Below are 144,179 nucleotides of genomic sequence, written 5' to 3' on the forward strand. Positions count from 1 at the left end.
AGTCAGAGTCCTGACCTCAACCCGATTGAAATGCTGTGGCATGACCTTAAGAGAGCGATTCACACCAGACATCCCAAGAATATTGCTACACTGAAACAGTTTTGTGCAGAGGAGTGGTCCAAAATTACTCCAGATCGTTGTGCAGGTCTGATCTGCAACTACAGGAAACGTTTGGTTGAGGTTATTGCTGCCAAAGGAGAGTCAACCAGTTATTAAATCCAAAAGGTTCACATACTTTTTCCATCCTGCACTGTGAATGTTTCCATCTTATCTTCAATTAAAACATGACAACAGCTAATGTTTGTGTACTATTATTTTAAGGAGACTGTGTTTTTCTATTGTTGTGACTTACATGACGTTTAGAGCGCATTTTATGGCCAATTCATGCAAAAAACCACATAATCCCAAAGGGTTCACATACTTTTTCTTGCAACTGTACAGTGTTGGAGTTCGTGGTCATGGTAAGCCATGGAGGCACTAGGCAACATGACTTTCAAGGCAGTGGTGATGATTTTATTACTTTTTTTTTTAAAAAAAAGTCTGTGCTCTGACCAAGGGTACTTGGTAGGCTACATGTACAGGCCTGGTCTAGAATTTATTTTGGAGCATTCAACTATCTAGAGCAGGCATGTCAAACTCATTTTGTTTGAGGCAACTTTTTATAAAAGAATTGCCATTAATTTGTTTTAATAAAATAATTTAAATCAATTTTTCACTTGATTTCAAATTAAATGAATTATATTGGTTGACATTGAGATTTTTTTAGTGCAATTCCCAAATGCAATAAACTGGTTTTAGGTATACAGTTGCAAGAAAAAGTATGTGAACCCTTTGGGATTATGTGGTTTTTTGCATGAATTGGCCATAAAATGCGCTCTAAACGTCATGTAAGTCACAACAATAGAAAAACACAGTCTCCTTAAAATAATAGTACACAAACATTAGCTGTTGTCATGTTTTAATTGAAGATAAGATGGAAACATTCACAGTGCAGGATGGAAAAAGTATGTGAACCTTTGGATTTAATAACTGGTTGACTCTCCTTTGGCAGCAATAACCTCAACCAAACGTTTCCTGTAGTTGCAGATCAGACCTGCACAACGATCTGGAGTAATTTTGGACCACTCCTCTGCACAAAACTGTTTCAGTGTAGCAATATTCTTGGGATGTCTGGTGTGAATCGCTCTCTTAAGGTCATGCCACAGCATTTCAATCGGGTTGAGGTCAGGACTCTGACTGGGCCACTCCAGAACGTGTATTCTGTTCTGTTGAAGCCATTGTTTTGTTGAATTACTTGTATGCTTTGGGTCATTGTCCTGTTGCATCACCCATCCTCTGCGGAGCTCCAGTGGCGGACAGATGGTCGTATGTTTTCCTGCAAAATGTCCTGATAAACTCTGGAATATATTTTCCCATCAATGACAACAATCCGTCCAGGCCCTGAGGCAGCAAAGCAGCCCCAAACCATGATGCTCCCTCCGCCATGTTTTACTTTGGGGATGAGGTTTTGATGTTGCTGTGCTGTGCCATTTTTTCTCCACACATAGTGTTGTGTGTTTTTCCCAGACAACTCAATTTTGGTTTCATCTGTCCATGTTTGAAATTTGCAAAAGAGCACCTGGATGTTCCACAGCATTACTGGCAAAATATACTGTGGACAAATGAAACCAAAATTGAGTTGTCTGGGAAAAACACACAACACTATGTGTGGAGAAAAAATGGCACAGCACAGCAACATCAAAACCTCATCCCCAAAGTAAAACATGGCGGAGGGAGCATCATGGTTTGGGGCTGCTTTGCTGCCTCAGGGCCTGGACGGATTGTTGTCATTGATGGGAAAATGTATTCCAGAGTTTATCAGGACATTTTGCAGGAAAACGTACGACCATCTGTCCGCCACTGGAGCTCCGCAGAGGATGGGTGATGCAACAGGACAATGACCCAAAGCATACAAGTAATTCAACAAAACAATGGCTTCAACAGAACAGAATACACGTTCTGGAGTGGCCCAGTCAGAGTCCCCGACCTCAACCTGATTGAAATGCTGTGGCATGACCTTAAGAGAGCGATTCACACCAGACATCCCAAGAATATTGCTACACTGAAACAGTTTTGTGCAGAGGAGTGGTCCAAAATTACTCCAGATCGTTGTGCAGGTCTGATCTGCAACTACAGGAAACGTTTGGTTGAGGTTATTGCTGCCAAAGGAGAGTCAACCAGTTATTAAATCCAAAGGTTCACATACTTTTTCCATCCTGCACTGTGAATGTTTCCATCTTATCTTCAATTAAAACATGACAACAGCTAATGTTTGTGTACTATTATTTTAAGGAGACTGTGTTTTTCTATTGTTGTGACTTACATGACGTTTAGAGCGCATTTTATGGCCAATTCATGCAAAAAACCACATAATCCCAAAGGGTTCACATACTTTTTCTTGCAACTGTATGTGTGCACTAATTATTTCAACACCAATACATTTTGACAACATATTCTATTTGTAAATGAATACAAATGCAAAGATTTTTGTGCAAAAATAAAACAAAATAACAGATTTAAGAGCTGTTATCATTAGTTATCCTTAGATAAAAAATAATTCTATCATCCAAAACTTTGTTATACTGTATTTAATGAACAGATGCTTTGGGATTAAAAAAAAAACTGACTACATTTGATTGTGTATCACCATGTCATTAAAACAAAATTCGAACAGTGTATGAAAAATAAAGGTTCCCTAAACGTATGCTGGCTATATCTATACATTTTCCTTGATAGCACTCTATTGCCTTCTTTTTAGCCTTTTTTTCAACTTCCCAGCTTAAAAAAGGCAAGGCACCGGGAGCTAAAAGTTACAGAGACTGTTTAAGCAGGTTGCTAAGCAACCTGTTCACACTCAGCCCTTCTTACCCTCCCACTTTTAAATTAGCCTGTACGGATCGCATTTCCTTCAATTTGAGCCATCTGAAGGCCTGTCGCTGTGATGCATTCTGCTGCTCTGCAACCTGGCTGCCTGAGGAGAATTTGGCTCTCCGGAACAGTTTCCTTCAGCTTTTTTTTGTGTGTGTGTGCAAAAAAAGGTGCCGGAATGCCATTCTGAGCATTCTATGGGAAAACAAGCCCTGGATATATCACATATACCGTAATTGAAGATTGTAATAAGTTGCGTGTGCACGTTCAGCAAGTGTGATGTATTTGTGCTGGCATTTCTAGGCCTCTTTCCAAGCACATCCAGAAAAATTTGTAACAAACATTGGAATTCTTAAGGCCATGTTTGGTATTTCCCAGCAATCTGTTACTGGAAGCAATCCCTGCTGCGTTACTGATTCCAGAGAAGCATTTGCATGTATGCAGGTATCCTTAGGGTGCCATAGTTATGGATGAGAAATATTGGTTGCAAAGTTGGGACGAGTAACAGGTGCTCACTCTGCTATGCGGCACTCGGGATTCGACCCGCCAAACTGCCGACCTTCTGATCGACAAGCTCAGCATCCTAACTCACTGAGCCACCGCGTCCCTTAATTTTTAAAATAAACCCTGGCAATAATTTTTGATGCAATATCTCCTTGTTCACTATTTAGATTGCATAACACGAGCTGTCTTAGAAAGCTTTGGCCATCCATTCTGCTATATCCTAAATCACAGGCCCTCAAAATGGCGAAGGATTGAACATTTTGTTACTACAAACTTTCTTACATCCCACAAACTTCAGGAAGCTTTGGATCTTCAACTATTTATCTTCCACCCATTTGGAATGAATTGTTATTTTTCAGCAACAAGTTTGTCATTTGCTTTTTGTTTGAAATACATTTGTGGGAGTCCTTGAAATTCTTTGAAAATGCCATGAGCTTTTGGCTTAAGGCAAATGTGCAAATAACTGCCAGAACCAGATGTGGGCTTTTTATTCCAAATGAAAAATTTTGAATTAGAACCAGGACTTAAAAAAGAGAGGGCCATAGATGTCTTGGCTGTGGGCCTGATGTATGTAGTCACAGAATAAAAGCGGTGGCTGAAAGGCAAAAGCTTGTAAGAAGCTACTGGATCTTTCAGGAGAAGCTCAAGCAACAGAGAAAAATTATTAGGAATAGGCAAATATGATGAATCTTCTGATGCTTCTGCTGTTTACTTTGTTGCTGACAGCCCCCTGCTGTTGTGAAGGAGGTAAGGGAACATGACATAGAGCAGGGGTGTCAAACTCAATTTCATTGAGGGCCACATCAGCATTGCGGTTGCCCTCAAGGGGCCGGGTGGGTGTGGCCTGGGTGGGCATGGCCTACTGGGTGGGCGTGGCCAGCTCTACATCGTTCGCATCAAGGGTGCCTATGGGGGCCTGGGCAGGAGTGGGACAGATCTGAGGGTCTCTGGTAGAAGGAGGGTCTCTGGGCCAGGGCTAAGGCAGTGGGGGCTGTTCCCTCACTGTTTCCAGGATGGCTTGGGGGGCCACATGAAACCACTTCGTGGGCCGGATCTGGCCTTGTGTTTGACATGTCTGACATAGAGGCTATGATTTTCTCCAATTCGACAACATCACTCAGCCACAGTCCTACAGCTAATACCTAGGTATTAGCAGTTGGATCCTTAATATGAGATCTGCTCTAATAAATCTGAAAGAAGGCTTAACTTTCTCACTTAAGAAAAGTGATACACACACCTCAGCACAAATGATGAATGAAGATACATCCCATCAACATTTGTGCAGTCTCTTACTCTTATGTATGAGGAAAAAGAAACTGATATGTTCAGGTTATTTAGTGTCAAAATAACATTCACAATGAATTTAAACCCAAATCCCTTCTGACCTTTTAAAGTAGAGAAAATTAAAAAAAAAAGTGTTTGATAGATTGAATAGAATTTTTGTGGCAATGTATAAAAGAAAATAATTTCTTTTTCATGTCCTTTTTCATAATTCTTTAGCTTTAAAATTTAAAAGACAGAAGAAAACAAGCATCTCATGTAACTTATAGAAATAGCCCTGAAAATGTAAACTACTAAAACTTTTTCTGAGTATATTTAAACTAAAAAGAATGAACTAACAGCAATTGGCCAATAAATACTTTTTAGTGTAAAAACAAGTACTTGTGTGCATGTGTTTTGTATTTTGTGCCTAAATGAGTGGGGATACAACGTTTCCAAGTTATACTAGATATCTCATACTATCTTATCTTTTATTTTAAAGGTTCATCCAAAGCTGTGGATGAAGGTAAGTAATTCCCCATTACAAACCCTAATAGATCAGTATAGATGATAGATAGATAGATAGATAGATAGATAGATAGATAGATAGATAGATAGATAGATAGATAGATACAGTGCTTTTTTTGTAAAAGAAAAAGGTGCCGGAACTCACACATGTCATACAACCCGCCTTGGCTACCCTACAAGGTTCCATCCAAAAAAGGTGCCGGAACTCCGTTCTGAGCGTTCTATGACAAAAAAAGCCATAGATAGATAGATAGATAGATAGATAGATAGATAGATAGATAGATAGATAGATACTCTCTCTCTCTCTCTCTCTGTGTGTGTGTATTTGTTTATTTAGGAATTGTTCATTTGATGTCTGTTTTTTATCCACCTCTTTAGAAAAGACATTGAAAACCTATTGGGAAAGGGGTGCCAATGCAGGGACTCAGTTGGAGAAGATGTTCTTTCAATATGTTAGCAATCATATTGAACTAGATGGAGGAAAGTTAAGGATTCCTTGATTCTCCATGTGTAGACCAATTATGGCGACAAATATTACTACTGTGATTTTTTAAATTTTTCAGACAGCCAATTAACATGAAGAAAGTTGACAGGGAAACCTCTGGTCCCTAGTAGCTAACTTAACACACATCTCTTTTAGGTGTTAAAAGAGACCTGGCACAAACTCAATTTGCCTATTAGTCCCCCAATGAATAAATGCCGTATTGGCTAGACACATAGGAATATTCTTACCAGACAGTCTGGCAAAAACTAAGAAAAGTTCTCAGAAGGTGATGGCCAATACGTGGTCTGTTGCAGCAAAATAACTCTCGTGGCACCTACCTGATTTATTGTAGCATAAACTTTGTGGATTAGAGTTGCTTCCTCAGTGCTATTTGATGAAAGCAGATCTAAGGCTACCATATAAGATCTCACAAGACGTCTCAATCTTTAAAAGAAAAAAAAAGTGCCTGGCATATATTTTCTTTGGCTATTCAACAGAATTTAAATGATTTTTCTCCTCCAAAATACCCCTGGCATTTTTTTTTTCTATTGAAAGGTCTCAGCAACTCACTGACTATTCAGAATATTAAAAGTGTATCTGTGATACTCAATGATTCCAGATATTTCATGTATGACAGAAGATATATTGCAACCACAATTGAGTCCAGAATTTCCATGGTTAAGCAAAACTATTGTTAAGTGAGTTGTGCCCAATTTTATAACCTTTTTTGCAACAGTTGTTAAGAGAATCACTGTAGTTGTTAAGTGAATCATATGGTTTTTAAGCAAATATGGATTTCCCTATTGCTTGTCAGAAGGTTGTAAATGGTGATCACATGACCTCAGGATACTGCTGACTGTCCATGCACAAAAAGCAACTGGAATTTCTTGGGCTACAGATTGGCCACCCCAATCTAGAGCATGAAAGGAATTTTAACTTCAGAAACTGTTTTGTACTTGGAATTTAAGTCTGTTTCCTCATATTTTAACATATTTTATTTGCAACAGGGATTAAAATTGGTCAGGAAAAAGCAAATACTTTTGTTAGAAGACAGAAGAGGGCTTACCCATATTCTGAAAGGTATTGCAGATATGTGTCATTATTAATTCTCAATGTAACTAAAAATGAATGCAAAGATTACGAAAAGATTATGAAATGCCAGCATATGTGATTCTATAGCTGCTGGAAATAAATGAATTCTTTTTTGCTTTATCAAGGCTAATTTAAATATCATTGCAGGGAGGAGAAAATGCTTTTTAAGGTGATATCCAGTGTAACTGATGTAGTATTTCAGAAGTGCTCATGTATCAGTACAAATGCATGTGGACTCATTGCATACATTTTAACAGATGGCCCACATCTGTTACAATCTCGTGAAGTTGCTGAATGTATGAAATAAATAAAGGGTAGGAATATGTTTAAATGTTGTGATTATTATATGCTATGGTCTCACCTCTGAAATGGCTGTAGTTCAAAGGAAAAAATAAATTTGAAGTAATTTGAAGATAAGAATTCTGTGTTCTTGCAGTGATTTAATTCTGAAATATTTGAAGGCCATGTGTGAATACTTTATTTTTCATTGTGCAAATATCTCTCCAGTAATTCCAATACCCTCAATTTCTTACATTTCCCCTAAGAAAGACTTCAGAACATTTTTGCTCCATTTGGCTTTTTCAGCAGAGGTATTATGTCAACTGTCTGGCGGAGTTCTTGAAGAATTTTCTTTAAAAAAAATCATCCAATGTCCTTGACCGAAAATTTGGTAGCTAATTTTAAAGTATTGTTTTAAAATTTATTAAAACATAAATTAAACTTATTTTAACTCAACTCCAGGTATGAGAGAGACTCATAAGGCTCTCATCCATCAACTTTTTTAAAAAACAAACAAACAAACAAACTGTAACTTACTCTCACACTGAGAGTTATTGTTTTTAAGTTACTGAGATAAAATAGCATATATTATAATAACATAATTTCTTTATAAATTATTGGTAAATATGAGCATAACAAATGCAGTAATGTGTTCATTAATAAAGCCCATTTATTACCCTATCAATTATTTATCTCTGAATATAAAGTATTCTGAATATAAAGTATGAACTGGGAAGCCTGGAATTAGGATAATTCAGGCACTGGGTTCATGATGCTACACAAATGAGGGGCGTAGTAGGTTCCTGTTTGACATTTTCTTCCAGCTGCTCAGCAGAATGAGCTGTCACAAATATAGAAAGACTGGCTTACCTCATTTTAAAGGAAATGGCATCATTCACATTAAGATTTAAGGAAGGGATACAGTGCAAGGCCATGAAATCAAGCCTCCAGCATAGTTTACAATATTGCCACTTCTTCCTATAATCTTCTCTCTGTTCTTCAGGTACTATGAAATGTTCAAGTCCCCAATGGAGATGAAGCAAGAACAGTGTGAACATTATGCACCCTGTGACTACTACTCTGAAATAGTGGGATTTCCTACAGCATATCGCCGTTACTTTGGGAACATCTGAATATAGTCATTTCTCATCCAACTGGGACATCTGCAAGGACAAAGTGTGGGGCAGCTTAAGAAAAACAGAAATAGCATCTTGTTTCTATTTCACTAACAAGTGTTTAACAGCAAGATGTTCACTTTTAAGGCAAGAAATAAATACTTTCTCCTTTCTGCTAGTAATTACCGGTATATAAATTCCAATATTTCTTGAAACATGAGTGACATTTCTTGGAAAGGGTAGGCAAAAATTAATAAATTACCTTAATAAATTGGAAGATGAGGGTTACGTCTGGAGCAATCTAATGGTAAAATTTGTAATTCTATAAAGAGATGCTACACTAAATGTTCCCACATTTCAAACTTTCATGTGATAGAAGGAATTTCTATAAGGGTGGGGTACTGTTGACAAGGTTTTTTTTTCTTATATCAGTTCATACTAGACAAATGCACACTTACGTTTTTGCCCTGGTCAGAGAAGCATTTGAAATAAATAGAAACAAAATTCTCATGTACAATGCAAGCATTTCAGGGAAACATATTCCCCAGCTATGTAATGGGATTAAGCATGATAATGAGATGTTCCTGATTAGGAACTAGGAGTAAGAATATAATGATGCAAATATAAAGGCTTCTTTTTGCTTTCTTGTTCTCTTATTACTGTTTTGCTGACGACATATGATTATTTCATTTAATGACTAAGGAAGGGTGCTGAAATATGAATTTATTTTAAAATATTCTTCTTACATTTCTAATTTAGAAGATATGTGATCATGGCTATTGCACTTGTCTGAGTATATGGAAAAAAGCATCTGGAATGTTCTTATTCATGTGGTGTCTTTTGGCCCAATACAGAGAGGTTTATTAAGAAATATTATGTCCAGCAGAATATCTACTAGGAAACATTGCATAGGATTGCAACAAACATCTGCTTTAAAGTACACTGAAATAAGGACAACTGATTAATGAGGAAGAACCACTTAACTTGATTACATTTCTAATGGTTTGCCTTCATCTCAATTTCCCTTAATGAAACACAGTTGGAAGTTGGTGAAAAACAACCTTGAGCAATGGCCAATAAGTAGAGAATAAAAATAATCCTATGGAGATACAACTGGAATAAAGGAGGAAGAAGGATTTAAATGAGATGACAAGTTATATATTGATAAGGAAAGGAAGGGAGGAAGATTTTGCTATAATGAGACTTTCCTTAGTGCTGTAGGTAGAGGTTCCTATGAAAACAAATTCAGCAACTTCAATTACTGGTAGGGAATGTTGCAGCTAACTGCCAATAAATCCTCTCTTCACTGGGTTGCATTAGAAATGTACGGTATATGCTAGTTAACTCCCAAACACAACTTTTTTTTCCTAAGCTCTAAATTCTGATGTATTCTTTAAGGCCAAAAGACCGAAGGCTACTTGCTTTCTGGGGAAAAAATTGTCCATGAAACAAAATCCTCTGGAGTAGCTTTCTTGTATTTCACATCAAACTAGCATCTGAGGCTTTTTCTGTGTTTGTTTTCAAGTTCTGGAATTAAAACAGCCTTTTGTTTTTCTTTCCTAATAGAAGGCCCCAAATTTTTCCAAATTATTTTTGAGGCACAAATAACTCTATCAGACAATCTCTTCCATCTAAAAACTTCTACAACTATGTTCCTACTCTATGCTTAAATATTTGATGGTCTATGGCACAAACACAAAACAAGAAAGGTACAAATATATAAATATGGTAGATACCAAAGAGGGGCCTTACCAAGAAGAGATGAACAAAAATAATTCAGTTTATCTTCCTGAATCATTCAATTTAACTTGCTTTGAAGAGCAAAATCAGATTCATTTTATGTCTCGATGCTGTAATATTTACTTCCATTCGGGCTAGCATTGGAGAGGGAAACATTTGTAAGACAATTCAAATATATGGGAACGATGGGAATTCCCAGGCAAAAGCAAATGCTATGCTATCAAGATGCTGAGTTAGTTTACTTTGGGGTAAAAAAAACCCATGGAGTGAGGAGGAAGAAGAGGCTAAGTGGACTTCCTCTGTCCAGAAATTATTATTAATTATTATTTCTGAATGAGTAAAGCTGAATTAACTGGAATTGAAAAATGAGGATAATTGGTAAAAGGAGAAAAATGGAATCGTGATGAAGAAATGAAGACTACAAATATACAGTTGTTGTTAGCTGTGAAGTGGAAGAGAAGAAATAGCACAGGGAAGAATCAGCAAAGGAGGATAATGGCCATTTCAAGGGAACTGATAACAAAATCTCCAAAGTTATCAAGGGGAATTTTCATTAGGAGCCAAATCATATATTATATGAGATATTAATATGTATGAACTGTAGATGGAAATGAGGAAGCTGCAATCAGAAGTTTTCCCTATTTTTTATTTGCAACTTTCTTGCTGGGTAAACAGAAGTAAATTTCCAGAAGCTGAGCAATTGTCTTCTAGTTCATTGCCTTTTGTCAATGATCAATGTGACATACTCTTCAGCCATCTTAATAGATCTTTGGAAATGTTCACAAGTTGGTTTTAAAATCTGAACAGCTTCTGCCATTAGTTCTGCAGCCAACTGAACCGAATCCTTAGATGTTTGTTTACAATGAATTATCCGCATGAATTTAGTAAGTGAAAAAGAACTGGGCACAGAAAAACTACGGGTTTTCTGTTTGACTGTTGTTGCAGTTTGGGATGAACAGGGATTGGAGTCTGGGAGTGCTTTAGCAATTTCTTCTTTGGTCATGAGAAGTTCACTCACTTGAAGAGACAGCACGGGTGTACTCATTAAATTCTGAATAGCAGTCTCAAGCATTTCAGGGAGATTACCATGTTTAATTATAACAGCACAAATGGGACCACAGATATTTTCAAAAACTCCATTATGTTGACCGTATATATCTTTTACAAGCCTGATTTTTTCATTAGTGGAAAGGGTTGGCAGAATAAGTTTAGAATACAAAGGAACTTCAATTTTTTCCTGGAAATCTTTGTCTTTCACCTCTACTAGCATCTGCATCTCTTTCAGGGCACTCTGTAGAAGCTGCAAATTTTCCTTGATGTCAAGGTTTTCCTGTACTGTAATTATGGCTAATTTACTTCCAAGAAATTGATTGAGCATTCGGAATGCAGTGTTGGTAGAAGAAACGAAAACGTAGACGCAGTCATACATATCGCGGCTGGACTTAACTAGCTTCTCCTCAGACTTTGCTCCACACAAAATGGACTGCATTTCCATAAAAGGATATATCATGCTGAAATTCAAATTAAAACAATATTTAATGGAAGAAAATCAATTTTCTTAATATATATTCTATAATGACTAGGCCATACTCAAAATATTTCTGATGTATTTCCAAACTTGGAGCTAGTATAATATATTTTATTTGAATGGCTATAAAAATATGAATAGCCCCCTTTGATCAGTCCAATCCCATCTTTTTTCTCCAGAGTGGCCAATTGGATGCCTTGAGGACCTTGAGAAATATTCCCTCTCCCTTGTCTTTGTTCCTTTGCGTTTGGTATTTGCAAGGATGAGATTGCTGACAAGATTAATGTTTTTGACAGACATGTCAAAGAGCCTTGGTGACACAGTGGTTAGAATGCAGTACTGCGGGCAAACTCTGCCCACAGCCTGGAGTTTGATCCTGGCAAGCCTCAAAGTTGAGTCAGCCTTCCATTCTTCCAAGGTCAGTAAAATGAAGACCCAGATTGTTGGGTGAAATATGCTGACACTGTAAATGCCCAGATATTACTGTAGAGCATTGTGGGACGGTATATTGTGAGCCGCCCTGAGTCCTTCAGGAGATAGGGCGGGATATAAATCCCATCAATAAATAAATAAATAAATAAATATAAGTCTAAGTGCTATTGCTATTGCTATTGTCTTCCATGAATTTATCCAATTCCATTTTAAGCAATATAAATTAATTGTAGTCGTCACATTTTCTGGTAATGAATTTCACAGGTTAAACATATTCGATGTAAGGAAATGCTTACGTTTACTTATTTTAAAACTTCTTCCAGACAGCTTCATTTAGGCCCATTGTTCTGAGACAGGGAGAAAAGTTTCCTCTCTGCCACACATAATACCAGCTGAGGTTTCCAGGACTGATCTTTAAGAGCAGCCCCAGGTGCTATGGATTATAATTATCTGGTCAAGAAATGACAAGGCATGAGTGGCCATCTTCAGATCATCCTGTCTAGGTGATGCTACAATTGGTGGAACAGCTAAAGCTGTGCAAATGCCCTCCAAAAACCAGTATTCACCTGCTCTTTGAACAGGAGCAGTTAATCCAGGAAGTCCTGCTCATTGCAAGCCTGCACTTTCTGGGGGAGCATCACCCCATCAAGAGTCAAAGATGGTATAGCCTTGGAATTATTCAACTTCTGAATAAACAGCCACTCTTCCTCTTTGGATTGAGTCTGAGATTGTTTTTTTTTTCATTTCAGGTCATAAAATCTACCACATTTCTCAGTGGATCTTTGGTGAAGGTATATAACTAGATAACATCAATGTATTATAACAATAGCAATAGCAGTTAGACTTATATAACTTTTTATAATGTTTTACAGCCCTCCTAAGCAATTTACAAAGTCAACATGTTGCCCCAACCATCTGGGTCCTCATTTTACCGACTTTGGAAGGATGGAAGGCTGAATCAACCTTGAGCTGATGAGGATCAAACCTCTGGCAGTAAGAAGAGTTAGCCTGCAATACTACATTCTAACTACTGCACCACTACAATCAGATTTCACCCCAAACTAGCAGATGACCTCTCCTAGAAATTTTATATAGATATTAAACAGGATAGGAAAGTGGTCTGAACCCTGCTGTATTTCATCATGAAGTGGTCAGGGGCCTGATCCACCTCCACCTACAACCACCACCTTCTGAACCTGTCCTCTGAGGAATGAGTAGAAACCTTGGATACCATGCTTCCCAACCTTCCCAACTGTTCTAGAAGAATACTGTGGTCAGCAGTATTGAAAGGTGCTGAAATATCTAGTTTATATGATAAATATACAACTGATCTCAGACCTGAAGAAAGAAATACACAAATATTGTACTACAAGAAAGTATCAGAAAGTAAGACACAAGTATGCTGTGAATACGAGATAGTAAAATAAAAGCACTGAACATATTTTTAAAATTATGGTTAAGAAATAAAAATTGCCAATATTATCACAAAAGTAAAATGTAGCGGCCTTTCATAAGAGGATATGTATCTTCTATTATACTGTTCACAGGGAAATTTCAATCTGGAATAATTTAAGAACATGAATGAATTTATTTTACCTGTGTTTTCTTATTTATTCCATCTGGATATGTGCCATCACAAATCTTCTACCCTCAGTGGCCTACTTCGATATTCCTAAAGGTGCCAGTGGCAGCAGTTATCAATAGCTGTCTTTAAGTTGGAGACTCTGGTGTTCAGTAGGACACACATTTCACATATATACCTAGCACTGTAGAGAAAAAAGAATTTCCTGATCAGAGGTACATTTTATATGCACTTTAAATTTTATACTATGAAGATAATACCAGCTGTTCTCTTATTTTTCCTCTGTTTTCTCTTGGTCTTGCTCCTACTTACTTTTGAAGTCCCTCATTTTTTCTTTATAGTTTTTTTTTGTTACAATCATTAAGTATATATTATTAAATAAATCACATTGGCAATACTTCGTACTAATATATTTACGATTGCACGGGTTCAGAAGCAAAAAGCATACAAGTTTTGCATTTAAACCGTAATGAAACCTAAGCGTATGAGTTTATATATGAGTATCAGTTTAAAACATAATGAAACCTAACTTCCTAGTAATAGCATAGTTAAAATAAATAGAAAACCTGGCTCAACCTGCCATTTGGCTTGGTATGATTGCTTGGAAAGGGATGAAAGAGAAAACACAGTTCAGTGGAGGAGAACTAGAACAACTCATCTTGTTGAAATATTATCAGTGGTTACAGAGACAATGACCTCACAGAGGCCTGTGAGGTGGATAATCCTGCAAGATACCAATAATATAACAGTGACATCATAGGATATAATGTCATAGGACTGAAGGGGTTTTAGCTTTTAATATTGTTTTAATTGTTGGGCTTAATTAATTTAATCTATTTTAATTTTATACTATTTTTATATTGTATTTTATTCTGCCCTGTAAACCGCCCTGAGTCCTTTGGGAATAGGGCGGTATAAAAATTTAAAAATTTAAATAAATAAATAAATAAATAAATAAATAAATAATAAACAAACAAACAAACAAACAACACAGCACGCTAACTGCTTCAGTTTAAATAAAACAGATCAACCTCTTACTGTATCTCTTGTCTAGGCTGCACATATAACTATCTTTATTTTCCTTGTTCCTCTCAGGATGCTAAATTTTCAACACATTAAGACTTTTTGAAGACGGTGGCAATCTTTTTTTTCTAGGGCTTACTATTTTTTAAGGGAAAATTTTCTAAAGAAGAAATGGTTTCATCAAGATAACAGTTCTAACGAAACAAATATATCACATTTGTCACTGCTAATCAATTCAGTAACAGAGTTCTGATGATAGTCAAATTAACATCATATTCATTACAATTTGCTGCAAATTACAGAGTTTAATCCTAAAGTTTGTCAAATTATTTCCAGCCTCTTTGGTCTAGTGGTTAAGGCACTGGGCTAGAAAGATGGAGACCTTGAATTTTAGTCCCACTCTTTGGTATGAAAGCTGGCTGAGTGACTTTCATCAATTATTCTCTCTCAGCCTAACCTACTTCACAGGGAGGCCACTGTGGGGAAAATAAGAGGAAGAGCATTAGATAGGTTTGCCGTCTTGAGTTGTTTATGTGATCTAAATAAAATAAATAATTATGCTGACTAAATTTTGAAATACATATTTCTTAGCTTCTATAGCATCAGCTTTTTATTTATACACATTTAGCTTTCCCTTCAGTCTTTGCTAACAACGCTAGCATTCTCCTGTACTTCTCTATAAAGCTTTCTCCAACATCTAACATGTCTTGTATTTGCCCATCCTTCTTTCAATCTACATTTCTTACCAAAGCTCAAACGTCTGATGTGGGGTCTGACTTGCAGCAATTAAAGTGATGAGCACAATTATACCTTTTCAAAGATGGCCAATTACTTATTGAATTTCCTGTCTTAAAATGAATGTTTGGCTTTGTAGATGAGATCTTAAGCGTCTCTTTAAATTAGTCTTTTGGACGAGTTGACTTTAGTTGGTTGACTTATAATGCATGTTTTAAAGTTTCTAGTATTAATGTGCTGCTGTCATGAACATTTTAAAACTTTTTAAATAATGTACGCTACTTTGGCAAACTTCATTTTAAAAAATGACATTTCAATGATATTTAACTTTCCTCAGTCTAGAACTTCTGCTCTCCCGTGGTTGTAGCTCTGTACTTTGACATGAGTATTGGCAATGATATTGGTATTTTAAACTGGATGTTTTCTTCATTGAAGCTTTCATTGGTTCTGTTTTCTGTAACTGTTTCCTGTCAGCAGTTGAAATATCACTATAACTACAAAATGAATGATCAAGATGAAAACAGCAGGTCCCATTTTTTGTGGAAATTTTGATAAAAAAAATCTTAAGTCTAAGAGATCTGTAATTTGAGTCAAGGGGTCTTACACTTACACCTAACCATAGCACCAACATGGACCTGCAACCTCTCATATAGTTTTTTGCTATGTTCTCATGACTTCAATTTTTACCTGAGATAGCTTAAAATTTCTATAACTGTTTCAGGTTTATTATCCAGTTTGTATCCTTAACTCTGGGATGGGCACACCATTCCCACCTAGTTCTTGTGAAATTTCCTCAGAACTATTTATCTCTGAGCTGGCGAAGAATTCAACTTTTTAAAACTGGAATCGCCTTAGTATTTGGCAGTTTATCAAGTTGATCTATAACCCAGAAATCTAGATCAGCTCAAATAATAGCTGATTAAGTGATGGACATGAGACCATGAGATGAAGCAAAAGACAGACAGCTATCCCTCTAATGCTTCATGGTGCAATCACTCCACCCTGTCTCTTGTGGAATTTGGGTTTATTGCCTTTTCAAAATGATACTAAATCTGTTGAAAATAGCTTAACTTATGAGTTGATGGATACCTAGGGGCAGTTGCACTGATAGTAGCTAGTGGACAAAGCAGTTTAGAGAGATAGAAGGAGGAAGAGAAGTTGATCCCTTTATCTTGCCATTTCTCCTAGTCTCTATACAGTGAGTTGCTAGGAATTTGTGCAAAGCCTGGAATAACATTTGAAGATGGCTAAACCAATTTGGCTATGGTCTTCCCAGTTGCAATGTATGGCAGTGAAAGCTGGACCATAAGAAAGGCTGAGCGCCAAAGAATTGAAGCCTTTGAACTATGGTGCTGGAGAAGACTCCTGCGAGTCCCTTGGACTGCAAGGCGATCAAACCGGTCAGTCCTAGAGGAGATCAACCCTGACTGCTCTTTAGAAGGCCAGATCCTGTAGTTGAAATTCAGATACTTTGGCCACCTAATGAGAAGGAAGGACTCACTGGAGAAGAGCCTAATGCTGGGAAAGGTTGAGGGCAATAGAAGAAGGGGACGACAGAGAATGAGGTGGCTGGATGGAGTCACTGAAGCAGTAGGCGTGAGCCTAGATGGACTCCAGAAGATGGTAGAGAACAGGAAGGCCTGGAGGAACATTGTCCATAGGGTCACGATGGGTCGGACACGACTTCGCAACTAACAACAACAACAACAAACCAATTTGGTAAACGATCTATCCAAACTAGGATTGCTTCCTAATCCTGCCCTATGCCAGGTAAGGAGTGATTGCTGTATATTTTTCTGCTGGCAGTGATTTCTAGTGGAAGAAGATTTGGGGGGGAGGGGGAAAGATAGGAGAATCTACCAATTACTTTCCTTAACTTGCCCTGCTCACAGTAAATAAGGACACCCCACTTCAGTAGCAGGATACTGATAGGTGAGGCAGGGTGAATGAAATTTTTTGCTTGTATGCAGTAATTTTATGCCATTGAACTGGTGAATGGTGCTTTAATGAGCTGTAAGAAGTGCTTAATCCAAGGTAGGTATCCTAAGATGTTGTCTTAAAACGTCAGATCTTTAAGCAGTAGCTTGGATGGCTGAATTATATTTCAGAGAATTTTTTCTTCGGGATTGGCTTTTGAAAAAACAGCTTTAGAGGTTTCTAGCTCCAGATTATTACTTTCTATAATTTAAGGATGAATATTTTAAGAATGCAGTCCCTTAGTGCTAGCTAACACTGTACAACTTGGTTCATTTTTTAAAATCCAGTATATCTTCCAAATTTGTTCTCCAGCTTTGTGGATGGAAGGAGTGTATCATTTAATTCTCCTCTTTTGCAGATAGACTGTGTACTTTATGAAGGGCAGAAAGAAGATTGTGCTAACAGAGCTGAAGGGAGACGGAGTTTTTTTCCTTCATTGCTAGCTATAAAATCTACCTCCACAGTAAGAGTTGTTTTGCAGCTGAGCAAATATCTGAAGAATCAACAAGGAGCCCTGCCAAACTTTGGCATTTTGAAAGTGGATTCAGAAAGAAGGGTGCTATCTTTTTGAGCCATCAGCTCTGACCTATACATTCTGCAATTGGTCTTGAAGCCCAAGATGAACTGCAAACGTTGAAGTATTGTCTTCATTTGGTGATGTCTTGCTTCTTGCTTTTTATGCATCATTTTTATATCACTTTAGCTGGATGTCAGATAGATGCTTATTTCTGCACATTGGATCTTGCACTTTTTAATGGATCAAACTGGCTTTCTTTCTTTTTAAAAAAATAAATCTAAGTTTCATACTACAATCATTTGCTGCTTTGGAGTATGTATAATTGGTTTCATTTATGTTTGATATCTCCGGAAAAAAAGATTAAACTTTGCAACATAAAATCGATACTTGCTACACTTGATGAATTTTTCTATCAGCAAGTGGGGGCGTTCCCCACAGAAGCAAATCTTGCAGAATGTTTGCAGTTTCGTATATATGTCAGGCTGAAAGAAATGCTTGTTTTTCTTCTTAATCAATAATACAAAATGCTGTGAACAGAACAGCAGTAACTTACTTATATATTTTTAAAGGATAATAAAAACCAACGCAAAAATAATCAGCGAGCGCCTTCTACAGTCCCTTTGGAATCTAACTGCATCCCTGCCCCAACTGCGCCCTCTCGCGTTAGCATGCGGAGCCCATTTGCTCTGAGCCACTGAACTGAGAACTGGAAAAAAAAGATAATGGACAATCAACGCTAGGGGGAGCAGTCAAGCTGCGTCGTTGTCATAGAGATAAGAAAAGCGCCTTAGCTGTTCGGTTTAAGGAGCGCCGCTTCTCTGATTTAATAAAATACTCCGCGTGGGACTCGAGGATCACGTTGGAAGTATTGAAATAATACTTCAATAGATTATGCCGATAGTCAGCCTCTCTTTAATGGGCTCATGCAAAACATTTGCACATGAACTCATTGGGTTTCAGCTGAGATCAAATGCAAGAATCTAACCAATTGTCAAAGCTAATCTCCTACCCCAGCTCTGGTCCCCCACTGGTTGATATTTGCTAAGAGGGGAGCGAGATAAATCTTACAAATCCATCTATCCCTATCTTTAAAGACCACTTATATTGTAAATAAGGGTAGCACCACTTGGCTAGTGTCATGCCCGTTGCAGGATAGAAATTGGTATTGGACGTAGAAAGTATGGCTGCAGGTGGCTTTTAAAAGCCGTATTTGATGAGTTTGGCTTGGATTTTGAGTCACAACTTCTTTAATTGAGCCCTCTTTATTTTGCAGTGATGTTAATCTCAGATATTGTCACTTTTCCAACTGTATATAGATGCGTATTTGGCGTCAAACTGCCGGCCGGCGGGCCGCTTGCATCATACCGAGGCCGCGCCCACCCCAGCTCCGGCAATGCAAAAAAAAAAAAAAAAAAGTCGCGATACGTGTCCCGACGTGTTTGACATCCGTGCATCGTGTCTTAAAAACAGTGACGCCTATCTCCGTTGCTATCTTTTCCCTTTTAGGCTTTAACTGTTATGCGCTGAAGACTTTACATCAGGGATCTTCAAACTTGGCCCTTTTATGACTTGTGGACTTCAACTCCCAGAATTCCTCAGCCAGCGTGCCTGGCTGAGGAATTCTGGGAGTGGAAGTCCACAAGTCATAAAAGGGCCAAGTTTGAAGACCCCTGCTTTACATTTACAACGAGGAAAAGTGGTTTCAAATTAACCCGGAAGTTATGCACTGGAGGCAAGTTTATAAAGTCTATACGACCAAACGTCACTCATTTGGCCGGAAGTCGGCTCCGTGTGAGTATCTCTAGCCTGCCTTCGGTTTTGTTGGTACTGCCGTGAAATCGCGTGGATTTTTAAGATGGCGCCTGAGTAGGAAACTCTCTGGAAGCGGATTCGATTTTTTTTTTTCGCAGGAGGCAGGACACCGGCCTGGGCTAGCTGGTTGGAAGACTCCATATGAATGGGCTCTGTGGAAGAGGTAGCCCGTAGTTTTGCTTCTGTCGCTATCTTGGTTTAGCGCTCTCGGCCTTGGCAGCAGGTAAGGAAAATAAGGTCGAAAAGGCGATTTCTCTCTTTGGGATCTTCTCTGTCCTAAACCCTTGCACTTTTTAGAAGTTAGCATTTGCCCCTCTAATATTGCTTATGTTGCACCTTTCGTTCTCCTCGCTAGGTTTACAAATATTTCATGCTAGACTTGATTAACTATTAATAAGCGGCTGTTAATAGACTGGAGATTGTGGTTGTGCTGTATTGGATCTTTATTTTAATCTTATTCACATCATGAGCCACCCGTTGTCAGAGCCAAGTAATCACAATACAGAAGAAAAAGAATATTAATTTGGATTCAGCAAATAATGGGTGAATGGTCATAATTCGTCTACTTTGCCTTTCCTCTTTTGTTGATCAAAAGATGTGTTTTAAGAGAGTCCTTGGCAGAAGCAGTGGTCACAAGAAATTCGAGGAAGGCCATGCGAAACTGATGAAGATGGGTTATTTTCTGTTAGGATATTACTGATGTTGTGTTTTTCCTCTTGTCTAGTTTCATCAAGTGGAACAATAAAAGAAATAAATAGTCAAAATGGGAAGGAGATCTACATCTTCCACTAAGAGTGGGAAGTTCATGAACCCCACGGACCAAGCCAGTAAGTATCTTGAAATCTTTTGACTAAATCCCCAACAGTTGTACAAAATTGTACAGTTGTACATTTAGGATGTGGCGTCAAATTGCTGTTAATAAGTAATAACTACTAAAATCATAGAAGACTAAATTTCAAATTGTTTAAAAATACAAGTTAACAGATTTCTGATTCCAGTCTAATTCATAATTTTATACATTCTTAATTTCCAAATTTGAAATCCAATTATATAATTCTAAAACTATTCCAAAAATAGCCTATTTCACCGTTTCATATATGAAATACACTTATTAATATATTATCTCTATATTTGCACTGTACTTTTTACAAAATATATATCTGTGATAATTTAAGTTTCTTTTTGTAGGAAAGGAGGCCCGGAAGAGGGAACTGAAAAAGGTAATAGATCTTTGCCAAATTATAAACAAGCTGGCAATGCTATATGTTTCTCTGTTAGCTTTGAATCTGACGTTAAGCGCATGTGTATTAATATAGAATGTACATATTATATTAGCTAATGAACTTTCCTAATCTATCTTGTCTGAGCAAGATTTGACATAGGGCACTGGGTTAGGATTATGTTGCTATTAATAAAGCTATGTTTCATAAACCTTACAGTAAGTTTTAAAAGGATATAAAAACTGCCTCATAAAACATTAAGAAAGAAGTTAGTATATGAAAGGATTATGTATATACAGTGGATATAAAAGTCTACATACCCTTGCTAAAATGCCAGATTTTTGAGATTTAAGAAAATCAGACCAAGACAAATCATTTCAGATTTTTTTCCACCTTTAACATAAACTATATAATTCAATTGAAAAACAGATTGGAAACTTTTAGGGGGAAAAGCAACAATAAAAATATACAATGTAGTTGTATAAATGTGCATACCATCTTATAAATAGAGATGTGGTTGGGTTTAGAATTAACTAATCACATTCAGCCTGATGGTAAACAGTATATATCTGCCATCTATTAAAGTGATTTTGATCAAGCCCGTATAAAGATCAGTTATTCTACTAGATTTGTCTGACATTTATTTATGCAGTTGACTTTTACAGCAAAAGGCATGATCTGCAAAGAGGTTACAAAGCATCAAAAGGATCTCGTTGGAAGGTATCAGTCAAGAGAAGGGTACACATTTTTTTCCAAGGCATTGGATATACCATGGAACAGAGTGAAGACAGACAGCAACAAGTGGAGAAAATATGGCTTCAAAATTGATGAAAAAATAAGAAGTAATTTGAGAAGCTCCCAAGAGGCCTACAGCAACATTAAAGATGCTGCAGGAATTTCTTGCAAGTATTGGTTGCGTACTATATGTGACAACAATTTTCTGTAGTTTTCGTATTTCTGACCTATGGGGTAGCGTGACACAATGACAAGATGGAAGCCTTTTCTTACAAAAAAGAACCTCCAAGCCCGACTGAATTTTGCAAAAACCTACATCAAGACTGGGAAAATGTGTTATGGTCTGATGAGAACAAGACAGAACTTTTTGGGCATAATTCCAAAAAGTATGTTGGGCACAAAAAAGACACTGCACATCACCAAATGTGCACCATGATGGTGGCAGCTTTATGCTTTGGGGCTGCTTTTTTTCAGCTGGAACTGGGGCTTTAGACAAGATGGAGGGAATTATGAACAGTTCAAAATATTTTATTTGTTAAATTGCCTACCTCGCTGTGGGAAAACCTTCAGCGCTCTGCTAAAATGCTGAAGAGGAATTTTATCTTTCAACCCAACAACTTCCCAATGCATACATCCAAATCAACAAAAGAATGGCTTCACCAGAATAAGATCTAAGTTGAATGACCTGAATCCAATTGGAACTGTGGGGTGACCTGAAGAGGACTGTGTATAGGAGATGCCCTAGCTGTATGATAGATTTGCAGTGCCTTTGTGAGGAAGAGTGGGCAAAAATTCCCAAGACGAGATGTACCTTGCTGATAGGCTCCTACTCCAAAAGACTGAAGCTGTCCTAAAATAGGTGCTTTCACAAAGTAGTTTAAGGGTATGTACACTTAGGTAATCACATTGTATGATTTTTATTGTTCTTCACCCTAAAAGATTTCAGTTAGTTTTTCAATTGAATAATACAGCATATTTGTTATATTAAAGGTGGAAAAAACTGAAGTGGTTTATCTTGGTCTATTTTTTTACATCTCCAAAACCTGGCATCTTAATAGGGATTTGTAAACTTTCTATATCCACTCTAACTGTTAAAGAGAAGGAGAATGAATATATATTTGGATGTGTTGGTGAGTGTCACATTGCCTGTAAAATATGAATAAATAAAACCCTCTGAGTTTGCCAGACACATTAGACTCAAAATTGCACTTTCATTTTATTAAGCAAATTAAATATATTGCTTGTGAAGTCCAGGTCCTTAATTCTGGCTTTTATTTTCTGTTCAGAACAAAAAGCAGCGCATGATGGTGAGAGCAGCAGTGCTAAAGATGAAGGATCCCAAACAAATCATTCGAGACATGGAAAAACTTGATGAAATGGGTAGGTTTGAATTTTTTTCAACTTGAATAGAAAAAGTAATGTGATAGAAAAATTAGTTTAACATTACTGTACGAGAGAGAAAGTAAACTCAGAATTAACAATAGTCTTGCTGGCCACACGACCCGCAGAAATGTTTTCAGACAACTCTGACTCCCTCAGTTAAGAAATGGAAATGAGCACCGCCCCCTACAGTTGGATACAACAAAGACAGGAGAAATCTTTACCTTTTTTTATGATTACCGGAAAGAATAGTTGCTATTGTCTTGGTTTATTTTCTGTGCCCTTTACGATTGTTCTTGGCTGCTATGAACATCGGGTAATGGGAAGGTGAAGGTGAGAGTCCGCACAATTTTTTTCTTGCAATTTTTTCATGTTTATAGAATTTAATCCAGTACAACAGCCTCAATTAAATGAAAAGGTGCTTAAGGACAAGCGTAAGAAACTACGTGAAACCTTTGAGCGTATCCTGCGACTATACGAGAAAGAGAATCCAGACATTTATAAGGAGTTACGCAAGCTAGAAGTGGAATATGAACAGAAAAGATCTCAGCTCAGTCAGTACTTTGATGCTGTAAAGGTACCTGCTCACATCAACTTTAAACTATTGGTTGGATTTTGCATTTTATTTCCTAGGTATTCATGAAAGAGGTTGGTTGATTCTTCAGATTGCCTTTCAATCTTAATTATTTGGAATTGCTCATCTACATAATCTGTGTCTTTCATATAGCAGTATGGACAAGTGATCATGAGGTTATCATTGAAATTTAGTCTTATAAACAGTTGTTGTTCACTAGAACATCTCAGAGGTTAATAATTAGGGGTCACAGCAGAAACAGTATTTTATTTATTTTATTTTATTTTAATTCCATTTATATCCCGCCCTTCTCCGAAGACTCAGGGCGGCTTACAAGCTTAGCAGTAGCCTTCATTCTATGTATATGCCTGCTTATTAGGGCTTTCACACACCCCCAAGCGGCATTATTACAAAGTCAGCTTAATTGCCCCCAACAATCTGGGTCCTCATTTTACCTACCTCGGAAGGATGGAAGGCTGAGTCTTTCTTCTGATTTCATTTGCAGAGCTGAAATAACTGAGCTCAATATTTTACCATATATTCCTTCTGTAAACTTCTGTTACAGAATTCCACACTGTTAGTTCTTTGTATAAATTGGTCTTCAGGGAAACTAAACATTGTGCAATTGGTTGCTTGTCATTATTCATTAAATACTTATATTTTAAATCACTGGTTCCAAGCCTGTGGTTCAGAGATCAGTAATGGTGCACAAAGGACTGGTGGTCCCTGATATATTTCAAGTACTGTCTGGTGTGGATAGCAATATATAAGAAATATTGGCAAAAAACTCCAGAGTCAAAGATTTTGGCATTCTCCCTCCAAATCTTTTGTGATAAGGTAGTCTTGTAAGAATTTGGCCATTTTTTAAAGTAGAATTGTTTAAGGTTCCTTGCAGAAAAGGATCATGTGAGACATGGTATTTGCAGACATTGTTGTCAGTCCTGATTTATATAGTGATTCTGAAAATATTTTTATGATGATGTAGTTGCATAAGGAAGATTTGCTATTTTAAACAGTTAAGATTGTTTTGTTTGTATTGATCTAATAAACATAAGGCAAGGGAGAAAAAAATGAACACAACAATTCTTGAAGTTAGCTTGTTCTTCAAATGACCATTAATGGAGACAATTAAAGGAATGTAGAAACTCAAGTGGGATACCACAATGAATATAAATTCTTGAAGTTGAAAATAATAATGTATATTTATTACAATTGTTATTTTATATCTTTCTGTCCAAGCACCTGAACATTTTTAAAATATTAAACTGTCTTATGTCAGAATGACAAAGAATATGACATGGAAGTTAAGGTCAATCCAGCAGTGTCAAGCACTTGTGGGATGCAGTGGTGGGAAGCACTTCCAAGGAAGCAATGGTGGACTTTGCTGTTAGCGTACCTGATGACTTCAGTGGAAAGTGTAGCTGGTGAATGAATTGGCTCACCAAACTCTTTTCCAAATTAAGGAGAGGACTTGGGACCACCCAGAATGCTCTGCACAAATACTCCCCCATCTCTAGTGGATTTTAGCGCTCTGAGAGTTGGGAGAGTCAGCTTTGCCCAAGACGCAGTTTGGAACTTTCCAAAGGATGCTCACTTCCCTCCTTAATCAATTTATGGAAAATGGCTTGCAAATTGCTTTTTGAATATTAAGAACCTTCAGAAGGACAAGTTTTATTACATTGGATGGTTGTCCTTCAACCTGAAGTAAAATAATTTTTATGTAAGCTTAAAACTTAAAACATTTTTTTATTTGGAAATAAGCAGCAAAAGGATGATTAGAATCTTGATTTTGGAAAGCTCATAACAGGCTAAGGGGCCAAGTTGACTGGAAATAAGATGTTGAAATAATTATAAGAATATTTCTTATATTTAATTTAAATTCCTATTAAAATATAAGAAGTTTTTGAATATAATTGTAAGAAACCTCTTCTACTTCCGGGGGAAAAAATTCTGGATCAGAAAAAAGAGCCCTGGTGACACTGTGGTTAGAATGCAGTATTGCAGGCTGATTCTGCTGACTGCCAGCAGTTTGATTCTCACTGGCTCAAGGTTGACTCAGCCTTCCATCCTTGTGAAGTCAGTAAAATGAGGAGCCAGGTTGTTGGGGGCAGTATGCTGACTGTAAATCACTTACAGAGGGTGTAAAGCACTAGGAAGCAGTGTACACTTAGTTCTTGAGTTATGAATGTAATGAGTTCCATTCGTAACTCAAGGATTCGTAGGAGTGAATCTCATACCTTGAACGCAATTCACTCCCAGCTTTCGCCCATACATTTGCTAATTGAATGCATGGGTGAATGCGCAGCTCGTTAGGTGAACACGAGGTATCTCAGGGTAGGGAAGGCCATGGGGAATCTAGTGATGGAACAGGCCACCTGCTTCAGACCACCCAAGCCACACACACCCCGGTGAGATACCTCATGCTCTTTACCCTGAGGTCCCCACAATTGTTCCCTCACCCAGTCCTGCCACTCCGGGTCACTTATCTTTGAAGATCTGTCTCCTCTCCAGCCTCTGTTTCTTTCTCTGCTCCCAGCAAGAGTAGAGGGAAGCCTCCAAGGCCCAGAACAGACCACCGGAAGTACGTGGGCACTGCCTATAGCCTGTGTTCTGGGCCTCGGAGGCTATTGCTATAAGAGGAGACCTTGAATGCTGGCTATTAAAGGCAACCAGAAAGAATTAAAAATTATAATTTCCCTTTTTCCATTCCACCCTCATTTTTTCTTTTTCTCGGTACACATTTTACATTTTCTTTTTTATATTTTCCTTAATTTATATTATTTTTATTGTTGTATGTTAATTTTAATAAACTATTATAGAAAAAAGTCAATTAGGCAGTGTCAATCAATACAGGTAGATTATCAAATTTTTAAGAGGTAGTTAGTTCTTCAAGGAGAGGATGCCAGTCAATCCAATACAATTTATTATTTATCTTAACTACCAGACTAAAATACTATATATAACTTCAGTTTGGCACTATTATTTCTGTATTTCTTTATTATTCTTTACCACTTTATGTGCCATTTTTTTGCTGGAAAGCAGCATATAAATATGTTTTCTTCTATTTCAGCTTTGGTGATACTATTTTATAAATCAGCTATTGAACAGAGTTGGATTTGTAAAAAAAATTATGTGTAATAATTTTTGTCTTCAATGTTACTGACAAATTGCTAGATCACTTGGTTCTGTTCCATTAATTTGAAATTCTGATTCAGCGTTTCCAAATAATACTACGTTTCCATTAGTTTTTCTTTTTCTAAAAAACAAGATTGCATGTTATAACTAGAAAGTTTTTTTAAAATCCTCCTGGTTTTATATTTTAACAGCTTTTTTTTAAAAAAAAGTATTTATTGTAAATCATTTTCAGGATGTAGTTCCTTCAAAACTAATAGAAATATGCAACTTAATTTAAGGAAACTTATTTTTCCCCCAGAATGCTCAGCATGTCGAGGTGGAGAGCATCCCCCTGCCTGACATGCCTCATGCTCCTTCCAACATCCTCATTCAAGATATCCCTTTGCCTGGAGCCCAGCCTCCTTCTATTCTCAAAAAGACCTCAGCCTATGGGTAAGAAAGAAATTATATTGCAGAGAACTGAACTTGTGAATGGAGTTGGTAAAATGATTAGAATCCTATGTTGTTATTTTGTAATTGCCATTAGTTTCATTCTAAACATAATTGCGACCTTTGCAATTTTCTTTGCTTTATCATCATATGTAATCATGATGTTCAAAGTGTAGATTAAGAAATTCAAAATACACAGTAAGGCAGAAGTTAACTTTCTTTTCAAGAAAGAGTTAGATTAGGGACAGAGAGATGCAGGTTTTAATCCTCACTCAGCTAGGAAGCCCAATTGATGATTTTGGATCATCAGCATCACTTGGCCTAGCCTTCACTTTTCATGATTTTTTGATAATATTTGCAAAAATGTTCCACATTTTTGGTATTATTAATAATGAGGTTTTATAAATAACTTGCTGTTACTGCTGCTTCAATCTGTTCTGGTGAATTCAAACCAAGAAACAAAACTTTTGAACATAGTCTGTTGTTTAAAATATGAAAATGCATATTATGAAACACATTAACAGATTATAAGGCCAGGAACTAAAGGCATAATTATGGCAAACCCATCACAACTCACAGGCTCTGTTTGAACATTATATTAAATCATTATTTGGCATTATGTTCCAAAGAATAAGCTTTTGCAATTCCTTTTTCCTCTCTTCTTTTGATAGAGCTATCAGAAATAGCTAATTGTCCCTTGAATTTTTCCCCAGACTTGGATAAATATGATTAGTTTCAATTTTCTGCTTTAATTAATAATAGCCTTTTTGGTAATTAAACACTAATTGTTTTGTCATTTTTCATTTAGATTAGGCAATAAGATCTTGATATCTTTAGATACCTTGCAAACTGATCTTTTTGATCTTATATCTGTTTGAGGTGAAGCATACTCATACTTTTTATAAGGTCTCAGATTGCTTTATCAGAAAAAAGTAGGAAAAGTTTCAGATTTCAAAAGTTCCTAATATTGTACTTACCCGATTCATATTTCTAGACCTCCTGTCCGGCCTGTTACTGTACTTCCACCTCCTGGGCATGGTGTACCCCGTCTACCTCCTGGTAGGAAGCCCCCTGGACCACCACCAGGACCACCACCACCTCAGGTTTTGCAGATGTATGGGCGTAAACTAGGATTCACTGTTGAAATGCCTCCTCGGAGAAGAGATGAAGACATGTCTTATAGTCCAGAGACAGGTAAATGGCTTCCCCTCTTCAGAGTATTGGTACAGGTTGTCCTTGACTTATGACCACAGTTTGGATTAGAATTTTGCTTGCTAAGTGGTATAGTCGTTAAGCAAGTCATGAGGTGTCCACACCCAGATCTACAAAAATTTTGAATGTGGTTGTTAAGTGAATCCAGCTTTCTCCGTTGGCTGTATGTTGGAAGCTGGGTAGGAAGGTCACAAATTGCAATTGTGACTGCAAGATGCTGCAACCAGTCATAAGTAAGTGTTGGTTGCAAAGTGCCCAAATCATGATCCTGTGACTGCGAGGATGGTGCAATGTTGTGATGTTGAGGACAGGTCATAGGTCACTATTTAGTCTATTTGAAGTCATCTATTTTGTCTCTACCTTATATGCTTAAAAGCTGGAACTAGAAAAAATGTTTTAATTTTAAAAGCAAACGTGATAGAAAAGAATCTCTTTCTCTCCCCTTGACCTGCCTCTGATAAAACATATCTTATTACAGGTCGAAGAGGCCATGATGAAGATGGTTCCAGTACAAGTGAAGATGAGGGATACCCTGAGGATATGGACCAGGACAAGCATGATGATACTACCGATGACAGTGATAGTGAAAGAAGTGATGCTGACAGTGAAGGAGAAGAATTCATGCATCACGATGACAATGCTGAAAGGGAAGGTGGTGAAGATAAGAAGTCTGGTAAGCTTAAAATTGTTTGGATCGGAATTTAATAGAAAAATTAGTAAATATTGCACGCATGTTTATAGGCTTAGGAAGCAATTACTCTATTCTTGAACTGAAAACTGAACAGATAACTTTGGAGAAATTAAATATTGGTAAACCTGTTAGAAGCAGTGATTGCTGATGAAAAAAATCTTCATATTTCATCCCATACCTTCGCAGGTCATAGTGTACGTTTTGCTGACATTCCTGGAAAATCAAGAAAAAAGAAGAAGAACATGAAGGAACTCACACCACTTCAAGCAATGATGTTGCGGATGGCTGGTAAATAATTTAAAAAAAATCTTCCCTCTGTCCCATGCTCTTTTAATTTTTTTAGTTACAAGCTAGAGAAACTTGTTTAAAGAAGTAACACCCAAGATAACTTTTAAGCAAGGATTTATATTAAGAAATTAGAATACTAGAGGAAGGATGTGGGGCATTAACACAAACCAATTGTGATGAAAAAAGTAATTTCAAATGCTAACTTGCTTGCAGTTGTTGTCCTTCAGATTATTAAATTCACATGTTCTAGAAGCATAGCACAGAGATCAAAAGTAGTGGGTTTGTGTTCATCTCAAATTTGTAGCTTATAGCTCATTTACAATTTTATTTGTTTGATTTAATTGCTGTGATTTTAGTCAAGGCAATAATTAAAATACCAACTAAAACAAATTAAAACAAAAGCACAAATTAATTAACAAAAGGCACGTGAAAAACTGTATCTTGAGTGAACTTTTAAAGACATTGAGAATGGAGCCAAGTGTAAATCCAAAAGAATTAAATTTTATAACCTGGAAACTGAAAGAGCATACAGTATCATCCCAGTGATGGCCTACAAATAAATACTGTGGATAAACGTAATTTATTTTATTTTATTTTATTTTATTTTATTTTATTTTATTTTATTTTATTTTATTTTATTACATTTATATACCGCCCTTTCCCGAAGGACTCAGGGCGGTTTACAGGGTGATTAAAAAACAGAGATACAAAAGTTAAAAACAGATTAAAAAAATTATATTCGTCCCTGCATAAGTAAAACCCCAGTTAAAATTAAGATTAAAACTAAAATTAAAATTCTCAGCCTGGGCCAGAGAGCTCGAAGAGTCTTCAGGTCCCGGCGGAATGAACGGAGGTCGGGGGCAGTCCTCAGCTCCACTGGCAGCTGGTTCCAAAGGGCAGGCGCACCCACTGAGAAGGCCCTATCCCTGGGTGTCATCCGCCGGCAATCTCTTACCGGTGGCACCCTGAGAAGACCCTCCCTGTGGGAGCGCACTGGACGAAGGGAGCTTGATGCCGGCAGCAGGTGTTCCCTCAGATATCCCAGACCCAAGCCATTTAGGGCTTTATAGGTCATCACCAGCACCTTGAATCTCACCCGGAGGGCAACCGGGAGCCAATGCAGCTCGCGGAGTAGAGGTGTTACATGGGAGTATCGGGAAACCCCCATCACAACTTGCGCGGCCGCATTCTGCACCAGCTGAAGCCTCCGAGTGGTCCTCAAGAGCAGCCCCATGTAGAGAGCGTTGCAGTAGTCTAAACGGGAGGTCACGAGCGCATGAGTGACTGTGCGTAGGGCATCTCGGTCCAGGTAGGGTCGCAACTGGCACACCAGGCGAACCTGGGCAAAAGCCCCCCTGGTCACGGCTCCTATATGGTCTTCAACATTGAGCCGGGAGTCAAGGAGGACGCCCAAGTTGCAAGCCCTATCAACGGGGGGGGGGCGTAACACCTCACCCCCCATCATTAGAGATGGAATAGTCTGGTTGACCCGAGATGCCGATATGCACAGCCACTCAGTCTTGGCGGGATTGAGACGAAGCCTGTTTCTCCCCATCCAGACCTGGACCGCCTCCAGGCAACGGGACATCACGGCAAGGGCATCGCTGGGTTGGTTCGGGGTGGAAAGAAAAAGTTGGGTATCATCAGCGTACTGATGATACCCCACCCCGAAACCACGAATGATCTCACCCAGCGGCTTCATATAGATGTTGAACAGGAGGGGCGAGAGAACCGACCCCTGAGGAACTCCACAAATGAGAGGCCTCGGGGCGGATCTCTGCCCTCCCGTCAACACCGACTGCGAACGGCCCAGGAGATAGGAGGAGAACCACCGTAAAACGGTGCCTCCCACTCCCAACCCCCTGAGACGCCGCAGTAGGATACCATGGTCGATGGTATCAAAAGCCGCTGAGAGATCTAATAGGACCAGGACAGAGGAACAACCCCTGTCCCGAGCCCTCCAGAGATCATTCACCAGCGCGACCAATGCCGTCTCCGTGCTGTATCCGGGCCTGAAACCCGATTGGTACGGGTCCAGATAATCAGTTTCCTCCAGGAACAGAGGAAGCTGATGCGCCACCACACTCTCAACAATTCAATTTGTAATGGAAATTTGTTCTAATTGTAACTGACTTCCAGTCTTGTGATTGGAAGATTCGTTGATTTATGGTAGCACATGCTCTTACTGGAATCACATTAGAATAAACTTTTAGTTTTTACCAGCCTCTTGAGGATCTGTGAGATTTTTTTTTTTTACTAAATGTTGAACAGATGGGAATTCTGGGAGTTGACGTCCACACATCTTAAAGTTACCTAGTTGAAAAATATTATGCTAACCATTTCTATAAGGGCAGTTTTATTCTGGACCATGGTGATTTGTTCCAAACTTGTTTATAAATTTCTTGATTTTAGTGCAGACATGTCAAACTCGCGATGTCACGTGACATTGTGCGATGTATCGGAGCTTTTTCTCCATTGCCAGCAATGGGGTGGGCACGGTTTCCTGGTGACGCATCTGGCCTGTGGGCCGGCAGTTTGACACCCCTGTTTTAATGCGTCACATAGTCCACCATGAATATGCAAGACTGAGCCAAAGTCTTGTACAAATATGCATTTATACAATCTTTGTTAGAATAAATTAGAAAACACATTTCTGTTTAATGAAGACTTCTCTGATTCCTTTGGAAGCTTCCGTTGAAATGAATAAAGATGCTTCAAATAAAGGGTAGTTATCCAGATCATGGCAGGAAGGGAAATAAAATAATGCATTCCTACACTTCCATGGCCAATAACCTTGAAATTGCTTAACATTTGCCTTGTCTGCTATTTGCGGAACAAAGATAATTTCTATGTCTGGAGTGCAATATTTTTATCATAATGATTGAAAATATGTTTGTTTTTTAAAATCTTTTTGCAATATTAAGAAAATACGTAAAGGAATATTAGAATTCTTTATTGGCCATTATAACTCATAAAATACAACACCATCATAAGTCATACAAGATGCAACACTTAGTGATAGTCATAAGATACTAGCTAAGCAAACAGCATAAATCATACTATGATATTAAATAAAACAATACAAATCATAAGATACAAGCAACAAAGTTATAGTCATAAGAAGATAAGGATAGGTAATAGAAAAGATGAGAATAACAGTAATACAGTCTTACTAGGTTTGACAGTGTTGTGGGAATTAGTTGTTTAGCAGAGTAATGGCATGGGGGGGAAACGGTCCTTGTGTTTTCTGGTGTGCCATCCCTACAGCATCGTTTTGAGGGAAGAAGTTTAAACAGTTTATGTCCAGGGTGTGAGAGGTCTGTAGATATTTTCACAGCCCTCTTTCTGGCTCTTACAAGTCCTCAATGGAAGGCAGGCTGGTAGCAATTGTTTTTTTCCCCTGCACTTCTAACCATCTGTTGAAGTCTGTGTCTGTCTTGTTTGGTTGCAATTCCAAACCAGACAGTTACAGAGGTGTAAATGACAGACTCGATAATTCCTTTGTAGAATTACTACAAATAATTGCTTATAGGTCAGGAAATTCCTGAAGGTGGCAAAGAGATAGAAGAATATTCTGAAGACGATGATGATGATGATGAAGATGACTCTGATGCAGAGGATTCTCAGCAGCAGCAGCAGCAAATTACAGAAGAGTCACACTCAGAGATAGGATCCTCAACGCCTTCTCATACCAATCCCCCCCAGCAGCAACCTCCACCTCAGCCTGTTCCTCCATCTCAGATTCAAGCACCTCCCATGCCTGGGCCACCCCCTCTTGGACCCCCTCCTGCACCACCTCTGAGACCACCAGGGCCTCCTACTGGCCTTCCTCCAGGGCCCCCTCCAGGTGGGTATTTGAATAGGCAGTTTTATTATTGAACTAGCTATATGTAGGGGCACTGATGTAGTTTTATATGATTAATAAAAATATTGCTATATTTTACACAAGACTGAATTTCAGTTATCTCAGCAGAATTTGTCACAAATCCCCCCATTTTTCTATTGTGACAAATTGGAATGGATATATACTACTCTACATACATATGAAAAACTGGGATGGATATACATACACACACACACACACACACACACACACACACACAACTATATATAGTTATCTGTACATATGGGAGCTTGATTAAGAAGGAAAATAATTTGTTTTAATTGCTTAGTCACCCTTTTCATGGAATGAATTGGAGTGCTTCGTAAACAACACATTGAAACATCATTTTTCAATTTAAACCATATCAATTAAGATGATACTGAAGATTTACCCTTTTTAGAGAAATGGTCAACTAAAATGTATTTGTATGATACTTTTAGGTGCTCCTCCTTTCCTAAGACCACCTGGATTGCCTGGACTGCGTGGACCTTTGCCACGGCTCTTACCTCCTGGTCCTCCACCTGGTCGGCCACCTGGTCCTCCTCCTGGCCCCCCTCCTGGTTTGCCTCCTGGCCCCCCTCCTAGGGGCCCCCCACCTCGTCTGCCACCTCCAGCTCCTCCAGGTAATGTTATAATTGAAAAGTGGGATGTTTTGGTTTCTCCAGTAATTTGTAGTAGAACAGAGATCTCATAGAACATTCTCAGGTGGGGTTCTAGGAAATGTTGCAAGAGATTGTGATTGAAGAAAATATATTTTAATTTTTGAACTTTGTGTACTGCAGCGTTAGCAGTTGCAGTGATAGGAATGTTCATACTTAGGAATTCAACTGCTGGCCTGTAAATCTGCTGTTATAAACATTGTCAAACATGGGTTGTGTAGGTAGAAGTGAAATTCATTAGGATATGTGACTTTAGGATTAGTCAGTCTTTCTTGATAAATCTCTTGAATTTTCATACAGATATTGTGCGTATAAGGAAACTAATACAATGAATTAATGCTTAGGAAAATTCTTGAGACTCTTAACTGAAACATTGTATATAATTTAAAATTCATGTTTTTGTTCTTCACAAAGATCAGAAGAATAACAATTTATCTTTCTGCAGGTATTCCACCTCCTCGTCCAGGCATGTTACGCCCTCCTTTGGTTCCTCCACCTGGGTTATTCCCACCTGCTCCCATTCCAAATCCAGGTGTATTGAGCGCTCCCCCTAGCTTGATTCAGCGACCCAAGGCGGATGATACTAGTGCAGCCACCATTGAGAAGAAAGCCACAGCAACAATTAGTGCCAAGCCACAAATTACAAACCCCAAGGCTGAGATCACCCGGTTTGTGCCTACAGCTCTTCGGGTTCGGCGAGAGAATAAGGGAACAGCTGCTTCAGTCTTGAGAAAACCTGACGATGAGCCTTCTGTTCAGATAACCAAAACAACTCCTAAAACTGGCTCATCTGCCCCTGTTTCTGTGCAGACCAAGGATGATGTTTATGAAGCTTTCATGAAGGAGATGGAGGGGCTTCTGTGACAATCAGCTAAGATTTCTATCTTCTATGATGAGATATGGGAATGGGGTTCCATGTTATAGTGGCATCCAGTTGAAAAACATCTTTTGTGACAACAAAGTATCCTCAGTCTCAATCTATCGTTATACTGGGGTGGGGGGGAGAAATCATAATAGAAAATGTAAGAAAAAGCACTGTCATATTATCAATTCTTAAGAAAGACTTGGTTATGTCTGTGCGGTATGGGAAGTATATTGTTTTGAGTATTTTTAGTGATCAGAAGAAATAGTTTACCAGGGTAAATTCTGGTTCTAATCTCTTACATATAAACCTGATCATCAGGCGTTTGTGTTTGGGTGGCTTCTGTAAATATTTTGCAATGCTATTTTTTAGTTGGTGAAATGTCTTGGTTTATACACTATCATAGAGGTGGGCAGACAAGATTGTTTGCATATGTGCCATTGCAAATGGTTTGTATCCTGCTTATTCTGCAGTCACATTAGTGGCTTCTTGCTGGCAGGACAAATACCATTGTGTTTTGAGAGAATAAATATTTGATGTATTACAACTCTTTGTGATGAGGTGTCTGCATTAACACTTTACATTTAGAAAGAGAATGAGGACTTTCTGAATAAATGGTTCATCTGGAAATTAGGTAATGATAATGATATTTAGTAAATCTTAATCTTAATTCAGGAAAGAGATATTTATTTTTCCAGTGTTTCCCAACTTGGTAACTTCTCAGTTCATATTCCTAATTTTTTTTATGGTACCTGGTGGGATACAGAGGAAACATTCAATGCATTTAGTGCTCACAAGGTTAAGAAAGGACATGTCATTGATTCCATTTGAGAGAGAAGACATAGTCCATGAATTTATCACTTCTGTTTTTCATTCTTTTGTACTTTAGGCTTACATACAAACACTTAAAATCTTGGCATTTGCAAGACAAAAAGGGAGGAGAAAGTGATTTCGTTCAGAGGACTACTGTAGGCTTAAAAAGCAGCACACATTAAGGGAAGGAGTAATCTAGTGCTTACTAATTTATTATTTTGGCAACATAACATTTCATCTGCTTCCAAGCTAGGAAACCCTTTGTGGATTCTGCTTTGTGTATCTAACATTGTCTTTAGTTTTTCTATCTACTAAATTTTTGAACTCTTAAAATTGGGGAGTTATTTTGAGGTTACAAGGCATCTAAACTGTATTAATAGGTGTATGAAGCAGGAGTAGGTGGAATATGCTATAGCATTTAATATTTTGTACAGTCAGAAGATTTAACAACATGTGAAAGTAAAATTATATTGGCTAGTGCTTTTTGGTGCTTCTTTGAAGGGTCATGAATGAAGACAAAAGTGTCCTGAAAACTAGATATATACTACATCTCGTTCCTGGGAATTTAATGGTTGGAGAATTCTGGAACCTTGCATTTCTTCTTTGGATCACACAGAACCAGTCATTCTAGAAGCAGTTAATATACTGAATTGGAAGCTATTTGTACTATATGCATGCTTCAGATGAAACAAGCCTGTTTCAGGGCATGACCATATCTGGAATATCATAAATCACTTTCAGTTTAGAAGCTTAATTTTTAGAAAACCTCCATTTTTAAAGGAAAAATGGAATGTTTATTGCCCTGTACACCACCCTGAGTCCTTCGGGAGAAGGGCGGTATAAACATTTAATAAATAAATGTTCCTTAGTTATGAAAGGAAAATTCCTTTTTAATAAAAGAAACTTCCAAGTAAAGGATGGCAATGTAAGGCATTTCTGTTATATTCCCATAATGAAGAATGTTGTAGGAAGCATTAGCAGAACAGGTCTGAAATAGGCTGAGAAGGAAAGCCTGAGAATATTTCCCACCCTTGAGACAGGGCTAGGAATATTTTTTAGCATTTGCCTAAGATTTTGGGGAAATAGCAGAAGTAGGCATTTAAAGACTATGTTTAATTATCTAATAGTCATTTTCCTCCTTTGTTTCTATGGTAAGCAAGTGTCTGAAATATCTTTTATCTTCCCTGTGTTCCAATGTTATCTTAGAGACTTTAAAGAATTTCTAAATCAGAAAAGTTTAGTAGTGGTAGAGATAATAACAGAAGGAGGGTATGACAACCACACAGAAAGCATAAAATGTTTCCCTTTGGTATCACTAATCAATTTTTGTGACTGCATTTACATGGCATTCTTCCTGTGGTTAATGATTTTCTCTACCCTGTGATCTAAACTAATGCCACATAAATAAACTCTCAACAGGGACTTATGTGCACGGCTTGCTTGACTTCACCATGGTAAACTAACTCATTGTATTGTGTTAATAAAGCGTTAATGGAAAGATATAAAGCTACATTCAGCAAAGCAAAATATCACTAGCCAGTGGAAGATTAATACCATGATTCTAAAATGAACGTAGTTCTTTATTTACAACCATTTGTTTAGTGATGGTTCAAAGTTACAATAGCATTGAAAGAAGTGACTTATGACCAGTCCTGATTGTTAACAGCATCCCCATGATCAGGTGATCAGAATTTGGGTACTTGGCAAGTAGGATGTATTTAGCACAGGTGCAACATCCTGGGATCACATGATCACCATTTGCAAACCTCCCAGCCAGCTTCCAACAAAGTACCGTAAGTCAATGAGTGAAGCAAGATTTGCTAGCAACACCATGATTCATTTAACAACTGGAGTGATTCCCTTAGCCATGGCAAAAAAGATTGTAAAGTTGGGCATGACTCACTTAACAACTGCCTTGCTTGTGAAGATGTGAGGTATTTCAAAGAATGAGGAGGAAAGGGATAATTAAAAACTGAAACACATTGCCAGGTTTAAAAAATTCTTGTAGCCAGCTCTCTGAAGTTGTCTAGGAAATATATTTTATAGTATATTCCTGCAAGGAATATAAATCCTTCCAACTGAATGAAGCTTCTTGGATGAAGAGCGAAATGTCTTTAAGGAAAAAAAATAACCCAAAGAGAACAAGTTCTCTTTTGATAAAGCACCTTTGGGACATAATTTGCAATATTTCTTAAAATTTCAAATTAAAATATTGATGGAAATAGGTTTGAGGGGTTTAAGGTTTAACAATCAGGACACAGTTCTGAAAGGATTCAGAAACGTGAATGGATTCAAGATGTAAAGGTTGCTGGCAATGTGACTACCTCGCTGTTTATCCAAAATTCAGGAGGCGCAGTCCCTTACATGCAAATTGATAACCAGTTTCTGGCGAGTTAAGTTGAATTGACATTTTTTAACGGTCTCCGGGCCGTTGGGAAGGAAGTTAGGTTCTCCTTTTTCATGGGAAAAGGAACTGTAACTCGGGCACCGCCCTTGGGCAAGCGCTGGACAATTGAGGTGAAATACCACCCGCTCCGAAACTACAAAAAACAATTCCTTTACAAAGGTAGTCATAAATCTCCACAGCATACTTTTTTCCAGTCCCCAAAATGGCGGTTCATGTAATTAATGGAAACTCGTGTGTCCAACCAGGGCTTCAAATGAACTAGGCTACAGAATACCCAAGGAAAATTTACCTTTTCCCTGCTCCGTGGTACAATTTAGATACACTCGGTGGGAGCAAACGGCATTTATTAACCCGTCTTAATCGCTGGGATTTGCTTGACAAATGGACTCGGCTCTTTCCGAGACGAAGGTGGCGGCTCTTAAAAGAGCCTTTGGGTTTCGTGTTATTTTCCGAGATAGGCGCGGATCTAAGCTCTCTCCCCGCGGATGCGCCGCGCCAGCTGAATGTCCTTCGGCATGATGGTCACCCTCTTGGCGTGAATGGCGCACAGATTCGTGTCCTCGAACAGCCCCACCAAGTACGCTTCGCTCGCCTCCTGTAGCGCCATCACGGCCGAGCTCTGGAAGCGCAGGTCGGTCTTGAAGTCTTGGGCGATTTCACGCACCAGCCGCTGGAAGGGCAGCTTGCGGATCAGCAGCTCGGTCGACTTCTGGTAGCGGCGGATCTCTCGCAGGGCCACGGTGCCCGGGCGGTAGCGGTGAGGCTTCTTCACGCCGCCCGTAGCGGGGGCGCTCTTGCGGGCAGCTTTGGTCGCCAGCTGCTTGCGGGGCGCTTTGCCGCCCGTTGACTTCCGAGCCGTCTGCTTCGTCCGGGCCATCTCCCTGTTCGCGCCAAACGTGGGCGAGAGAAAAAGTCTAAGAGAAGATTTGAGACTCTCGCTGCCTGATTTATAGCGATTCCAATTTCTCTTTTGATTGGCTAGCTCTAGGAAGGCAATTGCGATTGGAAAGCTTCTGGATTTGAAAACGCGCGCTTTTGGTTGATGCCAGAAAGCCCCGCCTACCACTTTGTTGTTTGTGTTGTTTTTGCGACTTTCCGCAGCATCTTCGCCTCTAATCAGAGAGAGAGAGAGAGACCTTCAGGATTTCTTGGTTGCTGCTCTAACAAAATGCGATTGTTGCTGCAGTTAAATTTTCAATGGAGCGGAGGGCGTACACATGTGTGTACATTAGAGAAAGACACTTTTTTAAAAAAAAAAATCTTGCCTATATTTACTATTACAAAGGAAGTGAACGCAATACTCCCTCTTATTTTCCCCACAACAACCCTGTGAGGTAATTGGGCTAAGAGTCACCCAGCCAGCTTTCATGCCTAAAGGAGAACTAGAACTCACTTCAGAATTCTTCATATCATTTGAAAATATATAAAATAGGTGTATAATTCAAAGTTTAAAGCCACCTACCTAAATATCAACAGTTTCCATTTCTCTCGAGTTTTCACAGAACTGATTTGTTGATTGTTTTCACTAGATACATTTCAAGAAAGATAGTGGTAAATGAAATGGAATATTCTAAGAGGTTCTTTATTATTTATTTATTTAATTTATATACCGCCCTTCTCTCAAGAGACTCAGGGCGGTTAACAGGGCAATACGTAAAAGACAGATACAAAAGTTAAAATAATTAAAACATGATTAAACAATGCCCATAGTACAGATTTAAGATTAACGTCATAATAACAAAACCCACCCCGTCCCATCTGGAAGAAAGTGAAGGATCAGATCTATTTGAGTTACAATCCTATTTTCTGACTTGGGAGAAAGGGCTGAACTCAGTGGAATGTTTTAGTACCATAGACTTACCTTGGATTCTCTATAAAAGTTCATAGTCCTATGTACAAGTATAAATTCCATTGACTCCTAAATTTATTTCACTCCTGACATGCCCAACATTTGCAGTTTCACATACCCATTGTTTCTAAAGGTATGTTAAAGCACTTACATTTGTTCACCCTGTGTACACTGTAAATTTACAGTGTAAATGAATCTCATGACTTGAGACTTTCACTCAAATATGTAGGATGCAGCTTTAAAGGCTATTTTGTATTCAAATGTAACACGGGAAAAAATGGTGATCTACAACAATCAGAACATTTCAAACTAAAGATTTAATGCCAAACTAATTAAAAAAATAAATTCCCTTGACACCACAGTGTTTTTCATGCTGAATGCATTTATTTAGACTGAGGCATAGAACAGAATTTTTTAATAAAATACTTGTTCCATAAAGCTTTTCTCCGATGAAAAGTGTGAAATTGTATCTAAACTATAATTGTCTCTATTTTTTCCAGATATAAATCCCATTGAATTCAGCAGAATGTAGGTCTCTTATGAATAGACATGTGTCTGATCATATTATTTCATATTCTTGGATGAAATTTCAACAGGAAAATCCTTTTAAGTTTAATATTATTCAATCCCCAGCCAGAAATATTGGTGTTAGTCTTTCTAAACTGAGTTGTAAAAGGTCCAACTAAAATGGGCAATCTCTATGATGCTTTTTTGCATTCAATATAGGATTGTTTGCAAATATGAGAAAAGGGCATTACAGTGTATATATTAGCACATGAAATTCCAATTTTTGCCCATATTATTACATTATCTGAGAGTTTTTCTTTAGAGATAGTAGCTTGCTTAGGGCTTGCTTGATTAGCAATGGTGAGTGTAGTTTGTAGAAGTCTGTGTTACCTCAGTTTACTTGAACTTGATTTATAATAAGGCTGTTATGCTAAAACCCACATATTGTGCCTCACCTCAGAGATTACTATCTAAAGAAGTGATCTGCATAGTTTTTCCGAACATTTTACAAAATGCATAGTTTTAATTTACAAAGAAAAACAAAACTTCCACTCTTTCCAGGTCTTCCCAGATCCTGCATTCGGTGGTTATGTGCCCTTTTAAAAAGTATATGTTGCGTTCTGCTTTTTCAAAAATTAAAGGAATAAAAAGTACACCTTCCTCTTTCCCTCATTCTAAGATTTCGTTATTTGGAGGCGCAAATTCTGTAAAATTTGCAATTTATTAACTCGAAAGAAACACAAACTGAGCTGTCGGAAGAGTCCCTTCAGCCTTGCAACAGGGCGGGTTCTGAAGCGGACCAATCACAGAGCAGCTCAGCTCTATAAATAAACAGCGGCTGACCTACTTGAGCTCACTTTTTGTGTTTGGAAATTTTTTTTTAATTTAGTTGGTTTTCTCAGCGATCATGTCTGAAACGGCGCCCGCTGTTGCTGTTACGGCCGCGGCTCCTGCTGTGGCATCGAAAGCTCCGGCTAAGAAGGCTAAGAAAGCGGGAGCGGCGAAAGCGCGCAAGGCGACGGGTCCCAGCGTCACCGAGCAGATCACTAAGGCGGTGGCCGCTTCCAAGGAGCGCAAAGGGGTGTCTCTGGCTGCCCTGAAGAAAGCCTTGGCCGCTGGGGGCTACGATGTGGAGAAGAACAACAGCCGCATCAAATTGGGTCTGAAGAGCCTGGTGAGCAAAGGTACCCTGGTGCACACGAAGGGAATCGGCGCTTCCGGCTCTTTCAAGCTCGGCAAGAAATCGGGCGAAGGGAAAGAGAAAGCGCCCAAAAAGAAAGCGGCTAAACCCAAGAAGCCGGTTGCCAAGAAGCCCGCCAGTGGCATCAAGAAGCCCAAAAAGGCAGCGGCGGCGGCCAAGAAGAGTCCGAAGAAACCCAAAAAGCCCGCGGCGGCTAAGAAGGCCACCAAGAGCCCCAAAAAGGCCAAACCGGTCAAGCCCAAGAAAGTCGCCAAAAGCCCGGCCAAAGCGAAGGCTGTGAAGCCGAAGACTGCCAAGACCAAGACCAAGCCTAAAGCGGCCAAAGCGAAGAAGGCGGCGCCCAAGAAGAAGTAAATCCAGACTTGGCCCGTGGTTGCTTTTCTTAAAACCCAAAGGCTCTTTTAAGAGCCACCCACAGAATCTAAAAAAGAGCTGTCGTCCGCTCAGTTTTAAAGCACTATCTGAAAGCTTTAATATCGTGAAACAAAATAGTGGGAGCGCGGCTCGCGCGGAATCCTGTACACTAGGGCATCGTTCTTTAGCGTTTAGGGATGTCGTTGAGCAGCGATTTATTAAGCTTAAAAGCAAGTACACTTAATGGAGCTCTATATACACTAAAGCAGACGAATCGGCTGAATCATTCCGAAAAGTGGGGAGGGAGCGGGGAATAGCAGGTTTTCGCCTCTATCTGGTTAGTAAGCAACTGGGCAACAAATGCCACTTGAGTCAAAGTGGGCACTTTCTCATTAAGCGTGCACGGACGGGGTCGGGCTTTCAATTTCCACTTCCAGCAGTCCCATTTAGGCAATCTATATTAGTGGGTAAGGGCGTTTATATCGAGTTTGCGTCCTATGAAATATTGTTACTGATATCGCAATCTTAGATTTGCTTCGATTTCCTAAAAACTTAAAATAATAAGACTAAATAAATGTAAATCGCGCCTTTTAATTAAAAAGAAGAAAAGATGCTCGTTTCCTCGACCAGGAAATTGAATGGATGCGGCATAACTTTAAAAATGCTTATGAATGAAGGTTTCGTTCGCTCAGGTTGAATTACAGGTCTTTTTCTTCCCTATCAAAGGGTTTTGTGATGCGCTTGTGATAGGCTCACACTAAGACGTCGTCTGAACAGCCAATAGCCGCTCGATGTCAAGCAATCCAATCGGTCGTAACGCTTTGCTCTATTATCCAATAGAAAACTAGAACCAGAACCCTTTTATTTGCATGAAAGCTAGTATAAAATAAAGCAGCACTTACTGGTTTGTTATAGGGACATTTATTGTGGCATGTATTGGCTATAGTTAACTGTTCGCATGTCTGTTTCTTTCCCCCACCCTCCCTCCCCATTACAAGGGAGACTGGAAAAAGATTAACGATACTTTAAGAGAGTTACTCTTTCAGCGTGTATAAAATTTCAAAAACTACTGGACCTGGGAGAGCCACTCGTTTAGTTTATTCCATTCTGTTTCATTGTCCTTTCCGAAGAGTCAAAATGTCCTTATATCTGAGAGCACATAAGTTACTAAACATAAAAAGCTTTTCAAGAAGTCTCAGTGAAATGATTTCATAGTCCTAAAATCGTGTCATCTCAAAGTTTTCCAGTCCACGATAGAATAATTTTTCTCAGAAGAGCTAAATAAATTAAACAGCCATTTTCTTAATATTAAACTGGAAACAGAATACTTAGGATTTAATAATTGTGAATGTTATAATTTAAGCGAAACCATGTTTTCAACAAGTACACGTGCATAAATGAAATTGGTGCCCATTGAGTAATTGAATATAAAGCACTTTCTTCCCACAGAATATTTGGGGGGGGGGGAAACCGCTTTAGTAATATGCTACGTTCCTCAATATTTTTCAATCAAGCGGCAAACGAACGGAAAAAAATACAGTAATTCTTGGGGAAAGCATAGAATACGAAATTTAAATTAAATACAAGTACAGTAGCAAAAAGGCTAAAAGTGGCGGGCTTAAATTATTGCGCGCACTTTTAAATTATCCAATGAAGCTTTCGTTTCCTAGGTACAGCCAATCAAAGTTTAGCTTTCTTCCAATGGAAAGAGGCTTTTTCTTAGCAGTAGCCAATCAAAAGTGCAAGGTGAGGTATAAATGCTGTCCCGCGAATTTGTCTTTTTCAGTTCCCTTTTTTCCCCCCTTCTGAGGAGAGATGGCCCGGACGAAGCAGACGGCTCGGAAGTCAACGGGCGGCAAAGCGCCCCGCAAGCAGCTGGCGACCAAAGCTGCCCGCAAGAGCGCCCCCGCTACGGGCGGCGTGAAGAAGCCTCACCGCTACCGCCCGGGCACCGTGGCCCTGCGAGAGATCCGCCGCTACCAGAAGTCGACCGAGCTGCTGATCCGCAAGCTGCCCTTCCAGCGGCTGGTGCGTGAAATCGCCCAAGACTTCAAGACCGACCTGCGCTTCCAGAGCTCGGCCGTGATGGCGCTGCAGGAGGCGAGCGAAGCGTACTTGGTGGGGCTGTTCGAGGACACGAATCTGTGCGCCATTCACGCCAAGAGGGTGACCATCATGCCGAAGGACATTCAGCTGGCGCGGCGCATCCGCGGGGAGAGAGCTTAGGTCCGCACTCCTCCAGTTTCGGCCTATCTCGGAAAATAACACGAAACCATCTCAGAAAAAAACACGAAACCCAAAGGCTCTTTTAAGAGCCGCCACCTTCGTCTCGGAAAGAGCGGGGAGTCTTTTGAATTCAATTTAGCTGCTTTTAAAACTACCACGTATACAGCAGTCGGCCATATATGTCTACTGTTTATAAGATGACTAAAGCATAGTTTAATGGAATCATTAAAGTCGGGATTGTGAATCCTAATCCCGGTTAGGTAGGTGGGAGGAGGCGGGCCAATCCGCCTTCGCAAATAGCCAAGGGGCAAACCGCTTATGAAAGGGTTAAAATTACGGGACTTCCAAGGATTGACGCGCGTGCGCACTACGGTGCTGGGTATGGGTACTCCTGAAACGGTTTAGCTAGTTGGGTTGAGTTTATAAAAGGTGCTGTGGTAGGGTATTTTAGGTTTAATTCTGAGTCTGACGACTATAATTAGGAAGAGAAATACTTAAATTTAAAACGAGATAGACCTCTCAACTTTCCTTAAATTCTGAAAATATTCCTGACAGGGATATGTTAAATATAACTCAATACCCGACAGTTTTTGAAATTTGTGATGTCGGACAAGTGTTTTATTTCGTGTTTACTTAATTTCTTCTGGATTTAGGCAAAAGATATCTTTTTGCAGCAACAAATGGTAACTACCTTGCTGGATTACAGGGTCATTGACTAATAAGATGAACTGAGAACCCTTTCTCTTTTCTTGATGCTAATTATTCCTAATGGATTTTGATTTGGGATAGTTTAAAACAGTTGTAGTTTTATGTTACCCTTGTCTGCCAAAGGGGTGTGCGTATCTCTCAATGTTTCTTCCAGACACAGGAATGCTCTGGAGTAGGTTTATAAGCGGACAATGCAATGCAAATCTGGGATCAAATTCTATAGAAGGCAGGTCATTGCTGCCTGCAAAGGTCTTTAGGTGTGAACTTGCATAAAGACAAACACCTAAGTACGGCTGTGCATGCTTTTTGTTACATCCCTTGCAACTGTATCCTGTATTTTATAAAAAACTGGGCCTTCAAAATATGCAAAGCTTCCCACAGGGCTCTGTAATTAATGAAGTCAGTGTTCTGATTATCCTATGATATGTGAGCACCTGGTGTCTGTGGGCATTTACTATGATCTTGCTTCCTGACCAGAAGTCATTTGGATACACCTCACTCTCCTGTAACAAGTCACCCATTCACCACAGGTCTGGTGCAGAAGTTAATTATGAAGCTGCTTCTGACATACATACTGGTTCACCTCATCTTTATTCATGTTCCAGGACTCTGCGTGACATTAAAAGGTTGATATCTAATGCAAATTGAGGTCTGCTTACCACTCTCTCCCTTCAATGCTTTGTAGTCTCTTTGTGTAAACCAGGTGTTTCCTAGTTCATTTTTGCATAATTTCCCCTATATTATCATTAGGGATTTGCAAAGAGTTTTGGGTATGGGACAACTGATTTCAGATAGTCTGTATTTTGGATGTTTGATCTGTAAACAACAGGTTTTGTTCTGGATATGAATTGAAACATGGTGGTCCTGGGCAGAAGTGATGCAGGTGGTTATAAGAGTGGAAAGAGCATGGCCTTGGGAACAACTTATTGGTATTGGTAGTTAAGAGAAGGCACTTGGGATGGGCTTGAGGGTACATGCTTTATCAGAGCACCTGTGGTAGGTGATGAAAGAAGGAAGGAAAAGCCATATGGAAAATATGACAGAACAAGTAAGTGCACCAGGGTAGTTTTACTCTTTAAAATTGCTCATATCCCTTTGGATTAGATTTTTTGCCTAAACTTGGAACACCCAAAATGATCCAGATGTATTTCTGCTAAACTTCAGCTGATTCAATGATTGAGTCAAACTTCAGGAAGATGGAGGTTTAGACAGCTTGAAAGAAAACTTTCTCTTCAGTACATACCTATCCCAGCCCTTTCCCCACTTGCATCCTAATCCTATATAAATATGAGCATCATCTTTTCCCACTGTGTTATGCTTTAATACCCATTGTATCAGAGGTGAAGATGGGTGAGTACTTGAGTGAAATCTGAGCCAGGCTTATTGGCTGTTTCAAGCTGCCCTTTTCCCTCTAAAGGAAAAAAAAAATTTTTAGCTTGGGGTTGAAATGAGGGGTCCTCAGTGCTCAAACTCGAGAGTACCAAGGACCTCTTTTCCCTCTGATCAGGATCATCTGCCACTTTTATTATTGTCTCCTTAAAATCTAATTTCATCTCATAAGTGATTCTGAATGGCACACAATAGTAAAAATACATTTTAAAATAGAAAAATCAGTATTAAAATAAAATTAAAAATATATGCAAACTGAACAGAGATTGAGTGAATACATCCACCTTAACTGTAGAGCCATCTAAACAAGTCTCCAGGTCTTTGATGCCATAAAGAAACTTAAGGGACTTAAGCAAATGTAAACATTAAAAGGGATGGGGAGAAAATGTCAATTGTAGGTCCCTGGCAGATAGTACCTGGAAAGAGGTAATCTCTCATAGCTTGGACCCTCCATCTCCATCACCTTCCCTCCAAAAGGAAGGTTAGATACTAGATAAAATTTGTGCAGGATAGTGGGGTCTAGGCTTCTTGAGAAGGAAATAAACCAAAGCCTCTTTATGAGGTACAGGAAAAATCCCTTCACTCATAGAAAAAATTGCCACCAAAACCTACTCTCACAACACACTCTGGGTTGCTTTCACAGGCCAGGAGGGGCATGGATCTAAAGAGCATGTGGCTGAGTTCCTAAGGTCCCTGTCTACTTATTCAGGTCCAACAACCTCAAACCATTCCAAATAACCTTACAAACACTTGTGAAGTAAGTTTAGGATATAATTAGTGTAAAGGCTTCATAGAGGCTTCTCTTCTCTAGTTATACTATGAGAGTGCTGCACACATCATTAAAGCCTTACAGGTGTAACAAATGCACCAGGGGGGGTATTTATTGAGGTATTTATATTTTAGGATGGGACGCGGTGGCTCAGTGGGTTAGGACACTGAGCTTGTCGATCAGAAGGTCGGCAGTTTGGTGGGTCGAATCCCGAGTGCCGCGTAACAGAGTGAGCGCCTGTTACTCGTCCCAGCTTCTGCTAACCTAGCAGTTCGAAAGCATGTAAAAATGCAAGTAGAAAAATAGGGACCACTCCGGTGGGAAGGTAACAGCGTTCCATGCGCCTTTGGCGTCTAGTCATGCCAGCCACATGACCACGGAGACATCCTCGGACAAGCACTGGCTCTTCGGCTTTGAAACGGAGATGAGCACCGGCCCCTAGAGTCGGAAACGACTAGCACACGTGTGGGGGAACCTTTACCTTTACCTTATATTTTAGGATAAGGCCATTATTTAATAGAATAATCCAAGTTTAGAAATGGAAGGATATTTAGAAATTACCACCACTTATGAAAATTCTGTTTTATACCCAAAGAATTAACCTCTTCTAATGATCCTTAAAAATATAAGGATTTTGTGAATTAACATTTAATGCTCATATAATGTAACTTAATTCATCTCAAACAGTTAGTACCCAATTCATTACCTGAATAGGTTCTGCTTCCTTTGATCATAGAACAAAAGGAACATTTGAGCTCTGCATCTGGGCAGCAATCAAGATCAAGTTAATTGTTAAATTATGTTGATATTGTTACTTTATTAGGTTGTATTAAATTATTCACACTTAAATCAGCTGAGTAAACAAAATGAGAAATTCAACATATCCATTCCAAATTTCTAGAATTTTCTAAGGTATTTTTTTCTGAGGTGGTGGGAATACTTATTCAAATTTAGACAGAAGATAAATTCTTCTGACCACTGAATAACTAATGGAGTAGCAGCATTAGCTTTTTGCAATCTTTTAAGAGCACGAATGCTTTCACTGATTATGATGATTACATGCCATAAAATCATTCTTCAGTTGTAGTGATTGCATAGATTTTCTCCATGATGATCCATTCCTAACCTGGTCCTTCAGATCTTCTAATGTTGCACTCATCAGTACTATAACTGAGTCTATTCACCTTCCTGATGGTTGTCCTCTTCTTTCCCCCCCCCACCTTTCCCAGCATTTGACTCTTCTCCAGAGAGCTAGATCGTCACATAGTGTGTCCAAATTACGAAAGTAGGATAATTCGAACCTGATCATTTGTGTCTTGAATGAGAACTCTGAGTTGATTTGTTTTATGGTCCATTGTTTTATTATTTGGCTGTCTAAAACAATCTCAGAAGTTTTCTCCCACATCAAGGTTTAAAAGCATCACTTCCTATTCACTATCCTATTAATATCTAAGTCAACAGTCTTGAGTCCTGTAACCCATTTTTCACCAGATATCCAGGAACTCCAACATCTAGCGTGGACCTTGTTAACCCAGGTGACATCCGAGCAGGTATGGCATTCTGAAATTTACATCTCACCATATTTTTTATGGGAGAGACACTCTTTGTCTGACTCCTCTGATGAGACCTGTCCAGTATGGTTGAACCTCTGGCATAGCTCTCATCTTCCTTAGAGTACACAAGCCCCACAACCACGTCAAGGTAGTGCCTCACTGGGGGTTGTTGTTGTATTATTATTATTATTATTATTATTATTATTATTATTATTATTATTATTATTATTATTATTATTATTATTATTATTATTATTACAAAATGCTGGGCTTGGAGAGGGGAAATCCAGGTTCTAGTCCTGTGTTAGGTATGGAGGGGAGTTAGCACTGCCTTTCAGCCCTAATCACAAAGCGTTCTCGGTGGGCGCGCCTGCCCTATGGAATCAGCTGCCTGTGGAACTCCGGATCGCCCCCGACCTTCGCTCGTTTCGCCGGGACCTAAAAACCTGGCTATTTGACTTAGCCGGCCTGGACTGAGGGGTTTTAAGGTTTTAAATTTTAAATTTTAAACTGTTTTGGGGCTATTTATTTTATTTTATTTTAATTTGTACATTGCACTGTTTTAATTTGCCCTGTAAACCACCCTGAGTCCTTCGGGAGAAGGGCAGTATATAAATCGAAACAAATAAAATAAATAAATAAAATAAAGCCAGTCTTTGCAATAAGCCATCTGAAAACAAATCAACCTGTAGCATCATGTACTGAAACTTTGCTGTGTGACTCTGCAGGCACAGTCTAAAAGAAGAGGCCTGGCAACCAAACAAGATAAATGCTAAGAAAAATAGAAAATAAACTATCCGAGTTTCTGCTGTATACATAGAGCAAAGCCTTATTTCTTCAGGTCACTAGTATATATGTATGTTAAATACTAATACTTTCTGTCTGCAATTTATAGTTGTCACTGTGTTCTGGCTATTCCTGTTCAATCAGTTACCCCGTGGACCCATTAAATCTTTATCTTACTGGATAAAATACACTATTGTAATCAAGATCTTTCCCACCGCTTAGAATTTCCCATCCAGCAGGTGTTGCGTGGGTGTCTTGCCTTTCAAGGTTTGCAGAACAGCCCAAGGAAAAAAAGATTGTCACTGAAATTAATGGATAAAGAAGAGAAAATCTCCTGAACGCTGCAAGAGATGTTGAAACGTCTGCATAGTATTTGAAAAAGCTGGTAAAATAAAACATGCTACATGCAGTCCTGATTACTGTAGCTCTCCACTGGGTTATCACATATAAATGTAAGTATTAGAGTACCAATTACTTACTTTGCTTGACAATTCAGGTTTTAATCCTATTTTTGGTACATGAAATCCAGCCATGTTTATATGGCTCCTATTGGATTTAATGTTACATTTAAGGCTGCCACCTGAGGCACAATAACTGGGACTAAAATCCATTGAACCTGGTAAAATTTATGTAGAAGTCTAGGAGGCTGGAAAAAGAAATATATTGGTGCATGTGGCACATATCGTAGTTAAGGTATTAGACTGGGGTGAGATCAAGCCAGAAATCAGTTAAGTATGTCTGTTCTGGATCTGAATGTATATATTTTTGAATAATAGCTGGCCGTATTTGGCTTTGCTGGTTTTGCAACTGTGCTATTGGCTTTTTTAAAAAAAGATGTCTGCCTATTTTTTCTTGCCATGTTATCTCTTTCTACCAAGTGCTTTCTGGATTATTAAGAGTTCTTCCTTTTTTTTAAGATGGTGCAGGCAGTGGGGCTATGGTAGAAGCTTCAATAATCCCAATTGGAGGTAAATGTAAACTCATGACATGCATGATATATTTATTTATAACTAAATGCTTCCTTATCCTATTTGTCCGAGGTACTATATTGTTATTACAGCAATACAGATAAAATTATGGATATATTTTAAATTAATCTCTCTCTGGTTTTTTTTTATGAGAAACCAATCCACCCTGTCTGATCTTGATTAATATCAAAAAAAGGGAAGATTGATTTGTCTGCTTATTTCCTGCCTTTATTATTTTTACAAATAACTCAAGGCAGTTAATGTATCCAACACAACAACACCCCAATGGGCTGGAAGTTGCCCTTTGCTTAATTTTGAAAATATATATTACGTGCCAGTTTGGATGGCAAATCACCGCTGATAGCTTATGGCAATGTGTAAATTCAACAAATTATGGCTTATAGAAGAAATTGATTAAGTAACCCCTGACTAGCAGTTCAAAGTGAATAGCCTCAGAATGGAGGGCTTTCATAAAAGATGCAATAAGCTAGGTGGCCTTTGGATGTTTGGGAACTGCGGCTGTCGGAATTCCCCAGAAGGGCCTCTCTGAAAAATCCATAGTAAAGAGGGGGAGGAGAGGATGGGAAAGAGTCCTTACTACTCTCACACTTCTGTTATCTGAGTTCCAGGTCTGTCCAAGTGAAAAGGTTGTGCTAGGCAGGGAGTTACGTTGCTAAAACATTCTTGAGTGGGGAAATGTTCTCCATCGCCTAGAACAGCAACCTCGGCTCTTTTGTGACTCATGGACTTCAACTCCCAGAATTGAAGTCCATGAGTCATAAAAGAGCCGAGGTTGCCTACCCCTGGCCTAGAATCTGGACAGCGTACAAGAGAAAACCTTCCTTCGCCAGCAATCAGCTTTTCCCCTTAGGCTCCAGTTTTCCTCTTTTAAACAAAGACACCAAGTCCAAGTGGGTATGGCAAAACGTGGAACTGGATTACAAACTTAATCTTGGCATATTCGACTACAAGAGAGAGAGAAAAAATTGGAAAGAAAAGTTGACCTTCAACAAACTACCTGAAGCTGAGATCTACATTTCAAAGTTGGCAGCAGTCAATAATTTGTAAACAAACACAAGAAGTGGACTGATAATTGAAGGAAATACAAAAATCAACTTGTAGCACTTAAAAGATTTTTTGCTTGCTGGTTGCCTTTCTCCTAAAGTTTCTCCTACCCCTTTACTGTCACTAGGGAAAACAATGGCTGTTATACGGGAATACTTGAAGTCCCCCCACCCCAGGTTAACTGCTCAAAATTAAAAGACCCCTTAATTTACTTCAGGACCCCAGGTTGGGAATGGAACAATTAGATAATTTCCATTGAGGATGAAGTACAAGTAGTAACTGAAAACTAGTCCTACAACTTTATCACCCTTACTAGTCATCTAGATCAGACATGTCAGACACAAGGCCCGGGGGCCGGATCCGGCCCACGAAGTGGTTTCATGCGGCCCGTGAAGCCATCCTGGAAACAGTGAGGGAACGGCCCCCACTGCCTTGGCCCTGGCCCAGAGACCCTCCTCCTGCCAGAGACCCTCAGATCTGTCCCACTCCTGCCCAGGCCCCCATAGGCACCCTTGATGCGAACGATGTAGAGCTGGCCACGCCTACCCAGTAGGCCATACACACTCTAGCCACGCCCACCCAGTAGGCCACGCCCACCCAGGCCACACCCACCCAGCCCCTTGAGGGCAACCGCAATGCTGATGTGGCCCTCAATGAAATTGAGTTTGACACCCCTGATCTAGATGATGCTAAAAGATTTATTTTCTGGTACATCAAATGTGTGTCTCATATTATTAGATGCTCTTGTTTGCTATTGTGTTAAATAAATGTACCATTGTCTCCATTTCCATGCCAGATCGTAATGTAGCAGTGGGAAAACTATCATCCCAGTCAAGTACATTTGAAGAAAAAGGGGAGTCAAAAAAGGCCATTGATGGATCCCTGGCAAATAACTACACAAATGGAGACTGTACTCTGACAAAGAAGGATTTTGAGCCCTGGTGGATGGTAGATTTGATTTCAGCCTTTCAGGTATCTGCAGTAGTGATCACAAACAGAGGAGATTGTTGTGAGTCATGGATAAAAGGAGCTGAGATTCTGATTGGAGATTTGCCGCAGAAGGGCGGCACAATGAATCCCAGGTATTGCACAATACTACATTGTCCTCTGAAGTGAGTTTATGAGAAATATGTCTTATGAATCTTAAATCTGAGCATTTCTGTGTGAATAAACCCAACTGGTAGAACTGTCATAAAATGTAGACACATGACACTGCAAATGGCTGTAAATGTGGCCTGGTGTTGAGCGGCCAAAATAATTCTTTTAAGTAATTCTCTTGGCCTGTCAATTGTAAATCCACTTTATCTCTATCTTGTCATGTAAAAATTTTTCTACATCTGTCATTTCAATGATAACATCTTTTGGGCATAGTCTATCCATAGAAGCAGACATCATTACAAACATTGTTGATATTGTGGCTGCTTTCTGATTCCATTCTTCAAAAGTCTTCTTCAATATATTCATTGTTAGGATGTTTTCAACATTTTCCAGGGTATAAATTATTCCTTAGCCCCACCTAGTGTTCAGTTCATGAAATTGCTTGTTTCTTCTTGTAAAAGCCTAAAGAGAATCTAAGCTATTAAAGATACTTGGATTGACAAATCTGAAAATGCGGGGGTGAGTCTGCCTTCAATGCTGAATGAAAGAAAATTGTAATGATAAGCTTAAGAATTTAAAGAATAAACAGCAAAAAGCTAAATATGATTTTCATTTTAGAAAGTTATGAATGGACAGGGTCCAGATAAAATTGAAATATTGTAATTTTTATAATAAGATTTTGGAATAATTATAAAAAACAGCTGCTTGCTGGAAATAGATTCTCTTTAGGCTTTTACAAGACAAAACAAGCAATTTCATAAATTGAAGAATGGAATCAGAAAGCAGCCACAATATCAACAATGTTTGTAATGATGTCTGCTTCTATGGATAGACTATGCCCTTCTGATGCTTGACATGCAGCTACATCCACTGCTTGCTCTTGATACCACTGTGTAACCCCAACATAGCACTTTTCAGCTGTTTAGCAGTCATCCAGATTTCTACAGCCAAATCTGGTAGCTATAGTTTTAGCTAGGTATGGTCTTTTTCAAAATACTGTACTCCATTTCATTACTGCTTATTTTCATCTCTTTCTGTCAGCATTCCATAGCAATTGAAGAGGCTCAGTTTTTACAGGTAGTACTCGAGTTACAAGGCTAATGGAGCCTGTCCATTCCCTAACCCTAACTCGAAAACATGTGGGAGTGAATCTCGTACCTTGAATGAGATTACTCCCTTGCTCGTTAAGACACACACAGCTCGTTAAGTGAACATGAGGTATCTCAGGGTGGGAAAGGCCATGGAGGACCTAGTGATGGAATATGCCCCCAAGGCCTTCCCGACCCACTAAGATACCTCATGCTTATCCCTCCCTTCCTAACATGCTGGACTAACCTTCAAAAGATCAGTCCCCTCTCTGCTGCAGTCCTGCTGCCACCCGGATCTGAGCCCGGGGGTCGCTTCCGAGTGCCTCCAGAGGCCGGATAGGGGCGTTGGAGGCCTTTTCCAGGCTACTGCCACCTGGATCTGAGGCTGGGGGATGCTTCCATGGCCCTCCAGCAACCCGATCCAGGCGCCAGAGACTTTCTCCAGGCTTCTCTGCCTCCCGGAAACAGGCCGCTGGAGAGCTGCGAAAGCGTCCCCCAGCCTCAGATCTGGGCAGCAGTGGCCTGGAAAAGGTCTCCAGCACCCAGATACGTAGCCCCACTGGAGGCATGAGGATGTATCCCCTGGCCTCAGATCTGGGTGGCAGCGGCCTGGAAAAGGCCTTTGGCACCCCAATCCAGCCTCCAGAGGCATGGAGAAGCATCCCCTGGCCTCAGATCTGGGTAGCAGTGGCCTGGAAAAGGCTTCCGACGTCACGATCCAGCCTCCGGAGGCACATGGAAGCGTCCCTTGGCTTCGGTTCCATTCTCTGTTGCAGAGAACAGAGGCCTAAAGTACCATGAGATCCCGTGAGATCAGTAGCATGAGATCTTGCCCCACTGATCTCATGTGATCTTGCGTTACTTTAGGCCTCCATTCTCTGTGAACTCACCGAAAGCCTGAAGCAGCCAAGAAAGCGAAGGATCTCGATCTTTGCATGGTGAGTATTGAAGGCCTAGTGAGACCCAGGGCGAGGTTGGGAACGGAGGCCTAGTGAGACCCAGGGCGGGGATGGGGACGGAGGGTGAATGTTGCAGAACCTCTGCGGTCGCTCCTAAGGGCAAATGACTGCCATGGTGCTGCAATATTTGTAATTTCAAAACTTGCTCATAAGCACTAGGGGGTGCTTATTGCGTAACTTTGAATGAGCATTAAGTGAACTCTCGTAACTCGGGGATTACCTGTACTGCATTGTTTTGGACTCAACCCCTTTTTCTTACTTTGTTTTTACTTTTGGAAAACTTGGAAGTTTTTCCTAAACTCACTAACCCTTTGATTAGATGTTGCATTTTGATTGAATGAAGATCCAAAATTTTACTTTTCAGAAGATTACTTAAAAGTTAGGTTGAGCTGAACATTAATATAAACTGCAATGGTATTCGGGGAGGTCAAGTATTTAGGAGCTGGGTTAAATGATAATGCTACTAATCAATGTTTGGTCAGTGCACTAATACATCTAAAACTTACTTTGTGGTAAGATGGACAGCCAATAAATTAAATAATTACATTTCAACTTATGAATTAGTGCATCTATAGTAAAATGTAACTAATTTATAAGACAGTGGAAAGATTGCCAAAGAGTTACAATCTATATCCTCATCAGAGTTTATTTTACTCACACCAGAAGCAAAGGAGAACGCAAAATGTAGTTTTATAAGGACCACTGTTGGCGGAATAGAGATTACTAGCAGATATGTAATTGTGGTAGATATTGTTCTGTGTTGTGAGAATCTTGTGGAAATCATGGCTTCTCTTAGCATGAATATTGATAGAGCTCACGCCTGGTGTGCCAATTGCGACCCTATCTGGACCGGGATGCCCTGCGTACAGTCTCATGTGCTCATGACCTCTCGTATAGACTACTGCAATGCTCTGTACATGGGGCTGCACTTGAGGACCACTCGGAGGCTTCAACTGGTGCAGAATGCGGCCGCGTGAGTTGTGATGGGGGTCTCCTGATACTCCCATGTAACACCTCTACTCCGCGAGCTGCATTGGCTTCCAGTTGCCCTCCGGGTGAGATTCAAGGTGCTGATGATTACCTATAAAGCCCTAAATGGCATGGGTCCGGATTACTTATGGGAGCACCTGCTGCCGGCGTCAACTTCCCTTCATCCTGTGTGCTCCCACAGAGAGGGCCTCCTCAGGGTGCCGCTGGTCAGAGAGTGCCGGCTGGCGGCCCCCAGGGGAAGAGCATTCTTTGTGGGCGCGCCAGCCCTTTGGAATCAATTACCGGTTGAGCTCCGGATGGCTCCTGACCTTCGCTCTTTCTGCCGTGATCTGAAAACTTACCTATTTGAACAAGCCGGCCTGGTCTAATGGGTTTGGGGTATTTTAATTAGTAATTTTTAATGATTTATTGTAAAGGGCTAGTTCTATTTAATCTTATTTTTAACTTTTGTATATTGTATTTTTATTGTATTTTATTGCCCTGTACACCGCCCTGAGTCCTTCGGGAGAAGGGCGGTATAGAAATTAAATTAATAATAATAATAATAATAATAATAATAATAATAATAATAATAATAATAATAATAATAAATCCAAGGACTCAGATTCCTGTTGTGCCAGTCTGCAGTTCAATAACAATGTGACCCCTTGGCAGGTGTACTACAATCAACAGCATGGGACGTGGGGAAACAATGTCATTTAATTGTGCAGGCATGCAAGGACAGTATGTGACCATCACAATCCCCGGGAGATATGAATTCCTAACACTCTGTGAAGTGCAGGTGCTTGCACATCCATGGCTTCATATAGGTAAGTAGAAACTGTGTGAATACTATGAGCACAGTAGTGAATAGAGGATATATGGCTTATACAGTATAATGTTCTGATTTTTTCACCTACTGTATTTCATCGTAATGAGTATGTTTGCTTTACATCATACATCTAATATAAGGAAAATATAGACTAAGATGCACTGATGGTTGCCTGTTTTGTTGAGATAAGGAAAGTGCATTCTTGTGGGGTGCATTCTTATGGGGTGATCAGCACAATAGCAAAACAAAGTCTCACAACATCTTTCACTTAATGGAAAAGGAGATAAAAGTTATAGTTAATAAAAATTCAGCTAGTAGGGGGATATACTGGTCTGAAGATGTAACCTTTAGGTATCCTGAAGTCACAGTATAGAAATTTAGCAGCAAAATGGCTAATTTTTAGAAGGACCTACTTTATTATTATTTTTAAATATGATCAGAATACGGGATTTTCAGAGGCAAACTGCCTGCATTTTGTATTTTAAATCCACATCTACAAATCCAGAAAAAAAGTAATCTGAAATGCAGTCATTTTGCAAATGAAAATCAGCAGCACAATTTGGGACCAATTTTGTATTTTCAGCTTTAGGAGCAGAAATAGATAAAATGAATCCCAGAATTTCCCTATCACCATTCCCATCATCGATTCATTCTAAAATATGAAAAAGCAGACTGACAAATTCTGCCCTGATCCTTTTGTAAATATTATTGTGGTAATCCTCCAGATTGTGATCCTAAACCTTCAAATATTGTTCTTTCCTACTCTGTTGGCAATATATTGTCTAGCTTCATGGTATGTCCATAATTCAGTTTGAATTTGCATGATTTAAAATACCTGATGACCACACTCCAACTTGCCTTCAGCTTTCTAGCTAGAGCTACTGCTTTTTCTGCCCAAAATACTTGACTTGAATTTTCTTCAAACTTTTCCTACCATGCCATTTTATGTAAAAGATAATACATTGTGACAAACTGAAAGAAGCTGAAGATAAGAAGAAAATGATATGTTCCATTTATATTTGGGGGCAAGAAGCAATTTTTAACAATATAATTAGCCTTTTGTAGGCAGTGTTTCACTGGTTATTTTTATTTAGAAGGACAGGACTTTGATATCCATTTAATGATGTTGATTTGTGATTATGGAATTGATCTGATGACTTTCCTGAAGAGCATGTATTTCTAATTCCAACATCATCTACATGTTAGCATATTGCCTACCTCTGGTCCAAAGCTTTTAATCTTTTCAGAATTAGGTTCAGCTGAATCACTATTTTTTCTTTTACTGCCAGACAGTTGTGAATTCTGCTTCCCAAATAGAAGACTGATGTTAAATGGAGCAGGAAGAATGCTAGAATCTAGGTTCTACTGATTAAGGAAAACCAAGTTTAGGATTTGTATGATTATAGAAATATTGATGAAAATGCCACTCCTGAGACTGCTGATCCTTTATCTTTGATCTACATGGATTTGTTGGTCATATTTCTTGTCTTAAAACTAATTTTTACAAATATTCTCATTTAGTTGTAATTTATTCCTGCCATCTTGTAGTTCTTTCTTGTTATACAGAGTATGAAATTCTAAATTTGACTGTATTAAGAAGGGTTAATCCAGATAGCAATATTACCCAACTACATACAATAGTGGATAGCTTAGGAAAAAAGACCCAAAATGTTCAAGACAAATTAATATTTTCTGAACTATAAAACTCACAAAATGCAAAGGTAATAAATAGGTGACAATTTATCAGCTCTTCTTGAATTCCCATTTTCCAAGAGAACAACTGATTTTGCAAATTCAATCTAATAAATTAGTGTGTGTGTGTGTGTAAGGCACCCTTTTCTGTATCTATATCCTCTTTCTTTCAAGGAACATCTTTCATTTCTCAGAGGCCAGAATAGTGATACTGTCAAGTCTTATGATAAATATGAATCTTTCATTCTTGAATATTAGAAATTCAGACATTCATTTCTTTCAGTTCATGATAGAGGATGGAGTCCTGTTCGAGACAGTGACACTGATTCAGGTATGTGCATTGTCATATTGTAGGTTCGTTTATGCTTGTTTCTAATAGTCTTTGCAAGGGAATTATTTAATATTCTACAAAATATCCATTTATTTCCCTTATTCTTCTTCCTACATCTTTAAAGGAACTGAATAGTTCATGGTGTTTTTCTTAATATAGTTTGGGCTTGGGGAGAATAGCTATATATGTTGATCATCTACTTGTCATGTAGCCCACCTTTGCCCAGATGTATTTGCATGTACAATTAGCCTGTGAGAGAATCTCAGACAGGTCACTGGGGCATGGGGGTGAATACAGAAGTCATAGGGTGAGGGTGATAACTGAGTATCTCTGATTTGCTTTGACCTGACTAATGTTTGATTGGAAAGACACAATACAAGTATCAGATCAAAAAGGTGGATATAGGTTGCTACTGCTCATCTCAAGGTCTTTCAGAATAATTCATCGAAAGTGAAATAATAGAGGAAGGGAACAATGATAGAGAGAGAAGTAAACAATGAATCATTTTTATACACGCATGTTTGAACATCCTAATAATAAAAGTTCTTTAGGGAATACAAAAGGCAAATAAGGATACAAAAAAAAGATAAAGACTACCAATAGAGAGCAGTTATATAATAAAGAGTTATTTGATTTATATTTTACCCCAATCAGAAAATATTATTAGCAAAAATGCAATACAACATCCACAGTAAAAGGTTAAAAACAATAAAATCATATCCCGCTGTTACTTATACTACGTGATGACATCAGCTCAACCCTCCAAGGCTCTCCAAAGTAATTTTGTTTTTAACAACTTAAAGAAAGCCTGTAAGGAGGGATTGAATTCCTGAGGGGAGGCTATTCAAAAATGTAAGCATATCCCTAATGAAGGTGCCTCTATGAATTCTTCCCTACCTCTACCTTTTAAAAATGCGTGGAATCACAAGGTGGTTCTGAGATGTTCAACTTGAATATGTTCAAGTGGGCCAAAATTGAACAGAAAAGATGGCCCTGTAAGTACTCTGACATCATATAGGTCTTTCAAGATAAAAAAAACAAAAAACAACCCAACACTTTAATTACACTTGGAGCTAATAGACACCAATGTAGTGTGCTCATGTTAGTGAATGTCCATCAGCATGTATTCTGGACCAATTCTGAGACCACACTTCTAAGCAGGTTTAAAAGGCAATCTCATGTACTGCATGCAACAGAGAGTCCAAATGAGAGATGAGAAGGATATGAGTCACTGCCACAACATCCTGTAACTCCAGGTATGGCTGCAATTGGTATACAAACTGAAGTTGGGCAATACTCTCTGGCCATGACTTTCACCTGCCCATTTAGCAATAGCTGTTATTCCAGGAAGATCCTTCTTCCTTCAAAATAGTACCATTCCATGAAGAACACGTGAGACATTGAAGAACTTTACTGAACAGATAGTAGCTCTACCTTGCTTTAGTAAGATTTCAGCCTTTTATATCCCATCCATACCCCCACAGTCTACAGACTTGGGTCATGATATTGAGAGCATCTTCTGTCTACCCCAGAGTAATAATGTATAGATAGGTATTATTGATAACCATACCTATATAACGGTTTACATTACATATGCTAATTACTGTAGAATGTAAGATGTAGCTCTGTGATAACACACAAATAAAAACACTGATTTAGTGTGCTTCTTGAAAGGTCATGATAATATTCTCTCTTCTAGGTCTACAAGGCAGAGTTCTGAGTTTCCCCAATGAAACAAAAGGCAGTTTTGTGATCATATCCCCAATGCAGCCTTTGAGTCTGATGGAATTCACACTCTGTATGAGGGTTGCGGTAGAGTATTTAGATGGACATAGAATAATTCTCTTTTCCTACCATTCTCAAAGTGATGAATTGAGAATCTTGCGTGAAGCAATGGGCCACTTTGGTTTACACATGGGAGGCCGGAGTGTGAGGTTTGCCCTTCCTGATCTCAGCACTTTGGGGAGCCACATCTGTGTCACCTGGGAGTCAGCATTTGGCCTTACAGCCTTTTGGATGAATGGAAAAAGTAGTATCCGAAAAGTGTATAATATGGGACACATTCTCCAAGCAGGTGGCACAGCAATGCTTGGACGGGATCAAGGTGCACAAAATATGTCTGATCAACAAAAGCCACATTTTGTGGGAGAAATATCAGATCTCTACATGTGGGATTATGTACTGAAATCTCATGATATAAAGAAAGTTTTGCAGGCCCATGAGTTTCCCAGGGGAAACATCTTTGACTGGAAAATATTGTCATATAAAATTATAGGTAATGTGATGGTATTGCCTAAGGGCTAATAATTCTGTGTGGATACATAAATATGTACGGAAATACTGTCCAATTATGTTGGTCAGCAAGCAATTAAGATTATTAGTATGAAATCTAAGATGTTTAAACATAACTAGTGACCATTTTGTTCTTAAGTTTGTAATTATGCTGAAATTCCTTGAATTAACCCATATAATAAATATAATAAAATTGTCTTATGAATAAGAGGTTTGCAAAAGCATGTTTTTCTTTTTCATTTGATATGGCAACCAAAATATAAAAAGACATGCCTGGTGTCTGGAGGAAAAAACAGTTTTCAGCAAAAATGAGGTAAATTGTGGTCACATGACTGTGAAATGATGCAAATGGCCCTAAATGCAGTCCAATTGCTGAGTATCTGAAGTGCAGTCACAGGACCGTGGCGGGGAGGGGGAATAGGCCATTGGAACCTTTTTTAGGGGGGAGGGATCTGTCGCAGCTTCAAAAGATTGCTAAGTGACTGACCATAAGTCAAGGACTATCTACATGATGATCATCCAATCTACAGCTCTTCCTTCTGTCTCTAAAGGTTATTCCCACATACCACTATACTAACCTTGCTTTTCAGAGCACTGAAAAATTGGGTATCATCCACAGACTTAGGCAGCTCACTGCTTATCCTTAAGCCAAAATCCATTCTGAACATTAGCAAGCATTGGTCCCAACGGAGATCCATTTCTTACTTCCCTGCACTAAAAGTTGCTCATTCATTCTTGCTTTCTTTTTCTATGTTTTAGCTACAGCCAGTTTGGTGTAGTGCTTAAGGCATCAGGTTAGAAACCAGCAGACCGTCCCATCTTGGGTACAAAGCCAACTGGTGGAAATTTGGACCACTTTCTCTCAGCCCTAGGAAGGAGGCAATGGCAAACCACTTTTGAAAAATCTCGCCCAATAAAATTGCAGGGACGTGTCCAAGCAGTCTCCAAGAATGTTTTAGATAGTTAACAATAAGTGGATGAATCCTCTGATCTCATGACCACTACGTTTGCTCCTTTGTTGAGGAAAGTTATCAAAGGCTTTTTGAAATTTTGCAAGGGTGAATACAATAGATGCCTATATGCATTTTTGAAAACTGGAGAACTCTGAATCTGGTGTATCCCAGGCAATCAAAAGCAGCATTCCCGTGACATGTTTTTTCCTTTACAAAAGACACAGAATTCAAGTAATCTGGAAGACTGGATGAGATCATCTTGTATTTTATGAAAAGATTCTGCTGGCTCAGTCACCTGCCTGGAAGGCACAGAGTCCCATAAAATGAAAGCATGATGTTACCAGTTATTTCAAGAAGAGGAAGGGTAGAGTTCTCTCTTTGGGAAATGACCACATTTGATTAGAGTCAGGAACGGTAGTGTGTGTGTTTGTGAGTGTGTGTAGATGTATTTTAGAACAAACAGTATAAAGATGGTTTCCTGAATCTTAACAGGAGAGGCACTTGTCTCCATAGCCAGTGTTCAGTGTCATATCCTTCTGAAGTCTCCAGGGGAAGGATAATGGGTAGGGGTGCCAGGAAATGACAGATTTCTGGTCTGATGCAAAGCAATTCCACTGGAGCAAAGGGGGTTGTGGGAAGTATAAATAAAGCTGGTCCCAAAACTGCGTGAGAATCATTCATAAGAACACTGGTCTGAGAGAAAACAATGGTAGGTGGAATTATTACTTTTTCACTTTGAAAACTTTTTGAACATTTTATGGTAGACACTTCTATCCTTCCTTCTCTATAAAATAATTTGCCTTTACTTAAAAAGAATGCTAACTTTTAACCCTTTTCACATAATTTAAGGGGACAAAGTCAGTGATTCTTCTCCTTTTCTAGTTAGTGTTGACTCCTGGCGACTGCCGAAACTAATCCCTGCAGTTTTCTTGGCCAGAGTTTTGGAAGTGGTTTGCCTTTTCTTCCTTCCTAGGGTTGAGAAAAGCAAACGGCCCAAGATCACCTGCTAGCTTGATGCCTAAGACAGGACTAGAATTCGTAATTCCCCAGTTTTTAGCCTTGTGCATTAACCATTACTAAACTGGTTCTCATTATTATTCTACTTTACGTTAAATTGTCATTCAAAGGTATCCAGAAAATCTGCTGCAATGTAATGATGGCTTGGGCTGCAATTTACTGTCTTTGACTTGGGAGGGAAGCTGAAGAGAATTTTTTTTAAAAAAGTTATGTTTTAATAGTGAAATATAGAAAACTACCGCCCTAATTTTTAAAAGATAGTGATTATACTGAATGTGACCAAAACTAAAAGAGAAAAAATTATATAACAACAGATTATGATAAAAAAAATAATTCAGTCCTTAGGCTTATCATTAAATATAACTGACATGGAGACATACTGTACCACCTCCTCAGTTTTAAACATAGAAACCTTTTGAAATCAAACTTGTATCCTGAATCCATTTCTTAAAATCAGGAAAGTAGACTTTCCTAAAAGTTACCTAAAATTATCATTTTGCTGTGCTCCAAGCTTGAAAAGGCCAAAACTTTTAATGAGAAGATAAAATTCTATATTTTAGGAATATAATTCAACATCACATTAAGATCCTTATCTATTACATTTCTTCCTTTGCACTTGTGCTGGGTCCCCATAATATCATTTTCATTTTGTTCTTAGCCTATGAATGAGACAATTTTAACTCAATCTTAGCTATACTAGTGTTAAAATATATTCCCCACTCTTTTATTCCAATACTGTCCAAGGGTAACCTCAAAGTTATGATAAACAGTTAATCTTCATCCATTATGTTTGAGATATGAGGTGAGTGGCAGAGACAGAAAGATAAGTAAATAAAGATAACATAGAGATTGATACTGGGAGGTAGCAAATTTGATTCCTGTATAGTTTTCTGCCGAGTCAAGGATAGATGAAGTGTTTTCAATAGTGGGGGAAAATCATACAGTATGTACATGTGAAAGCTGAAGACTAAAATAGATTATCTTTACTTTCATTTGGGGATGTATGCTTCTCTTTCTGGTGATTTACAAGAGAGTGTAATCGTCTCGTAGCTCTTAAAGGATGCTACAAAAGATAGTCCATGAAAATTTTCATGGGAAAGCTTGCCAAGATTTTAGGAATTATTTTAGAGGGCTATACCAAAAGCAACAAAAAGTCTTGGAGCAATCAGGAACTATGGGGGAAGGGCTTGAACCTCAAATTAAGACAGAAGAAAAGATATGGTTTTGTAGAATGGGTTAAAAGCAAACTGCCAAGTTGCTGCCCTCTACGTATATTAGGATGACAATTCTCAGAATTCCTGGGCAGGGAAAACTTTGTTTAGGATTCCAGATACAGCTGTATGTCTCTTGGTTAAAGTATGAGATTGCCGTTCTTAGTGACCTTCTTTTATTTTCCCTTCTCTTCCATGAAGATTATGGAGTATGGTGCTTTCCCCTTCAGTTTTGATCCTACATGTTGCTTCTACAACACACTGCTTGATCAGCAAAGCCGGCTGTGCAACTACATCAAGAAACTCCAAGAGATATTACAGAGACTCAGTAAACTGAACAGATGTTCTCTTATTGCATATCTAACGGGAAATTCTTTAAGTGCTGCAGGAGCAATTATGGCCATAGTGGGGCTGTCCTTGAGCCCTGTAACTTTAGGAGCCTCCCTCTTGGCTTCTGGGGTGGGTTTAGGAGTGGCGGCTACAGGAGGGGCTGTTTCCATGACTTCAGACCTTTCTTTAGTGCTCTGTAACTCCAAGGAGGTGAAAAGAATAAAAAAGATTGCCCTGGCTTGTCACAATCAGATGAAGGAAACAATGAATTGCTTGGAGTTCCTACACCGCAGTTGGAATCCCACCGATCCTTTCTTATTGCAGACTGAGAAAAATGCTTCTATTGCCCTTTATAATTCTGCCTACTTCCTGGTGTTCTGTGGTCCTCATGGCTTTCTGGTGCCTGAGCACAAAGAAGAGGTGACAAAAGTGAACTATACTCTACTTAGGGCAAAAATCCAGAAACTGTCAGAAAACCTAGAAGCCTGTGCAAGACACATGGATGAAATCTGCAAGCTTTTAGAAAGAAGGAAAGCGTGTTCTTGGAAGACAAAAGGATTAGAATGTTGACATGGGATCAAGGGTCAGAATGACTCTGCAGTAACACCAAGTCTTCTTGGGGGAAAAATTAAACTTGGGCATAAAAGTGCTAAATACCAGTACTGTGATTTAAAATTAGTATTTTATGTACCCAGGAATTTTCACTACACATTTCCTAGGATCTGCAATTCTCTGCACCCTTCTATTTTGTTTTATTTTTTGATAATTAACATAACATATAGAAGCCATGGTTATATCAGTTGTAGTCTATACTTTCAGCACATTTCAAGGGAAGATGTTTGTCACAAAGCACCATACTTAGGTTTTCTAGGCAGGAAACGTTTTCCAAAAATCTGACTGAATGATAGCACAGTAAGCTGAAGTTTCCTTCACACATGAAATTTCAATTAATGTTTCACAATAGTAGAAAAAAAATAGGTGGGAATAATTTTCAAAGCTCTGACAGTAATTGTATTTGAATGCTCAAGGGGTCATGATGGAACATGCTAGGATGGAAAAAAAATGTTTGGCAAGTCCAAAACCTGTTGAACTGTGAGAATGAGACAGATAAGCAAAGCCTAAATATTTCTGAACTTTTTCACAATGGAAAAGCCAGTTAGCCATGTATTTTTCTTTCTTTTTCTTCTTTCCATTTCTTTAACAAAGAAAAAGGCATGCTAGGATCAAAAGATAACAGAAAGGTTGAGTTGCTTTATAATTAGATACTATAATGAACACCTTCCACGATCTTATGATGTCTGAAATTCATTTAACATACAAGAAACTGTAAGATTCATATGTCTTGATGGAACAATTAAGAATAATTTGGGACTGATTTGTGCACGTTACAGAACATCTTCACACTTCTATAAATATTCATGCAAATAATTTCATAGTAATAGAGCTCCCAAATCTGGACATCAGATGGGGTCATCTGAAGATTTGCAGCCCAAATCTAGTAGTAATACAACCCACCCCGCCCCCATTATCCCTACAAGTGGATGTCAGCTCTGTAAACTTTTGCATGTGGTACTGGAAATTATTCCCTGGGATGTGATAAATTTGGGATCAGACTCCCTAAAAAAGAAAGGAGAAAAAAGGCAAAAATGACCATACATGTATGTCAGAAGAATGAGAAAATGTTTCCAGGTATACATATAAGCTTAATTCTCACCCAGATATTGTGTTTTGAGCTATACCATTTTACAGAGCAGGTCTAAGTTTTATGCAATTGAATTATTTCTCCTGTCTCTACAAATAAAAACAAGAGCTCACAACATGACATAGTTTTCCTGAAAGCCTGCCTTTTTAGGCAAGGATTTTATTTTCTATTGGGGAGCATTCAGTCATATGTGTCCAAAGACACAGCTTGGGCTTATAAATAATGAGGAGTAAGCCATCAGGCTGTCAAAACCAAAGATAATGTGATGTTTCCCATTTCTTTATGTATTACTAAGGAGTACCTTGGGAATTCTCAAGTTCCTTAATGATGGCAATGAAGGAATGTAAATGCATGAGAGCCAAAGTATGTGAGTATAAGGTATGTTGTGTGAAGATAGCATAGCAAATCTGACATATTCTTTGCCTGCCTGTCTTTGTGGGAAAGGAAGATGTGCCCATTATGATCTCTGGATTATTTCATTCATTTATAAAATCAAGAAACACATTCTACAGAATCCTAATGCAGTATAAAAATTAGAACAAGTACGAAATAATTTAGTTATCTGTTATTTATATTATTTCTCCACAATTCTTGAAAAATTTACTTCAGAAATAGCAACTCCCTAAACATCTCAATAGATTCAGGATGTTTGGAAAAAATAATTATGATAACTGGCATTATTTTCTTCATCTTCAAATATACAAATTCAGCAGAAATTATCAGTGGTAATAATATTATGATCCTAGTTCTTTTAGTCTAAGCTCCCTTCTGCTCTTCTACACATCTTGTTCTGAGCACACTTATTATAAACTTAAAACTGTGAGAGAGATCTCGGAGTCCTAGTAGACAAACACTTCAATATCAGCCAGCAGTGTGCTGCAGCTGCCAAAAAAGCCAACACAGTGCTAGGCTGCATTAACAGAAGGATAGAATCAAGATCACGTGAAGTACTAATACCACTTACAATGCCTTGGTAAGGCCACACCTAGAATACTGCATCCAGTTTTGGTCACCACGATGTAAAAAAGATGTTGAGACTCTAGAAAGGGTACAGAGAAGAGCAACAAAGAGGACTGGGGGACTGGAGGCTAAAACATATAGGGAACGGTTGCTGGAATTGGGTATATGTAGTTTAATGAAGAGAAGGGTTAGGGGTGACATGATAGCAGTGTTCCAATATCTCAGGGGCTGCCACAAAGAAGAGGGAGTCAAGCTATTCTCCAAAGCACCTGAAAGCAGGACAAGAAGCAACAGATGGAAACTAGTCAAGGAGAGAAGCAACCTAGAACTAAGGAGAAACTTCCTGACAGTTAGAACAATTAACCAGTGGAACAACCTGCCTCCAGAAGTGGTGAATGCTCCAACACTGGAAGTTTTTAAGAAGAGACTGGCCAGCCATTTGTCTGAAATGGTATAGGGTTTCCTGCCTGAGCAGGGGGTTGGACTAGATGACCTCCAAGGTCCCTTCCAACAACAACAACAACTTCTTCTTCTTCTTCATCATTATATTATTATTATTATTATTATTATTATTATTATTATTATTATTATTATTATTATTATTATTATTACCAAGTGTGACCTTTTGTCCAAATGCATCATATTATGATTTATTAGAATAATACACAAAATGAATTCCCAAATGGTGGTCTAACTGCAATATATGGAAGTAATACTAAGCTATACTACCACATACTAAGCAGAAGCTTCTGATACCGATATAGTACTGTGGCTAAAATATAGATCCAGAATACTGTGATCTGTAAACTCCTGGAGCTAATGGACCTGAGTTGCAAAACTCAACATGACTACTAGATAAAATCAGAGAGCTAATGTTTTCTGCATCTCTTTGCCGCTGTCTAGATTCTTGAAGTCCAGATCTCGTAGCCCTAGGACAGGGGTAGGCAACCTTGGCTCTTTTATGACTTGTGGACTTCAACTCCCAGAATTCCTGAGCCAGCTATGCTAGCTTAGGAATTCTGGGAGTTGAAGTCCACGAGTCATAAAAGAGCCAAGGTTCCCTACGCCTGCCCTAGGATTTCCAGATGACTACTAACCAAGCAGCCTGATTCACATTTGTGAAACAAAATGCTGCATTGGTCAGCTGATTAAATTTGCAGCAGCTACACATATTATGTTAATGGCATACACTTTGAGGGAGGGAGATGGTTGTGATCTAATGCAGTCAATGATGGCCCTAGAGGGGTTACAGTTTCACTATAAACTTTCACCACTAATAAAAAATGAGAATGAGCAGAACAGAATCATGTATTTATCTCCCTTCTGTGCTTTGTATTTTCAAACAACTGAAGAAGACACAGAGTGCTACTGAACAAGCAAATGTGAACCAAAAACCTGAGAAGGGAAACATGTATCACTGATCTAGAATCCTAACAAAGGTATATTTCTGATGTCACACTGTATTTTCCTACTTTTATTGGAGACTTTTGCTTTTATCTACAAAAAAGAAATAAAATTGGAAAAAAGGATTATAAAAATTTTGGACTTAAAAAAACCTTAAACGGCATTGGTGACACCTTGTGGCAAAGTTTGATATTACAACTTGTTATTTCCTAAAAGAGACTTGACTTGAAGCCCAGACCATAGATAAGAGTCTTCTGACCCTGGCACTACCTATGAGAAACTCGGTTTTAAGAGAACAGCTGGGCGGCATTACTGGCCTACTTGAACTATGAATGTAAACCTTTACTGACTTTCAGAGTTATATGTGGGGAATTGCCTTCTTATCACTTTACTTGAGGAATATTGGTTACTATATGAGATGATGAAATACCTTAGACTATAAAATCTTGCTTGACAAACGACTTCTATTATAAAGACTATTTATAAAGACATGAAAGAGATGGATGAAGACCAGGAAAAGAATCTTTGCATGTTGAAAGCAATACAGTACATGAATCCATTCTTTCATCTTGTGATAAAATAAGACCTAACATAAAAGAACAAGATGCCGACTTAGATACACAAACCCAAACTTTGACTACAATGAAAGAACTAACAATACAGAAGGTAACAAAAGAAGTAGAACAATCAAATATTAAGACAGAGGACTCAAATGATCAACAAATACAGTTAATGGAAAATCCAGAAAAGGGAGCGACAACACTAAAAATGGAAAAGAATTTCTATATAAATCATGAGAAATCTGAGAAAGAACAGATTGAATGGAAGATAAACATATCAGGGAAATCATGGGGACCTAAAAGAAAAAAAAATATGAATATGTTTGATTTATTGATTAACTCAGGCAATATATACAATGGTTTTGATTTATTAAAGGGGATATTGTATTATTAAGTAGATGATTTAATACGGTGGGAAATAGATAACTTTTAGAAAATAGAACAAGATTATATTTAAATAGATAAAATGTGTATTCTGGATATTAGATTTTGTTATGAATTGAGAGGGAAATCTTGGTTACCTAAAGCCTGAAAATCATAAATATCAAAGGTTAAATTTGAATATTGATGGAAACTAAAAATTGGGAAAAATTAATAATAGGATATGGATTGTTTATGAAGATTGAATGTAAGAAATAATTAAGATATGTATATGCTAAAATTTTATTGATAAATGTAATAATGATGTTTTTACTGAGTTGATATAATAACAACTATGTTAGCTTAAATATGAGACAGTAAATGTTAAGGGAAAAAGAGAGGAAATATTTGATGTTATAACTTGAGTTTTGTACTAAAGATTTTGTTATCGAACTATTGATTAACCCTGCCACCATGTTGCTTTTTAAATACTTAAATGTAAAATTGGAAAATAAAATATTATTAAAAAAAGATTCCAAAGTTATAAAAAGGGCAGAACATATGACAAGCAGTTTACACTGGCATGTAGAAATGTCTAAAGCAGACCTAATTTCTGCAGGCCTGCAAATTTTTTAGGGAAGGAAGAGAAGGAAGAAAAACTCAAAAGAAAGGTGGATGTTGTGGAACAGAGAAACCAGAAATGAAGGCAAGTATATGTGTCCCATGATAATGTTGCAGGATCCAATCTGCTTCGGTCACTGGGATCAGATTTAATTTTCCAACCTTTGGAACTCATACTGGAGCCCATCCTCAGGGAACTTCTCTCTCACCATTACGTGTCAGTAGAGAAACCAGAAACATTATTTAAGTAGAAAGATTAAGAAAAATGGGAAATAGGGGGAAAAAAACCCTACAGATAAGGCTGCCAGGTGACTGTGTGGGTCTCCTTTTTAAATAATGATAATCCATGAATGGTTGGTGGATGTTTAGTCACTGTATATGTTACCACTTCAATTTCTGTTTTTTGTTTGCAAATATTGTTATCTGGCAAGTGTATATGATAATTGCAGAAATGCAACAAAAATAAATCTTTCATATTTATAACTTAAAAATTGTGACTATTATTTATAACTATATAGCAACTGTGATGCTTGGACTCTCTTGCAGTTACACACTGTAAGTTTGTTTGGATTGCTTAGCACATTTCCTGCTTTTAGACAAGAGGATATGGCACTGTGAGATACCAGCAACGGATGATGCAGATACGTCATAATTCTCCAGTGGACATGCACATAGCTAGGATGGGTTCTGCCCTCCCCACACCATTAACTGGGAAAGTTCATTCATGCTATGGATACAATTCCTGATATGTTTTAGCCTATGTGAACTCCCTGCACAGCATGATTACTGGTGACATGAGAGATCTGAATTTGGGAGTAGAAAGAATTGTTGTGTAATACATGAAAGTATGGCTTCTAAATGAATAAAACACAACGTACAAGTAATGCTGCTAAATGTCTCCTTTTGTGCGATAGGCACAATTTCTGCTTAGGTAATAAAGAACAAAAATAAGAGGCTAAAATCTCAGATATTTTTTTTTCAGAGAGTTAAGAGCAGAAGTCTCCAACCTTTCCAGGCTCGTGGACCGGAAGGAAGGTGAGCAGCTTCAAAATTGGTGCACGAGCATGAGGCCACAGACACTGGCGCAGCACTAGCAGCCCCATTTGTGCATGCAGCTGCGCTAGCATATTTGGGCTTAGAAAAACTTTCTGAAATCTCAAAGTGTTATTCATTTTGGGAAAATAAAATTTTCTGCAATACCATTTCATAATTTTCTATATCTGTTCTGCAAAATTCAAGACAATTTAAACACTGCAATAGCTTCCTATACATGTATGTAATTTTTTAACGTCATCAACCTTTTCCAGTCAAATTAGTTAGTAGTTTCGTTTCACTTTAGTTGACCACACCTAATATAGGGTTTGATTTAAAAGTTTGTTTCTCTGGATTTAACTTTAGGAAGCGTTTTTTTTTCTTTCCATTGTACTTAACTCTACACTCCACGCCTTCCACACGATCTCTTGGCGGTGGTCTAGGATCAATAATGCTCTATAACACTCAAGAGTCTCCCACAGGAGCTTTGGACAACGGGAAAAGAGATTATAAGAATTAGGCACCTCTTTCTATATCGAGAACTCCGGTTTCCATTTAAAGAAACAAATTTAGGGACCCATTTCTGAGTTCCAAAAACCCAGACGATCAACAGCAGCAGAAAACAGTAGTGGAGTTTTGTTTCTCTTTTCTGCTTGCTGCCGTTTTCCAGATTTTTGCATCTCCATAGGTGATAAGACATAATCTAGTGCAGGGGTCTTCAAACTTGGCCCTTTTATGACTTGTGGACTTCAACTCCCAGAATTCCTCAGCCAGACAAGCTGGCTGAGGAATTCTAGGAATTGAAGTCCACAAGTCATAAAAGGGCCAAGTTTGAAGACCCCCGATCTAGTGGGAACCCGATGTAAATCCCTGGGGAAATTCAAGTTTTGCCAAACGTAGGAATTTTAGGCTTGCCGTAAAGTAGGACACCCGCCCATCTTTGGGAAGAAGGTTGTTAAGTCTCCCGTCCATCGAAAGTTTTACTTCTGCGCTGGAGGCGCGTTGGGTGGAACCGCATTAACACTAATCCAATGAGCCTTTCACTGGTTACGTTGAAACGGTTGAACGTTTTTAACTGTAAAGCGAACACGTCCGTCTTCCGGAGACTTTGAGGCGATGCGTCCTCTCTCTCTCTTACACAGTAGGAGGGGCAAATGGAAGCATTTGGACTCCCAGTCCCAAGATGCTTCGCGATATCTCTGAGGTTAAAGGTGACGCAGAATATGGCGGCGAGCACGGAGCACGGGGACGATGCGGGAGAGATTGAGGAAACTTTCAAACGACTGGTGAGTGGGTTTTCTCTTGTTATCTTTATTATTTATTGTCTCTTTGTCTCTTTCCCAGTGGAAAGAGCTTGCCTACAGAAATCGTGGGTGCTCCATCACTGGAGGTTTTCAAGAAGAGACTACGGTAGACAATCACTTCTCTGAAATAATATAGGTTCTCCTGCTTGAGCAGGGGGCTGGACTAGAAGACCTCCAAGGTCCCTTCTATTCTATTCTAGTGTCTGATGTTTCTTCTATTTGCTCCTCCTTCATTTTGACTACCTATTCAGCTTGAATGACTTGCTATCGTATCTAGTTTTCTAGCGGTCTTTTTTGCTGTTTTTTTCCCCTATTTTTTCCTTTTAGCCTGCAAAGAAACAAATTTTATTATGGCAACACACACACACACACACCTACCTCACAGCACAGCACAGCACAAGATCCATAAAAGCAGGGATCTATAACACTAAGCGGGATCCAAGGTGCAGACTATGCAGAGAAGCCTCAGAGATACTCCAGTGCGTAGTAACTGGGTATGAGATGCAAGCAGGGGTAGCATATACTGAATGGCATAACCAAGGTAGCTGCCATTGTGTACAGGATCATTTGCACAATGTGTGGGCTAGAACAGGGGTAGGCAACCTTGGCTCTTTTATGACTGGTGGACTTCAACTTCTAGAATTCCTGAGCCAGCCAAGGTTGCCTACCCCTGGGCTAGAACCTCCCAAGTTCAGATGTGAGTTGACACAAGAAGGTCGTGGAGAAAAAGAGGCTAAATCCTATGAGACTTGCAGATTCTGATGGACAGGCAGGTACTAGCCAATCAACAAGACACCGTGGTAGTAGACAAGGACCAGAGGTCAGCTGTGGTGATAGATATAGTGGTACCATGTGACAGCAACATCAGGAAGAAGGAATATGAGAAGCTGGAGAAGTACCAGGGCCTGAAGATGGAACTAGAGAGGACATGGAAAGTAAAGGCCAAAGTGATGCCAATGGTGGTTGGAGCAGTCAAGACTGTGACTCCTAAGCTAGGAGAGTGGCTATAACTGATTCCAGGAACAACATCAGAGCTTTCTGTAGAAAAGAGTGCAGTGTTAGGAACAGCTAAGATTCTGCACAGAACTCTTAAATTCCCAGGCCTCTGGTACAGGACCTGAGATTGAGGAAGACACATACCACCCTTAGGGGCGAGAAGGGATTTTTGCTTTTATATACACAGACTCCTAGACACATACCACTCTAATCTTCCAAGTCTGGGCCACATACAACAAATAAAAAGACAAATCATAGGGTGGGGCATAGCCTTATTTAATTTTTGTCTCAAGTTAAAAGTGGGTGGTTTGAATATTACAAAGGAGTTAGTGTTACTCTGCTGGTAGGTTAAAGTTTGGTCCCTCCACGGGAGGGATCTGCAAAGATGATCTTGGAGACTTATATTCTCTAAGATTTTACAAAAGCTAGATTTGGTGATTGTATAGATGCCCATATTGACTTATGGAATAGAGAAACAAAACAAAACTACCCATCCATGTGGCATCTGATCCTCAGTTGTCCTCTGATGCTCCAGAATTCAGGTGTCTTCCTTTTTATCTTAAGCGCTCTAGTTGTAAAGTAAGCTATAAGACACTACTATGCAGCGATATGATTCATTTAAATCAGGGCTTTTCAACCAGTGGGACGGGTACCACCTGTGGTACATTGGCACCTGGCAGGTGGTACACGACCATCCTAGAAAAGTGGTGGCGTGGGAGGGGAATGAGCTGAACCGGTGGCAGCACCGCACAAGGCTGAGTGAGAGATGGGTGGAGCTGCAGGGCTGTCGGCTCAGCGGAAGCACCAGGATCAGCGCTTCTTCAGGGCTGTCAGGGCTCAGTGGAAGCGCCAGGATCAGCGCCAGGCTCCAGCTGGAGCTCAGTGCTGATCCTTGTACTTCTGAGCCCAGAAAAAACACCAATCAGCTGGAATGTTGCAGCATTTCCAGGGTCTTGTGATTTACATTCAGATGCTTGGCAACTGATTCATATTTATTTTATTTTATTTTATTTTATTTTATTTTATTACATTTATATCCTGCCCTTCTCCGAAGACTCAGGGCGGCTTACAAGCTTAGCAGTAGCCTTCATTCTATGTATATGCCTGCTTGTTAGGGCTTTCACACACACCCCCAAGCGGCATTATTACAAAGTCAGCTTAATTGCCCCCAACAATCTGGGTCCTCATTTTACCTACCTCGGAAGGATGGAAGGCTGAGTCAACCTTGAGCCTGGTGGGATGCGAACCTGCACTAATTGCAGGCAGCTGGTGTTACTTAAGGAGGCATTAGCCCACTGCTCCACCAAGGCTCTAATGATGGTCACAGTGTCCCAGGTTCATGTGAAGTGACCAAAACCTGCTGGAACCACCCAGCAGACCGGGGGGGGGGGAGATAAAAACCAAACACCCCCCCCCCATCCCACCCCAACTGCCAATCCTCAACAGAAATGCTCACAACAATGAAAACCTCAGACAGGAGGAAGAGCACTGCCGGGCAGGCAGGCAGGTGTCTTGCTCTGCTGTGGCTTGGGGGGCACTTTTTTCAGTGCCATTGTAACTTTGAACAGTCACTAAGTGAACTGTTGTAAGTCGAGGACTACCTGTACTTCATCACTTTTTTCTTTTCTTTTTTTGTTCATCAAGTTTTTGACACCTTGCTAGGTGACTGGTGGTACTCGGACGTTGCCATGTCCTAAAAGTAGTACCATGGGTGAAAAGGTTGAAAAGCCCTGATTTAAATGATGGGTTGATAAGCTTTATTGTATGTATGCATACATGTATCTGCCCAGATGTGAACTCTTTAGGGTGATCAAGAGTTTGTTATCATTTGCTCCAGAAATAACTTTATGAGGGCAAGATAATTAAGATAACAATGGTTAAGCAATTGCAGATGTCTTGAGAGACTTGGTCACATCTCTTTTTAATCTGGTTTATGGCCTGGTTTGGAGATAAATTCAGTCATAGTAGACCTCCAGGCAGAGAAAGAGGAAACATGAGTTTTGATTTGCTTGATCTTTTGACCGCTTTTGATACAATTAATCATGGTATCTTACTGGAATCTCTTCTTGAGTTAAGGATTGGGGACTGTTATAGTAGTTCCATTGTTAGTTGTAGGAATAGCCTTAGACAAATAAGTAGGTAGCTGTACCCCTAGACCAGGAGTGTCAAACTGCTGGTCCGTGGGCCAGACGTGTCATCTGTAAGCCATGCCCACCCCATTGCTGGCAATGGCAAAATAGTCCTGATACGTCTCGCGACGTCACATGATGTCACGAGTTTGACATGTCTGCCCTAGACCCTGACAGCTATACTGTAGAGTGGCAGAGAGTGCTTTACCAGTACTTTCAAAACTCTAGATATGGGCTGTCACCAGTATTCTGGTGCTATTAAAGTCTACTTCTTTTCTATTATGATCTTAAATCTATTTTCTACTACTGCCATAATTATGAGTTTTAAAACTCTTTAGAACCATTTAGCCACTGAGTTCATCTCCTGAGTACTGCGGGAATCCAAATCAAAGCATCTAAGATGGTTTTTAAATTCTGTTTTAATAGATACAGTAGAGATAAGCTACGGCCTCTCCAAGTAATTGGCCCCAATGTCAAAATGTTCTTGGTGTTTTTTTCTGAGATTCAGATGGACTCTAACCTGAGTCCATTGTTTCATATGGTCCATCATGGTATACAAGAGTCTTTATATCACATCCTTTTTCAAATATTTAAAAATTGCTACCATAATTCCCCTGTGTTCTGTCCTCAAGACTAAGCATGTTTAGCTCTTTCAATTCTTCCTTATAATCCCGAGTTTTAATCTCCTGATTGTCCTATTTGACTTTCTCTAAACCTATTCTGTTTTTATGAATACTTTATAAAATTGATGCCCAGAATTGGATTTACAATATTACTACTCAAGGTGGGATCTGACCAAAGCAGAATACTTTGTGGAATGGTTGTTCCCCACAAATTAGAAGTTATGACTTTGTTGTATCTGCCTTTTTTGTAATCACATAATTCTTCTGGTTGATGTTCAGTTTGCAAACTAATGTTCCAAGACCAAGTATCATCACCAAGAGTCATGTATCACAACTATCACCAAGGTAGATGTTTCTCATCTTATACTTGTGCCTGTGATCTTTGTTTCCTAAGAGAACATTGTGTTTCTTTTGTAAAATTTCGTTCTCTTACTCTCTGCCAATTTCTGTAATTTATTAAAATTGTATGACTCCTATTTCTGTCTTCCAGGGTATTAGCTATCCCATTCAGTTTTGTGTAACTGGATCATTGTCTCTTCTTCATCCAAGTCATTAATACAAATATGGACAGGCAGAGATTTGGGGAATGAACCTTATGGGTAGTCTTGACAACCTTGTGTCCAACTTGATGAGGAATCATTAGTGGGAAGTTTCTGTGTATAATTTTCAAAGACAGATATGTACTGTTTTAATTGACATGCCATCTAATACTTAACTAGCTTTCTAAGCTTGTTAATCAGCATGTCATGGCATACTTTGTCAAATGGTTTGCTGTAGTCAAGATTCATTATGTCTGCAATATTCCTACAATTTATTAAGGTTGATATAAAGACAGGCTCATAAGATTTCTCCTTTCCAAATCAATGCTAATAAATTACTTCATTGTCTTAAAGATGATTAGAAATTGGCCCTTTTATGATCTGCTTTAGATTCTTAGAAAATAATGTTACATTGGTTCTAGTTTATACCCATTTTTGAATATAGGGAGGTTGAGAGTCAACTAGCATTTTCCAGTCAACCAGTAATGAATTTTTTACTTTAATTTAGTCAAATATTTCTTTATCGTGTTTTTGTCTCAACCTTCAGTGCTGTCCTGTCATAATTTCCTGGTGAAACATGATACTTTCGAGACAACCAAAAAAAAAAAGTTTTTGAAAAGCTCCGACTTTACTTTGTTATTTGTTAGTATTTTTATGTTTTCATTGAGCAGCTATTATACTGATTCTTTCCTTTTCCTTTTATTTTGAAAGTATCTATATAAGCCCTTTCTGTTATTCTTAGCTAAACACAGCTCCTTCTGAGATTTTTTTTTCCTGGCATGAGCTATATAATTCCAAGTTACTTGTCTATATTCTTCTTTTGTGACATGGACTTGATCCTTTTCTAATTTTCTAGATACGTTTTTTGTTTGTGTAATGACATTGGTTTCTGCTGTTCTCCATTTTTTCTTCCTCACAATTGTTTGCAGTTGTGTTTTTAGTGTTTCCTTCTTTAAGAATTGTCACTCATCTTTATCAGTTCTGTAAATAGACTGAAGGCAGGGAAGCAATTCATTTGGAGTTTGGCAGGAATAGATTTTCTTTTTTACAAATGGCGCAACTCTGTTTCTACTGTATATTTTGAACAAATTCAGTTTCCAGTCATGGAAGGCCACACCCCAGATTATACTTGCCTTTCTGTACTAAAACTTTATTTTTGTTATTTCATATACCTTAAGCCAGGGGTCTTCAAACTTGGCCCTTTTATGACTTGTGGACTTCAACTCCCAGAATTCCTCAGCCAGACACGCTGGCTGAGGAATTCTGGGAGTTGAAGTCCACAAGTCATAAAAGGGCCAAGTTTGAAGACCCCTGCCTTAAGCATTCATTTATAGACACTAAAAGGTACGAACTATGGTATAATGTTCTTTTTGAATTTTATTTGAGGGGTTTAAGATCCCATTTCATTAATATTTTCTCATTTTACGTTACATAGTGCTAAAACCTTTTGGAATTGTTGCTTCTTCCCATCCAAGAATCCAATTTGTTCCTCTCTGTCTTTGACATTTCTTCAATAGTGCTACTAAGCTCCCTCAAGATGGGAGGAGAGCTTGTGGTGAGTGGTTGCCAGACATGGGAAGTTATTTTCTATCAGATTGCACTTCATCAGAAAGACTAGACATATAGTTGAGGGTATTGTTAGAGCATTGCTGACTTTGGAGGATTAAGTGGTTATGGCAGCTTTGGTTGGTATACCAATTACATATTTTTCTCAAGGGGGATATAATAGATAATTATGTAATATTTAAATAATATTTTCTTATTAAATATAATTCTTTAACAAATAATTATATTAACTTCCAGTAGGCTTCTAAAACCAAGGTTTTGCTTAGGATCTATACGGCTCTGAACAAATATTGGATGGATTGCCTTTGTAATTTCAGACTTGATCAATTTCTTGCTTTGTTGGAGGAGGTCCTCCTGCATCTGCCTAGAACTGCAAGATGCCATTATGCTTGCCTGTTGATGAGCTTTCTCTGTGATGAGGGCTCTATCTACTCTGGAATATTTTCTCTCCTGAAATTCATGAGACACCTGCCATTACTTACATTAGAAATCTGTTGAAGATCTATATCAGGGGTGTCAAACTGCTGGCCCACAGGCATCATATGGATGCCGCACCTGCCCCAGCTTCTGCAGTGCCAAAAAAAGTTGCAATATGTCACGATGCGTCACGTGACTCAGCGAGTTCGATATCCGTGATCTATATCTTTACCCAAGCCTTCTCTGTGTGAAGGTTAGATAAGTCTTTTCCTTTCCTTTATCACTATATGTTTTGCTTTATTTTATATTATATTTTGTATTCTATAAATTGAGTTTCAGATGCTTTTGTATCAGAAGCACTATAAATATACATTAATGAAACATTATAATTGCCCTTGCTTTAAAATTTTCAGTTTTCTGGAACTTAAAAAAAATGCTACAATCTATATTCAGATCTGTGGCTTCTTGCTGATTATAGCTTTTGCTCTCCTTCCCCCTTTTTTCTTTGAAATAACAGGGAGTGACAGATGTACTGTGTGAAGCATGCAGCCAGTTAGGATGGAAGACACCAACAAAGATCCAAATAGAAGCTATTCCAGTTGCACTCCAAGGTGGGTATGATTCTGGGACCTGAATTTAAGGGAAAGGAGTGAGTATGCCGTACTGATGGATTTAATGTGTTATTCAGAACAGTGTAATTAACGGGTCTGCATTTACAACTCTGTGAACTAGGCTAAAGAGCAAGGCAACTTTTTATTTATGGGATCTTTCCACACACCTCCATTGTTTAGTCTAACCCTACATTAATGTAAGGATAAATATAGTTTTTAAAGATTGTTTGGTGTTTGAGAAAAGATGCTTCAGTAAAGTGAAAAAAGCCCCGTCTTACTCTGGTGCTCTCTTTGTACATTTACTCAACTAAAAAATTTTGAATTTTCTGAAAATGCTTTTCATAATTACTTTTGGTTCTGTCCATCTGTATTACTATGTTACTTTTTTCCATTGACATTGAATGTGACAATTTTTTTTTCCTCATAGGTCGGGACATCATTGGCTTAGCAGAGACAGGATCTGGAAAAACAGGGGCTTTTGCTTTGCCCATCCTTCAGGCATTATTAGAAACTCCCCAGCGCTTCTTTGCTCTGGTACTTACACCCACCCGGGAGTTAGCCTTTCAGATTTCTGAACAATTTGAGGCTCTTGGATCTTCCATTGGTGTCCAGAGTAGTAAGTAGTATGGCTACAAGACTTCATATGAATATAAAACATTGTGAAATTTAAGAGAATAGGTGCAAAAGCATCTTTACTAAACATTCTACCAAGATACACAGATTCATCTAGTTCTCAATGTTCTTTATCACATACATATAATTTGCAACTATTTTTCCTGTTTACATAAATCTTGCATCATTATGTCTCTCTAATGTTCAGTGCAAGTTGTTTGGTTTCTCAGCTGACAATATAGCAAATACATTACTTATTCACACCCCAAACTGCTGCAGTAGAGGTTGAATAATATTGTGATTGACCTGCTGAGGTGGCCATTATTTAACTTTTCTTTTCTTTCCTAAGCTGTCATTGTTGGAGGAATTGACATGATGTCGCAATCTCTGGCGCTAGCCAAGAAGCCACATGTAATTATTGGTAAGGATCTAGCCTACAATTTGATCTCATGAAAATGGTGAGATACTAAAGAAGGGTTAGGTGATATAATTGACTATCTGATGCACTCTCCATCTCTTGCCTTGCCAGTTTAATGATCCCTGACTCCAACTAACTAACTACTGGTCTTGTATTTTAAAACAATAACAGTTGGGAAAATATATCTGATGCAATGATTTATAATGTCTTTTTGGGGGTGCCGTGTTTGCTTTGAATCTCTTAAGTTTTAATTTTTTTAATTCATTATATTCCGCTTTGACAAATTTCCTATGGACAATAGTAACTGATATATGCTGTTTGGATAGCATTTCTTCTTCAAATGTAGCTTTAGAATGAATAGATTAGCCGTCTTGCATTTACTCATTCCTACAGAGGAATTCATTTAAAATTATTTAGAGCAAGTCCCTGGGTTTTTTATTTTTTATTTTTTTATTTTTTTTTATTCCATTTATATCCCGCCCTTCTCCGAAGACTCAGGGCGGCTTACAAGCTTAGCAGTTGCTGAGATTCAACAAGCCCATGTAACTTCAGGTCTGTTTAGGACTCTAGCTTGATTACATTCCTCAGAATATGCTTTGCAAACTTTTTGGCAGAGGGAAGTAATGGTCCTATTTTGGCTATTAACCAAAAGAGCCACAGCAGGACTTCTGGTTTTGCGCAGTAGCAACTGGTCTCAGGCTTGCAGATTCTCCGCATCCCCATGGCTAATTTCATCCCGCCTGGGGACCCTAAATGGCTCTAAGTCACCCCGGAAAGGCAACAAAGAAAGAAGGGTGCTCCAGAGATTGTGGAATGATAGCAGCCATTCTGTTCGACTTGGGGAAAGCCTTCTAACCCGACAGGAGAAAGGCTGGCTGTATGACATCGACCAGCCAAGCTACTAACAACTGAAGTCCAAAAGCACTAACTAGCACAACTGTGAACAGTGTGCTTGAAACTGGGTGAGGAATTCGATCTTCTCTTTTCTATTCTACATTTAATTTCCTGGAAAAGATCCCCAAGAAGTAAAATACCTCCGAAAGGGAAGGAGGGGGATTTCCACCCCACCCTTATACTAACAGAAGCGGCAAATTAATATTTTTATAGATCAAAATATATGGAAGTGAAATAAATATAGAACCTGAAATTTAAAACTTAAATCTGGATAAATCTAAAATTATTTCAATGGTTAAGACTCATTTTAAAAATAATTGTTCATTTTGGAATTTGAAAAACAAATAGTTGCTGACACCTAGTGGTGGATGAAGATTGTGACAGCTATGACTTTAATATAAGACTTGGCAAAACCTGGCAAAAGCTACTCTGTGTTTGTGACCTTCAAAGTTTTAACAACAAAGAACAGCTATGACAAAAAAGATAATAATCTGGGCTGTCGACAAAGAGAGAATTATAAATTTCAGGGGAAAAAATCTTTTTTGAACTATTTGGATTACAAATATCTATTTAATTGGGACTCTAAAGCTATCTGCAGAGAAAAGAAAGGAAGAGAAAAACTCAAATTCTTGGCCATCATGGATCAGAGACATGTAGAAAGAACATATCAAGAAAACATAAATACTGCACATGAGGAGATATATAGTATACTGCAACTAATTCAAACAACAATGACTTTAAACCACAAAGAAATCCAAAATAACTTTGAAAATATAAGCTAACTTTACAACAACAACAAAAAACTTGCACCAGTCCCGCTCCCAGAGCCCAACCCAACCTTACAAAGTTGTTGTGGGGAAATAGGAGAAGGAAGGTGTGTTCTATATGTTTGCCACCTTGAGTTATTTGTAAAAAATAAAAGGTGAGATATAAATAAATAAATGAATAAAGAACCCTTATAACACTCTTTCTCCTGGTAGCTACACCTGGTCGTCTTATTGATCATCTTGAGAATACAAAGGGTTTCAATCTTAGAGCTCTGAAATACCTAGTTATGGATGAAGCTGACCGGATACTCAACATGGATTTTGAAACAGAGGTGAGATGTGCCCATCCCTGCCACTTTAGAATAATTCATTGTATTGTTAAGCTGGTATTTTTCAGAAATATGGTTTCAAAATAACCCATACATTTCGCAACAAAAATATATTTTGGAATGGAGAAGATGGATTGATTATATTCAAAATAAATATGGAACTAAAACGTTTCAAATAGCTTATGAATAATCTCTAGCAATTAAAAAGATGTGTTATTATAGTTGTTATAGTTTTGTTATAAGGGAGTTAAAGAGTGGAAGGTTTGTTAATGTTTTAACATATTTAACATATGTTTGTATAAGATTGTTATACATAATACCCTGTGTTCTGCTTTGGAAAGTCGGGGGGGGGAGGGAAGGGGGGAGGGGTGATGGGGAGGGGGGTTCAATTTATATGTTTCCTAAACTTTGTAAAACTTTTCAATAAAAAAACCCATACATTCATGGGACCTGTCAGACTTTTCTTCCTGATATTGAATATACAGTATACCACAGACATGTCAAACACAAGGCCCGGGGCCCGCGAAGTGGTTTCATGTGGCCCACGAAGCCATCCTGGAAACAGTGAGGGAACGGCCCCCACTGCCTTGGCCCTGGCCCAGAGACCCTCCTTCTGCCAGAGACCCTCAGATCTGTTCCACTCCTGCCCAGGCCCCCATAGGCACCCTTGATGCAAACGATGTAGAGCTGGCCATGCCCACCAAATAGGCCATACGCACTCTAGCCATGTCCACCCGGTAGGCCACACCCACCCTGGCCATACCCACCCCGCCCCTTGAGGGCAACCGTAATGCTGATGCGGCCCTCAATGAAATTGAGTTTGACACCCCTGGTATACCATGTATTCTCTTGGTCATTTAGAAGTAGCTGCTTGGGAAGTAGATTTATTAAGTTTATTAAGTTCCTTTAATATGAATATGACCCTTCTCAGCGCATCCTTGCTAAAGTGAATCTGCTTAAATCTGAACTGTTCCCAAAGGAATATTTTAGTTGCTAAACTCATCATTCCTTGCTGAAGAGTAGTGCAATGTCTTGGCTTAAACTGAAAGTTCTTGCTCTATGGCTTCCATCAGCCATACCTGGTATAGGTTTGCATGCATGCATGCACATTGATCAGTGTTCTTTTCTTTTGCATTTCATTTGTTCTTTCTCTTTACAGGTAGATAAAATCCTGAAAGTAATTCCCAGAGACAGGAAGACATTTCTCTTTTCTGCTACGATGACTAAAAAGGTGTGAGACAGTTTGACACATTGCATTTGTTTAGGAGAGGGAGACGGAATTGAGAGGTAGAGGTACAGTGGAATTATTGTCTGGAAATTTAATCTTAATTTTCAGGTGCAAAAACTCCAGCGTGCAGCCCTTAAAGACCCTGTGAAATGTGCAGTGTCATCAAAATACCAGACAGTTGAAAAACTTCAGCAATACTATATTTTTATTCCTTCCAAGTTCAAGGTAATTTATTTTTCCTTTTTGTTTTGGATTTTCTTTAGTACTTGGCATCTTTTTAAATTTGCACCCCTTTGCTTTTCATATTTCCTGATTTAAGTTCTTTTTCTGATGTTCTTAGGATAGTTACCTTGTGTACATTCTGAATGAACTTGCTGGCAACTCATTCATGATATTCTGCAGTACATGCAACAATACTCAGAGAACGGCACTCTTGCTTCGAAATTTGGGCTTTACTGCTATTCCCCTCCATGGACAGATGAGCCAGGTAGAGGCTAATGTGCTTATAAGAAAATTTCTAGATTATGAAGTAACAAATGTGTGATAATAGCAAAATAAGTATGTATGCATTCTCAAACTTGTAATCCTTTCAATTGCCCAATGTGATTGTGTGTGACACTTTTGAACATTGTGATTAATAAATAATGCTTTCATACCTTCCACTTTGCTGTACTAAATGAGGTGAAAAAATATAAGTGCATACTAATGTGCTCTTTTGTCCCTCTAGAATAAACGATTAGGATCACTGAACAAGTTCAAGGCTAAAGCACGGTCCATCTTGTTGGCAACTGATGTTGCAAGTAGAGGCCTTGACATCCCTCATGTTGATGTAGTGATAAACTTTGACATTCCTACCCATTCCAAGGTGAGTTGAAAAAGCTGTTAGCTGAGATATGACTGACTGCTGCCTAGAATTTCAAAGACATCATCATAGATTTTGAAACTGAATTTGCCTTTCTTTTAAGAACTTTTTGTGAAGGCTTGCTATGTGAAGTTTAGGAGACCTGGACCATACAGCAAGCCTTTTCTGCTGTGACCCCCATCTTATGGTAATATTGCTCTGTAACTATTCCTGTAGCTCTTTTTCTATTAACATTTTGTAAGTTCTTTGGAATAAATCTCTTCTACTGTGCCTTTAATCCTAATTGATTGGTTAGCAACATTTGTCTTGGAGGTGGATTTAATATTGTTGTTTTTCATGTTTTTATTCTTTATACACTGCTCAGAGTTTGTGAATTGGGGCAAATTACAAAAGATCTATAAAATAAACCAGAAGAAATGGGCAACTTTTGGCCATATTCTTCCATGATTACATATAAAGTTGTGAAGGACTGAGTGATATTAAAGGTCAGAAGGCTAAAGGTATGTCAGCAAGAGGTTGAATGAAAGAGTGAGAATTACAGATAAAATGAATGAATCTTTCCTGTTGGAATCTCAAATGACAGCAGGGCCACATATGCTTTTACATTTTGCACTATGAATTGTACATACTGTATTGCTTTTTAGGGAATTTGCGTGGTTTCCTCATTACCAACTTTTAGGAAGCTGAGCTGGGTTCCTTTATCTGAAAAACTGTCTTTTAAAATTTGACATTTATGATGAAAACGTTTTATTTTGGGGACATTTATGTCAGGAATTGTGCAGAGATCTCCTTGAGCTAACAAGAAGTTGCACAGACAAAAAAGGTACTGAGAGCAGCAAAGTTCACACAGTAACCACACAGATACACTGAGGTGTGAAAAACAAAATACTTTACTTTGTGGTATAATACAAAGCACAGTCAAAAATAAACAGTCCAGGTCATACACGCGTAAAGAACAGATAAACAATAGTAACAGTCCAAGGAGTATTCCAAATACAAAGTCTACTTACCGGCCCAAAGGTCAAAACACAATTGTTCAGGTTTAACACAGTAGCAAACCAACAATAGCAGTAACAGAGTAACTAACAGTGAAAAAACAGCCAGAGCAGAGAGAGAGAAACTACGTCCCTAGCTCCCTCTTATGGCCATTGGGAGGCAAACACACCCTTGGCCAATCATCACATTTAAAGTGATATCATACATCATGGCTTATATATTTCCAACCCAACCAGGTAGGCTTAATCATATGCCTAACTATTTTAGTGGCTGTCCTATGACCACCATCTTGTTCTGTTACTTATTCTGGATTCCTTTCAGGATTACATTCATCGAGTAGGGAGAACAGCTCGAGCTGGACGATCTGGTAAATCAATCACCTTCGTGACACAGTAAGATACTGTTTTGTGCTACTCCAGCTGTACCACTATCAGAATTTATATATTCCAATGCAGTGATTTACAGCTACAGGGCCCTTGGGAAATACAGAGTTATTTCAAGGGACCCACAATTTGCAGTATACAGGGAAAGAAGCATCCCTCCCCCTGGCATAGTTGGAAGGAGATTTGAGCACTTGAATTGGGCTAATTCCCTCTTCCTTCCTCCTTTTTCCCTCCCTCCAAGCATATATAACGCAAGCATAGCTTTTCCTAACATTATTAAGCTTCTGCATTACTCCTTGCCTTAATCTGTGTAGACTGCCCATAAATTGATGAGTGAAGCTCCTGCGTGCTTTTACTGAGGAGTAAACCTGGATGAGCACATAGCTTGCCCAGTATTTGCAGCAGAATCCTCCAGACAGACTATGGTGTATGGTATTATTTGCTCTGTTATATAACACTGATGTCTAGAATGGTTTTGGCTCGGAGGGCTTCTTCGGGGATGTGTTGTATTTTCGCTATATAGTGGAGAAAGTTCTGTTTCGTTAAAAGATTGAAAGGAAAAATTAGTAAAATGAACCACAGCATAAAAATATTGGTGAATTTGTTGCTTTTAACCCTCAGGTAACTGACAGGGAATTAATTAGGGGGAGATTCTTTAGGGAAATCCTTTCTCCTCTTCCAGGTATGACGTGGAACTCTTCCAGCGCATTGAGCACTTGATTGGCAAAAAGCTGCCAGCCTTTCCCACCCAAGAAGAAGAGGTCATGATGTTGACCGAGCGTGTGGCTGAAGCCCAGAGATTTGCTCGCATGGTAGGCTGCTTTAATGCTCGGTCTGGGTTTGCTTTATGTAGAAATGTAGCCGTTGCACCCATGATTGTGAGAATAATATTTGGATTTATACAGCTTCAGGTGTCCATTGCTTGGGTAGTCAAATTCCAAACAAGACTTCAAGAGCTGAGAGATTCTTTTTTTTCTTGCATGAAGAGCTGTATTGCATGCCCTCACTGTTCTAGTTGTTTTTATTTTCTTTTTTTTTCTTCAAAATTAAAAATATCCCATTAACTCAGGGGCAACTTGAAGGAGTCTTTTGCTTTTGCTACCACTATCAAACGCTTTCCTAATTAACTTCTATTAAATAATATGTTTAGCTTCTTCATTGTCTCAGAGATGGGTTTCCTTCCTCGTGATAACATTCTCCTGTTTCCTTTGCAGGAATTGCGACAACAAGGGGAAAAGAAGAAACGCTCTCGTGATGAGACAAATGAGGATGATGATGATGATGCAGAAGGAGCGTTAGGAGTCAGGAACAAAGTTGCTGGGGGGAAAAAAAGAAATGGAAAGTTCAGAAATAAATAGCATCAGACTTTATTTCTCCATATTTTTATGCAGTTTGGAAGCCTGGAATCATCAGTCCAACATCATTATCAGAATGACTTTCAAGGGCTAATGAAGAATATCTCAGCAAATTTAGCAGTGCATATTCATGGATATAACTAGGAATGACTGTCCTTGCAAACCTGGGAAATCTTTTAACATTGGAGGAGTCTTATTAGTCTCTAGCAGCAGTTGGTATTCTTCTGAAGAAAACAGAAGAGAACAGATTCCATATATTCTTTATGGACAGTGGAGTTGGGAATATGACAGAAGCTTTTCAGTCTGCTGCCACCCAAGTTACAGTCAATTATTTTTGCAGCCCACATTTATTTAATAAGATAATTTGCAAAAACATGGGGTGCAGTGGGGGAGAAGAAAGTAATGTATTCTAATATTCAAGATGTGTCAGCAAATAGCAGACTAATAAGATTCTTGAATATTAAAGGGAAGGACTTGATGGAGAGGAGAATTAAAAAAAAACTGCTAAAATTTGTGTTTGCTTATTCACATAATTGTGCTACGGCTGCAACTTCTCAGTTTCCTTTCTCAGTTAATCTGACATTCAGCCATATTTATTTGTTTCAGTCTGTTGTGAATGCATCTGTGGACTCTGCAGTTTAGTAACCTCACCAGTAACTTTGTAGTAAAGAAGTTCTACAAACTGATCATTTTTTTTCCTGCAGATCATTCCTGAGGCAATTCTGCTTGACAGCCAACACTAAGAGGCGCTCTTCTTTTACATAAGGTCTATGCCAGAGTGAATTGTCTGCTAAAATTGATTGCTCATAAAGCAAAAATCCAAAGCCATGCCCAGGGATTAGAATGAGAGAGCACCGTTGCAAGTTTGCCGTCATTTTCTGTCTTACAGTTTCCACTGTGACTCATTTCTTGTAGGTGACTATTAAAAAAGAAACGTCACCCAAGCATATCAGATAGATAATGTTTGATCCAGGACATTTTATACTAAGATTTTGAAACTTAAATTTTTACATTTTTGTTGCTATCTCAAAGCTTACAAGAAGGAGAGACGCCTATATATAGCAAGTATTTATAAGTACATATGCCATAGCCTAATGGGCACTACATTTCCAATGGCTGGGAATAAACAGCCATTTCTAACTATAGGAAAAAATGATCATAACAAAGCAAAATTTGTCCACTTGCAATAGAAGTGGTTTCTTATTTTATATGCTGCTAAGCAATAAATTTTATTTCAATTATTATGTGAAGAATTGGTACCGTACCTGCATTGATGGAGGATGGCCAGCTTTGGGAAATTGAAATAAAAATTCTTGAGGGCAAGAATATGTTTTGAATGCCACCACTTAAAAGTCCTTTTTTCTGTAGAAAAATTGGATCTTAGAATCTCAAGCAGTTTTTATTTCAGTATATAATTTGGGGCAGCTATTTACATTCCTCAAATAAGAATTCTTTGCCCATCTGTTGAAAATCAGCCAGGGATCTACCTGTAGCTTATGCTTCCCATAATCAGAAACATTAGATGTTTACCCATCTTTCAAGAAAATTTAATTGTTTAGAAATTGATATGGCCACCTAGCTTATACAAAATAATCCTAGGCAGTTCACAGTAATAAAAAATAAAAACAGAATAAATAAACCAACTCAATGCACCAAAATGGCTTCTATATATTTTAAAAGTCTGAAGTTTTATTGTATATTGATTCTTATCGAAAGAAAAATAAATACATTTAGTTTCCCTGTATGTCCTTTAAGGCAGAAGTTATAGACCATCTTAACTCCAACACACCAGCAAGAGGACATTGTCTTAGTCTGATATGTTTAGCAGAATTTCTAGCATATTATGACCAGACCGTAGTCAAAATATGTATATATTTTCTCTTTCTTTTGCAAATATTTGCTGAGATATGTTTATTAAATGCTATAGACTGAAACAATACTTCAAAATTAATAAATTGCATAATAAATTATGCAAACTATCTTAAAAATGCTTGGGCAAATAAATTTGCATAATAAATTATGCAAACTACCTTAAAAATGCTTGGGCAAATAAAATACTTTAACCTGGGCTAAAAAGAATTCCATGGACAAGACACTGCCATAGAGCTTCTATGAAGTTTCCCATAGCAAAACTACACAAAGGACTGAGCATTTTAAGAGTCTCTTGAGCTTTGAAAATATTATGGTTTTAACTGCATTTTGACAAGAACAATACATAAGAAAGAAAACTATTTCTTTTTGTACAACTGGTGTAGTTTGACCAGCTGAATGAATTTATTTCTCCCCTTCCTCCCTTCCTCTTGTCTTATATTTAAATGTGTCGTCCTAGGCTATTTTGACATGCAACTAACTACATATTAAACCACATGTTACACCCACATTCTTAATAGTAACCCCACCTGCTAAAAGTATGTGCATTTTTTTGGCTAAAAATATTTCTTTTCTCCTGCTTCCAGTTTCTGTCTTAAGAAATTGCTTCTCTATGAACGAGTCATAGGACAGCCAACAAGTTTAAAGGGTCTTGAAAGACTTCTAGACAGACTAATTAATATGGGTACAAAAAGGTATCTGCATATGGGAGGTTTTTGTTGTGAGAATTCCAGCAAACATGGTGAAGGAAAAAAGGATTCTATAGAGAAAATAATTTAGGAGATGATACTGAAATAGCTACATGTCACTACACAATAGATAAAAGTAAAGGTTTCCCCTGTCCAATCATGTATGACTCTATGGGAGGGGGTGTTTGTGCCCGCTTCTTAGCTGAGGGAGTCATTGTTGTCCAAAGACATTTCCACGGTCACGTGGCCAGCATGACTATACGCCAAGACACACAGAATGCTGCTACTTTCTCACAGAAGTCATACCTATTTATCTATTTGCATTTGCATGCTTTTGAACTGCTAGGTGGGTAGGAGCCGGGGCAAGTAACAGAAGCTCACCCTCACACGGTGCTCAGGTCTTGAACCTGGGATGTCAACTTTCCAGCCGGCAAGCCTAGCATCTTAATCGCTGAGCCATTGTGCCCCTCACATTATAGATGGTATATTTATAAATTGATACAAATATACTGTATTCTGAGGAATAATTTTATTCCTGCTCAGGAACTATGGCCTTTGGTGAAGAAAAAACGAAAAAACTACCAGCTGCTTTCTAAATGACTTGGAAAGTTTTAGAGAGTGTATTGAAATTTAACTTTAAACTTTTTTTTCCAGTTGAAGCACTTTTGAATAACACTGAATGTGTTGAAGGCATTTTAACATATGATTAGAACACGCAAAAGAAAAGTTGCAGAGTGCTTTATGTTCTTCATCGAGAAGGAGAAAGAGAAGATGAAAGTAATGACAAGTTAGCAATCACTGAATATCAAAGTGGAACTGAATTACCCAATTTATGATTGACATCCTAGCTACAATTACCTGAAAGAAGTCCTGGAAAGCAGATAAATAATTCTGTGCTAAAATCTCATTGAGTGTGATAGGATTGAGCATTTTTCCCATATTTACTGTGGTTTTTAATTTCCTTGGAGTATCACTGCAACAGCTTCCTGAATGACCTGGTAGGTATGCTTTGTAAGCTTGAAGGAACAATTTAATGAAATATATCAGAACGGGACAACTTCTTGTGAGTTAGGGAGTTACCTCTAAACAATTTTTTTTGACATCTAAAACATCCTTTGACTTACTTGCTCTTCAGGGGCAAAACTGGGCAATCAGGTCCTTCAGAAGACAGTACATTACATTTCCCTTTACATCAAAATACAGAATAATAGTAGCGGAAAGGTGTTGTGGCCAATGAGTCCAAACAGCCTAGCCTGGATAAGAGGAGGTCCTCTCAATGAAGCCCACAATCTTTCTAAATAATTGGCTCTGCTCACTCTTAAGGGATTTTTCTTCTAGCAACATTTCTGTACGCTACTTTTTCAAAAGTCATTTTGCTTTGGTCATCCTTCCTCTCCATCCCCCTTCTTTATCTGTTTTAAACAGGTGTATCTGTGGGATTTGTGTATGTCAAACAAAGTCAAGATGATGGCATAGCTATATGATTAAAACCCTGTCTCTTTTTAAAAAAGTTCCTCCAATTCCTCTTTTCTGGAGTTTTAACATGTGATTCTCAAGGTTATTTCTTTTTTCCTTCTGATATTTGTATTCTTCCTTCTGATGTGGGAAGAATGGGACAAAAATGTGTTAAATAAATATATGCCTGTACAATTATAATGTAACATGGAAGATACATATCCCAGTTTGGTCTAGTGGTTAAGGTACAAGGTTAGAAAATGGAAGACTGTGAGGTCAAGTCCTGTCTTAGCCATGAAAACCATGACCTTGAGCCAACCCATCTCGTAGGATTGTTGTGGGGGAAATAAGAGAAGGAAAGTGTGTTAGCTAAGTTTGCCACCTTGAGTTATTTGTAAAACTAATAAAGGGAGGAGAGGAGAAGAGAGAGAGAGAGAGAGAGAGAATGGTGTTTATCTCCCACCAATCACCAGATTTGCTTTCAAACCAAGTTTCTCTAAAAACCATCTGAAACTTGAATCTGGAATAGTTTATTAATTCTGAGGGAGATGAGCAGTTAAAAAGTTAGATATAGAAATAAATGAATAAATAAAACTTATTTGGTTTGACCTTTTTCTCCTCAGTGTAGGATTTAATTCATGCCTTAATTGACTCAGATTTGGATGATACATCTTTCAGTTCCATGGCTCAATCATGTAATAAATGAGGGGTGTGAATGTTTATCTGGACTGAAAGCTGTGTTTGGCATGTGAGCGATGTGCCAGGATTGCACTTAAAAAAATATATATGAGGAGAGGCAGGACAAAAGTTAAAATTGATTTGATGGGATTCAAAATTCAATGTACTGATTGTGATTATTGTCCTGCCATTAAACAATTATACTTGGGAGTTTTGGAAGTCTCTGCAGGCTACACACAAGATATCTTATGACCTTCAGTGGCCCTGGCAACTCAGATGTCCTTCTGTCATAGAAGAAGATGCAAAGGCCATTTCTCTTGCCATTGGTGAATGACAAAAAGAAAGATCAGAAGAGCTTTTAGAGAAGAGCAAAAATGTCAAGCACCAATATTTTAAGCAAGTTGGCAAAAGCAGCTACTTTAATTATTTTTAAGCAGTAAGAGTGATTCAGAATATTGCTACTTTTGTTTATTACAGTATCATGAAAACATTGCCAGCATTCCATCTATTTAGCTGAACAACTGTGCTCGCAACCAACCCCCTTTCTTTTTCAGATTTATTTATTTATTCAGCTTCGATAGCTGCCAACCTCAGCTAAGAGACTATGGGTGGCTTACAATTCTAAAACTATAAAAACGATTAGAAACAATAAAAATATCCTAAAGACAAATTCACAGAGCAGCTAAGATAATTACCAACTAATAGTAAAGCCAAGTCATAGGACCCTTAACATGTTCAGAGCCCCAGGCCCAAATACATAGCAATGTTTTTGAAGCTTTATGAAAGGAGACTATTCTAATCTCCAAGAGAGAATATTCCGCAAGGGACTACAGCAGAGAAGGCCCATCTTCTAGTTCCCACCAGTTAACATGCTTTGGCTGATGGGATTTGCAGCATGCCCAATCTGCTCATAATAATCTGCTGGATAATAATCTGCTGGATAATAATAATAATAATAATAATAATAATAATAATAATAATAATAATGATGATGATGATGATGATGATGATGATGTTGTTGGAAGAGACCTTGGAGGTCATCTAGTCCAACCCCCTGCTCAGGCAGGAAACCCTATACCATTTCAGGCAAATGTGTGTCCAGTCTCTTCTTAAAAACTTCCAGTGTTGGAGCATTCACCACTTCTGGAGGCAGGTTGTTCCACTGGTTAATTGTTCTGTCAGGAAGTTTCTCCTTAGTTCTAGGTTGCTTCTCTCCTTGACTAGTTTCCATCCATTGCTTCTTGTCCTGCTTTCAGGTGCTTTGGAGAATAGCTTGACTCCCTCTTCTTTGTGGCAGCCCATGAGATATTGGAACACTGCTATCATGTCACCCCTCACCCTTCTCTTCGTTAAACTACACATACCCAATTTGGGTATGTGGACAGGTAGACAATTTGGACAGGTAGAGACTTGGAAAAAGATGGTCCCTCAGATAACCCAAGCCATGTAGAGCTTTAAAAATGATAACCAGCATCTTGAATTGTAAAGTGAGCATAGCAGTACCCAATGCAGCTCATGTAGTAGCGTGTTACATATGATGTGTATTTACTACCTGCACAGCCACATTCTGCATCAGCTGAAGTTTCCAAATACTCCTCAAAGCCAGACCCATGTATAGTGTGTTGCAGTAATCTAAGTCAGAGGTTACAAGGGTCTGGATGATGATGAGCAGGGCCTCATGTGCAAAGGCTCTCTTAGCCACAACAGCCACCTGCATTTTGAACAGCAGTCTAAGAGGACCCCCAGATTGCACATCAGGTCTGTCTGAGATAGTGCCACCTCTTCCAAAACTAGAAAAGGTAGAACCTTGTCTTTGGAGGATCCAAATACCCACAGAAATCAGTCTTGCTTGGGCTGAGTTGCAGCCCATTTTCCCCATCCAGACTTAAACCACCTCCAGACACTGGGACAGGACATTTACGGCATCACTCTGAAGTAGAGATATAAAGCTAAGTATCACCCACATATTGCAATAGCATTTAGACTTATATACCACTTCACAGTGGTATATAAGTTTACAGAGTTTACAGAGTCAGCATATTGCCCCCACAATCTGGATTCTCATTTTACCGACCTCGTAAGGATGGAAGGCTGAGTCAACCTTGAGCCAGTGAGAATTGAACTGCCAAACTGCTGGTAGTCAGCAAAATTAGCCTACAATACTGTATTCTAATCACTGCGCCACCACAGAGATATTGGTAATATCTCAGCTCAAGGCAACAGATCACTTCACCCAGTAGCCTCATGTACATGTTAAATAGAAAAGGAGAGAGGACCAAGCTCTGAAGCACCCCACAAAGTAGGCATTGCAGGCTGTATCTCTCTCTCTCCCCCCCCCCCCAAATCAAGGAGGAAAACCACATAAAGTTGCTGCCGTTATGTACTTCCAGACCCAGTCTTGAAGAATAACATGATTAATGGTAGAGGTCAAGAATAGCCAGGATGGATGTACCATCTTCATCCTGTTCCTGCCAGAAGTCATCCATGACTGCACTCAAGGCTGTTTCAGTCCCAAACCCTGGCCTGAACCCCAACTGACAGAGGTCTAGATCAGCAGTCCCTAACCTTTCCAGCTCTGCAGACCAACAATAATGGCAGTCTGTAAGAGTCAACAGAATCACTCCCTCTTTCAAAGAAGAGTTAACTAACATCCAGATGAAATCATACATCCCCTCCCACACATAATAATAATAAAGTCGTAATAAACCAGGAGCGGCACAAGTTTAACATTGTTGTTAGCTGCGAAGTCGTGTCCGACCCATTGCGACCCTATGGACAACGTTCCTCCAGACCTTCCTGTCCTCTACCATCTTCTGGAGTCCATTTAAGCTCACGCCTACTGCTTCAGTGACTCCATCCAGCCACCTCATTCTCTGTCGTCCCCTTCTTCTATTGCCCTCAATCTTTCCCAGCATTAGGCTCTTCTCCAGTGAGTCCTTCCTTCTCATTAGGTGGCCAAAGTATTTGAGTTTTAGCTTCAGGATCTGGCCTTCTAAAAAGCAGTCTGGGTTGATCTCTTCTAGGACTGACTGGTTTGATCGCCTTGCAGTCCAAGGGACTCGCAGGAGTCTTTATTTATTTTATTTATATTAATTCCATTTATATCCCGCCCTTCTCCGAAGACTCAGGGCGGTTTACAAGCTTAGCAGTAGCCTTCATTCTATGTATATGCCTGCTTATTAGAGCTTTCACACACACCCCAAGCGGCATTATTACAAAGTCAGCTTAATTGCCCCCAACAATCTGGGTCCTCATTTTACCTACCTCGGAAGGATGGAAGGCTGAGTCAACCTTGAGCCTGGTGGGATGCGAACCTGCACTAATTGCAGACAGCTGGTGTTATTTAAGGAGGCATTAGCCCACTGCTCCACCAAGGCTCCTCCAGCACCACAGTTCAAAGACCTCAATTCTTTGGAGCTCAGCCTTTTTTATGGTCCAACTTTCACTGCCATACATTGCAACTGGGAAGACCATAGCCTTGACTATACGCAGTTTTGTTGACAGGGTGATGTCTCTGCTTTTTAGTGTGCTGTCTAGATTTGCCATGGCTTTCCTCCCGAGGAGCAAGCATCTTTTAATTTCTTGGCTGCAGTCCCCATCTGCAGTGATCTTGGAGCCCAGGAAAATAAAATCTGTCACTACCTCCATTTCTTCCCCATCTATTTGCCAGGAATTGAGAGGGCCGGATGCCATGATCTTGGTTTTCTTAATGTTAAGTTTCAACCCAAGTTTTTCACTCTCCTTCTTCACCCGCAACAAGAGGCTCTTGTGGCCAAACTAGCAGCTGAAAGAGCCCTGTCCACTTTTTCAGGTGCTATGGGCTCAAACTTTTCCCAAGTCACCTTGCAAGACACAGCCCACACCACCTCCCTCAATTCTTCTGTATGTCAGTTATGCCTGGCTTTTAAAACATGTTCATTTATTATTTTTGCTAAATGCCAAATGTACATGGCCTGCTGATATGATTTTTTTTAAAAAAGGAATCAAATTAATTTTCAGCTCTTTTCTGCCTTTGTTCCTAAATCCAGATTGTCAATTTGATTGTAGTAGCAGGCAATCCACTTGATCAAACCAGATGGTTTTGCTTTGGTGATTTCAACAGAGCTTGATAAATTTTAAAAATAACCGGACCAACTTATCTGATTTATGATTTGGTACGTGAATAGAAGGCAATTAACAAAAATATTCTGTTTGGAGGCACAATAGGCATACTTAATTTTGGCTCAAAGTCCTGAAAAATCATTATGATCCTACTTTCTAAGATTATCTGAGTGGATAGTCCCTTGTCTTAGGAAAGAGAAATTAATGGGATAGGGAGAAAAGTATGAACAAAGGGCTGTTTTTCTCAAGATCAGTTTCAGAAGATGCCAAATACGGCCCTCTTAAGATTCCATTTCATTGCAAACTGCCCATTAGCCATTTGACCTAATAGCAGAACTTTAGTGGGAAGAAAATACTTCACTTTGCCAAGATTTTTAGGATATTTTTTATCTACAGAGCTATGTGAGCTCTGATAAAGATTCCTTGGTTTCTCTGAAACTGTTCTTGCATTCCACTCGATGCTGTTTTGAGTGTTGGCAGAATATCCCTGAAGCCCTGCCAGGAGGTGGTGCCTTGAGAAGGCCACAGAGACCGAATCAAGCCTGTGCCATATTTATTAGCTTGTGAGCTGCTACATAATAGAATTTGCTGTTGTGTTGGTGTCCTTATTATTTATCCAGACAACCAGTTATTATTTTAGAGTTGGTTTTGAGGTTAAAACAAGTCCCCATCTCTGTTCCTCAAAGGTAAGAAAGCAACGAAACTGGACTATGAAGAGAACTTAAAAAATTACCAAGAAAAGTAACTTCTAGTTTCCGTTCTAGGGTGTCATATGCTCTTTTGAGGAGATGGTCTGAAGCATTTCCTTCTAACTAGTGACAGCTGAGAGAGAGAGAGAGAGAGAGAGGGAGAGAGGGAGAGAGAGAGAGACTGACTATTTCTAATCTCTGTCTCTATATCTATGTGTTTATGTGTATATATAAGAGAGATGATTGATCTGTGTATGATTGATACACAGACATTCTTGACTGGAAGATGCTGCAAAAATCTGCAGGGCCTTTGCTGCAAGTTACTGCTATGACACTCCTGCAGACTGCTCTTTGTATAGCACAAGGCTATGTAATCCACACGGCATGTCCAAATGTATTTAAAGGAGCCTGAACTTGGTTTGTTTTTATGTTTTTCCCCCCACTGGGCTATATTGTTTCCAAATATTTGTTAATAAAACAAACCTTAAAATAATCCTGCCTATGGTGATCTTAGCACATGATTTGTTAGCTTCCACATTTGATGTTCATATCATCTTTATACAACTTTATACAACTACAACAATATTCTTGTTAAGATGTTCACATCTGACAAGACCCTGATTGCTGTGGGTGCTTTTTTTCTACAGGCTCCATTTCATAAAAGGAGAAAGTGTCTCTTATTAAGATAAATCTGCATGGCAGTCAAACTTTTCTCTACCCTGCTGCTTCCAGCTATTCCTAAAACCAGCTTTAACCATTTTCCGAAATGAGTAAACCCCAGCCACAAGAGGTCCTGACTGAACTTGGTGATTTTAGGACTGTCTGCCCATCCATTCTTAGGCTATACAAAAACAGGTATCAGGCCATATCTGGCCCTCAGACCATAGTTTGCTCACTGCTGAGCTAAATGATTATTTGTTTCTGCCTAATTTATTGCAGAATCCCTAACTGACTGAATTCATATAAAAGAAAATCACAAACTATGGTTTAAAAAACAACAAAGAGCCATGTTCCTTCAGCTTGCTAAGCCACAAATAAGATCATCTTTATTTTGCATATTATTTGAACCCAGTTAAAAAAAACATTTAGTTTTTTATTCAGATGAAAGATGGGAAGAGTGAGATGGGAAACAAATTGCAATGTTGATTTTGATCTTTGGAAAATGCTCTGCAATTGGAAAGTTTAAAAAGTATCTATGCATCTTCTTACATTGGATTAATTCTGCAGCTTGGATAAATTTTCTGTAGTAGGTTGTTGACATTGTGGTGGCATAAATCCACACTGAGGTACTTAGTCATTAGATACATTGTGGTGTATGTGATACTACTGCTATGTGAACAGTTTCTATGCAAAAAGGCTGCTTTGACCTACATGTTATGAGTTCATTATGCAATCTAGTTCAGATTGAAGGAAGAACTTTGCTGCCTTTCTCTTGATCACTGTCTATTCTGGAAAAATGGGATATGCATATTTTAATTAGTTATTAAGCATCCACCTACGATAAATGTTTCTTTTTTTTCCTGAATATTTTTCCTACAATCTAATACACTTAATACAATCCACTGAACAGACTAGCAAGGTCCCCTCATCACAAAGCTGAACATAATGACTCCCTCTGACAACAGATGCTGGAATTTGAGAAATACTAGTTAGAAGCTGGAAAGAAATCTCCATTTGCCAAGAAACTTGCCCTCTGCCCCTGTACTAATGTTCTGGACAGACATAGAAGACATTGCTTGAAAACAATTTTTGAGAAAGATTTAACTGCCAAATCACTTAGCTTTTATAGGTCAAATCTTTGACTGATTGACTTCTTGAAATTAAATGCCTTCTACTCAACACAAAACTCTGTGTGTCTAACAATCAATTTTAAAAAGTAACCATAAATAAGCAAAAGCACTTTTAAAACAGACAATATGCACGGAGTGACTCAGAAACAATAATGGCATCAAGAGAGGCTCAGCCAACAGCTTGGCCCAACACTTCAGGGAAAAAGCAGACATTCAGTGCCTTGTGAAAGCTGAGCAGGGATTGGGCCATCTGAATCTGAGTGTGTATGGCGCTCTGTAGGGTAGCTGCTGTTACCGAGATATAATGCTAACTGTACCTATTAGATAACACTGTGTGATAGCATAGTGCCCACTCTCACTTTGGAATGAATGGAAATAATTGAAAGCAGGTGGTCCTGTAAATAATGCTATCACGAAGGGCTTTAAGGGTGACAGTATCAGTACCTTGAAGTGAGCCAGAAACCCACTAGGAACCACTGCAGTTTACAAAGTTGATTGCAGGTCAACTTTTAGTTAAAGTTAAATGGGTGTGCCAAAGCTCTCCTATAACTATGTGTGCTGTTGCATTCTGGACAAACTGTAGTTTCTGATTGATCTTCAAGGGCAATCCTATGTTAAGCACATTGCAATAATCCAGATGGGACATGACCAGTAATGACCATGAGTAAAGCCTCTGGGCAAAGCAAAAGTGATAGCACTAGCAACAGCACTTAGACTTATATACCACTCCATAGTACCTTACAGCTGTGGTCTCCAACCTTTAGGGCTTGGTGGCCTGGCCGGGGGGGGGGGGGAGGGAGGGAAACCAATCTGTGCAAGTCGAGCTAGGCACGGGCACGCCAGCCCACTACTCATGCAAGTTGAGCTGGGCCCATGTGCCAGCCAGCCACTCGCGTGTCCCGGTTCCAAACAGGCCATGGCTGGGTAGTGGGCTGCAGTCTGGGGATTGGGAACTCCTGCCTTACAGCACTGTCTGAGTAGTTTAGAGTGTTAGCATATTGCCTTCAACAATCTGTGTCCTCATTTTATTGAACTCGGAAAAATGGAAAGCTGAGTCAACCTTGAGACTCATCAGGATGAACTCCAGGCTGTGGGCAGAGTTTGCCTGCAGTACTGCATTCTAACCACTGCTCCACCACAGTCTTGAAGGCCTCTGATAGCTCTGTCTGGAGAGTATTAGGTACCTCTTTCAGAATTGAAGGTGGTACGTGCTCAGATCTGAAGGCTCCTTGCATTCACAGCCACTTTACCTTGCTAAAGTTCAACCTGATCCTGATCCTCTGTAGCCAGATTCTTGCGGCCTCCAGACACTAAGAACCTAAGTGACAGTGTTGCTTGGTTGGCCCAAAGACAAATTGTTCTTTGCCTGCAGGCAACAAAATGCCTTAGGAAAATACTGATCAGGCATGCAATTTGACAATCAGCCATGGAAGAATGATGTCAAAAATAGGCTCAGGTGTGTCTTCTGAAAATTGCAGATGAAGTTCCGTCTTTGCTATTCCAGTTTGGCTCTTGACTGATATTACTTATGTTTTGAATTGGGTTCCCCTCTCCTATTAGAAGTTGGCTAGGATTATTTGGCACATCAAGAAAAATACCGGTTTTACAATATTTTCTGGGAGGTGATTTGGTTGATGAATAATTTAAACTAGATTAGCAACTCCAAAAAGGAGACTTTTTTACCTCCCTAAGCTCTTCACATGCCTTCCATTTTGAACTGTTCACTGTCATGCATCTTCAGGAAGTCTTCATTTCTAGCTCAGCCACTTGTCAAAAGAAGCATAGCAATTAGAGATTAGAGATCTCTGACAGTGATCATAAATCACTGTCTGCCAGTCATTTCTCATCAATTTTAATGAATGTGCAACAGCCCTCCAACTGATGTTAATCACTGCAACTGGAGGCTGATCTAATTGTCAGGAATTCCCATTGTTGGCACACAGATGAGAAATTATTTCCTTTCCCTAACCTTTAGGTGCTGAATTAACTTTTATCCCTTGAAGAGAAAAAGAGAGTTGGAGCCACTGAAGAATTCAGTTTCAACACTGCAATCACAGAAAGGCAAATATATCAGCATCGGTAAATCAAATATCAGTAAAAATAGCTATACCAGGAACATCCAATCCAAATATTACAACTTGAGATGTTCCTGTGCCCTTTGTCAAAGTATCCATTTATTTTCTCTTCTTCCTTGTTCTTCTTTCTTCTTCCCAACCGGCAATTTGTGCTTACGCCACCCGGTATCCTACACTGGGTTTCCCTTGAGTCTGCTGATACTTCCTATAAATGTTAGAACAGATTGGTTGTGTTAGGTTTCACAACTGGAGAATAAGTTCATGGTCAGAATATTGGATAGAAGCAATATAGAAAATAGAGTGATTTCTTACAACTGAAACTTGGTTCTGAGTACACACAGTCTCTCTCTCTCTCTCTCTCTCTCTCTCACACACACACACACACACACACACACACACACTTGAAATTACATGCCTTGATATGCTGAACAAATGACCATGGAAAATCTGGTTGACTTGTTAAATCATGCTGAAATTTCGAATCAAATCATTTATATGCTAGGAATTTGTAGAATTGGAACAGATGAACTTAATTTTTTTCTTCTAACTCCCAAGGACCATTATAGACAATTGCTGTTTCCACAGGTGTTTTTAATTTTATTTTTTAGATTTGTTAAGTCCGCTTAACAGTTTTATATGTCTTGTAATCTGCTTTTCTTACAAAATTGATATGATATTGAGCTTTGGTGGTTTGCCATCAAATATCTTTTAGGTGATTTCCAAGGGCTCTCGCAGACAAAGAAAGTGATTTGGTGGTGGTGGGGGGGGGGCTGCATAAGTTTCTGGTCAATGTGTTGCCTATCCTGAATTAGAATTAGAATAGGGACATTTGGATCTTGGTAGGCACTTTAACATTCCATAGGAGAAGATTTCTGGATAGTGATAGAAAAATATTATCCTGATAGAAAATGGGGTTTTCTATAGAAAACAAAAAAATTAAGATCCTCCTACTGAAAGTTCTGGTGGAAATGGAGAATTTGTTTTATTTTAAGATATAATTTGTACAGTATTGTGAGTGGTTCCAATGAAACCTGATTAAATGTTTCACTTTGATATAGAATTCAACCAGCACTGTAGCTGTTATGTACTGGGCTTGTGGTGTTACACCATGTGTGTTGCTGGAGAGGCTAACGGCTCCCCAGTAACCTAGACAAGCTGTCTCCGGTCCTGTAATTGGCTAGTCCCAGGCGGCAAGAGTGGGTTCAAACCTATTGGCTGCCGCCTAGGGGCTAGACTATATATTGTGGCTGGTTGCAGCCCAAGCTTCAGTACAGTTCTAGCAAGAATGAAGAATGAGTTATCTGGTACTCAGCCTCGTGACTTCCTTCCTGCACCAAAGAGCTCACGACTTAACAGTAGCCATGCTGAGTAGATACACACTTTGCTCTGCTTCCCCCTCCCCTGCCCCCCACACCACACACAGACACATTCACATGCCGTTTTGATAACCTAGAAGGCATGAGGTGTTGCTATATAGGAAGTCAGCCCTGTCTTCATTTCTGACCTCCTTCCAACATGTTACTTGTATTGAGTTGGCCAGAGACAGTGAATATGCTGTTTTTGACACATTGCAGTAAGTTATCAGTTACACATTTATTAATTTCTCCCCTGCAGCCATTGCTTGATCCTGTATACTTTTGTTTCTGTTTTTTATCAAGGGGAGGAATGCACCTGTATATTGTCTTGTCTCTGTGGACAGTGAGCGAAGGAGCCAGTGGATATGATGCAAACCCTGATACAAAGGCCATCCTTTTATATGGTTCAACCTTTGTGCTTGAAGGCCTTTATATACAAAGAAACAAGAAAGGAAGATCCTAACTTTTGCCTTTTTCACAAACCTGCTTGGCTTCCTTTTTCCTTTAACTTAATTTTAAAGCATGTTAACGTAAAAGGAAGGATAAAGCAACATAGAGTATCCTATGCCCAATGAAATCCATTATCTTAGGGTTTATGTGGTAGCTTACAGTAGTTCTCAGAATCTGCTAGGGCAGACATGTTAAACACAAGGCCCGGGGGCCAGATCCGGCCCGCGAAGTGGTTTCATGTGGCCCCCGAAGCCATCCTGGAAACAGTGAGGGAACGGTCCCCGCTGCCTTGGCCCTTCTACCAGAGACCCCCAGATCTGTCCCACTCCTGCCCAGGCCCCCATAGGCACCCTTGATGGCAATGATGTAGAGCTGGCCATGTCCACCCAGTAGGCCATACGCACTCCATCTGCGCCCACCCAGTAGGCCGTGCCCACCCTGGCCATACCCACCTGGCCCCTCGAGGGCAACCACAATGCTGATGTGGCCCTCAATGAAATTGAGTTTGACACTACTGTGCTAGGGCCTTGGCTGGACTTCCGATAATGTGTAACTGATTTAGTCTCCTCAAAAGGCATATTGAATAATGTACCTTATTTTATCATAGAATCATAAAATAGCAGATTTGTGAAGTTTGGAAGAGTCACTTCTCAATGCAAAAACCCAACAGATCTCTGTTCAGCCTCTTCTTAAACATACTCAGTGAAAGGGGGGCCACCACTTATCTCAGTGATGGGTTCCCCTGCCTTTCTGTTCCTACCACGGGAAAGTTTTTCTTAATTTTGCCCTCTTCTAAGGTTATGCCACAACCTGCATGGTCTTCTACTGACCAATTTTGTTAGTGTTTTAATTTTGTATGAGTAAATATAAACCATTTAAGTACCCATGTAGGCTTGTAATCACTAGGTTCATAAAAGCACTGAGATGGAGAAGGATTTCCTGAAGGATAAGTCCCTAGTATATCATAACATTCTTGTAGTTTCTGACAACAAATATTCCCATATTTACAAAGTTAGAATGGACAAACTTATATAACTGCTAAGGAAAATCCTGATTTTCTTAAAAAATAAAAACATGTAGATTAATTAATATTGAAACACCGAGAGAATATAGCTCATATTTTTACTTTCGATTAAGCTTTTGTTTCAGAACTGTTGGAACTACTGGTCTTCCCGAAAGTGTTCAGAGGTTACAACAGATAAGTGCAGAGCAAATAAACTCATCTCTTTCTGGCTTCCCAAGGGGTAGTAAAAAGATCATTGATCTTGATGAGGATTTGTCAAGATGTTCATATGACTGTAATCTATTCCAGAATTCGTCTTCTTAGATTATTTTATAATAGAAGAAGTGAATACTGTACCATCCACCTTACTGTAAAGGAGATACCAATAAAATTGTACTTGGATAACTGCAGTGCCATACTGGGCACAGGAGAGAACTAGAGGTCACTATTTTTTTTTAAAAAAATGTTTTAAATACATACCTAGCATGCAAGTCATTCATACCTGGCATCTCCAAGTAGAAACAGAAAACATTCTTCTTGGCAGTATGTCACTTCTTGATAACAATTTTCAGTTAATGGACCAATAATTGACTTAATTTAAGGCAACTTCTCATCTGTTTCTATCTGTAGTGATGTCAAATAATAGAAAAGTTCCTGTTCCTGTAGCTTACCTGTTGTATTTGGTTGCTCTTCCTCTTTCAGACTCTAGCATTGGATGTGATCTGTAAGTAGTAAATAAAGAGGAGAAACGTCTTGAAAGGGCAAAATGGCAACTGGAGATGATGCGTGCTTTCCATATAGGGAGTAGACACGTATAAAGAAAAACATAATTGAATCTAGTTACTTTTAATTAAATCTTTATTTTAGTAGAATACTTATTTTCTAAATATTTAATTTTTTAAAAAAATCCAACCAAACTCAAAAGAAAGAAAAAAAAATCTAAAGTATATCTTAAGTTAGTAAAGAGAAAGAACTTTAGATTTTATTGTTTTCCTATTAATTATGGGTTCTTTCTTGTCATAATTAACTGGTATAAGGATTAAGTATATCTACATAAATATATTTTATGTTAACCATCCTCCCCCTATTCTTATAAAAAGTTTTAATACCTAACCTTAATTCTAACCTTTAACCTGATATTATGGGGCAGTTGGTTGTATTTTCAGTTGGAGATGGGCAGCGGTTAAGTTTATTTTTTGTGTGTTTCTCAGAGCAGAAGAAATATCTATGTAATACTTCAGAAGCTTGGACATTCTGTTGGAACAAACCCCCAACAAAATCATTAAAGAACTGTACATGTGTCCACCACAGAAATATTTTGTCCTGTGCTCTCTTAGAATTGTTTGTGTAGATATAGAGACTAGGTATAACTTTGCTATTTCTAGGTGGTTGATGGGTACCCACCCATGTGTTATCTTGTTGGTCAGCAGATTGCTTGACCAAGCCCTACAATAGCAGAACCAGATTATTTTTCTGGCTCATTCCTCCTTCATTAAAAAAAAGTTAAGTACAAAGAAAACCTATCCCTGCCTGAATCTGGGGCCTTCTGCAGGCAACCCCTGTAATATACGGTAAATGTTAATTGGTGTGATTAGTCTGTTGCTCACTCCAAATGTGTACTTAAAGAAAATTTTCACTTCTTTGGGACATGAAAAGAAAATTAAGATTTGCTATATGATCTTAAGAAATTGCAAGTAAAGTAATCAAAGATTTCAAGATCGAGGTCTGTTAGCCCTTCAGATCAAGAAACGTGCACGGCTGGGATTCTAGGTATGTTCTTTATTGTAACAAGATAGATAACAGGGTCTTAAAAGCTTCTATCTTTACCAATCAAAATCAAGGCAGGGTTATTTACACTTTCCTTTTTCTTAGGACTGAGTAATTTTTTCCCCAAGGTACTTCCTTTAATGGCTCACTTATTACCTTCTCTGTCCCCAAAGTTATTTTTAACTTCCTATATATGCTTTGAGGACTATCTTAAGTGGACCACCGTGACACCACGCAAGATATACACATTAGATTATGATGATAATTAAGACATCTTGATTATAGTAGTGAGGAAGATGAGTGAAATCCTCTCTGGACTGATTTGCTGATGGCTTTTAAAATGTTGGTGGCCATGTTGTGTTCCTTAGAATAGCTGTTCATCTTTCAAAGCATCCCATAAGTAAAATGAACTGGTTCAATGTACTTTGGACCTTAATTACACGTCATGCAAATATATGAGCAAAGGAGTCAGAAGAAACTGAGAGGGAAGAGGAGGATAGAAATAGAAGGAAACGGAAAGTGGAAAAATAGATAATGAGTTACAGGAAATTCTGGAGTTATATTATGGTGGGATTGGGAGTAATAGGCTTCAAGAACTGAGGAAAAGGGTAAAATAAGAATCCTAGAATAATCCATAAGCAGTAGAAAAAGAAGTTTCTTTTAACTTTTCAGCTGTAAAGTCGCGTGCTTCACATAGAGACGGACACAGAGCTGGGGTAAAGATGAGTTTATTCTGAACAGAACGAACTGGGGAAACAGGGAAGCCTGGCGTCTATTTGTACCTGCCCAGGTGGATGGCATCCAATCAGTTCAAACCTGGGCTTCCTGCCAGTGCAGGTGACAATGGGTGTAGATCCTGGCTTCCCACCAGGCTGACCATGCCTGGGGCTGTCAACAGCTTAAGTCATTAGGCTTATCCTGAGTGAGCAGTTATCGCCCGGAGCTGTCCAGCCCCTCTGCTGATCTGCACCATCAGCCTCCTGCTGTGCTGTCCTTTGTGTATGCTGGGAGGCATACACTGCACCCCTTCCCCCATAGTAAGGAGGATCCTCTGTCATTCCTTCTTAACTATATACAGCTTATTTACAATTTTTACATTTAACCCTCCAGATTCCTCCTCCCCCCAGGCTTAAGAGCGAACATAATCACTGAGGTAGCTGGGGGCTCTGTGTGTCCCGTTTGATCTTCTCAGGCTTGGCTCTGTAGAGGTTTCGGTTCTGCTTCCTGTTCCTTGGTCTGGTTGTGTTGGTCTGATTTGTGTGTGTGCATGTGTTTCTGTGTTGGCTCTTTGTGACCTGCTGCCCTCAGGCTCGTGCCTACTTTCCTTGTCAGCTCCCTGCCAGGCAGATGGATGCCCCAAAACCCTTCCTGCTGTTCTTCTGGGTGACTGTGACTGTGGCTGTGTGTGTGTTTGTGTTTGCTCTGCCTCCTCCCTTGCTGTTTCCATTGATTCTTCACCCGTCCTCTCAGGGGCTCTCTTCCTTAGTTGATCTAAGTGTCTCCTCCACAGGAGTCCCCCCTCCACCCTTACTCTGTAGGAGAGGGGGCCTGTCCATTCCACCACTTCACCTGGCACCCATGGATGGCCTGTGCTGTAATTTCTGGCCCAGATCTGCTCCCCTATGTTGAAAGGTTGACTCAGCCTTCCATCCTTCCGAGGTAGGTAAAATGAGGACCCAGACTGTTGGGGGCAATTAAGCTGACTTTGTAATAATGCCGCTTGGGGTGTGTGTGAAAGCCCTAATAAGCAGGCATATACATAGAATGAAGGCTACTGTTAAGCTTGTAAGCCGCCCTGAGTCTTCGGAGAAGGGCGGGATATAAATGGAATTTTTTAAAAAAATTGGTTTTGAGGGTTGGGGGTTCTGTGTCTGCTGATACCCTGTCTGGGTGGAGTCTGTCTAACGTAGTTATGAGGCGTCTGCCCCACTTGAGCTCCGCTGGGCTCTTCCCTGTGGCTGTGCAGGGTGTTGCGTGTTGATGGAGGAGGAATGTGGCCAGTCTCTGTTTCCAGTCCCCTTGTACTATTCGTTTGAGTGCATCCTTGGTAGTCCGCACGAACCTCTCTGCCAACCCGTTACTGGCAGGGTGAAAGGGCGCTGAAGTGGCATGCCTAATCCCCAAGGTCCTCAGGAACACTTGGAAATCCGAGGAGGTAAATTGCACTCCGTTATCAGATACTACTACATCTGGTAGCCCATGTGTGGCAAACACTCTCCTTAGTGCCTGTATTGTGCCCGCTGATGTCATGTTGGACACAGGTACCACCTCTAACCACTTGGAGTGACTATCCACTATGACTAAGAAGGTGTGTTCCTGAAATGGCCTCGCATAATCTATATGGACCCTGGACCAGGAGGTGTGAGTTTGTTCCCACTTGTGGACTGGGGCGTGTGCCTGCTCTGGGCGAGACCTTTGGCATGTGTAACATCCTGCTACCAACCCCTCTATCTCTTTATCCAACCCAGGCCACCACAGGTAACTCCTGGCCAGAGCCTTCATCCTTACCACTCCCGGGTGACCCTCGTGAAGGGACTGAAGGACTTTCTCCCTAAGTTTTGTGGGGATGATGACCCTGCTCCCCCACAGCAGGGAGCCTTTATGGGTTGAGAGCTCGTGCCGCCGCGTAAAAAATGCTGTGAACTCAGGTCCCGGTGACTTGTCCTGCCACCTGCTGCTAACCCAGGACTGAATTCTGCTAAGAATCTTATCCCTGGGAGTTTCGGCTGCTATGTCGCTAGCGTCTAATGGGCACTCAGCCAGCTCCTGTATTGCTAATATCTGATTAGCAGGAGCGGGATCCGGTCCAGCCTCCCTTAGGGGAAGTCTGCTGAGTCCGTCGGCGTGTCCCATTTCCTTTCCTGGTCTATGGATTAGCTTACAGGAGTATGCTGAAAGAAAAATGGACCAACGGAGCATCCTTGGTGAAAGGATCTGTGGCGTTTGCTTCTCCGTGGTGAATAATCCCAGCAGGGGCTTGTGATCCGTGTAAATGAGGAACTCCCTCCCGTACAGGTAGTCGCGGAACTTTTTTACCCCCGCGACCACTGCCAGCGCCTCCTTATCTATCTGTGCGTAGTTTCTCTCCGCCGCTGACAGGGTCCGGGAATAGTATGCTATGGGAGCCTGTGAGCCGTTCTCCCTTAAGTGGCTGAGGACTGCCCCTATCCCATAAGGGGATGCATCGCACGCTAGGCAGATGGGCTGGTCCTCCCTGAAGTGAGTGACCATTGCGTCCCCGGCTAGCATGTTCTTAAGGGTCCTGAACACGCTTGTGTGTGTGGCAGTCTAGTCCCAGGGTGTTTGTTTGTCCAGGAGTCTGTGCAAGGGCTCCGCGATGGTCGCCTTGTGCGGCAGGAATGTATGATAAAAATTTAAGAGACCAAGGAACGCTTGCAGCTCCGCTTTGTTTTTGGGAATTGGGGCTTCCTTGATAGCCCTCACCTTGGAGGCTGACGGGTGGATGCCCTGCGCGTCTATCCTGAATCCCAGAAACTCCGTCTCCATAACCCGAATTTTACTCTTGTCCCTTTTCAGTCTTAGACCCACATCCCTAAAATGACCGAATACCGCTCTTAGCCGTGATGCCAGGATGTCCTCCGAGCTGGCCGCTATAAGGACGTCGTCAAAATATGGGCAAACCCCGGGGAACCCCTTTAGCGTTTTTTCCATGACTTCCTGGAAAATCCCCGGAGCTTCGCTCACCCCGAATTGCGGTCGGTTTACCCGGAATGCCCCTTTGTGGGTGATGATGGTCTGGGCCCTTGCTGCCTCGGGGTCTACTGGCAGCTGCTGGTAAGCCTGGGCAAGATCTAATTTCGCGAATACCGCCCCACCTTGCAGGGATGCCAGGATGCTGCTTACGGCGGGAACTGGGTACGAATGCGCACTTAATGCGCGGTTAATTGTCCCCTTATAATCTGCGCAGATTCTAATGTCCCCATTTGCCTTTAACAGGGTAACTATGGTCTCCCAGTCCGCCCCATCTACAGGCGTCAGCACCCCCTGTTCCACTAACTTATCCAATTCCTGCTCAATCTTATGCTTGAGCGCAAAGGGAACTCTCTTCGCCTTCATCCTGACCGGTGGGACAAGGGGGTTTAATTTAAAAGAAATTGGGGGCCCGGTGTACTTCCCCAACCGTTCATCGAAGACATCCGCGAACTCCCTGCAGATGCCCTCCAGGGAGGTGTGGCTCTGCGTTTGGTGGATCCCGGTGATCCCAATGCCCAACGCCCTGAACCATCCTAGCCCCACAAGGCTGGTCCATTGCCCTTCGATGACCAGCATGCTCAACTTCCCCTTAAACCCTTTGTAGTGGACCGTCACCGACGCCTCCCCCCTGACTTTAATCGGAGAGTTCTGGAAGTCTGAGAGGGTCAGTTTGGATGGCCTCAGGGGAACCCGTTGGCCGCTCCGCTTGCAGATCTCACTGAAAGTCCGCGCGGAGATAATGGATACGGCTGACCCAGAGTCAAGTTCCATTACGCAGGAGACCCCTTGAATTTTAACCCTCAGTTTAATTTTTGGAATAAGGGGTGGGTGTCCCCCGGTTTTGCGAACAGCCGACCGTCCCGCCGTGTGGCTAACCGTAAACCTCGGCAGCCGCTCCCCTGTACCTGTGGCCAGCTGGAAATCCGCCTCCACCTCGTGCAGACTGTCCATCGGCCGGCTCCGACAGACCGCCGCAATGTGGCCGGTCTTCCCGCACGCTCTGCACTTCGCCGATTTGAAGCGGCAGGTAGACCAGGGGTGCTGTCCTCCGCAGCTGGCGCAACGGGTAGATCGGTTGGAGCTTCCAGACCCGCAGCCGATGCACGGGGTAGACCGGTGTTGTCCAAGTGAGCCGGGCTGGGTAGACCTGGGGCCGCCGCCGCACTGCTGGGTAGACCGGGAGCGATGGGTGCTGCAGCCAGAGAACTGGGTAGACCAGGGGCCACTCGTTCCGCATCCGCATTCCTGGTACCGCTGCTCGGCTGTCACTGGGCGCTGCTCCCTTACGCAGTCCCGGGAGTAGGTGGTCGATCGCTGTTGGCGGTGGATGGCGTCTACCTCTAAGTCTCCCCCTTCTGCGTCGTCGTGGCTGGACAGCTGATGGATGGTCCCGTTCTCCCTTGCGTCGGACTCCTCCGCTATGTCCAAGGCTAAGAACTCCTCCTGGACGTCCCGAAGGGTCAGCTTCTGCTTGGCAAACATCTTCTGCCGCAGCTTCCGGTCCCTTAGCCCGCAGACGATCCGATCCCGCAGATGGACTTCGAGGTTGTCGAAGTTGCAGAGTCTTGCCGCTTGTCGCAGGGCAGCCATGTACTGCTTCGCGGTCTCGCCTGGATGTTGGTCCCGTTTCTCGAAATGGTACCGCCAAGCTATCTCTGATGTTTCGGGCTTAAAGTGTTCCGTTAGCTTCGATATCAGCTCGCTGTACCCGACGTCGTGAATGTCATCGGGCACGCACAGACCGACCGCCAGCTGATACATCTCCGTGCCACAGCTGCAGAGTAGTGCCGCCGCTCTCTGTCGGTCGTCCTTGACCCCATTCTCCCGTAGGTAGCACTCGAGCTGACCTACGAACGCCTCCCACTCCTCAGGGCGGTTGCTGTTGAAAATGGGGTATTGTCCCAGTTGTGCCATTACCTCGGTCGGGGTTGTCCTGCATCGGTTCCTGAGCTGCCGATGGGGGGTTTGTCCACGGCTAGCAGCGTTTTCCGGAGCAGGATCACATCCTCATCGCCAGTGTAAAGTCGCATGCTTCACATAGAGACGGACACAGAGCTGGGGTAAAGATGAGTTTATTCTGAACAGAACGAACTGGGGAAACAGGGAAGCCTGGCGTCTATTTGTACCTGCCCAGGTGGATGGCATCCAATCAGTTCAAACCTGGGCTTCCTGCCAGTGCAGGTGACAATGGGTGTAGATCCTGGCTTCCCACCAGGCTGACCATGCCTGGGGCTGTCAACAGCTTAAGTCATTAGGCTTATCCTGAGTGAGCAGTTATCGCCCGGAGCTGTCCAGCCCCTCTGCTGATCTGCACCATCAGCCTCCTGCTGTGCTGTTCTTTGTGTATGCTGGGAGGCATACACTGCATCAGCTTTTGGTATTTTTTTAAAAAAATCTTTTATACTAACTGGAGGAAACTCTAGGGCAGACATGTCAAACTTGCGACGTCACATGACGTCGTGCGACGTATCGGAACTTTTTCCCATTGCCGGCAATGGGATGGGTGCGGTTTCTCTGTGACGCTTCTGCCCGCGGGCCGGCAGTTTGACATCCCTGCTCTAGGGAAAAAAAGAACCTTAAAGTGTGCAGAGAAGAGCAACAAAGATGATAAAAAGTCTGGAGGCTAAATTGTATGATGAATGGTTGAGGGAGGGAGGTATGTCTAGAATAGGCAACCTTGGCTCTTTTATGACTTGTGGACTTCAACTCCCAGAATTCCTGAGCCAGCCATGCTGAGGAGAAAGGGAGAATTTTCCAAGCTGAGCCATGCTGGCTCAGGAATTCTGGGAGTTGAAGTCCATGAGTCATAAAAGAGCCAAGGTTGCCTACCCCTGGTCTAGAATGATTATCAAAGACTTGGGGAGACATAACTATCTTCCAGTACTTGAACGGTTGTCACAGAGAAGAGGAAACTGACTTATTCTCCAAAGCACCACAGGGCAGGTCAAGAAGCAAAGGGTGGAAGCTTGTTAAAAAGATATCCAACCTAGAAGTAAGGACAATTTTTCTGACAAAGAGAACAATTAATCAATGGAATAACCTACTGGAGGTTTTCAGAAAATAGACTGAACATCCATTTGATAAGGTCTCCTGCCTGGAGCAGGGGGGTGGAATAGAGGACCTCTGGGGTCCCTTCCAGCCCTTTGATTCTATGTTCTAAAAACAGAGGGGGGCATGAAGATCTTGCCTTCAGTTTATATCTTCATCCTTCAGCTTGAGATTTAATGATCCATTTGGTGTTTATTTGCTGAAGGGAGTGGTTCCTCAGTGTAAACATGTGTTAAAGAAGCAGTGACGGGAATATCAAAAGATTCGTAAGTTCCTGTCAACTAGAGGAAGGGTGAAAGAAGGGCACTTTGAAAAAATGATATGTCTAACTGCCTAGAGAACACAAGTTGTTGTAAGATTTGCTGAAATCTAAATTTGGTTTTCTTCTTCCCCTACATTCCTACTAAAAGAAATATAAAGGGTGTTTCCTTAATGTCATTAAGGCATGCTTTATAAATAACTTAGCAGCAGAAATGAAAGAGGCATATTTGGTCTCCAGCCAATTGGCCCTAAACCCTTACTTTAGTTGAATGCATTCCAGAGGGATGAACAGAGTCACACCCCACATAGGTTGAAACTAGCTTTGCATAACTTATACTCCAGCAAGCTGTTTGCAACAGGCAGTTGCCACCTGTTCCCTTCCCTCTGTTCAGGAACAGAAGTCTTGAGCCCTCCTGGGGGCCCCTTTTGTGCTGAGCTGTATTTTCTTGGGAAATTCATCAAATAAAGTCTCTTTTCTCTCTTATTCTCACCTCTCAATTTACAGCATTGCAGGTATAAAATAGGGACGCGGTGGCTCAGTGGGTTAGGACGCTGAGCTTGTCGATCAGAAGGTCGGCAGTTTGGCGGGTCGAATCCCGAGTGCCACGTAGCAGAGTTAGCGCCTGTTACTCGTCCCAGCTTCTGCCAACCTAGCAGTTCGAAAGCACGTAAAAATGCAAGTAGAAAAATAGGGACCACTACGGTGGGAAGGTAACAGCGTTCCGTGCGCCTTTGGCGTCTAGTCATGCCGGCCACATGACCACGGAGACGTCCTCGGACAAGCTCTGGCTCTTCGGCTTTGAAACGGAGATGAGCACCGGCCCCTAGAGTCGGAAACGACTAGCACGCATGTGCGGGGGAACCTTTACCTTTACCTTAGGTATAAAATAAAATAAAATGTGCAAATTTGTTTCTTAATTATTCAAGACATGTCATTATTCTGGACTATATTAGTTGCTACTCTTGGTAAGTAAGTGAATGAATTCAGTCCAATAATTTGAGATACCTCATAAGTATGCACATATTCATCGTGCTATTCACTTTTGGTAAACAAAGTAATGCAGAGCATCTCCCCTTCTTTTGCAGTGGTGACTGGCTGCTGTATTCCAGCTCTCTTTGCATCATTTACTAAGCATTCCATTTGATAATATGCTGACTTTACTTTCAATCAGCCTTAATAGTCACCTAAAATATTCCATGATTCAAAGCTATTCATTTTATTACATACACACATACAAATTCACAAACACCTTCATATTTACACATTTCCTATTACACATAGGAACTAAAATTAGGTTTGCATGCCAAGCAAAAAGCTCCAATTTACTCCCCAAACTTTTCTCATGGTCACTTTTATTTAGTCAAATTCTGGCAATACTTGCCTAGGAATATTTAACAAGCTAAGATCCCTTTGTGGGACCTTGATGCTCTCTGGACTATATTGTGTTCTTGCAGATGTTTCATTACCCAAACTAGGTAACATCACCAGTGCTAAGACCCTTTTCATTTTATTTATTTATTTATCTATTTATTGATGGGATTTATATCCCGCCCTATCTCCCGAAGGACTCAGGGCGGCTAACAACAAAACATATAATAAGTACATAAATCAAGATAAAATGAAATTGAGAACATCAGTGCAATAAAAAATTAGAGAATTTAAAAATGAATTAAAAATACTAAATATAAATTAATTAAAATGCCTGTCAGTCTAGGTCAGCCTGGTGGAACAGGTGTGTTTTGAGGCCGCAGCGAAAGGATTGGAGGTTTTGGGCTATCCGAAGCTCAGGGGGGAGCTGATTCCATAGGGTTGGTGCTCCCACAGAGAAGGCCCTCCCCCTGGGGGTCGCCAGCCGACATTGCCTAGCTGACGGTACCCTGAGGAGGCCTTCTCTGTGTGAGCGTACTGGACGATGGGAATTTGTTCCCGGCAGCAGATGGTCCTGCAAGTATCCTGGACCTAAGCCATGTAGGGCTTTAAAGGTAAGTACCAGCACCTTAAATCTCACCTGGAGGGCAACTGGTAGCCAATGCAGCTCACGCAGGAGGGGTGTAATATGGGAGTATCGGGGAGCTCCCATCACAACCCGTGCAGCTGCATTCTGCACCAGCTGAAGCCTCCGGGTGGTCTTCAAGGGCAGCCCCATGCTTTCACTTTTGTTACTTTCCCTTTGTATACAGCAGGGGTGTCAAACTCAATTTCATTGAGGGCCGCATCAGCACTGCGGTTGCCCTCAGGGGGCCAGGTGGGCATGGCTAAAGTGCGTATGGCCTACTGGGTGGGCGTGGCCAGCTCTACATCGTTCTTATCAAGGGTGCCTACGGGGGCCTGGGCAGGAGTGGGACAGATCTGAGGGTCTCTGGCAGAAGGAGGGTCTCTGGGCCAGGGCCAAGGCAGTGGGGGGCCGTTCCCTGTGTCAAACTCAATTTCATTGAGGGCCGCATCAGCATTGCGGTTGCCCTCAGGGGGCCAGGTGGGCATGGCTAAAGTGCGTATGGCTTACTGGGTGGGCGTGGCCAGCTCTACATCGTTCTTATCAAGGGTGCCTACAGGGGCCTGGGCAGGAGTGGGACAGATCTGAGGGTCTCTGGCAGAAGGAGGGTCTCTGGGCCAGGGCCAAGGCAGTGGGGGGCCGTTCCCTCACTGTTTCCAGGATGGCTTCACGGGCCACATGAAACCACTTCGCGGGCCGAATCTGGCCCCCGGCCCTTGTGTTTGACATGTCTGGTATACAGGAATAACATTCTTCCTGTATACAGTATTCTTCCAGTATTCTTCCAATTGTCTGCACAGATGGCAGTTTTTGCACACATGTTAAGATACTCGATACTCGATAAGCCAATTGCATTGTCACATTTCTTATAGCATCTACTCTCCCAACTTTACCAATTTTCAAAATTCACACATTTATGATGTCCTTTTTATCATTTCCTCTCGAGTGCCATCATTTATGACATTCATTTCAGTTTTATTGCTTCAAATATCACTATCATTTCTATACAGATCTCTAAAATACTCCTTCCCATATTGTTTTACCTTTGTTTCATCCAAATAATTTAATCACTTTTGTTTTTAATTCCATTTGTTGTGCTGGAAATTCCTTATTTAGCTGTCTTTACCCATTTCCAGAATGTTTTTAAATTTTCATCAAACTCACTCTGGACTTTCTCTGCCTTTCTTAAACCTAACTGTTAATTTCTCTCTTTGATTCCATTTCTTGAAGCTATATTTTTCTTTCTATATTTATATAACATGTTTCTCTTATGTTCATTTTTTTGCAGCAATCTTTCTTTGATATGCATTATTTTCTCTTTTATCCCAATACATCCTTTTTCAGCCTTCTCATTGGCATCCACTTTCCATTCATTTTACTGGAAAATCAATTTATCCTTTAATACTTGTTCATTCAGCCTCATAGTTTCTTTTCCTCAGGGCATTCCACTTTCATTCTATTTTCTTTTATTTCTTTCTTTCCACATCAACTTCCTCCCCAAGGTACATTCTTAAAATTACCAAAAATGCCCTGCTCCGCATTCAGAACATCTCATCAACTTACTATCCCTCATTAATTCTCTCAATCTTTCATCATAAAATATCACAACAACCATGCTTTAAGATTTATATTCATTCTTTTACCATGGCCACACTGACATACTTAAGCTATATATTTGAAAGAAGCAGACCTTTTTCTAAACAGATACTTAGCAGTCACCTTTTTTATTTATTGTTTTATTCAATTAGTCAGTTCCATCTCATCTTTTTCCCCACTCATTCATTCATGTCATCTAACTTTGTGCCATGGATCATGTTCTTTTGGAACACTGTGCAGTCATTTTTTTCCAGACTCATCTCTGGTTCTTAACCATCACCAACCTATCAATCCCTTTTCCAGATATGTATGTAACAAATTAGATGACACCAATTCATATTTTATGACATGCATTTTATCTCTTTCATAACTAAACCTATGTTACATTTAAATATATGAAAGAGCACTAATTAACTGTACTCAGCAAAATTGGACCACTTTCATTCAGTTCTGTTACAAGCTTTTCCTTTCTTTAATTTCACAGAAACCCAACCTATCTATTTTTCTTTCATCAATTTCATTAATTACTGCTCTTTAGGATTTATTCTTCTTACATTCCAAGTTGTGCCCTTCCATATGCTATGATAGATATGGGCCATAGATATTGACTCTGCTACCCATCATGGTTTTGTTCAATTCACTCTTTCACATAACATTTTTAATAATGTAGAGAAAATAAAATTAAATTCCTAGCCTTAAGTTACTTAAGTTATTTAAATTACTAGCCTTATTAGACTACTATAGGGTCTTCTGCTTGTGCAAAGGGTTGGACTAGAAGACCTCTAAGGTCCCTTCCAACTCTGTTATTCTGTTATTCTGCCTTGATCGTATCTGTGCCATGTGTAGCATTCCTTGGTACCAATAAAGTCTATAATGGTCAGGTTGTTTGAGATTTTTTAGGCCACTATGCCAGAACTGCAACTACAACCCAAACCCAGTGTTACCTCAAACATGCTTAGAATCTCTAATCTAGTGACTACTTTGTAACCTATGGGTCTTCAAACCTGGCCTTTTTATGACTTGTGGACTTCAACTCCCAGAATTTCTCAGCCAGACATGCTGGCTGAGGAATTCTGGGCGTTGAAGTCCACAAGTCATAAAAGGGCCAGGTTTGAAGATCCCGGTTGTAACCCAACCTATTGCTGCCTGCATCCCACTGATTAGCATATGCAGTGCACTGTGTAGCAAGTGATTTCCTTTTTTAAAAAAATTGAAAACAACCTTAGTCGCTTTGAGACCACGGAGGCCAGGAAAGGAATTCTACATTTATCCTGTTCTATTGCTGCTGATTTGGAAGTAATATATTTTGGTGAGGATCCAGTACAAGCGTTGTGCATCTGTTAAAAAGCTTTCATACTTACAAATAAGACAAAAATAAAATAAAATAATGATAAGAAAAATATAGTGATATTCTAGCACCAATAACAACAATAAACTTTCCTGTCCATTAACCCACAAAGAAAAGCAATTATTACTGTGTTGATCCTCTCAATCTTTTCAGAACAACTCTTTTAGCAGCTTAGTTAGATCATGCATCTTTCTTTGGAATACCTGAGTAGGTGCTCAGATTAGTAAAAATAATTATAAATCTATAACTAAACTCTATCTGATCAAAATTTAGCTAAAATTCCCCTTCCAATAACCCATAAGTTCAATAACCATTCCATGCCAAAACTGTTGGTTCTCCCCTATTTTGTACTCTGAGTAAGAACTGGGAAAAGTCACATGCTCTAGCAATAACAAGATGCCTTTTGCAAATCAGACAGAGCTTGTGTCAAAAACCTAGAATTACAAATGTAAAGATCTGCATTCTAAGGTCAAATTTCACATAAGGAGACTGCTTTTGTCACAATAAATAAATATGAATTTCACAGCTGTCTTGGAGGCTCACATCCCCTTTCCACATTGTCACAGAACGTACAACAGCATACTGTACATAGTTCTCTTGATTTTCATCATAAATAAAATATTCCAATGCAGAGCATAGTAATATCTGTGGACCTACAGCACATCCTCAGTATATTTCCTTTTAGACAATCTGGAGGGCTAAACAAGCAATTTATCCAAAGAAGAAAAGAAAGAACCCAATTTTTCCCCCATACTTGTTTATGAAACAAGACCAGGAAATTTCTAAAAGATTTCAGGTACGACCAATGTCTGCTCCAAGACCACACAGAACAATGGAGAAAGTAGGAACCCTCTACACACAATCATTCTGTGCACAAAAGTAAAACACAAAAGTATTATCTAAAGCTGCGGGATCTCCTTGTCCCACACCCTCTAGGTTTCTCAAGCCCTAGAAATTATTGGCTGACTGGATCAATGGCAGTAGAATCTGTTGAGAGGTGAGCCAGTCAAAGATTCCTTCCCCACCCATGGGACTGACTATCCAGCTGACGTCAGAAATTTGACTTCATCTCCTGGCACTAGAATGTTATATTTATAACAGCACCAGGAGTAGTGGAACTGGAATAGGCGTGCCCAACTCCTTTATCCCCCCTGTTTTCTCTATTTGCTTTGAAAGCTTCCCAGGAGAGTGTGAGAGCAATTCTCTGCTTGTCCATGCAAGGACAGAAAAGAAGCAAGAGCAGAGATTATTTTTCAAGTGGACAGTGCAGGCATATTCCTTTGCTGTTGACTACAACTCTTCTTCTCCTCTGAACTGGATCACAGGCAAGGTAAGTCCATGCCAAAGTTTTATTATGGGAGTACTAGAGCACACTAATTCTAGTAACTGGAACAATAAGGGTGGATCTCTCTCAAGCTTACCAAAGACATCATGTTATATTGCCTCCTTTACCTGATACACTTAGTTTAATAGAGGATGTAATATCAGGTTCAGCAAAGTTTTTAAGAACTTTCCATATTCCAACTTCTGAAAACCATCTAAGACTATTTTAAGGATTAATGGATAGAAGAGAGTATTGTGCTAGGGAGAGGCAGGGAGTCATTCAGGCTCAGGTTGAGGTTTTCATTGATGATATCTAACCAGTTATAATCTTTTGTATTTTATCTTCATTTTATACAGTTATTGGGAAGGTAAATTTCCTATTTTTCCGAAACTTTTTGCTGAGTAGCTTGGATAAAGAGAAGACAGGGAAGGGGAGAATAATAGAAAACTCTTTACAGTCATATGATTTTGTAGCATTCATTGAAGCCTGGATCTTTCACAGTAATTTTATGTTTATTTCACAAAATGATCTACAAGAAAAAAAGTCATGTCTGGGAGCACAGTGAGGTATGATATAGCACCAGTCTCAAGTAAGGAGGCATCCAGAGTAACACTGATTTGGGGACATCTATACTTCTCAAAAGCTTTTCAAGCAAAACTCTATATGAGTTGAGTGCTCAATATCTTTAGGATCATCGTCTCCAGATACAATGTTAGACAATCTGGCAAGGAGAAGATGCAGCAGGTCTCGGCCCCTAGAAATTTTAGGGGTGGGAACCCAGAAAATGGCGTTCTTAGTGGCAGCCTACTCTCTCTCAACAGCTTCCCCTTGGAGGTTGGGTGGCTTCCTCCCTTTCTTTCATCTTTTAGGACTTATAAAGAGTGAATTTTATGGAAGATTTCAGATTGCCCATCCTGACTCCCAACAGCTTCCCCTTGGAGGTTGGGTGGCTTCCTCCCTTTCTTTCATCTTTTAGGACTTATAAAGAGTGAATTTTATGGAAGATTTCAGATTGCCCATCCTGACTCCATTCAAGATTTAAAGATTTAACATTTCAAGCATTTTACATTTTTATTGTTTTTTTAAATGTATCATCGTAGACCACCTTCAGCCATTGAAAGAGGTGATATACAATCACAATAAATAAATAAATAAATAAATAAATAAATAAATAAATAAATAAATAAATAAATAAATAAATATTCTCTGTTGCCATCTAATGGCCATCAGGATTTTATAGCTCAAATCTTGAGGGTGCGAGAGGTAGCAAATTTAAAGTATAGAGACTGATTTGTTTCTGTTAACCTGTTTGCATTCTACCAACGTAAGGCAGGGATCAAACCACTGTCCTTTTTAATAAGATGGAGATAAAAAAGAATCATAATTTGTAGACTGACATATATTAATATAAGAAAGTTGGCCTGTGATTTTGGAGAGGATTTGTGTGTGAAAGAGGATTGAGTTATTGATATCAGTTTTAGCTTTCTTAGATCTGTTAGGCTTGTGCTACAGAAATCAATGGATATCACATTTCCATTTGTCAGTAGAGTGCTCTTGAAATTCAGGTGGGGTTTTGAAAAAATCAAGATGTCAGTTATGATTGTGTGATCAAAGTCCACTCATTTTATCCAAAGGTCACATGCTACTGTACCTGCCATTTTGATATTTTTGCCCTCCCCCACAGGGGCTTCTGTGTTTTATGGAGTCAATTAGTGGCAGGTGTAACCCAGTGTTCAAAGCCCTGTTCCATTTTATATACGTGTTTTGCATGCATCTCATGCATGTAAAAAAGGGTGGGGCTTTGATTACTTAGACACGCCTGCCATTTTTGTTATTCATCTGCCCTGGATGTCTCTGACCTGTTGCTGCCCTCTTTGTTTATAGGGGCTGCTCCTGTTCCTTCAGAAAAGAAGAGGTTATCATTTCCAACAAAGCCATGGTCTTTGACGGATCGGGTTATTCTTAAATTATAGAGATCCTTGTAGCGTTTTCCTGCTATTTCTTCTCCTGTGTAGAAAAATATGGACTTCATAAAAAGATGTGGCTTTTTATTGCAGTAAGGGCCTTTCATATGGGACCATTCTTAGCTTAACTGACCCATCTCCATTCCATTATAAATCACTTGATTTATTTTACAGTAAAATCTGTCTGACTGTCTAATTTGTTCTTTTTTTAACATATATTTATAACTCCAGATTTGCCTTATTTTCCACAGGTTTTCTTTTAAGATAAGCCACCTGAAGTGCCATGTCTACTACTGAAGCCCCCAAAGGCTGTGGCAACATACACAGTGACTACTATTTCCTCTGCAATACCAGTGTTTATTGGGGGATTATTCTGGAAGCTCTGGCAGCAGCTGGTGTGATTGCCACAATCATCCTCATTCTGGTGCTTTTATGTTTTATCAGTAAGACCCAAGACAATACAAAACGCAGCCTGATCCCAATCCAGTTCCTCTTCCTCTTAGGCACTCTAGGAATTTTTGGCCTCACATTTGCTTTTATCATCAGGCTCAATGAGCAAACTGCTCCCACTCGTTTCTTCCTTTTTGGGGTCCTCTTTGCCCTCTGCTTTTCCTGCCTTCTGGCTCATGCCTTGGACCTCGTCAAGTTGGTGAGAGGAAGACGTCCATTTTCAGCATTAGGGTTGCTGGTTATGGTCCTTGGTTTGACTATTGTACAAGCAATTATAGCCATACAGTATGTAGTAGTCAATATCAAAGCCTTGAAGAAACTACACAATGTGATGGATCTGCATAGTCAAAGAGAATTTGTTTTAATTCTCATCTACGTATTATTCCTGATGTTTCTCCTCTGCGTAGTTTCCATGTTTGTGTTTTGTGGTTCATACAAGAGGTGGAAGAGGCATGGTGTCTACTTATTCCTCACAGCCTTGGTCTCCATAGGCATTTGGGTGGCATGGATTGCTATTTTGATGCATGGCATCAGTGCTTTAGGTGACCCATCAGAATGGAATGATCCTCTCATTGGGGTTGCTCTGATAGTAAATGGCTGGGCTTTCCTGATTCTGTATGCAATACCTGAACTCTGTGTCCTCACTGCTCCACTGAAGCCTGGAGACTACCCTCAGGAGAATAATACTTGCCAGCCAAAGGGCATGAAAAAAACCTATGGAGTAGAAAATCAAGGTTATGCTCAGGAAGACAACACACAAGGTAAGACAACAACTAGAAAAAAAATGCTAGCTGAAAGAAAATGCTTCATGCAAAAGATTCATAATACTATTCAAAAAGCTAACATTACTAATGAATAACATATACAGTAAATAGATCATTAAGCATTAATTCAACTACTGAATGTAGTAATAATCTTTAAGTATACACAACAAGGCCTTTATTCTGCAGTGGATTTATTTGAGATGATGATGATGAAGAAGAAGAAACAATAATAAATTAACCTTATGTACCTTGATTCAACAAATTGCTTAATCACTTATCGTGTATTAGAAAAACATAAGAAAATATCATTTTTGCTATTTTAATATACAGTGAAAAGCACATTAAAATTTTATGCAAGATTTCATCAATTAAAACCTAACTGTTTATTAATCAGCCAAGGTTTTAATTGAACAACTTATTAATTGAAATATGCAACTTTATTAAAAAAAATCCCTGATAAATTAATCTGTAACCAGAATTAATTAAAACATTATTTGTTGAACTGTTTGAAAGGCTTTAGTTGAACCTTTTGTTGGCATGAAAAGATAAATCAGTGGCAGATACACATTGTGACTGTCTAAATATTTCATTTGTTTAAAGAAGAGATAGGATATCTAAAATTGTTCAGAGGCATCAATAACAAGGACTTTTTTGTAAGAATCCTTTGCAAGAATTACTCATTCACCTTATTTCAATAGACACAAGAATACCTTATGAATAGCATACATGCAACAAGAGTTGGACTAAATGAGGAAGATTTTAGATTTATATGCAAGTCCTGCCTCCAAACGTCTCATGGGCTTGTCTTACCATTTTTGCTATCAAATCTTCATAGTTGTACTCAGATTCAACCTTCCAATGTGTCCCTCAACCATCATCTCACCCCATTTGATTTGCAGCAAAAAAGAAGGTGAAAGGGACATTTTCCACATTAGTTGGAAAGCCCTGGAACTGGGGTAAAGTTGATGGTATGGGGTAGGGAAGGGGTGTTTCAGGACTTGGCAGATGGCATATGACTCATTTTGCCAAGTGGTCATATATTCATTATAACTCTCTAAGAATAGATTTCAAAAATAGGTAATACAAAATGACCTTGTTCAACCTAGCGACATCCAGAGGTGTTAAGATGGCACAATTGAAATGTACTGGGAATTAAGCATCCACAGCAATGCTCACTGGCTTCAAAATGACAGAAGTGGCTCTTTTTATATCACGGCAATGTGTGCAGTAGATGTTGAAAAGGGGTGAGGCTTTGATTGCTCAGTTGTTCCTGTCATTTTGAAGCCTCCTGGTAATTCTGAAACCATAGTCCCAATAAATTATGTTTATTTATTTATTTTATTTATTCAGTAGACATGTGAAGCATGGCAGGTTGGGAAAAGCTGGCATAAATATTCATGCCAGATATTGGTATTTTGAACCAAACTAAATCTATTTATTTACTGTATACTGATTCTAAGACTCATTGCCTGTTTCCCTTTTTGCATTTCTTTCATCCTTACAAAAGAAAATACTGGCACATATGTCCCTTATTCAACTCATTTTCAACTGAAGGTAAATGAAACAACTTTTCTTTCATTAGAGTAATAATCAAGTGCTCTGGGAGGAAATTTTAACATGTTTAGAAAGTTAGACACCTGGGGAAAATAGGTGATATTCGTATAGACTTATTAGTTAATAAGTTGCTTTTGATGTGATAACTAGATATAATATTTTTATGTAGATAAAAAGAACAGTTTCCTGAGCAGAAAAGAGTAAACGGTTTGTAAAGTGCTTTAAAGTGCTTATAAAATGCTTGATAAAAATTGATTCTGGGCCCTAGTACAAGTTATTTGATTAAGCTTATAACAGCAAATATTGCCCTCAGAATATGTTCAGAGGTAAAGTGTGGTTTCAGAGAGAAATGATATGTTTCCTAGTTACCTTTCTTTATGTCTAGTGTTATCAGGTAGCTCTAGGCTACAAAAACTTAGGTAAACACCAGACAATAGCTTAGTTACTGTATTTTTTTATCATACAGATGTTATATGCCTAGATCTGTCAATCATACTTATATGTACTTTGTAGATTTTTCTGTAGTAATTTATCAAGCTCAGCATTTTTGTTGTTGTCTTTAAAGTACTAGCTAATAATGGTACTATGGAGGCTATTGAAGGCAACCAAAAGCAAGTTTAAAAAAAAGTCGCTGAGACCTTTCCTTCTTGATATTTAATGAGATAATAAACATTGCCACTCTGTCTTTGAAGGAGAAAGGTCCACTCTTCATAGGTTATTCAGGATCCTCTCTTCTAGGAGCTTAAGAGTGAACTAATAAGACTGTGCCTTTTAGGGATAGATGTTATTACGGTACTTTATAATCTCAAAGTTACAATTCTCTTTTTTTTCCAGAACCTTGAGCCTCAACAGGACTTCTCCATTCCCCGCCCTAAAACACGGCCCAGTCCATACCAAGGGTATTCTGGAGGGAAAGATATCAAAAAATAGCATCACAATGAAGAAAGAGAAGCAATGCTGAGTTGACTGAAGTGTTGGTATAGCAGTGCTTCAGTTTTGCAAAATCAGGGACACTGATCACATTGCAGTGGATGAAGGAAAATTGTTTTTGTTTTCTTCTGTATGTCTTCCGGCTCAGCACACTTAGCACTTTATACCTCTGAATTTAGTAATAAACCTCTTTTGCTTTTTTTTTTCACATGTCTTTTCCTCACACAATTATAACTACCCTCCCTCAAATCTTTATTAATTGAGCCTTCACCCTTGATCCACATGTGGGGATGGGAGGTTTGAAGTGGGATTCTTCCTCTGTGTTAATTGGTTCCCTGTGTAATTTTGACTCCTTATTCACAGGGGTTCCAAATTATTTTCTATGTATGGGGAATTTAGACCCTGTTTTAGATTTCTCACCATGATGGTTGGGAAGCAGCATAGCTACCATGGAAGGACGTTCTTCCCGTCAATTAGAATAGAGCTGGAAGGGACCTTGGAGGTCTTCTAGTCCAACCATCTGCTCAAGCAGGAGATGTTATAACGATCACATATGAACTGGTCACCTTATGAAAATGATGATGACTCTGAGGTCTATCAAGATTTCTTTCTCCCAACTATTTGTCTGAACTCAGTTTTCCTCAGCAGACAGATTTCTCCCCAGTCCTAGGGGTTGCTGAACAGAAGCAGGGAGCTTGCTGGCCATTACTAGTCTTTGAATTAACTATAGTTAACTATTTATTTTGCTTTCTAAAGCACTGAAATTAGGAGGATGATCATCATGATGTTTAAAATACAATTTCATGACCTATTTATAAAAAAGGGGGTCTGGTAAGGCAGTCATAAGAGGAGGATAGCCTTCGGTTTAAGTCTGATTTATAGCTTTCCACAGTGTATAGTAATGGGAACTATTCATTTTCACTACCATTCTTAGCCTATATTGCCTGGGATGAAAGGAGATGACACATCTGGGAAGTACTAGACTGGGGAAGCTTGCAACAATGAGATAGATAAGTCAAGATGGTAAGAACTGGTGAAATGGTTGCAATGGAAGCAATTAACCCTGTAGTATGTAATTCCTGAGAATAAGCCTTATTATATATAACCTTTGCCAATATGTATAAGTAAAATGTATGGTATACCAGATACTCTAAGAACAGCAAATAATAAGAACCTTAAAAATGATTTAAATTTTAGAGAGAAACAGAATGAAAAAAACCTTGGCTGAAGTCAGTGACACCAAAACCTTTTACATTGCTTGACATTTATAGGAGACTCAGACAAGTGTTTACATTTCCCCACTGAAATTAATGGGAAACACAAGTATATGATATTCTGTATTTTGTGGGAAAGCAGTCGGAGGGGATTTGTTTATATGCTTTTGTCTACCTTATGTAATATTTATTTATATAGTTCTTATATTACCTTGAATATAGGTACACATATAATAAATATATATATTGTATGTGTTCGTACCCCGTCCTTTTGTTAATTCCTTTTCAAGTGGTATGGTCTACTAAACAAATGGACTCTGTGCACTTGCAATGCACTCTACTCATTTATGATGTACAGAGAGTTCATCACAAAGCTATTAGCATATTGTAGAACACATTATTAAAGATTATCATCCATGGAGCAACTTTGCATGACCTGAATTTTTGCCAAGCTTGCCAAGAAAAATATCTGGGTGATGTTGGTGAAACCTTTGCTGAAATTAAAATATTGCATCTGTGGATATAATATTCCTCTAATCCACTAGTTAGTATTTGTAAAAAGAAAAAAAAGAGACAAAACAGGAAGGATACAAAGCTAGTTTGACATGCCTTGTTCTTGAGTGCCATAGAGTTGCTGTCCTCATAGGAGACCCCTAGGCCATTGAGGTCAAGGCCCCTGCATCATGCAGGTATCGAAACCAAACCAGGAGTGTGAAGTGACTGTTTTGCCTCCATCTAAACCAGTGATAGATTCAGGCAGTTTGCACCAGTTCGGCAGTACCGGTAGCTAATTTTTTGTTTCCAGGCCCAGAATGGACTTCCAGAAGAGGCATCCACACAGAGAACTGGTTGTTCACGTATTTGAATCCCACCACTGATCTAAATATATTGGATGTCAGCCCTGATCTGAAAACATCAAGGAATGGCACATACATCGTGACACTTTCTTGTTGTAACTCTAACTATGGTGCAATTTTCTGAAGATATATTCTTATTCTGTTAAAGAAATAATTAAAAAGTCAACCAGCCATACCTCTTATGAGACATGCAGCTCCTGGCTATGGAAAGGTTGCCGTTCCCTAGTTTAAAGGGTGCATTGGTTATAGCATGTTATAGCATTGGTTAAGAAGGCCCAGCAGAGATTATATTTCTTGAGACTTTTCAGGAAACAACAACTGAATGTAAAACTGTTGGTGACCTTCTACCATTGCTCCATAGAGAGCATTCTAACCTATTGCATTTGTGTGTGGTTTGCTTGCCGCACAGTAGCAAATAGGAAAGCGCTCCAGAAGGTCATTACCATTACCCAGAGGATTATTGGCTCCCTTTTCTCCCACCCATCCCCAGACAAACTGAAATTCCCGCTGTCTTAGGAAAGCTCAAAACATTTTTAAAGATTCATCTCATCCAGGACATTCTTTTTTTTTTTGAACTATTACCATCTGGCAGACGGTACAGGATAAGAAAAACAAAGACAAATAGGCTGAAAAATTGTTTTTATCTCAGAACTGTAACCATATTAAATACCACTGAATAGTGCTTTTTACTTGTGTGGACAGCACTTAATTTCGTTGTGAGTTACACAGTGACAGTAAAGATATTCTATTCATTTTATATAAAGGCTGCAGGAAAAAAAGGCAGATCATTCTCTGGCATTAAGTTCAGAGGTTTCTTTCATCAAGTCATTATCATCTACAAATAAACATCCTATAAACTGGCTGGACTGAGATTGTTTTCGTTTCAGGAAAAATAAACTTGTAAATGTGTGTACCCGAAGTGATACCCCTCTGAACTCTTTCTAGAGTCTCAACATCTTTTTTACATCGTGGTGACCAAAACTGGATGCAGTATTCCAGGTGTGGCCTTACCAAGGCATTGTAAAGTGGTATTAATACTTCACGTGATCTTGATTCTATCCCTCTGTTAATGCAGCCTAGCACTGTGTTGGCTTTTTTGGCAGCTGCAGCACATTGCTGGCTCATATTTAAGTGACTGTCCACTAGGACTCCAAGATCCCTCTCATAGTTACTACTGTTGAACAAGGTACCACCTATACTATACCTATGCATTTGTTTTTTCCTGCCTAAATGTAGAACCTTACTTTTTTCACCACTGAATTTCATTTTGTTAGATGGCACCCAGTGTTCAAGTCTGTCCAGATCCTTCTGTATCTTAAGCCTGTCTTCTGGAGTGTTGGCTATTCCTGCCAGGTTGGTGTCGTCTGCAAATTTGATGAGTTCCTCAGGTGTTCCCTCATCTAAATTGTTGATTAAGATGTTGAAGAGCACAGGGCCCAGAACAGAGCCCTGGGCCACCCCACTACACACTTCCCTCCATGTAGATGCAGTTCCTTTGAGGACCACACACTGAGTACAGCCTGTCAGCCAGCTACAAATCCATCTGGTGGTGATGCTGTCTAACCCACATTTTTCTATATTATCAAGTAGTAGGTTGTGGTCTACTTTATCAAATGCCTTACTGAAGTCCAAGTAAATTATATCCACAGCATTCTCTGGTCCACTAATTTCGTCACTTGGTCAAAGAATGCAATAAGATTTGTCTGGCATGATCTGTTTTTGACAAACCCATGTTGGCTTTTAGTATTGCCTGAAATGATCATCTGTAGGCAAACCATGTTACAAATGCCCCATGAATTGCTTTGGGGATTGATGCACCTAATAAAACTGGTTAAATAAATATACAAGTCCATTTTCTCTTCCTTCTTAATTTGCATTTGGTTTTCCCCACTTGCTCTCAGTCTCTAGGATTCCTCCTAACTTGCTCTCCATGTGGCTTTCCCAGCTTCTCTTTTGATTCATTCTCTGTATCTTTGCAATTTTTAGGGGTCTTCCACAGGTCTTGGAAAAGAATCCTCCTTTCCCTCCCCCCCCCTTTAAAATCAACATATTGCTATATGGTAATCAAAACAAATGTATGTTGTTTGTTTTACCATAGTGATTACAGGTAGTATTGCATTATGCAACAAATATTTTCATCACTTTTATTTTAAAGCAAATGAACAGAAAAAGAGCCAAGCCAAAATATTTGATAGGGTTTGGCTAGATAATATTAAGGGCAAATCAAATAATCTAAACTGGAATCTTCAAACATTTTTGATAATGGGCTAGTGCAGGTTAATCATAATTCTCACCTTGCCATTTGCTGAAATTAATTCTCAAAAGAAACTGTCTGGAGCTCTAACTAATATACCAGCACACCACTTTTGTATAAATAGTTTTGTGTGAATACTGGACAGCAATTTTTTTCAAATGTTTTTCTTCCTGAAAAACTTCCAATGATTATGATACTTCAAACTGAAACAAAATAATTTCAAAATGACCATATCATGTGGGCCTCTTGAGAAATATGAAATTAACGTTTAATGACTATATTTAATTGTATAATGTTTCTGACATGCAACATGCGTTCAAAAGGGCTAAAGGTATTTTGTTGCTGATTTTTATTTGTACTCAGTGTCCAATGCATTTCACTACAGTTTGCAATATTAGTCAGCCAGCACTGATGGATTCCAGTTGACCTGATACTGTTTTTCCATTTTGGAAATGTCTTATTAAAACTTTTCACCATGTTTGTGACTGACTGCACCTAGATTTTAAGGAAAGAAGTCTAAGTGTGAATGCAGAAAATGAATCTTCAGTGATATGTTGATGTCTGATATGGTCTGATATGCTGTAAGAAGTTTGTAAACCAGCTGAATGTAATTTGGTGCTCTGTAATGACATCCTTGAATCTTTCCAAGCAATTTGCTCTGACTCTACTAACAGATTGTTCTGTCCCAGCCTATGTGAATCCTTGTTATTCTCACAAGGAGAAACCCCTCTTCCAAGAAATAGGCAGAAACTGCAAGAAAAACCCAACCCCTTTTATTCTCACAGGCCTGAGTCAATGTCCAAGGCAAACAAACACAGTCCACAGAAACTTGATCCTCAACATGAACGGTTGCCTTCGGCAACGAGCACCTCCCACACCTTCCCTTTTATAATTCAGCCAAGGTGTGGCTTCCTGATGCCTTCTCCTTTGCCTTTGGAGCTGCCCCATTGCATTCCTCCATCCTACTCACTTCTCTTACCAGTGCTTTTGTGCATCCTGGATTTGTCCCAACTGTGCTTAATCACTGTCCAACTCGGGCTCCCAGCACAGCTGTGTCTCAGCCTGAGCACGAGTAGAGGGGCCAGGCTCCTTATCTGACTGTAAGTCTTGGAGCTCCTCAGAGCCTTCCTCTGACTGTAATGTCACTCCAGGCCCCTCCTCCTCATCTGATTCCTCAGACTCAGCTGCGGGATCCACTGGCTGGCGAGGAATCCCAACACAGATCTTTGAATCACTTGTCACTGATGGTGTATCTGATCTGTGAACAACAAAAATGCCTTCCTTAATCAGTTATTCTTGGAAACATCTGTCTCAAGTAATGAAAACCTTCACCTTCCTTGTTCATCCCCCTCACAAAACTTTTCATTAGTTCCAGTTCGATGTGAAGTGGATGCAAAAATATGGTTCATGTATCATGTTTATGTATCATACAGGTTTATGTATCATACAGAGCCTTGGTGGAGCAGTGGGCTAATGCCTCCTTAAGTTACACCATGCCTGCAATTAGTGCAGGTTCGCATCCCACCAGGCTCAAGGTTGACTCAGCCTTCCATCCTTCCGAGGTAGGTAAAATGAGGACCCAGATTGTTGGGGGCAATTAAGCTGACTTTGTAATAATGCCGCTTGGGGGTGTGTGTGAAAGCCCTAATAAGCAGGCATATACATAGAATGAAGGCTACTGCTAAGCTTGTAAAGCCGCCCTGAGTCTTCGGAGAAGGGCGGGATATAAATGGAATTAAAATAAAAAAATAAAATAAAATAAATGTTTTTCTGTCTGGAACCAAATTCTTTTGAAGTGACCATTTCTTTTAAATGTATTATTTATTAACAGAATAACAGAATTGGAAGGGACCTTGGAGGTCTTCTAGTCTAAACCCCCTGCTTAAGCAAGAGACCCTATAACATTCCAGACAAATGGCTGTCCAATCTCTTCTTAGAAACTTCCATTGTTGGAGCACTCACAACTTCTCACTGTTAGGAAATTTCTCCTTAGTTCTAGGTTGCTTCTCTCCTTGATAAGTTTCCATCCATTGCTTCTTGTCCTGCCTTCAGGTGCTTTGGAGAATAGGCCAATGCGATCTTCTTTGTGGCAGTTCTCATCAACTCTACAAAGTGATTCTATATATATGTATGCCTATGTATATGCATGTTTATATTTTGTATTTCTGGACCACTCATCTCCCTCAAAGAGGGACTCTGGGCAGAGCACACTACAACATCAAATTGTAAAATGGTATATTAGAATTAAAATGCTCAAATTAAAATCTAAAAGATTATAAAATAACAAGAAATCTAAGTATCAAAATCTTTCATTTAGAAACACAAAGAAAGAAAATGAACGTATATTATCTGGAGGTGCCTATATTATCTGGAGCTATCCCAAAATGCTGGTTTTTCCATTTCTGACCCATTTCTCAACAATGAGGTCTTTTTCTACCAGTCTTTTATGGCTACAACTGTTTCCCAGGGTTTCAAAAGCTACCTGACTCTCTTCCCATATTTTTGATTAATGAACCCCGGAAGGCAAATAACGTAACTCTCTTGCATGGCTGTTCCATTTGCATATGTAACAACAGTACGTGGTATATCCAAGCTGCATTCCAAGCAGCAGAATTGCTACTTTTAGATCTCCACAGATATTCCAGATGTACTTGGTGTACTGAAGGTACTTCAACGACAGTTCTATGTGTTCGTATGTTTCTTTTATGTGTGCAGCATAGTAAACAGGAACCAATCTGCCAAAACACAAGATTTGACTTTTTTTAAAAAAATAAATAAGATGTGTTAGAAAAGATACTGCCAGAGTCCTTTAGATTTTTTACAAGCCATTTGTGTTATGCTGCACCACTTTCCCCTTGGCAGAATATAACTGTAATGTATTGGCCTTAATTGCTGAATTCAGTTGAATGATTGCTTAACGGCTCTGTTTGTTTGAAATCCAGACTGCTTGTCTCCAGGGCTGTTAACTGTGTTTTTGCGCAGGAATTACTGCTTTAATTCTATTGGTTGCCGCCTAGTGGCAATCCGTACAAATAGTAGTTTAGCAGCAGTTAGTGCTGCTTCTGTGGTTACTGTTTGCTGTTTCACTGCTCTGCCTCATCAATGCCAACTGAACCCAAAACATAACAATACCCCAGGATAATAAAACAGGATATATTATTACAAAGGCTTCATGGGAAATCCCTGCATTAAATGAAAATGGAAAGCTATACATTACAAAAGTTTTTTTAAAAAAAATTAGGTGGAATAACACTGGAGTCTTACAAGTGAGGCAGGACATTTGTTGTCTCCACCATTCCTGCAGACCTGGGAAGTCAAAAGTAATTCTATGGCCTGGATTTCATAACTTTGAGGCCAGTACTTTGTTGGGAAGTCATTGCTAGAGAACAAGCATGAGCTTGTTGTAGAATGAACACACATACAAAATGGGTGTCTTTGATATAACTTAAAATAATAGTAAAAAAGGCATTGTGTGACCAGCATCAGCCCCATTTCTCAGTAAATTTACATTAGTCCAGAACTGAGTCTAAACCTCTTTGCTGCTGTCAACTGCTGCCCTTGCTCAGTGTCTGGGTGGCTCTGAGCAGACAATCAAGGCCCCAGATTATCTCTGTTACTCTGGTACCATTCTCTAGCAGTTTCAGCCAAGAATTCACACACAGAAGGAAGGGGTAAGATATCCATTTGAGACCCTGGAAATCATGAGACCCTGTTACTATCCACATCATTTTCAAAGCACTTTAACTTCTTTTGACCCCAAAATAGAAGGATTCAAGAGGACAAAGCTAGTCAATTGGTTACTGGGGGGCAACAATCCAGTCACTGTGGCTTCCTGAGGTGAGTTTCAACCGAGACATAAATTTTTTCTCACCCTCTACTCAAGGGTCTTCAGACTTGTCCCTTTCATGACTTGTGGACTTCAACTCCCAGAATTCCTCAGCCAGACACGCTGACTGAAGAATTCTGGGAGATGAGGTCCACAAGTCATAAAAGGGCCAAGTTTGAAGACCCCTGATTTACTCCACTCAAAATGGTTAGTCCCCATTCTATGGGTGTCACATTTTTCAGTACATACAATTGTTGCATTTGTCAGGAAGGAAGGTAGGAAAAAAAATTCCTTTGATGGGAAGTTATATAAGGAAAAGTAAAGTATATATAAAAAAGAAAAGAAAAAGAAAATGCAAATCCTTCAAAGTTTTCTGTTAAAAACAAAGGAATGCTGAATCTGTATGCTGTGAGTTAGAAAAGTGAAATAAATGGCAATTTTGAAAACAGGCATTTTTTCTACAATACTCCATGCAAAGCAGCAAATGGTATTAGTTGTGGTTTCAGATAAACCAAAGTCACATCCAAAATAAAGTGACTTGGCTGTAAAGCCCAAAAGATGTTCTGAGATCTGTGAGGACTAGAGTGATGCAAAGATTAGTGGGGAATTGCCCCAGAAGAACTACATTCCTTACTTTATTAAAAAATAATTGCCACTTCAAAAGACCAACGAATCAAGTACAGTAGCACTTCTACTGTGAGCTTTAAATTGCATTTCATTCTTAATGCTGCACCAAGTTTGCATTTTGGTTTGGTTCTGAATTTGTTAAATTCAAATTCATGTCAAATATTAATCTAATCATTTTCATCTGCCCCCACAAGGTGCTGCAGTGATAATGCTCATTTGATTTCTTAGTTGATGACACCTGGCTCCGAGAGAGCTATCATTGCCCTCATGCATGTTTTTAGTCCCTCAATAAGTGTTTCTGTATGAAAACAAGTGGCTCCTATTAAACCTGCCACCTCCTGATAATTGAACAGGTGATATCTGAATAAATAAATAAATTCCTGAGGGGTGCAAAAAGATGGTCGGTAGCAAAAGGTTTCTGTGGGCCATTACTTCTTTTGCAGGTTAGCAAGTGGCCACTTGATGGCGAACTTGCATCACAACCCTCTTTGGAATTGCCATAACAATTGTTCTGACTGGATTCTGAGAGTGTATAAGTCATTCTCATCCTTTCCCTCCCCACTTATTCTTTTTCATCCCAGTCACTACAATCATCCTTCATATTAAAGGATGATGATCCATAGGTCTGTAACGTTCTCTTTCCAATTTGCAAGTAACTGGTAGTGTGATATAGCTCAGTAGTTTATAGTGTATGCAGTAAAGAGCATCACATTAAGAGCATCACATTAAGAGTTTTTCACATACTCTTGGTCCACAAGAGTTGTGTTCAGTGACATAATGGTAGGGGGTGAAAATGTTTGACTATTTGGAAAGGTTAGCAGCATTGGGGATTACATTTTATTCTTCTACCAGGGAAATGCAAAACAGCAAGCTAATAGTGTTGAATTCTGGCAGTGCAAAGTATAAGGGATTGGATGATATCAATTTTTGCCATCTGGATACATGCTAGTTTGCTTGAAAAGCTTTATAGCTTTATATTTGAAATAGCATGTGAGCATGGAACAATTATTAAAGTATTTTTGTTAAAATAAAATAAATATGAGCTCAATTTCTATATTATTACTTTAAATATAGAGAAATTGAAAAGATAATTATATGTTGATTGCAAATTTTTAACAAGAATTGTTTTGATATTTCAAAAGTAGGTTCATGGAAAATATGTGATTGCTAAGTGTCACACTGATAGGAAGACACTTAATCATGAGTACATAAATACTATAAACTCATTTATTATTGTTTGAACAACTCAAATAGCAATCAGAAAATTTCCATTTTGTCTTTTGTTTTCTTATTTTCAAGCCCTAAGCTTCTATGGCAAATGTCTTGATTTTTTTTTGGTACTAGTTAATATATTTGTTTAGATTAACTAAATGTTCTAGAAATGTAGAAAAGTGCATTCTACTTCTGGTATATATTCTGCAGTATCATTATGTCTTCCACAAATTGTGTTGTACAAAAGTTTTCAAGAGATAATGAAGTTGTTTTGACTGGAAATATTGTGAAAATGTTTGTAATTTATGCACAAATTGTGAAATACCATAAGGATTCAAATATAAGAACACTCACTGTTTATTCATATGACTACAAATAATTAATAGACTATGACTTGGTGATTTTAGAACTCAATTTATACTGAATATACTACATTAAGGGAAGGGGGACTGGAAGAAGATGAGCATGGTTCATAAAACTGGAGGAAGAAACTTCAATATCCTGTGCTATGCTCATGATACTACTGTGGTAACCAAAAATGCAAAAGGAAAATTCTAATAGGGCTCTGATGATGGATGCAGTGAAATAGACTGCTTCTGAAAATGGGAACTAGGTGATACCTTCTGGTGGCAGAACTCTGGAATTTGTCTCTGAGGTAATTTCATCCCCTGCAATGGCCTCAGAGAAAAGAAAAAGGAGACCAGGCCCAAATAAGTAATATATATGTTAAGTTTTAAATTAAAATTTTGATCATGAGAATTCCTGTTCTATGGAAAATATTGATATTAATAGTGGATGGAAAGCTGAACATATTATATGCACTCACATTGAGTCTTCTCTTGAACAATATCAGAACAAGAGAAGGCAGGAATTCTGTTTTAACACTGTACTTAACACTGTACTTAACGATTTGCCATTTATAGGTTGGTGAAGGGATGAAGTCAGCATCCTGGGGATATGCAGAACAAAAGATGTTTCCAAATGCTTGTAGTATGATAAGGTGGAGTTGTAAAAAGGTTCATGATCATAGGGTTAGGGTGCCCTCAGTTGCCCCACTACCTCTAAAATATAGGCTCTTAAAGAGGATAAAGGAGAAAAACAAAAGCTGGCTATGGTAGTGGGGGGGAAGTCTTTCTAGGAGTCTTTCAATATTTGGGCCTACCATAAATGAAAGGATAGAATTAAGGACGCATGCATTGTTACTCAGTTTATAGAAACAAACAGGTAAATCTGGAATCAGAATTGCACAACTAGGTGATGAAAACCCAGAATAATATCACAGGAAATAAGTGGAAAATGTCTGGAAGATATTAATACATTCTCATTTTAAAAATGCTACATGAATTTAAGGTACAGTAAAACTGAATGCCACATGCAGAGATCAAACAGATAAAACTGACAAGAAAAAGAACAACAATTTTTCAACCCCCTTCTTCCAAATTTTAGTCATATTGAAAAATTGCTTACTACTGGTAATCCTCTATGTACAACCACAATCGGGACCAGAAAATTCCTTGTTAAACAGTGTAGTTGTTAAGCAAGACATCACACGACCAAACCCAATTTGACAACCATTTTTCCCATGATGCTTAAATGAATCACTGTGGTCATGACTTGTAACCTTCGCAGCCAGCTTCCTTCTTTCAGTTTGCTTCTTGGAAGCCATCTGTAAGGGTCAGAAATGGTGATCACATAACCCTGGGACATTGCAACTTTTAAAAATGTGAACTGGTTGCCAAGCACCCAGATTACAACCATGTAACCATGGGGACACTGCAAAGATTGTAAATGTAAGGATCAGGTGATAAGTCACTTTTTTCAATGCTGTGATAACTTCAGAATCCTAAATGAATGGTTATAATTCAAGGACTACCTATGGAGCTTCCTAGCTTGCTGTCATATCTTGCTGGTATTCTGAACTCATCTTTGTCTGAGGGATAAGGAGGCATCATTTGAATTCAAAGCTCACTGAAGACTTCACAATTATCCCCCACTCCTAAATTTTAAAAAAAGGTTAGAAAAGAAATCATATCAAAAAATTGATTGTAAATTCACCTTTCCAAGCAGATGTCCTTTCAATTCTCAGAGTTGAAGCAGTGACATAGGAAGATGTTGAAAGCGGGAGATCATTTTAGTGCCAATGGCAAAGGCATTGTTTCATTCTGCATTGGAGAAGGCTAATGGTAAAGCACTCTTGCATTTAATCTTTTCATTCATCCCCACCACAACATCATTATGACATTGAGCTGAGAGAAAGTTAACTAGGTCAAAATCATCCAATGATTTTTCAGGACTAAATTCAAAGCCCGGATTTCTTCGGTTGTAGTCCAATAGCCTAGCCCTGTACCAAACTATCTTTCAGTGGAATTTGGAAGCTTTTGGTTCTGCTAATTCAGTTTAGAATCATATTTGTGTTTTTAGCTGTCATGCCACACTACTGACTCAGCATGGGTTGAGTATTTTTCATGCATTATGTGCTCAGTATTTTTCATGTGTATGTTGCTAAGCCAAGTATCCCCTATTTACATATAAGTATTTGACTTTTCCCTATGTGAACTGCATTTGTCCATATTACATGGATTATATTACTTTCAGATTGCTTTTCTAATCAATCAAGAGCATTCTGAATTTTTTTTTGTCATCTAGCTATCTTATCTGATTTCTTTCATACAAGCTGCTTACCAAAGATACCAAAGAGGGTAGAAGAAGCAAAGCCAAAACAACTCTTTGGCTCTGTTTTCTCTAGGAAGAACATATATGCTCTTCCAAACAGATGTGGAAAAATAGTTTGATGTAGCAAGATGCTCTGTTGAGTTGTAGAAATATAACCAGCAAATTCTGACTGATTCAGAATAAATTCAGATCTTCATGTCAGATAGACTGTGTGTATAGAGGGAATATGATGGTGTTTTTTCCTGAAGCTGGCTCTGTTTCTCAGTCTGAGGAATCCTGGGGAATGGGTGAAGAACCAGCTAACAAGAGGAGGGCAAGCATCCTTATTTTCAAGAAAAGAGGAAAGGAGAAGCCTCGGAGTGACAGATAAACTAAATTGCTTTCCTGTGATAAAAATTCCTTTTATTTTCCATACTCCAAGCATCACTTTCTAGACACAGGACATTAATTTTATAAGACAATATTTTTCTGATTTTTTTTCACTAAGTGATTTAATAGGCCCCAGGTAAGTTATGCTCTCATTCTCTCATTTATTCTTGAAGTACACAAGTTCTGATCAAAGTTCTTATTTCTATGTTTCAATCTTCAGTCCCCACTGGGCTTAATTCAAAAGCTACATCTTGTTTCTCTCATCCACAGAATGTGTTTCTATGAGTTTCTTTCTGATGGAGAATTACCTCCTCTGGCCCCTTCCCTTGAACAATTGCCATCATATTATCTGTATTATAGAGTGATAAGATGGTAAGATAACCTTTATTGTCATTTTTTACTGTGAGCACACTGGCCCACATTAAAAATGAAATGATTATATGGTATTATAGTTCCAATATATCTCATATACTGTACTTTGTGTCATCTATTGGTGTGAAGATATAAAAAGGCATGACGAAAGATGTAATACATAGCACACAAGCAAAACAGGCAATTCAGACACAAGGTTTTGTTCCAGTTAATTTCTACTTAGGAAACAAATGGAATAATGACAGAATGAAGAGATTTATAAAAAGACTCAAGAAGGATGGTTCTCAAAATATGAGACAAATCTCAAAATATGAAGCTGTTCTCAGAGCCAGAGATGGTTCCATATGAAGTGAATCAGGTGATAGCACAAGAACCAAGCTGGAACTGGCCAATTCTTGTCAGAACTTGTAAAGGTGGATAAGACTTATAATCCTTTACAGATATCACACAGAATAAGATACCATGAAAGATTTGAGTTCTTCTCAACTTGACTTTAAATTGGGTGGGGAGACATGTATGGGTGTGTATGTATGAATAAAGATTTTAGTTCAGAACTGAGTAATAAAAGTTGTAGAACAGCATTTGTTTTCATTTGGAAAAGAGCTGATGTGGTTCCCATCTTCAAAAAAGGAAGAAAGAAAAAACAGACCCAGGAAACTACAGACCAATCAGCCTAACATCAATACCTGGGAAAATACTGGAAAAGATAATTAAAAAAACCAGATCTGCAAATAAACAAATAAAGTTATAACTAAAAACCAGCATGAGTTTGTAAAAAATAGATCATGCTAAACCAAACTTATTTTATTCTTTGAAAAAGTAACTAAATTAAGAGACTAGTGAAATGCTGTGGACATAATATGCTTAGACTTCAGCAAGGCATTCAACAAAATAGACCACAACCTACTTCTTGGTGAGCTAGAAAAATGTGAGTCAGTATTACCACCAGATGAAGTTGTCCTTAATGGTACTACATCTACATGGAGGGACATTAGCAGTTGGGTACCAAAAGGTTCTGTTTTAGGCCCAGTACTCTTCAATATTTTCATAAATGACTTAGATGTTGGAACAGAAGGGAAATTCATCAAATTTGTAGATGACACTAAGCTGGCAGGAATAGTCAACACTCTAGAAGACAAGCTCAGGATACCAGAAGATCTTTACAGACTTGAACAATGGGCCCTATCCAACAAAATGAAATTTAATGTGGAGAAACCAAGGTTTTACATGTAGGCAGGAAAAACCAAAGGTACGAGTACAAGTTAGGTGAAACCTGGCTCAAAAACAGTAACTGTGAGAGTGACCTTGGAGTCCTAGTGGACGATCGCTTAAATATGAGCCACTTTATAAAGCTTTAGTAAGGCCACACCTGGAATACTGCATCCAGTTTTGGTCACCACATTACAAAAACGATGTTGAGACTTTGGAGAAAGTGCAAAGAAGAGCAACTAAGATGATTAAAGGCCTGGAGACAAAAACATATGAAGAATGCTTGCAGGATTTGGGTTTGGTTAGTCTAAAGAAAAGAAGGACTGGGGTGGGGTATCATAACAATGTTCCAGTATATGAGAGGTTGCCACAAAGAGGAAGGAGTCAGCTTGTTTTCCAAAGCACCAGAAGGCAGGACAAGAAACAGTGGATGGAAACTAATCAAGGAGAGAAGCAACCTGTGAGTGAGAACAATTAACCACTGGAAGAGCTTGCCATCAGAAGTTGTGGATGCTTCATCACTGGAGGTTTTTAAGAAACGTCTGGACAGTCACTTGTCGGAAATGGTAGAGTCTTCTGCTTGAGCAGGGGGTTGGCTTAGAAGACCTCAAAGGTCACTTCCAGCTCTGCACTGATTCTGATTTATTTTCTAAAAAAAGAACAATTTTTAATCAGAAAAATAAGAGCTGAAGGGACCTTTTTATGATACTCCATATGAGAATAGTGCTGCCTTTATTTGCTCTAATAAATCATCTTCCCTTACAAGCTGAAATGTAGCCATTTGCTTTTTCATTCCTTTTTCTTCCATCAATTTTACACATTTGCACTTGTCACAGATAATACAGCATAATGTTTTTAGGCAAAGATGCCTCAAGCATTGTAGGTCACAATGGCAGAATCACATCTATCCATCTTCACTTCTGTTTCTTAAAGCATCACTAACAGGAATCATTTATTTCTCCTTGTTCCCTTCTCAAGCTTTCACAGTAGCCATCTGCTGTAAGGCTCTTCCTCATAGCCAAGTTAAATAGAAATGAGCTATTCCTTGATCCAGCAGAAAACTCAAGGTTTCTCCCTCTGCTTTTCCTGGTGTCCATTGCAAGAGAAATAGGGGAAATAAGAAATTGGGTCCTTCTCCTGCTTCTCTTGCTAAAGTGGCAGCTGAAGGGGATAGAGAAAAAAGGATGCAGATATTCTAACCCTTCTTTGCAAGAATAAAATTGCCAAACCCCCTAATCTCCATCTGCAGGCTGCTCGCAGGGGAAGGGGTTTGGCTGCCTGCACATCCCCCTTGCGTGAGTGGTGCAGCAAAGAAGCTGCAAGAGGGATTGCTGAATTGTTGTAGAGGGAGGACTGGTAAACTGGTGGAGCATCAAGATGACATGCTTCTATAGTGATCTGAAAGCCCACTGGATGATTATTGGGTCCTATAAGGGGGTAGGCAGCTGTGTCATAAGGAAGGGCTTCCATAGAAAGCACTTCAGTGATAATGTGAATCTTCCAGAAGGAAGTGGATAATTTTTGTGTTGAAAGAACTACACCCTGCTTCCCCTTTTCTATTTATCACTGGTACTTTACAGTAAATATTTCAAGACCACAAGGTGTGGTTATCATGGCAACAGATAGACTTTGAACATCTCTTTAAAGTAGACTTGATTTGGGACTTGATATTAAGCAGAGAAGAGATGGATACAGTTCAAGAAGCTGAATTGGGTTGGAGAAGAAGAATGGGTCCTCATGGACTAGAGGAACTCTAACATTCTCCCCAATTGTTTTGCTTTGCTCTTATACAAGCCTGCCTCCCCAACACCTGAGTTTTTCCATCTCATCTGGTACAAAATGAAAGATGAGAGTGCACATTGTACGCATACCTCATGGCCTTACACACAATTCTTTTCACAGCTAAGCTTGATACATTTTCTTTTCTTTCTCTATGAAACTGCACTGACCTAGTTTTGTAGGCTTTACTGAGCATTTATTTATACCTTTATTATACAACATTACATAGTGAAGAGATTTCAAATGTCTACTATAGAATGGTTAGAAAGCATCTCCCAAGATTGCTGCTAAGAAGATTTAAACTTCTTCACTTAAGCTTAAAGTTATTTTGTTTTAAATGAGGATATTCCTGAGAACTGCATTCTGATATACTATTCAAGGTAAGAAGAAAGCAGATTTGCAGACTAATAATATGGAGAGGAGTACTCTGAATCATTAAGTAGAATATTCAAAAGAAATTCAGACACTTTTTGAGCACGTAAGAATAACATATTAATTTCAAATAAATATACTTTTTTTTTTAAAAAAACTATTTTTTTGTATTTGTTGACTGGACAATGGCTGCAATGAACTAAAATAGAATCAAATGAAATATATTACATTTCCCCAGTGTAATACATTTAATTACACTATACTGCATTGTAATAGATGGCACTAGTCTGTATTACAGTGTAAAATACAATATTATGCTATATTTCAGTTTAATAGACTACATTATAATGTTTGAATACTGGTATACACAAAATGGAATAATAGTTATAGATTAAGTGGATATTTAACATAAGCTCCTTTCTCCAGATAGAAGAGGCTACAGGCATTAGAAAACAAGGTGAATTAGGTGCTAATTAGCAAAGAAGATTGTGCAGATTTAGACTTAATCATCTCATTTTTCCAGGAAAGGACGTTAGTCAAGTAGGAAGCATCCTGCTAGACTAGCCCAAGGGATCTTTTGGTTCAGCCCTTCTAAACTGGTATTTTCCTGATGTCGGGATTGACATTCTAGAAGGACAATTCTGGGAACTGACATATGAACACAATTACAGGTGGACCTCGACTTACGACCACAATTGATCCCAAAATTTATGTTGCTAAATGAAACATTTGTTAAATGAGTTTGCCCTGTTTTACAACTATTCTTGCCACTGTTGTTAAGTGAATCATTGCAATTGTTAAGTTAGTAACATGGTTGTTAAGTGAATCTGGCTTCCCCATTGACTTTGCTTGTCAGAAGGTCGCAAAAGCCAATAACATGACCTCAGGACACGGCAACCACCCTAAAAATGAACCAGTTGCTCAGCATCTGAATGTCGCCGATGTGACCATGGGGATACTGTAACGGTCATGTGTGAAAAACAGTCATATATCACTATTTTCACTGCTGTTGTAACTTTGAACAGTCACTAAATGAACTGTTGTCTATTGAGGACTACCTGTATAGCTCACTGGTTTGGAAAGACTAGTTTAGTTTGATATTCTTTTCCTGATAAAAGTCCACCAAGTATATAATGAGCATAACAACTGTTACTTCCTCTTTTCTAACAGGGTAAGGTAAAGGTAAAGGTTCCCCCGCACATGCGTGCTAGTCGTTTCCAACTCTAGCCGGTGCTCATCTCTGTTTCAAAGCCAAAAAGCCAGCACTTGTCTGAGGACATCTCCGTGGTCATGTGGCCGGCATGACTAGACACCAAAGGCGCACGGAACACTGTTACCTTCCCACCGTAGTGATCCCTATTTTTCTACTTGCATTTTTACGTGTTTTCGAACTGCTAGGTTGGCAGAAGCTGGGACAAGTAACAGGCATTCACTCTGGTACGCGGCACTCGGGATTCGACCCGCCAAACCTTCTGATTGACAAGCTCAGCATCCTAACCCACTGAGCCACCGCGTCCCTAGTCTAACAGGGTACTGTTATATTAATATGGCAATGCTTTTTAGCCATTTCAATTGATCACCCCCAAAGCAGATGGTTCTATTGCTTCATCTATTCAAAATAAATATACTTGGGTAATGACTCTGATGACTAAAATGTTGAGAAAAGTACATTTTAAAAAATCCTATATGCATATAATTTGTAAATTTCTCTCCTGTTTTGCTCTGTAATAGAAAGTATTTGCTTAGCTTTTCCTACTCATATAAATGTTCCACCTCCTTTCTAATCATAACTGTTCTTTTGTGCATTTTTTTCCTCATCTGGATGATTGCAACTGTTATTTTCCAGCTGGATTGTTTTCCAGCTGGTTGATTTCAGTTGTTCACAACATTATTCTCATACACACACAAACACCCACACACCCACACACACCACACATATACACACACAAACACACACAAATAATTTGCTTGGTCACCTATTCACCAAGCTATTTTTGGAGTATTCAATCCTTATTTGAATAGTCTTAAGAATTGGTCCACAAATTGGCCCTCTCATTGTTCTTTCTTGAACTTTAGTCATTTATGAGTAATTAAAACAGCAGAGATTCCAGTACAGATTGCTGAGGTATTTTAAATGTTTCTCATAATGTATATTATTACTGCTCCCTGGATGTTTCCAAATATGACTTTTATTGTGCAATTATGTATTACATTCACAGAATTTTATAAGCCCAAGACATATTCATTTCTTTATAAGCTTTGGTGTGGTTTTTTTGCCATATTTGCCATCTTCTTTCTACCAATAAAGAGAATATGTGCAGCTCAGGGCTGAACTGCAGAGTCCTTGGTGCTTTCTGAGCTTGGCTGTTTGCTTGCAGATGTTTCACTACCCAACTAGATGATATCAACAGTTGTAGGGAGTATGGGGTTTGCTACAGGTACATGCCTATCCGTTGTCAAGTATTAAATACTGGAAGCCAGCATGTTAATTTTTCTGATTTGGGCAACTTTAAAATGTAGCACCTTTGGTTGGATAGATAATATTAAGATTTAACTATATACTAAAAAATAGCTATCTCTGAAAACAATTATATAAGAATGGAATGGAATGGAATGTTTAATAAAAACAGATTTGATCCTTTTTCTCATACTAAATTGGTTTTATGGGGAAATCCAAAATTAAAAATTGGGAAAAATTCGAATATGGGAAAATTGGATGAAAACAGGAATATTGGCATTGGTCCAAAGGATAGATACTGAGGATGAATTTTTAAGAGAGACTATGTCATCTGTGAGATGTAACTCAGTGACAACATTTTCAGCAACAATATTTCTTGGCAACATTATAGAATAATAGAGTTTGAAGGGACCTTGGAGGTCTTCTAGTCCAGCCCCATGCTCAAGCAGTATACCATTTCAGACAAATGGTTGTCCAACCTCTTCTTAAAGTCTTCCAGAGTTGCAGCATTCAAAACTTCTGGAGTTGTTGCACTGATTAATTGTTAATTGTTCTAACTGTCAGGAAGTTTCTCATTAGTTCTAGGTTGCTTCTCTCTTTGATTAGTTTCCATCCATTGCTTCTTGTCTTGCCTTCAGGTGCTTTGGAGAATAGCTTGACTCCCTCTTCTTTGTGGCAGCCCCTGAGATATTGGAACACTGCTATCATGTCCCCCCCTCATCCTTCTCTTCATTAAACTACACATACCCAATTCCAGCAACCGTTCTTTATATGTTTTAGCCTCCAGTCTTCTAACCAGTGCTTGGACCAGCAGCATTTACAGCTTCTGGCACACCTGAGATACTAGAACAACTAGTTAAATCTTTTAAGACTAAAAAAGCCCCCTACCACTAATTTTTATAGATATTTGTTATCAGTGTAATTGTTTGATATGCAAAAATTAAGTGATGAGCAGAATAAAGCTTCCTATAATGCCTAGGCAATGAGAGTGTGTCTTAACGTGTATTGCAAGAATGTCAATGGGTCTCAAATTACAATTATCAGAACAATAAAAATAGAATGTATTGGACTCCATTATGCCTGTATAGAAAAGGATTGTCTAAGACAGCATTGGGCTGGAGATGTAAGAAGGATAATGCTTCTTTAAAATGTGTTATTACAATATCCTATACTTATATAATTTGCAAGAAAGCATAGGTAAAGGTAAAGGTTCCCCCGCACACGTGTGCTAGTTGTTTCCGACTCTAGGGGCCGGTGCTCATCTCTGTTTCAAAGCCGAAGAGCCAGCGCTTGTCCGAGGATGTCTCCGTGGTCATGTGGCTGGCATGACTAGACGCCAAAGGCGCACAGAACGCTGTTACCTTCCCACCGTAGTGGTCCCTATTTTTCTACTTGCATTTTTACATGCTTTCGAACTGCTAGGTTGGCAGAAGCTGGGACGAGTAACAGGAGCTTACTCTGTTACGCGGCA

General features: G+C 39.3%; 10 protein-coding genes and 1 long non-coding RNA gene across 12 annotated transcripts; 8 read left to right on the top strand and 3 right to left on the bottom strand.

The window, feature by feature from the left end:
• Positions 1–3,994: 3,994 nt before the first annotated feature.
• LOC310642833 (osteocalcin-like) lies at positions 3,995–8,257 on the top strand. Its single transcript, XM_083366772.1, has 4 exons — positions 3,995–4,158; positions 5,174–5,197; positions 6,691–6,763; positions 8,058–8,257. Exons 1-4 carry the CDS (start codon positions 4,092–4,094, stop codon positions 8,185–8,187), a joined length of 294 nt encoding a protein of 97 aa, XP_083222898.1. The 5' UTR covers positions 3,995–4,091; the 3' UTR covers positions 8,188–8,257.
• Positions 8,258–10,621: 2,364 nt separating this feature from the next.
• LOC310642671 (uncharacterized protein C12orf60-like) lies at positions 10,622–11,338 on the bottom strand (the record flags this gene model as incomplete). The annotated part of the gene is made up of 1 exon (XM_083366557.1): positions 10,622–11,338. One exon carries the CDS (start codon positions 11,336–11,338, stop codon positions 10,622–10,624), a length of 717 nt encoding a protein of 238 aa, XP_083222683.1.
• An 8,160-nt stretch (positions 11,339–19,498) lies between these two features.
• On the top strand, positions 19,499–35,876 carry WBP11 (WW domain binding protein 11). The gene is made up of 12 exons (XM_083366747.1): positions 19,499–19,738; positions 20,240–20,342; positions 20,704–20,735; positions 22,757–22,850; positions 23,231–23,427; positions 26,858–26,991; positions 27,983–28,182; positions 28,679–28,873; positions 29,078–29,179; positions 32,712–33,026; positions 33,503–33,685; positions 34,167–35,876. Exons 2-12 carry the CDS (start codon positions 20,279–20,281, stop codon positions 34,583–34,585), a joined length of 1,935 nt encoding a protein of 644 aa, XP_083222873.1. The 5' UTR covers positions 19,499–19,738; positions 20,240–20,278; the 3' UTR covers positions 34,586–35,876.
• A 1,104-nt stretch (positions 35,877–36,980) lies between these two features.
• LOC310642830 (histone H3.2) lies at positions 36,981–38,707 on the bottom strand. Its single transcript, XM_083366769.1, has one exon. The coding sequence runs from the start codon at positions 38,678–38,680 to the stop codon at positions 38,270–38,272; it is 411 nt and encodes a 136-aa protein (XP_083222895.1). The 5' UTR covers positions 38,681–38,707; the 3' UTR covers positions 36,981–38,269.
• Positions 38,708–40,929: 2,222 nt separating this feature from the next.
• Positions 40,930–42,405, top strand: LOC310642825 (histone H1.11R-like). The gene has a single exon (XM_083366759.1). The coding sequence runs from the start codon at positions 41,067–41,069 to the stop codon at positions 41,712–41,714; it is 648 nt and encodes a 215-aa protein (XP_083222885.1). The 5' UTR covers positions 40,930–41,066; the 3' UTR covers positions 41,715–42,405.
• Positions 42,406–43,351: 946 nt separating this feature from the next.
• Positions 43,352–44,089, top strand: LOC310642832 (histone H3.2). Its single transcript, XM_083366771.1, has one exon. It carries the CDS (start codon positions 43,530–43,532, stop codon positions 43,938–43,940), a length of 411 nt encoding a protein of 136 aa, XP_083222897.1. The 5' UTR covers positions 43,352–43,529; the 3' UTR covers positions 43,941–44,089.
• Positions 44,090–52,123: 8,034 nt separating this feature from the next.
• Positions 52,124–60,596, top strand: LOC310642821 (C-reactive protein-like; the record flags this gene model as incomplete). Its single annotated transcript, XM_083366753.1, has 4 exons — positions 52,124–52,260; positions 55,968–56,122; positions 58,100–58,147; positions 59,847–60,596. 4 exons carry the CDS (start codon positions 52,124–52,126, stop codon positions 60,449–60,451), a joined length of 945 nt encoding a protein of 314 aa, XP_083222879.1. The 3' UTR covers positions 60,452–60,596.
• A 127-nt stretch (positions 60,597–60,723) lies between these two features.
• APOLD1 (apolipoprotein L domain containing 1) lies at positions 60,724–64,520 on the top strand (the record flags this gene model as incomplete). The annotated part of the gene is made up of 2 exons (XM_083366755.1): positions 60,724–60,752; positions 63,822–64,520. The coding sequence occupies exon 2, from the start codon at positions 63,825–63,827 to the stop codon at positions 64,518–64,520; it is 696 nt and encodes a 231-aa protein (XP_083222881.1). The 5' UTR covers positions 60,724–60,752; positions 63,822–63,824.
• A 7,290-nt stretch (positions 64,521–71,810) lies between these two features.
• Positions 71,811–88,291, top strand: DDX47 (DEAD-box helicase 47). Its single transcript, XM_083366750.1, is given in 13 exon segments — positions 71,811–71,875; positions 78,681–78,774; positions 79,202–79,390; positions 79,736–79,807; positions 81,679–81,797; positions 82,954–83,025; positions 83,131–83,247; positions 83,363–83,509; positions 83,750–83,887; positions 85,202–85,272; positions 85,946–86,075; positions 86,478–86,586; positions 86,589–88,291. Coding segments are annotated over 13 exon segments (1,350 nt in total). The 5' UTR covers positions 71,811–71,812; the 3' UTR covers positions 86,618–88,291.
• LOC310642835 lies at positions 77,217–77,588 on the bottom strand. The gene is made up of 2 exons (XR_014492968.1): positions 77,496–77,588; positions 77,217–77,352 (listed from the first exon to the last, which is right to left on the bottom strand). It is a non-coding gene; the product is annotated as an uncharacterized lncRNA (long non-coding RNA).
• Positions 88,292–117,740: 29,449 nt separating the features above from the next.
• Positions 117,741–124,784, top strand: GPRC5A (G protein-coupled receptor class C group 5 member A). 2 transcript variants are annotated; one of them, XM_083366751.1, is made up of 5 exons: positions 118,510–118,658; positions 118,766–118,947; positions 120,040–120,999; positions 122,510–122,556; positions 123,391–124,784. In XM_083366751.1, the coding sequence occupies exons 3-5, from the start codon at positions 120,072–120,074 to the stop codon at positions 123,484–123,486; spliced, it is 1,071 nt and encodes a 356-aa protein (XP_083222877.1). In that variant the 5' UTR covers positions 118,510–118,658; positions 118,766–118,947; positions 120,040–120,071; the 3' UTR covers positions 123,487–124,784. The 2 variants fall into 2 exon arrangements, with proteins under 2 accessions (XP_083222878.1, XP_083222877.1); XM_083366752.1 differs by lacking the exons at positions 118,510–118,658; positions 118,766–118,947 and adding an exon at positions 117,741–117,830.
• Positions 124,785–144,179: the final 19,395 nt, after the last annotated feature.

Source organism: Vipera ursinii, assembly GCF_947247035.1.
Source record: "Vipera ursinii genome assembly, chromosome: 6".
NCBI classification, from domain to species: domain Eukaryota; kingdom Metazoa; phylum Chordata; class Lepidosauria; order Squamata; family Viperidae; genus Vipera; species Vipera ursinii.

Coding starts and splice junctions, on each gene's coding strand:
- LOC310642833 (XM_083366772.1), top strand. CDS start 4,092: ATGATGAATCTTCTGATGCTTCTGCTGTTTACTTTGTTGCTGACAGCC. Junction 5,198..6,690: donor ATCCAAAGCTGTGGATGAAG/GTAAGTAATTCC, acceptor TATTTGCAACAG/GGATTAAAATTGGTCAGGAA. Junction 6,764..8,057: donor GCTTACCCATATTCTGAAAG/GTATTGCAGATA, acceptor TCTGTTCTTCAG/GTACTATGAAATGTTCAAGT.
- WBP11 (XM_083366747.1), top strand. CDS start 20,279: ATGGGAAGGAGATCTACATCTTCCACTAAGAGTGGGAAGTTCATGAAC. Junction 28,183..28,678: donor GTCTTATAGTCCAGAGACAG/GTAAATGGCTTC, acceptor ATCTTATTACAG/GTCGAAGAGGCCATGATGAA. Junction 29,180..32,711: donor AATGATGTTGCGGATGGCTG/GTAAATAATTTA, acceptor AATTGCTTATAG/GTCAGGAAATTCCTGAAGGT.
- LOC310642830 (XM_083366769.1), bottom strand. CDS start 38,680: ATGGCCCGGACGAAGCAGACGGCTCGGAAGTCAACGGGCGGCAAAGCG.
- LOC310642825 (XM_083366759.1), top strand. CDS start 41,067: ATGTCTGAAACGGCGCCCGCTGTTGCTGTTACGGCCGCGGCTCCTGCT.
- LOC310642832 (XM_083366771.1), top strand. CDS start 43,530: ATGGCCCGGACGAAGCAGACGGCTCGGAAGTCAACGGGCGGCAAAGCG.
- GPRC5A (XM_083366752.1), top strand. CDS start 120,072: ATGTCTACTACTGAAGCCCCCAAAGGCTGTGGCAACATACACAGTGAC. Junction 121,000..122,509: donor TCAGGAAGACAACACACAAG/GTAAGACAACAA, acceptor TCCTTACAAAAG/AAAATACTGGCACATATGTC. Junction 122,557..123,390: donor CAACTCATTTTCAACTGAAG/GTAAATGAAACA, acceptor TTTTTTTTCCAG/AACCTTGAGCCTCAACAGGA.